Here is a 105,028-nt window from a genome sequence, read left to right on the forward strand (position 1 = left end):
GTCAACAGAATTCGTCAAGACGTTTTAATTTTGCCATGTGGTGCCTTATCTTACTGTAAGTCAAACTCTACATAAAGTGAAACTAAAACGTAATTTTACGCATTCATTCTGAATGGTTAGGGATAGGGTTATGGGATAGTTTAGGGTTAAGGTTTGTGAAAGGCTTAAAACAAAAAACAGTATATAACACTAATCTATTTATATGAGAGAAATCTAGTTTTTTTAATCACCTTTTTATTTCATTTTATTTACCTTGTTAAATTGAACTAAGATAAAAGGAAAGAGTTGTATGCTAAACATCCAGCAGTGGTTCTCAAATGTTTTTTTTTGTTATGGAAAATTCACCGGGTCGCCTCAGTCGCGACCCGATATTCATATTGCGGGTGGGAAAAATCCAGTAAAATGCAACATGGGAAATTATTTACTGAAAAATATATAAATGCAACATATAAAGTGTTGGTCCCATGTTTCATGAGCTGAAATAAAAGTTACCAGAAATGTTCCATACGCACAAAAAGCTTATCTCTCAAATTTTGTGCACAAATTTGTTTATATCCCTGTTAGTGAGCATTTCTCCTTTGCCAAGATAATCCATCTACCCGACAGGTGTGGCATATCAAGAGGCTGATTAAACAGCATGATCATTACACAGCTGCACCCTGTGCAGGGGGAGATAAAAAGGCACTCTAAAATGTGCAGTTTTGTCACACAACACAATGACACAGATGTCTCAAGTTTTGAGGGAGTGTGCAATTGGCATGCTGACTGCAGGAATGCCCACTAGAGCTGTTGCCAGATAATTAAATGTTACTTTTTCTACCATAATGTCACGATCGTCTATAGGAGAGAGAGATGACCAAGGCGCAGCGTGTGCAAAATACATCTTCTTTAATTATAAGAAAACTGAAACAAAACAACAAACGTGAAGCTATGAAAAAACTAGTGCACACATGCAACATAGAACATAGACAATTACCCACAAACACATGATGCCCATGGCTGCCTTAAATATGGCTCCCAATTAGAGACAATAAACCACAGCTGTCTCTAATTGAGAACCAATCTAGGCAGCCATCGACATACAAACACCTAGACAAGACTTTCCCCATTAAACCTACAAACCCCTAGACAACCCAAAACACATACTTCCCCATGTCACACCCTGACCTAACTAAAATAATAATGAAAACAAAGATAACTAAGGCCAGGGTGTGACACATAAGCCACATCCAACATCATTTTAGAGAATTTGGAAGCACATCCAACCGGCCTCACAACCGCAGAACACGTGAAACCACTCAAGCCCAGGACCTCCACATAGGGCTTCTTCACCTGCGGGATCATCTGAAACCAGCCACCCGGAGAGCTGATGAAACTGAGGAGTATTTCTGTCTGTAATAATGCCCTTTTGTGGGGAAAAACTAATTCTGATTGGCTGGGCCTGGCTCCCCAGTGGGTGGGCCTATGCCCTCCCAAGCCCACTAATGGCTGCGCCCCTGCTCCTGCCCCTGCCCTTTATATTTTTGTTCAGTACATAATGCTGTATTGATATGTAGCAGTTACAGTACCTTCGGAAAGTATTCAGACCCCTTGACTTTGTCCACATGTTGTTACCTTACAGCCTTATTCTAAAATGGATTAAATAAAAACAAATCCTCAGCAATCTCCACACAATATCCCATATTAACAAAGCAAAATGTGTTATATAAAAACATAAATATCACATTTACATAAGTATTCAGGCCCTTTGCTATGAGACTCGAAATTGAGCTCAGGTGCATCCTGTTTCCGTTGATCATCCTTGAGATGTTTCTGCAAATTGATTGGATTCCACCTGTGGTAAATTCAATTGATTGGACATTATTTGGAAAGGCACACACCTGTCTTTATAATGTCCCACAGTTGACAGTGCATGTCAGAGCAAAAACCAAGCCATTAGGTCGAAAGAATTGTCTGTAGAGCGCCGAGACAGGATTGTGTCGGGGTACAGATCTGGGGAATGGTACCCAAACATTTCTGCAGCATTTATGGTCCCCAAGAATACAGTGGCCTCCATCATTCTTAAATTGAAGAAGCTTGGAACCACCAAGACTTCCTAGAGCTGGCCGCCCGGTCAAAGTGAGCAATCGGGGGAGAAGGGCCTTGGTCAGGGAGGTGACCCAATGGTCACTCTGACAGTGCTCTAGAGTTCTTCTGTGGAGATGGGTGAACCTTCCAGAAGGACAACCATCTCTGCAGCACTCCACCAATCAGGCCTTTATGGTAGTGGCCAGATGGAAGCCACGCCTCAGTAAAAGGCACATGACAGCCCACTTGGAGTTTACCAAAAGGCACCTCAAGACTCTCAGACCATGAGTAACAAGATTCTCTGGTCTGATGAGACCAAGATTCAAGTCTTTGGCCTGAATGCCAACCGTCATGTCGGAAGGAAACCTGTCACCATCCCCAAGGTGAAGCATGGTGGTGGCAGCATCATGCTGTGGGGGTAATCAAATGGTTACCCAGACTACCTGCATTGACCATTTTTTACACTGACTTTATGCCCACACACTGGACTCTACCCACACACTCACACATGCATACACTGACACCCCAACACGCGCACACATGCATACTGACGCCATACACACATTGACACACACTTTCACACTCACCACATACGCTGCTGCTACTGTCGTATCTATCCTGTTGCCTAGTCACTTTACCCCTACCTATATGTACATAACTACTTCAATTACCTTGTACCCCTGCACATCGACTCGGTACTGCTACTTCCTGTATATAGCCATGCTATATTTACTTGTTATTGTTATTCACTGTGTAATTGTTCCTTGTGTCACTATTTTATTTTGTATCTTTAACTCTGCATTGTTGGAAAATGACCTGTAAATTAGCATTTCACTGTTAGTCTACAACTGTTGCATACAAAGCATGACACATTTTACTGACTCTGCACACTGTGCTACTGTAACAGATGTATAGTGTACTCTCCATGCGTTGTGTTTTAAAATAATAAATCACTTCGGCCAGTGGTCCCAGTTGAGCATCATTTATTTCTGTGGTTAAATGGGAAACAGCACGTTAGTTGTGCAGGACTTAACAGTGATGATGGCTGTCGATGGCAAAATCCCTCGCATCACATTTTCATACTGGGTGAACAAAATACAAAAATACAATACAAAATATAACATGTGTAAATACCTGTGGTTAAATGGGAAACAGCACGTTAGTTGTGCAGGACTTAACAGTGATGATGGCTGTCGATGGCAAAATCTGTAGCATGAAGACAACTGTGTTAGCCGTGGCTTATGTGACCATGAACATCGGTGTATGCTAGCTAACACAATTATTTACAGCAATCATATGCCAAAGCACATCCCAGAAAGCCCCTCAATCCCTAACAGGTACCATATAACCACACATGTATAAAATCAGTAACGTACAGCAAATTTGTACACATTGTAAAATAGAAAATAGAAAACAGTATTCAGAACGTGACCTACCACTCGCATCACATTTTCATACTGGGAAGACCTGACGTTCGCGATCTCCCCCTATCTGCAAGCGGGGCCAATCACAACACCCCTTATTGTCATCAGAGTTGAACTAACCAATAAGAATGCTTGAACATCAAATACACATTTCTTTAGAGGCAAGTGGAAACATAACCAACCCTGTTACACTACAATGTGAATGGGTAGGCTACTTGTGGAGTGAACTGTACTGGCCTCACAGGTCAGGTCTATGCTTAATTTTTGCCTTCCAGTTTATAGAATGAAAAGCGGCATGACTTTGATAAGTGTAGCACTTTTTGAAAGGACTAAGTGTGTATTGACATCTAGTTCCGCTTGCTAGGATACATTTATTGGACTCTGCCGACACCTAGTGTGTGACTGGTGTCTTGCTCAGAAGCACGAGAGGCTTCCACGTCATCTTTACTGGCGTGGTGTTTATAACACATAGACCAGGAAATTGCATTTTTTGTCAACTCACGAAGCATGAAAAGTAGCTAGTTGGAGCTGTGGTGACATTGAAACGCATAATTAGAGGACTATAGAGTCACCAATACGTTTAGAAATGGATGACGATGTTACCATTGAGGACGAAGGTGGACCAGAAATACAGAAGACACCCCTTGGAAACCAGGATTTAAGTTTCCTGCAACAAACTGGTAAATTGGCTAGCTAATATCAGCTGCACATCTGTCAGTTTTCTGGCTTGTTTACCAAGCCTAGTTAGCCTGGCTAGATATCCTTCAAAGACTAAAGCTAATAATGCAGCTAGCTAACGTTGTAGCAGTGGTTGTAGCTATTTTAGCTAGTGTAGGCTAAGATGGCTAGCTACAGTAGCTCGCTAGCAAAATAACTAGATACAGAGACGCCTCATTCATTGACCCTCAAAAGGGCTGCCAACTTTTGAAGAAAGCTTAAAGTTATATTTGCTATGTGAATTTCATTTCCCCTGGCAGACTCCTAGATGGGAGAACACTTTACTGTTTTAAAGCTCTTTCCTGCAATTCTACGTATTTTGACATGGCTTAGGCCTATGACCAGGGTAACAAATAACACCGGTCAGGTGTATTCAGGAATCTGGATGCTTAGAAAATTGAATGAACACTCAACATTTTACGACTTTGTTACTTTGAGATTTTGAGTGGCTGAAATGTAAAGTTTTTTTTAATTTTTATTGTTTGACACTATTCAGACAGTAATGAGATGGGGAGACAGGCAAATGTGAGACAGTGGGGAGATTGGAAGCAGGGATTGATCCACATTTTTCAGGTGGAAAGTACGGGAGTGTTACCACTACACCAAAGCTTTGCACAGGAAATTCTAATGTTGATGGCAGTGGGTAACCAAATCCTAGATGGTAGTCTCCTTGCCTTCAAGGTAAGGACACAAACGTTTTCAGTATTTTGTAATTTGGGTGAATTCTCTTTAAAATGGGTATGGAAGAAATTCCTGCTTGCTCAACAGGAGGGTTGGCGGTCCATGTGCTTATGGATAATTCATATTTCCTTTCATCTCGGCAAGGTCAAACGAGGAAATGTAATAATTTTATAATTTTTCAAGTTGCTTTGTTTCCCAAGTGCTGGGTCTTTTGAATATGTTCTTATTATAACAATTCATTTCTCAATCACCCAACCTTCAAGGAAACGTCTAATAAATATCAATATGGGTTCTGGCCATCATCTTACTCTATGTAGACAAAATATGATGCGTTTATGAGTTGAGTCCCCCTACCATCTCTGCCTAGCATGTGCACAATACTAGAATGTGAAATGTATTTGATTCCTGGAGCATTTCATAGCAATGCTTTTTTTGTATGATCTATTCAAAACTGTCCATGAATGGCTGCAAAAATACATAGCCTCGTACAATTCATTTTCGAAGACCCAAGTAGTCATATCAGATTTTGAATCTGTGATTACACTGGCAACATTGGGAAGAAGTGGAATAACAGATGTGTTATTGCTGACATCACATTCATTACCCTGTATTTTAGCCCATTGTTAAGAATGAGAATTTTTACACTGATCAGACTAAATAAAGTAAATAGATAATAAAATCACCTGAAAACAAGATTACATTAATCTGCCCCTACACCCTAACCAAATAGGTGTTTGTTTATTGTCCCCCCTCTAGAATCAAATTTACACTATTGGGTTCACAATCTGTTAGACACCATTTTTTTTTTTTTTGTATCGTTCCAAATCAGCTCACCCTACCAAACCTCCCTGCTAAAACATACTGTAGGTCTGTCTGCTGCCTTTTCGTTGTCACAGCCTAAATGTCAATACTCAGGGCTGGCTCTAGCCTTTTGAGAACCCTAAGCAAGATTTGATTGGGGGGGCCCCCCACATCGCGTGAAAACATTTAAAACATTTTAGTGGTCCCCCTTTTGATGTTGGAGAAAAAAATGTAGTGTTGTAAGTTCATTTCCTGCAATTCTACACATTTTGCCAAGGGCCGCAGAGCGAATGTTGCCGCTTTAAAGCAAGTTTTCTGCAATTCTACGCTTTGGTATGGAGAGAACTTTGCAGTGTTACAACACATTTCATGCAATTCTAATCATTTTGCCATGGGACAGAGAAAAAATGTGCAGTTTCACAGCTTATTTCCTGCAATTTCTACCCATTTTGCCGAGGAGTGGATCAACATTTTTCCCCTGCAATTATACACATTTTGTAATGAATTATGCCATGTTAATATAATTTGAGTGTGCATGACTAACAAAATCAATAGGGGCCCCCTGGAGGTCAGGGCCCCTGGGCACGTTCTCTTCATGCCCGGTCCGTATTCGGCCAGGATTACTACTTGTTTAGATAGATTGGTTGGTAGTTAGCTTAAACTAAAAAATGTTAGCTGACATGGCTAAAAGAGAAAAGCTACTGATGCACAATTTTTTTTTAAATTGCACCTGATGTATTCTACTGTTCTTACACTCAATAATAAGTTGAGACCTCAACATAATTTCCCTTCCTGTCCACAGTCGGACCATTGGTGGCAGAATATGGATGGTATCTGTTGTTCATGTGTGTGGGGGTCTACCTGGTGGTCCAGCACCTGAGCAAGAGGAGAGCCAGCCAGGGACAGAGCAGCTCGGCTTCTGGAGCAGTGCAAGGTGAGTGGCCGTAACCAATAGTGTTTTATTTAACCAAGGAAGTCACTGAGTTTGACAAGTACATTTAGTCTCTTATGCAGACACACACCGTCAGACACGCACGCACACACACGCACCTAGGACATGAGCGTTCTTGCTGCAGCTCCAACAATGCCATATTCTCAAGACACTGACAAGCTTGCTAAAGCAGAAACCAACTGGCACTCACAGGCTAGAGCCAGCTCTCATCCAGGCGACTGACACATCAGGAACGGAATCTCGGAATGCCATGGAATTAATGGAGTCAGTAATATCATCCAATCTTTTTTTTTTAATCTGGCAGATCCCAATGCAGTGGTGAGGAGACAAGAGGCACTGGAGGCGTCCAGGAGAAGAATGCAGGAGGAGCTGGATGCCAAGGCGGCCCTCTTCAGGCTGAAACAACAACAGGTATAAAGTGACACCTTTCATATAGACGGACCATACATAGACCATGGACGGACCATACATAGACCATGGACGGACCGAACATAGACCACGGACGGACCGAACATAGACCATGGACGGACCGAACATAGACCATGGACGGACCGTACATAGACCATGGACGGACCGTACATAGACCATGGACGGACCGAACATAGACCATGGACGGACCGTACATAGACCATGGACGGACCGTACATAGACCATGGACGGACCGTACATAGACCATGGACGGACCGAACATAGACCATAGACGGACCATACATAGACCATGGACGGACCGAACATAGACCATAGACGGACCATACATAGACCATGGACGGACCGAACATAGACCATAGACGGACCATACATAGACCATGGACGGACCGAACATAGACCATAGACGGACCGAACATAGACCATGGCTTCTTAGCAAAGAGCAATTTCTCAAGCAAGAATTTTGCTTGGACTGTCTGGGAGTGGTCTGAGTTGGGAGGGGAAAACTATCTGTCATTGGCAGAGGTTTGGAACTCTTTCTTATTGGCCTATTAACTAATTTAACGCCTAGTGATGTCACCAGACAGGCCAAAACTCCGTCCCACCAAATCAGGCGGTCTTTTCAAACAGCTCTCACACTAAAAGGGCATTATCATCGTTTTCACAATTTCACAGTATTATTCTAACCTCATAGTGTGGAAATAAATATGTAAAGCACAGGTATGTCACGTTTTTGACTGCACTGGGCCTTTAACACAGATCTGAAACCCCAGGCACCACAAACAAGTTTGCCCGTTGTCCCTGCCAAATCTGATCTTGAAGACTTTTTGGTACTTGTCTTTTGTTTGCCGCGTGATAGCTGGAGGAGGAGAAGAGACAACAGAAAATTGAGATGTATGACAGCATGAAAGAGGGGAGGAGTTACAGAGGAAAAGCAAAGACCGCCCAGGTAAGCTGCCTTCTCTATCATAGGCCTAAGTAACATATATGCCGTTTAGCAGACGCTTTTATCCAAAGCGACTTGCATGCATACATTTCACATGTGTGTGGGCCTGGGAATCGAACACACAACCCTGGCATTGCAAGCGCCATGCTCTACCAACTGATTCATACAGGACCACCATACATAAAATGTCAGGAGTCAGGAGTTTTTTACGAGCAGGTCACGGGGTCAGAAAAATCTCTTAGCTGTGATAAGTCGTGATTAGCACCCAGAGTTTTTCCTGACCATGAAGAAACTCCTGTCTCTGACATATTACATAAGTCGTAGATTTGTTCATGGGTTTCATGTAAGCACTTAGAGGTTTCTTGTCTGTAAATGAAAATAGCTCATTCTAATTATTATTATGATGTAACATTTCAGAACACTGAAGAGGCCAGCACATCGACTACAGTGTTGAAACCAAAGACTGACAAGAAGCCCCTACGGAGCAGTGGTATGTTGACATATTTGATGATGAGAGCAGTATTGTAATTGGAGGCTTCCAGAGGTATGTTTGTAATAGCTGGGAGGGGGGGTAAGCGACACAAAAAGGGGGGGGGTAAGTGTAATTAAATTTTTATGATTGTATAAAAAAAACTATTGTTCACAAAACATAAAATGTAAGACATCATGCTCACTCTTAAAGTAATTAAACGGGTTCTGAATCCTACTAGATCCCTTTCTGTATCCATGCAATGATGAGCAACTTTCATATTCATGCAAGGCACTAATCTTACTGTAAATAAAAAGCACTGCTATTCTTACTGAAACCTATTCAAAGTTTATACATTTAACATTTACACCTGCAAATGGTGCCAAATATAAAGTACATACCAGTAGTAACGAAGGAATGAAATCCACAAAAGAAAAACAATTGAACACTGCGCAACGCTGCAGAGTAGCTTTGTACTGCAACTAGTTGGTCCTGCGAGTTGTGTACATCTGTCTGTATTACGATACAGGAAAACGCATAATATTGCTAATGTTTTGTATTTCAAAAACATTAGCGATACAGAATGTCCATCCTTGCAACTGATGTTTTTTGGATTATGATCCGGTAAGAAGCAGTACTAAGCTTTTTTTTGGGGGGGGGGGTATCCAAACAGTGTCTTTAAAAAGAAAATGGCTAAAATGTGACGTTGCTCCTTTAAGGAATAAGTAGTAGGTAGGTGGCGCTGGCGTCCTCCATCTCCTCTCTGTGCCAGTAACCTACATTCTGCCCTGCTGTGTGTATTTCAGGCTTTAATCCCCTGAGCGGAGAGGGAGGTGGATCCTGTGTGTGGAGACCAGGAAGGAGAGGGCCGTCAGCTGGCGGCGGATGAGGTTAAAGGAGGTCAGAGCCACAGGCTCAGGGTAGACATCTCCCCCTTAACCCGGATCTAGGATCAGAATACCCTACCGTCGTTCCTAACCTGAACTACTAGGAGGATGGAAGAAATATCTGACCCTGTAGCTGTGGCTAGGTGTGACTTGTGCCTACTCTGAGGTGACCTGTGAACTCTGATCTTTGACCCGTCCGAGACACACACTGACCTACTGAAGGAAGCTGCCAGCAATCTCAAAGCCCTCTTAGTTATTGATCTAAATCAATCTGTTATTTGTAACTCTCTGTGTTTGGGTTTAGGGATTGGTTTCACAACTGCGTTTTAGATCATGTTGCCTCAGTAATATTAGCATTGTCAAAAAATACAATGTGTTGCCACATGATAACGATGAATCCTTTCTGTTTTAATGCCTTTGGACAACTTCAAACTAACCAGTGTTGAAAACGATTGTCTTGTTTCCACATTCAAATTTTGGCTTATTGAATCATCTTATTTCAGGACACCTGAGAAGGCCTTCTGAGTACGACAGTTTCTAATGATGCTATTCCTGTAAATGGCATCTGTGCCAGTGGGTTTGGCTGATGACTTTCAGTGTAACTGTGTATGTGTGTTTTCTTGTCTTCTTTTGGGGTTGGCGTTTGTGTAAAGTTTCAAATGTGCGCTGCCTACCAAGGCTTCATGTTGCGAGAGTAGATGCTAGCCAGATGGCTTTAGTACTGCTGTGCACCGTACTGCTTTTTATACAATTACATAAATCAGATGTAACCGTTAGTCATCGTGTTATTTATTGGAATATCAATGATCATCAAGCAATTTTAGTTACTGAGAAATAAACTGACCTGCACCTTTTTATCACAATAAAGGTATTATAGATAAGTTGTCTACGTATCTGTGATGTTTGATGGGGAGGCTGACTGTGACGACACACAATAGCGTAATCATACACCTGCCAGCTCCACATTGTCCACTAGATGGCGGCAGTGTAATGTAAATGAAGCCACAATCATAACGGTATGGGTACAGATTTTCTAAACTGTATTGGGTAAGATCGCACTGATTTCTATGGCTGTCATATACATTATTGTTGTAGTCTTGCTCTTAAATTGATAATAATTTTATACAATCATTGTAAACCTTATGTTCATTTTCTGCACACCATTTACATTAATTGAGTTATAGAGCATTTTGTGGTTGGCCGAGTCGATTATGATTTCTCAGAAATTGCTTTTTCATTTCACTATCAGTGCCGCATATTAACTCGGCTGACGTTTAATTTCAAGGTTCAACAATGCTTGTTCTGTACTTTTTTGCCTGTCTGCATGCATGGTCTTTCACTTTCACCGGCTCATCACCAGGGCATTCTCAGTTTGTGATCAGACTTGCGCGTCAAATACTGGGAGGAAAAAAAGCTGAGACCACTACGTAATCACACACCCCAGCCAGTCAGAGCGCTCCTACGGAGTATCCACTAGGTCAAATCACACAGTTAAGCCGCGTTGCTACTAAGCGTTTTCGACATTCTCACAATGGCGAGGTAGTGGAAAGAATGGGTTGGCTACGCGTCTCTGGGCGAAGAAGAAACCTTACATTTTGTTGAAGGTCGCAGTTTTTTGTCATCTATTGATAGCGACGGAATGCTTGCTGTTTAGAAGGGCCACATGAAGAGAGGAGTGTACGATCAGGTGGTGGGTTTATGGAGACTGCTACGTATGCAGCAGCCAGCTTACATCGGGACCAAAAGCGGGTTGGATAAGAAAGAGGCTTTCCTACCATGAGAGCGAGCTAACCCCGTTTTTTATGACGAGGGAGAAACAATTGAACCAATATTGCTTTACAAAGACGCTGTGTTGGCAACAGCGAGAATAGGCTACGAGGCTAATCGGAGTTGGGTCAAGTTTTGGGGAATGGCAGGTCGAAGCCGAAGAGCATGGTTTAGTGTTCTGTTGGGGCTGGTTGTCGGGTTCACCCTGGCTTCCAGACTCATATTACCGAAGGCTACGGAGCTGAAGAAATCCGGTCAGAAACGCAAGGCGAACCCAGCCGGTTGCGGGTTGAACGGGGGTCTGAGGAGAGAATACGGTGGGGTGTTATGGCCCCCGCAAGATAACGGATTTTCGGCGACCGAGAAGCCAGTTCCGAGGTCCAACAATTTCCTTTACGTCGGCGTCATGACTGCCCAGAAGTACCTGAATAACCGCGCCATCGCGGCACATAGGTAAGTTATGTGTAGAAATGGAAGGAATGTTGCTTTTTCTTTTTAACAAGATACCATTTTCCGCTATTAGTTTTCTGTCCCAGGGTTTCTGTACGCGTCAGTTCTTTTCATTCCTCTCCCCATTCTGAAATTGTCAGCCTACATTTTACATAGGCACTTAAAGATACATATTGTTGCTAGTTTTCTGCCAAATATGGATACCGAATTTTAACAATGTTGCCTCTTAAGACTTATGCAAAATTGTTGTAAATGTAATCGATACAAATGTTGCTAGTCGCCATTTAACAGTGTATCAATGCCATGTGTGGCTGTGGCCTGTATTATGATAGTCCTTTTTCTTGTGAGCTATTAAACACCTCATGTTCTGTAAGCTGTCAAGACAAAACCTTGTTGGATATAATACTATAGATGATATACAGTCACTACAACTTGTCCTAAGTGGCATTTAGAAGTATTTGTTACAGGGTCTATGTTATAACATGCTCTCAACATTCACACCCACATTTACCCTACAAAAATCATACTTCAATAGGCAAACTCTTCTGTTCAGTTTTTCAGGCCTTTGAAAACTCTGAACACATTCACTTCACAATTGAGCTGTATCATTCTGTGGTGATGGTTTTGCCATCAGATGAGCTGTATGGGCTCTTTGGTAGGCTAGTTTAATTCGATTGAGTAGGCAATGGCTCCATCCAAGATATCTCCAATTGTGAGGTGTTTCTGTAAGTGTTTCGTTGTAGACTAGCACTGGTGCTATTAGGATAGCTCTAAATGTAGAGATGTCTGTTTGGAAAGAGTGAATGTTAATGTCATTAGCCCTGAAATGTCTTTCATCTAGGCCCCACTGAAATGCAGTGAATGTGAAGGTTTTATGAAATGATGGGTTGGACCGAGAAGACAGCCTGCAGACTCAACAGTGCTATCTTTTCATGTGTCCAGTTATGTGGAAGATTCAATATAATTCAGGGGAAATGTGTTTGCACATCTGCAAAGACATCTGTATTCAATCAGATTAATTAGTAGAGTAGTTTATTTATTCTCCCTCGAATGTCCTTTAAATGGACCGATCATGGTGAACGTCTAGAGACCCGAGAAGGAGATATCTATCACAGTATTTTACATCCACTCCCATGTCTTTATTTTTGGACCCAAAGTAAAGTCCCATTTTGTTTATTTTCAGTGCAGATGGTGGGAAAGCAGGCCTTCTTTTTACTGTCTCAGTTGTTAGTTAATTACTAGATTCCCCATTCAAATACAGTTATTTATCCTAATGAAACATTACTGGTTACTGGTGCTCAGTTGGGTATTTAGTAGGCTCAAGTCTGTGCGTGAACCTCTTGTAAATACAGGTTATAACACATGTTATGCTGTGCTATTACATGACGCTTATCTGTCTATTTGACATTTTAGTCATTTATTAGACTCTTTCAGTAGTGAGTGTATATATACATTTTCATACTGGTCCCCCGTGGGAATCGAACCCACAACCCTGGCGTTGAAAGCGCCATGTTCTACCAACTGAACCACACGGGACCGTCTTTCTATGTCCTTCGTGGGCCCAGACTTGTGTGTGTGTGTTAGAACTCTAACCCACTCTCCATCCTATAGAGTACCTGACCTCTGCCTGTGTCTCTCTCTGTAGAACGTGGGCTCAGACCATCCCGGGCCATGTGGAGTTCTTCTCCAGCGAGGGTTCGGACACCACCATTCCCATCCCCATCGTGGCGCTGCACAACGTGGACGACTCCTACCCACCGCAGAAGAAGTCCTTCATGATGCTCAAGTACATGCACGACCACTACCTGGACCAATATGAGTGGTTCATGCGGGCCGACGATGATGTGTACATCAAGAGCGAGCGCCTGGAGGGCTTCCTGCGCTCGCTCAACAGCAGCGAGGCCCTCTTCCTGGGCCAGACGGGCATGGGCGCCCGCGACGAGCTGGGCAAGCTGGCGCTGGAGCCCGGCGAGAACTTCTGCATGGGCGGCCCCGGCGTGATCATGAGCCGCGAGGTGCTGCGCCGGGTGGCGCCCCACATCGGCCAGTGCCTGCAGGAGATGTACACCACGCACGAAGACGTTGAGGTGGGCCGCTGCGTGCGGAGGTTTGCCGGCGTGCAGTGCGTCTGGTCCTATGAGGTAAGAGCAAAGATGGCAGCTGGTCGTATTGTATACTGCAGTTAGTAGATCTATCACGGCTTTTGAAGGTTTATTTTTAATTGGTGTTATACAAGAGAAGGCTGGGTAGAAAACCATCTGAGATTGAGGATGTAGTCGGTAGAAGTGACCTTCAATGTCGTCCGTCTGAAGTGTACCTAAATGTGAGGAGGGGAATCGCCAACAAGACGCCTACCTTGGCTTGAAGTACTCTGTGAAGCGAAAGACATCATGAAGTGGATTTCCCACACACCACAGTAGTGTCAAGGGCATAAGTTGATAATCAGTAGATCTGGCACCTTCAGTAGACACTCCTTAGAGTATCTCCTGGCAGATTTAGTATTCAGATCTTATTCATGTGACCATATGATTGCTTGACAGATCAAAGAAAGGGGCAATTCCATGAAATGATTCTGAGACCAGGGCTCTAAAGTGCGACCATTTTGGATGCATATGCTCCTGTAAATATGTTTCTGTGTGACCTGACATCTTATTTTGGGAGCACCAGTGCGTCTAGGAGGAAAATGAGTCAGAGAATAATTGCTGTAATGATTAGGGTTTGCTGTACTGTCGTTCCCCAGTGACCTACTGTAGAGTAAAAACTGAGCACATATTCGTTACTGTCACGGCTGCTCCATTACAACAGAGAAAATGGACTGTTTCAAGCACAAACAGGTCAAAAGATATGACCCATACTACTGGCACAATATTTGTTTCTTCCTGTCGTGAGATTGGTGGGCTGCGTTTTGCATTGATAAACCATGAACGTTTACACCTTGTTCAGTCATGTCACCTCATTATCTAGCTAACAACCTGGTTCCTTCACCGTTCTATCCACTACACAGTAGAGGCACAGGGAACACCTGGTTCCTTCACCGTTCTATCCACTACACAGTAGAGGCACAGGAAACACCTGGTTCCTTCACCGTTCTATCCACTACACAGTAGAGGCACAGGAAACACCTGGTTCCTTCACCGTTCTATCCACTACACAGTAGAGGCACAGGAAACACCTGGTTCCTTCACCGTTCTATCCACTACACAGTAGAGGCACAGGAAACACCTGGTTCCTTCACCGTTCTATCCACTACACAGTAGAGGCACAGGAAACACCTGGTTCCTTCACCGTTCTATCCACTACACAGTAGAGGCACAGGAAACACCTGGTTCCTTCACCGTTCTATCCACTACACAGTAGAGGCACAGGGAACACCTGGTTCCTTCACCGTTCTATCCACTACACAGTAGAGGCACAGGGAACACCTGGTTCCTTCACCGTTCTATCCACTACACAGTAGAGGCACAGGAAACACCTGGTTCCTTCACCGTTCTATCCACTACACAGTAGAGGCACAGGGAACACCTGGTTCCTTCACCGTTCTATCCACTACACAGTAGAGGCACAGGAAACACCTGGTTCCTTCACCGTTCTATCCACTACACAGTAGAGGCACAGGAAACACCTGGTTACTTCACCGTTCTATCCACTACACAGTAGAGGCACAGGGAACACCTGGTTCCTTCACCGTTCTATCCACTACACAGTAGAGGCACAGGAAACACCTGGTTCCTTCACCGTTCTATCCACTACACAGTAGAGGCACAGGAAACAGGAAAGGGCTTCTTCAGCAGGGCAGGGATCACACCAATGAGTGAATGACTGATCTCTTGCATGTCGTCCCTCACAAACTTGACGCTCTTAAAGAGACCCTGTACAATTCTAATGTTTTGCATCTCAATAGGTACACAATGTAGAAACCTAATTTTTCAATGGCAGGTTTTTGTTTCAACATTTTAGCTTTTTATAATAAACAAATGTCTTTACACTGTTAAATATTCATTTATATAGCACAACGTGTGCTTCATATATACTCTCAATCAATTGAAACTTTATTTTCTGGCCAAGCAATATTTTTCCCCCACTTATACTGCAATCAAAATTCCTTGTTTCAGACCTTTGCTTTCTAATGTGCGTTGTTTTAAACTCAACCCCATTTAACAAGGTTCTGCAGGCGCAATTTAGGCTATCAGAGATTATGGGTTGCAGCTTGGCAAAAGGTGTCCGTTTTCTGACTGACAGCCTTTGTTAGTGTGTTCATCTCACAGTAGCTGTGGAGCTTTCGTGCTGCTGTTCTCCTCACAAACATTAGACAGAGATTAGAGAGGGAACTGTGTCAGACTCTTAATTCAAATGTCGATCAATTAATGTCTTTATTCATTAGGCCCACTTGATCTGACGTGTGTTTGTGCTTACGCCCCGGCGCCCCGCTGGTCCTTTGATATCAAGGTTATTATGACCGAGTCACGTTGGCCTGTGCGTGTGTGTGTGTGTGTGTGTGTGTGTGTCTGTTTATTGACCAGTTTGTAAACCATAACAAGACATTTTCTGTTTACAGTTGTCCACTGGGTTCCTTTGCAAACTACCAGAAATAGTATGTTGTGTATTTTGGCAGCAGGCACAAGGCCGGGCACCCACCCACCATACGGTTGACTTGGCATTCTTCACTTCAGTTAGTCATTTAGCCATAAATCAAGTCACGGGTTCCACAGTCACTGTTGAGACACGCAGATAAATGCACATTTCCCCCATCCAAATAAATCTGCATATAATATCAGGCCTGTGAACAAATTTGTAAAACACAGCATCTGTTCAGTTTTTAAAGCTGCTAATTAATCTGGTTTGGCAGGTGGAATGAGACAGAGCTGACATGTCTGCTGTCTCATATACAGAGTTCAGTCCCAGCCACCTTTACGACAGGCCTGGGGCGACTTTTAAACAGCCATTTGATGTGAGTTTTAATTACAGTTTATCGTTATCTAGTTACAGAGAGCGGAGCCAAGCAACTGTATCATTAATATCAGTGAGTGTGTGTGTGTGTCTCTGTCTCTCTGTCCTCTTCCTTCTAAGTGTTTGTGTGTGTGTCTGGCTGTCCGTCCGTCCCTCTCTCCTCATCACATCTCCGTGGTGAATCTAAGTGACTGTTTAACATTACAATTGTCTGAAATCTCAGACAATTTCCATATTTTGATGATTCAGTACGTTGGTAGGAGAACTTGCTGGCATCACAGTGGAGGTCTTTACTACTAAAATCCCAAGTAAAAGTTGCTTATGAAGATGTATCCCTTCAATAAGAGTCAGTTGTTTGGTCAGCCAAGCCATCGACAGTGTGTTTTGTGGGAGCGTCTGAATGAATGTCTGTACATTAGTCTATTTAATGTGGTGAAGGAAGAGAAAGCGGTGTGACCCAAACCAAGGCTTATTATTCATCTAGGAGTCCAGTCTTAGATGTGACACACACACACAAAGCCTCTCTTTGTGGCACTGCTAATAAAACAAATCCCACTAATTTGTCATCGGTGGTCTAACCTCTTGTTTCTTCTGGTCGCTGTTTGGGGGGGAGGGGAGGGGATGGATGCAAATAATCACATATGCTCATCATAGTGAACTATGGTCCTGAGTCATGTGATTGTGTCTGTATAGGCCCAGGTCTCATTCCCTGACCAAAGAAACATCTCTAGTTTCCTCAGTAATGCCTGCTTGTGGAGTTAGTTGCTATGGTAGCTGTGCGTCCATGTCTCCCTTCACTACAAGCGAGTCAGTGTTGTTGAGAGTCATTATCCAAATGGTGTTTTAGAAGAGCCCTCCAGTGATTCAGAAAGAGCAGCAGAACAGCCGTCACTGGGCTTTGAGTCTATTGATCCTCTATCACAGCCACAGAACCCAGCGCTTTCTGTCAGACTAGCTGTTATCATCCACTACAAGTATGTGACACCTGCTCCTCGAACATCTCATTCCAGAATCATGGGCATTAATATGGAGGTAGTCCCCCCCCCCTTTGCTGCTATAACAGACCCCACTCTTCTGGGAAGGCTTTCCACTAGATGTTGGAACATTGCTGCGGGGACTTGCTTCCATTCAGCCAAGAGCATTAGTGAGGTCAGGCACTGATGTTGGGCGATTAGGCCTGGCTCGCAGTCGGCGTTTCAATTCATCCCAAAGGGGTTTGATGGGGTTGAGGTCAGGGCTCTGTGCAGGCCAGTCAAGTTCTTCCACACCGATCTCGACACACCATTTCTGTATGAACCTTGCTTTGTGCACGGGGGCATTGTCATGCTTAAACTGGAAAGGGCCTTCCCCAAACTGTTGCCACAAAGTTGTAAACACAGAATCGTCTAGAATGTCATTGCTGTAGCATTAAGAGTTCCCTTCACTGGAACTAAGGGGCCTAGGGTTGTTGGTGACCATATTACTGCCACAACCGGCGGTCACGAGTCATGAAGGCAGTCAAATTCCACGTGACCATTTAGTCACAGTAGTTAGGCTTCTCCAAGCTCTGATGCTGCTGATGGTCATTAGTAGCCCACCAAACTTGCTTAACTGCCTGGTACTCAGCACTCTACTGTCCCTCTAATCACTCTGACATCAATGCAAATGTGATCGAAAATCTAATTATACTCTTCATTAGAGCCCATGAGCTCATGTTCACAACATTTCTATATGCTATGCAACTGTGTGAGAAAACATTAAAAAGAGGAGGATCCCATCAGCTTTCTATAGACTAGACCTACTATATTCTCAACTTTCCTAATATGAAGCACATTGCTTCTCTTTACAACAGGAGTATAGCCTACCTGGCTGGCATGAAAAGGAACCACAGGAAAAGCGTCCTCCATTCGCTATTTAAGAGCAATGATGACATGTATTTTCCCCTGCCTCTGTTTCCAGACAGGTGATAATAATGGTAATACTAATGGTCCATTTGAATCAAAACAGATTTCACATATTATTTAGTATATGTAAAGACAAGATTACATCAGGAATAGTCTGATGGGTGACAATATTAGCCTATCACTTGTGAATGATATATTATCACTTGTGAATGATACATTATCACTTGTGAATGATATATTATCACTTGTGAATGATGCCCAGCATAAGGAATAATGCCTTTTTTTGCGACTTTTTCTTATCATAGTCGCACACCTCATGTAGCCTAGCCCATATCCCTATATGTTTTTGATAAGGTTTGTAACTAAAGTGGCCAAATAACTCATTAAAATGAAGCACATGAATCCACTTTACAAGGGGTGTAGATCCTAACTGGCATACAGAAGCAGCGCGTGAGTTTGGGGAAGATTATTTTCACCATAAAAATGCACCTTTATGTCTCTCAACCTTCGCCTCTCCCGAGTCCGTACGGGATTTGCAGTGATCAGACAAGACTTTAACTACCAATTGGAAACCAGGAAATTGGGGAGAAAAAGAGGTTAAAAAAACAACAACAAAAAAAGGAAAATGCACCTTTTATAATAAAAGCATTACATGCATAATTGCATTTGGGTCACTTTTGATAATGGTGTTTTCAGCTAATGAAACATTAGCGCTTATAGCCTACCACCATTGCTGCACTTATAATGTGAAGAAATAGCCTTATAGTTTATCAACATTTGAAGCTAAATGTTCTGATCTGCTGCGTCAGCCTCATTGCTTAAAAACGTTTTTTTGATGCCAGTGGTTGTATTAATTTGGGATCTATTGCATCCCACAACTGTCCCGGACTATGTTTGGAATATTTATTTCACGGAATTCTAAGGAAACCTTGTCTGCTAAATGAACTAGTGTAGCCCACAGCCATTTGGGATGGCCAGATCAGGACCTAACATAAGGACAACTCAGAGTATGCTATTCTGTTCTTCTGAAATAGACTCCAGTTCAGCTGACGCTTGGCATTGCGCATGGTGATCTTAGGCTTGTGTGGGGCTGCTCAGCCTTGGAAACCCATTTCATGAAGCTCCTGAGTGTTGCAACCGAGGATAGACGATTTTACGTGCTACAAGCTTCAGCACTCGGCAGTCCTGTTTTGTGAGCTTGTTGTGTGGCCTACCACTTTGCGGTTGAGCCGCTGCTAATAAACTAATAAACTTCACAATAGCAGAAAAAAATGACTTGTTTGAAAGGTGGCATCCGATGACAGTGACACTTTGAAAGTCACTGAGCTCTTCAGTTCGGGCTATTCGACTACCAATGTTTGTCTATGGAGATTGCATGGCTGTGTGCTCGAATAGGTTAATCTAAATTTTGCAATGCCCATCTCAGTCTCTGGACTTGAACCCCATTAAAAACCTGTGGTTTAAATTGAAGAGGACAGTCCATAAGCGCAGATGAAGGATATCAAGGATCTGGAAGGATTCTGTATGGAGGAATAGTCTAAGATCCCTCCCAATGTGTTCTCCAACTCAAACATTTTAGAAATAGACTCAGTGCCGTAGTACTCGCAAGGTGAGGTGTAAATAATGGACCCCTACCTTTAAAAAAAAACAATTGTTACTTGTTAAAGAATTGTATTAGTATTACATGTCATTTCCCCCCAAAATGTCTGCATACGGTCATTTTTGCACATCTTATAATAATAATTTTGGACCACACTATTTGGTTCGTGGCACATGCAAGGAGTTAACCCTGGTGTTACAAGCATTATGCTCCAATCAAATGCGCCATTGAAATGATGTTAGAAAGGTCAAAGGGGTGTCCTGCCGGGGGGGAGGGAGGGAGGGAGATTCTAACTTGAAGATCCACACCTTCCAAGTCTTCCATTGATGATATGACAGCATGATTTACACAATCTCACGTTAGGGCTCATTCCAGAGAAGCAGCAAGTGGGAGGGAAGGAAGGGCTCTTGGATTTCACAACATGTTTGTTGGTTCTTTAGTCTGTTTTTCTTTTGGAGGAGAACCAGTCATGTTTTCAAGTGCTGGTCAGAGTATTTCAAGGTAAGGCAGGATTTCTCCTCCTGCCAGATGAATCCACAGGAAGTCAAACGCCCACATCTGTACTTTACTGTACAATGCCTCGACATGCTCTCTCTCTCATACTGTCCCATGCTCTCTCTCTCTCTCTCTCATACTGTCCCATGCTCTCTCTCTCTCTCTCTCTCATACTGTCCCATGCTCTCTCATACTGTCCCATGCTCTCTCTCTCTCTCTCTCTCTCTCTCTCTCTCTCTCTCTCTCTCTCTCTCTCTCTCTCTCTCTCTCTCTCTCTCTCTCTCTCTCTCTCTCTCATACTGTCCCATGCTCTCTCTCATACTGTCCCATGCTCTCTCTCATACTGTCCCATGCTCTCTCTCATACTGTCCCATGCTCTCTCTCTCTCTCATACTGTCCCATGCTCTCTCTCTCTCTCATACTGTCCCATGCTCTCTCTCTCTCTCTCATACTGTCCCATGCTCTCTCTCTCTCTCTCATACTGTCCCATCTCTCTCTCTCTCTCATACTGTCCCATGCTCTCTCTCTCTCTCTCATACTGTCCCATGCGCTCTCTCTCTCTCTCTCTCTCTCTCTCTCTCTCTCTCTCTCTCTCTCTCTCTCTCTCATACTGTCCCATGCTCTCTCTCTCTCTCATACTGTCCCATGCTCTCTCTCGCTCTCTCTCTCTCGCTCTCTCTCTCTCATACTGTCCCATGCTCTCTCTCTCATACTGTCCCATGCTCTCTCTCTCTCATACTGTCCCATGCTCGCTCGCTCTCTCTCATACTGTCCCATGCTCTCTTTAGCTCACTCTGTATCATATAGTACCAACTGAAATACCCAGCAAGTCTTCAACAATCTCCCTTTTTCTCACTCTCCTTCTGGCCTCTTTCTCCTTCTATGTTGCTTGTCTCTCTCTGCCTCTTCCTAACTCTCCATCTTTCTCAATTTAAGGGCTTTATTGGCATGGGAAACGTGTTAACATTGCCAAATCAAGTGAAGTAGATAATAAACAATAAAAAATTAACAGTAAACATTACACTCACGATAGTTCCAAAATAATAAAGACATTTCAAATGTGTTGTACAGTGTTGTAACGATGTGCATATAGTAAGTACAAAAGGGGAAAATAAATAAACACATGGTTTGTATTTACAATGGTATCTTTTCTTGTGGCAACAGATCTGTGATATCTCTCTCACACTGGTCTTTGAGACCTAGCCTATAGCATCTCTATTTAGTTGTCTTCACAGGCTCCAGTTATTGCAAGGGGTTTTTCACACAACAAATGACACGAGCAGCCTGCCTAAAGTGTAATCATATCACTGCTAAAAGAGGAATGGCAGTTCCAGCTGTAACCAACATGATCTTCCATCCTATCACTTGACTTAATCACTTTCTGGTGAGTGTCATGAGTTCAGAAGGTCGACCGGGCCAAATGCCATAAGACAATGCCGCGCCCAGTGAATAGAGTCAATCACATGTTGTACATCTGCTTTAGGTTGATTTGATTTGGCCACTTTAGCCAGTTAGCCTACGCTAAGGTCCCTATTCATGTCTTCAGTGGCATGCCGTCTATAAGACAGAGCGTTATTAGGGTCCCGTGTGGCTCAGTTGGTAGAGCATGGCGCTTGCAACGCCAGGGTTGTGGGTTCATTCCCCACGGGGGGACCAGGATGAATATGTATGAACTTTCCAATTTGTAAGTCGTTCTGGATAAGAGCGTCTGCTAAATGACTTAAATGTAATGTAAATGTTGCTAGTCTAATGGATATCTGTAGGTAGGGTCTTCACAGCTTGGCACAATCTGAAGAGGTCCTGGTAGTATGTATCACTGGTCACCTCTTGGGCCATGTTCAGTTGGGCAAACTGTAGCAAAAATGAAACTATTTTTAATTGAGAAGCCATTCCACTTCAAACCGTTTTCTCCCTAGTTCTCCTTCTCCCTAGGATTTCTCTAGAAGCACGTGTGAGCTGTGAAGTGGATCAAGCGTCCTAGTATGGTAAGAGTCCTCTCAGACAGAGGGGTTTCATCGTACTGTGTAGGAGGCTTAGCCTGGTGTCCCAGATCACTTTCTGTTGTATAGGCTAGCCAACTCCTTGTCAGTGACAGTTGTAAAGCCTCTCTCTCTCCTCCTCTATCTCCGTCTCTCTATCCCTCTGGGTTTTTTCTCTCTCAGACGGCAGGGAATGTGGCGAACCTTGTGTATTTCTAGACATCCTGTGGCTGCTGGTGTATGTGTTCTCTCTTTTCAGCGCTGCCTCGCACCACGCTAAACTTAGACCCCAAACAAGCAAATAAATGTTTACAGAAATAAACACTAACAGTGGCCAAAAGAGATGAATTTTGCATGAATTACAGTGGGTTTTCTCGACATAAAATGCACCCTCTGTCTAGCTTCAGGAGATGCTAATGATAAGCATGGCAGTGACATGACTACTTTTGGGAGAAAATTACTTAGAATTAGATTTTATCTGCTTTAGTGAATCAAGTCTCTGTCTGTCTGAGGGCTCTTGGTCTGTCTGTGTCTGTCTGTCTGAGGGTTGTTGGTCTGGCTGTCTGTCCGTCTGAGGGCTGTTGGTCTGGCTGTCTGTCCGTCTGAGGGCTGTTGGTCTGTCCGTCTGAGGGCTGTTGGTAGGGCTGTCTGTCCATCTGAGGGCTGTTGGTCTGGCTGTCTGTCCGTCTGAGGGCTGTTGGTCTGGCTGTCTGTCCGTCTGAGGGCTCTTGGTCTGGCTGTCTGTCCGTCTGAGGGCTCTTGGTCTGGCTGTCTGTCCGTCTGAGGGCTGTTGGTCTGGCTGTCTGTCCGTCTGAGGGCTGTTGGTCTGGCTGTCTGTCCGTCTGAGGGCTCTTGGTCTGGCTGTCTGTCCGTCTGAGGGCTGTTGGTCTGTCTGTCTGAGGGCTGTTGGTCTGTCTGTCCGTCTGAGGGCTGTTGGTCTGTCTGTCTGAGGGCTGTTGGTAGGGCTGCAGCTGAAGGATCTAGGCTGTGCCGTGTGGAGAGAGAGAGAGAGAGAGAATTACACTGTCATTTGTTTGGAGACGTGTGCTGGGTGTTTCTTGTTTGACACTCTCCTGTGTACATGAGCTCTCAGCAGTCCCCTTACTCTCGCTCTCTCGCATCTAAACTAAGACTTGGTTTACATTAGGATGCATTTGAGCACTGTGTTGTTGAAGAAAACCGTCAGTGATTGTAAACCGTCACCCATTATTATGAAGCCTTGAGAGTCCTTCTTTATAATAGTCTGTTGTAACCATATGGTTGTTGACCTCTGGACTTCCTCTCTGCCTCTTGTTGTACAATTGTCATTCACATTTTTGCGCAGGCCTAAATCATGCATCGGGAGATGCAAGATTTATGGGAAAATGGGAGTGGGCCTTGTCCAACCACAGTCAGTCAATCACTCAAAATGGGATCTGATCTCCTGTGTGTAAGAGAACAGCTCTGTATGTATCCAGTAAGTGACTTCCCATCCCTTGTGTCAGCAGTAGCAGCTAGAACAGGGCTAATTGGAATCACAAGCATCCCCTGCTGCGTGGTATGAACCCACCGTTTTAATCCTAATTTCTCCTGAGTGGCCTGCCATCCTCGGGGTCCTGCCTGCCATCCTCGGGGTCCTGCCTGCAATCCTCGGGGTCCTGCCTGCCTTTCTCGGGGTCCTGCCTGCCTTCCTCGGGGTCCTGCCTGCCTTCCTCGGGGTCCTGCCTGCTTCCTCAGGGTCCTGCCTGCCATCCTTGGGGTCCTGCCTGCTTCCTCAGGGTCCTGCCTGCCTTCCTCGGGGTCCTGCCTGCTTCCTCAGGGTCCTGCCTGCCATCCTCGGGGTCCTGCCTGCCATCCCCGGGGTCCTGCCTGCCTTTCTCGGGGTCCTGCCTGCCTTTCTCGGGGTCCTGCCTGCCTTCCTCGGGGTCCTGCCTGCATTCCTCAGGGTCCTGCCTGCCATCCTCGGGGTCCTGCCTGCCATCCTCGGGGTCCTGCCTGCCTTCCTCGGGGTCCTGCCTGCCATCCTCGGGGTCCTGCCTGCCTTCCTCGGGGTCCTGCCTGCCTTCCTCGGGGTCCTGCCTGCCTTTCTCGGGGTCCTGCCTGCCTTCCTCGGGGTCCTGCCTGCTCCCGTACACTAGTGTATGTGTCTGAACCCCTAGGAACAAGAGAGCCCCTGTACTGGGCTCTAGTAGGTCTTTTCTTCAGGCCCCACTACTGCCGTTCCCCCTACCTTACCTCAATTCAATTTGTCCTAATTAATATGTCACTTTGTTCACGCCGTGTTGCACATGGTTCAGGTTTAATCTGGTACATGTGGTGGTTAGGAACGCTTTTCCTCTTCCTGTCAGAGGTAGATGTGGAGGGATGGAAAGTAAAAGCTGATTGGCCGTGCGCACGCACGCACGCACGCACGCACGCACGCACGCACACACACACACACACACACACACAGAGCTGTCACTCTCTCTGGGTTTGTTTCTCACGTCTCTGAGCCCATGTAATGAATAGGCCTTCAAACAACAAAGAAGGTAATGGTTGGACTTCTTAATGTAGTCAGCCACTTTAAAGCTGCTACCGTGTTTACTGATTCAACTGAAATGGTGTGGCTGTCACAGGAAACCAAAGTCCTCAATTACGTGTGTTTATCAGGACCAGGAGTTGGGGCTTTAAGCCAGACGTGACTAAGGACAGGTCATGTGACTCAGGAAGAGTGTTTGGGTAGCAGCCTGTCTGAACTGCTTGTATTTCAGGCCTGTGGATCCGGTCCCCTTGTCCCCAGCATCAGCCTCTGGGAGAGGATCACCTTGAACAGCACAGTGATGCATCACAATTAAACATGCAGCACAACAGCAGACAAGGCGCGTGTAGCTTCACAAGGCCCAAACCATCTGCATAAATGAACACGGACATGGCCTTCCCTGCTATGTCAGTACTAGAGGAAACCCAGACTCCTCAGACCAGCCGACGCTGTGGAGACGAAAGCGTGTCATTAGCCCCTCTGTCTTACTGCCTTACCCTGTGCTCGGCTGATCCAGTACGAGGAATTATTGTGTCGACAAGGTGTCACATTCTCCCCCTGCCTCCAGGGCCCAGAGAACAGGGCCGGGGTTAACTCAGGAGCTCAGAGAACAGGGCCGGGGTTAACTCAGGAGCTCAGAGAACAGGGCCGGGGTTAACTCGGGAGCTCAGAGAACAGGGCCGGGGTTAACTCGGGAGCTCAGAGAACAGGGCCGGGGTTAACTCGGGAGCTCAGAGAACAGGGCCGGGGTTAACTCAGGCGCTCAGAGAACAGAGCCGGGGTTAACTCAGGAGCTCAGAGAACAGAGCCGGGGTTAACTCAGGCGCTCAGAGAACAGGGCCGGGGTTAACTCAGGCGCTCAGAGAACAGAGCCGGGGTTAACTCAGGCGCTCAGAGAACAGGGCCGGGGTTAACTCAGGAGCTCCGAGAACAGAGCCGGGGTTAACTCAGGAGCTCCGAGAACAGAGCCGGGGTTAACTCAGGAGCTCAGAGAACAGGGCCGGGGTTAACTCAGGAGCTCAGAGAACAGGGCCGGGGTTAACTCAGGAGCTCAGAGAACAGGGCCGGGGTTAACTCAGGAGCTCCGAAAACAGGGCCGGGGTTAACTCAGGAGCTCCGAGAACAGGGCCGGGGTTAACTCAGGCGCTCAGAGAACAGAGCCGGGGTTAACTCAGGCGCTCAGAGTACAGGGCCCCCCCACAGGGGCCCTCTGTACCATGCAGACAACGAGAGATGGTATGGCCCAGCCACACGGCCTGGAGTCTGGTTGAAGTGAATAAGGCTTGCCAGCCAGGATTCTAGGCTGATGCGTTGATGGTAACTACAGGTGGACAGCCATGCTAACTGGTGCTGTGATGCGCTAACTGGTGCTGTGCTAACTAGCCCTGTGCTAACTAGCTCTGTGCTAAATTGGCTCTGTGTTAAACAGGCACTTTTGGCAAACCAGCTCTGTGCTAGCTATGTATTAACTAAGCTAACTAGCTCCAACTTAACTAGATTTGTGCTAACTAGCTCTGTGGCACAGATCATGCACATCAAAAGCAGTGCTTAGGTAGCACAGAGCTAGTTAGCGCAGAGGTAGTTAGCTAGCCGCGCTGCTCTACTGCAGCCGTACGATCTGTTCTGGCTGTCACAGGGCCAAGAGGAGATATTATCTCTGCAATCAGTGATTTCTCTCACCCCCTCTGGGTTTTGTTCAGGGATGGCGTTAGCCGGTGCAGAGCTAACTGGCTGCGGCGATGCTGTTCAGGCGTATGATCTGAGGAGATGTTATCAGAAAGCAGCATTAGTTAGTCTATCAAACACCCCACTGGTTTATCTGAGGTGAGCAGAAGTTGTCTCACTGCTGGATCTTCTGATGTCCTCTTTCCATAGTCTCAGTGGTAGTTCAGCTATTAGGCTACTTGATTTCCTGTCTGTCTGAATCGACTTGACTGAATGATCGCTGTCTCTGTGGTTAGGCTACTTGTTATCGTTAAGGTCATCATTAGGTTTCTTTGTCACTTAACTTCTGACTTGCCTAGTTAAATAAAGGTTAAATAAAACATTTATAAAAATGTATTTACCAAAATAAGTTTGGTAACGCTGGAAGGCAATTGAAACTCAATTCATGAATTGAGAATCCCTCATGGAAAGCATAGTCAACAGCACTTTTCAATTCATTTCCTGAATGGACTTAATTGAAATGGAATTGGTCCTGGTTAAGATATACCTTGGTGCTACACAATTGCCCAATTGTACCCACTAATCGCCCAAGCGATTAGTCTTTTGTCGTGTCAACAATGGTTCTGCTTTAGCCTGTTTTGTCATGTAACTCTTGCTAAGTCATGTATTGACTTGAAAAATGAACAGTAAACATTACACTTATAAAAGTTCTCTCTTTCTCTCTCTGGCCACTTCTGCCTCTCTCCTTTCTCTCTCTAGCCACTTCTGCCTCTCTCCTTTCTCTCTCTGTCCACTTCTGCCTCTCTCCTTTCTCTCTCTGTCCACTTCTGCCTCTCTCCTTTCTCTCTCTGTCCACTTCTGCCTCTCTCCTTTCTCTCTCTGTCCACTTCTGCCTCTCTCCTTTCTCTCTCTTCTGCACCCCCTATCTCTGTCCCCTCTCTCTTGATCTCTCTCTTTCTTTCTCTGTCTCTTCTGCACCCCTTCTCTCTGCCCTCTTTCTTTGTCTATCTGTCAGTTTGACACAGTCTGACAGGAAGTTGATTAGCTTGTCTGTTTGACGTGTCACTTCCACCACAGCCTTATCAAGTGAAACCATTAGAGTAAGAGGCCTTTCCTGTTTAGGTTCTTGTCATATATATTTTTTTCTTCCTTCCAGTGAAGGGTGATTAGCCCTTCAGCTCGTCTTTGGCTATGAGTCAGTGGGTGTTTACACAAGTCATTCTGTTTACCATGGCTACTCAATACTGTCACTCTGTCTGATATCACCATCAACAGATGAATGATGTTAGTGTTTTTTTGTGATTTCACAACTTTTCCTTTCTACAAACTAATTCATGAATCACCCACTTCTAACAGAGACAGATGAAGTACATTGTTGGTGTGTGTGTGTGTGTGTGTGTGTGTGTGTGTGTGTGTGTGTGTGTGTGTGTGTGTGTGTGTGTGTGTGTGTGTGTGTGTGTGTGTGTGTGTGTTGGGCACAGTCTTGACTGAATGAATGCACACGACCTTGACTCCCACGTCTCATTAGGAATGGGAAAGTTGTCATCGCAAAGACTCTTCACCTCTCTCTCCCCCGCTATCTCTACCTCTCCAGTCTGCTGCCCCCTCTCCTCTTCCTGCCTCACCCCATCTTTTTTACCAGTGTCTGTCTCTGTCTATCTCTCTACCTCTCCAGTCTGCTGCCCCCTCTCCTCTTCCTGCCTCACCCCATCTGTTTTACCAGTGTCTGTCTGTCTATCTCTCTGTTTCTCAGATGACAGGTCTCTCTCTGATCCTCCTGGGGGCACCTGTAATGTAAAGTGAAGTGAAGGGGCTGGCCATGCTTAAAGGAAAATTCCACTCAAACTCAAAATCTTTTGGAATTTATTTTGTTAGTCTACTGTTTATACCGTCATGTTTTTCATGTCAGCAATCAAGTTTTCAAGATCAAGAACTTTCCAAATACAGAAAGTGTCACAGTATGATGCGTGTGTGAGTGTTCTGACATCTCTGTCTCCCCCCTCCCCCACCACGCCCTGTCTGTCTGTCTGTCTGTGTCTATCCGTGTCTGTGTCTATCCCTGTCTGTGTCTATCCCTGTCTGTGTCTATCCCTGTCTGTGTCTATCCCTGTCTGTGTCTATCCCTGTCTGTGTCTGTCTGTGTCTGTCCCTGGCTGTGTCCCTGTCACTGGCTGTTTCCCTGGCTGTGTCCCTGTCACTGGCTGTTTCCCTGGCTGTGTCCCTGTCCGTGTCCCTATCTGTGTCCCTGTCCCAAATGTTTCATGTTTGACACAATTAGGGTTACGTCCCAAATGGCACCCTAGTCCCTATATAATGTATCATATTTGACCAGGGCACATAGGGATAGTGTTTCTAATAGGGGGCCATTAAGTACACACTAGAATATAACCTGTGTAGATAGTGGTCATTTTAACCACGTACCACTAGTCCTAACTTGTCTGAAACTTCCGGCACTTCCTGCTTCTCACAGAGGAAACATAGTCCGTGTGGGTCTGTGTAAAGTACTGCAGGAATAATACAACAGCACATACCCCCCCGCTCTGCTAGAGTTTGGGAGAGATATCCATCCTGATTGGGTAGCTATAAATAGATTGGTGACATTGATTTGTTGTGGACAGTGGAAAGTGAGGCGGTGGTGGTGATTGATTGAATGCAGACTGGCCTCTTTAATGCGCTATATGAAGTGGTTTATTAGATCAGAGGCTCTGTTCTGACGTGTCCTGTTTTATTACGTGGGCTGGCTGCTTCCTGTGACTAAGAACTCTATTCAGTCCGTATTGCAGAAGGTCAGCGTTACAGCGTGATCCACATTTGAAGGCAATGTTCCCGCGGAGACTACATTCACGGTAAACTCTGCATACTGTATGTCGGCTCAATCGGAAATGATCTTAAAATGTATATTGCACAATCTGTAACGCTTAAGCAATACAGTTTGACTAGTGGGGGGTCAGCCATCCAGCCAGTCACAGCTCCCCCCTACAACCTGGTTAATCTATCCCTGTCCCTGTTCAGGTGACCATGGCTGTTGAGGTACCTGTGTCTGTCCTGCCTGTTTTCATTCTTTCTGCTTGAGAAACTGACCACAAACAGCCTGACAGTCTGAGCTGCTGCTCCGTTTCACATCACTGACGACAGTCCGACACTCTGCTGCTGGGGCAGTCAATATATTTTCACTACATAAAGCGCTTTTACCACGTTGTCGTGGTCAAGCGGCATGTGAAAGTAGTGCCTCTAGAACAGGGGTGGACAACTCCAGTCCTCCAGGGTCTGATTGGTGTCACACTTTTCTCCATCCCTAGTAAACACAGCTGATTAATCACATGTCATTCTAAACTGAACATCATGATTAGGGGATTATTGGAGTCAGGTGTGTTAGGTGGGGCTGGGGCAAAACTGTGACACCAATCAGGCCCTGAGGACTGGAGTTGCCCACCCCTGTTCTAGAACAACCAAATGGATCAGGTCCAGAGCCTAACAGGAGCTGGAGACGCAGTATTTGAATTGGCAATAGTTGTGGCATCAGCCATAGCAACCAAGTCTATCAATATCCCCTGCATCTGTGGAGCCACAGGAGCTCTGTTGATTTCCTCTGTCAGCCCAGTCGCAGCCCCAGCTTCAGTTCACCAGCCCCCTGTCTTCCAAACCTGCAAACCCAGCCTCAGCCTCCTTGGGCACATTGTCCAACCAGCATGCCCTGCAGCCAGTTCCAGCCTCATCCTCAGCCCAAAGCCAGTTCCACCCACCCTGCAAGCCCTGGCCTCCCTCCTTGTGCACGTCCAACCAACATGGCCTCCATTCAGTCCCAGCTTCAGCCCTAGCCCCTATCCAGTCAAAGCCTCCTCTCTCCTGCACCGCCACGGTGCCCTGCAGGGCCCTCCACCGGCCTGCCAACTTATTCGTCTTGGTTTCCTTATTCTCCGTTGGCTTTATTCCCCTCTTTAATTGTCTCCTCCCTCGCCCGCCCTGCCAGGAATCGTTTAGCAGGCGGCGGCCAGGAGCTTTCTTCTTCCTCCTCCTCTTCCTCCCCCTCCCCGCCCTTTCCTTTCCTTCCACCCTTGCTCAGTCTCAGTCCTCTCCTCTCTCTGTCTGACAGCCTGGACAGTGCTGGCAGACGTCTTGTCCTCTCCCTTCCCTGTACATTCTTCCCTCATGTCTCTCTCTGTCCTATTCTAACCATAATGCCCTTCTCAGCCTTTTCTCTCTTCTGTCTTTACTTCTGTCCATCTTCCTTGTCAACACTGGGACACTCCTCCTCTTCTGTCCGTCTGCCTGGTTAGCACTGGGACACTCCTCTCCTCTTCTGTCTGTCTGCCTGGTTAGCACTGGGACACTCCTCTCCTCTTCTGTCTGTCTGCCTGGTTAGCACTGGGACACTCCTCTTCTGTCCGTCTGCCTGGTTAGCACTGGGACACTCCTCTTCTGTCCGTCTGCCTGGTTAGCACTGGGACACTCCTCTCCTCTTCTGTCCGTCTGCCTGGTTAGCACTGGGACACTCCTCTTCTGTCCGTCTGCCTGGTTAGCACTGGGACACTCCTCTCCTCTTCTGTCTGTCTGCCTGGTTAGCACTGGGACACTCCTCTTCTGTCTGTCTGCCTGGTCAGCGCTGGGACACTCCTCTCCTCTTCTGTCCGTCTGCCTGGTCAGCGCTGGGACACTCCTCACCTCTTCTGTCCGTCTGCCTGGTCAGCGCTGGGACACTTCTGTCCGGTCAGCGCTGGGACACTCCTCTCCTCTTCTGTCTGTCTGCCTGGTCAGCGCTGGGACACTCCTCTTCTTCTGTCCATCTGCCTGGTCAGCACTGGGACACTCCTCTTCTTCTGTCTGTCTGCCTGGTCAGCGCTGGGACACTCCTCTTCTTCTGTCCATCTGCCTGGTCAGCGCTGGGACACTCCTCTCCTCTTCTGTCTGTCTGCCTGGTCAGCGCTGGGACACTCCTCTCCTCTTCTGTCTGTCTGCCTGGTCAGCGCTGGGACACTCCTCTCCTCTTCTGTCTGTCTGCCTGGTCAGCGCTGGGACACTCCTCTTCTTCTGTCCATCTGCCTGGTCAGCGCTGGGACACTCCTCTTCTTCTGTCCATCTGCCTGGTCAGCGCTGGGACACTCCTCTCCTCTTCTGTCTGTCTGCCTGGTCAGCGCTGGGACACTCCTCTCCTCTTCTATCTGTCTGCCTGGTCAGCGCTGGGACACTCCTCTCCTCTTCTGTCTGTCTGCCTGGTCAGCGCTGGGACACTCCTCTCCTCTTCTGTCTGTCTGCCTGGTCAGCGTTGGGACACTCCTCTTCTTCTGTCTGTCTGCCTGGTCAGCGCTGGGACACTCCTCTCCTCTTCTGTCTGTCTGCCTGGTCAGCGCTGGGACACTCCTCTTCTTCTGTCTGTCTGCCTGGTTAGCGCTGGGACACTCCTCTTCTTCTGTCTGTCTGCCTGGTCAGCGCTGGGACACTCCTCTTCTTCTGTCCATCTGCCTGGTCAGCGCTGGGACACTCCTCTTCTTCTGTCCATCTGCCTGGTCAGCGCTGGGACACTCCTCTCCTCTTCTGTCTGTCTGCCTGGTCAGCGCTGGGACACTCCTCTTCTATCTGTCTGCCTGGTCAGCGCTGGGACACTCCTCTCCTCTTCTGTCTGTCTGCCTGGTCAGCGCTGGGACACTCCTCTCCTCTTCTGTCTGTCTGCCTGGTCAGCGCTGGGACACTCCTCTTCTTCTGTCTGTCTGCCTGGTCAGCGCTGGGACACTCCTCTCCTCTTCTGTCTGTCTGCCTGGTCAGCGCTGGGACACTCCTCTTCTTCTGTCTGTCTGCCTGGTCAGCGCTGGGACACTCCTCTTCTTCTGTCTGTCTGCCTGGTCAGCGCTGGGACACTCCTCTTCTTCTGTCTGTCTGCCTGGTCAGCGCTGGGACACTCCTCTCCTCTTCCTTCTTCCCTCTCTTCTCTCCTTCTCTGCTCAGTAGCCCACCACCGCTTCTGTCCACGCAGTCTGTCTGTCTGGCGGGGCAGTGTTGGCATCCGCTGGCTATCCTTCCTCTCTGTGCCAGTGTAGTCCTCGTCATGCTCCTGGTGTCTGTCTCCATCCAGCCTTCCCTCTTTTCTTCTTTATCCTTTTAGGTTCATTCAGTTCATGCATTTCTCAGTCTACGTTTTAGGGACAGATTGAAGCCTAGATCCTTCCTGTCCCTGCAGTGTTGTGTGTGTTGTCAGGCCATGTGTCACTCACTTTGTCTGTACTGTATTGACGTTCCTGCTGCTAGTACATTGCTCTTGTATTGTAGGCTAGTCTCTCATGTAATATTATCTCCTTTCTCTTTCATGAACAATAATCTGCCCATTCCATGCAGGGCATGGTTCCCTGTCAACGATGAATAGATAAGTAAATGGCCGACAGCTAGGTTTTTAAACATATGTATATGGCAGCTTCTGTCCAGGGCTATGTCCATTAGGCACCAAACTGATAAAAACAGATTGAAACTGGGAGGGACTACCTGGACCTGACCAAATCAGAAATGCTCATTTACATTTTTTTCTGTAGCAAAACAAAAAGTTGTGCCATAATGAACACAACCCAGGTGGCCTCAGGCAGGCCCAGTGTTGTCTGTCTGTAGGGGGTGTGCTCCTCTCTGCTGTACCTTTTTACCGTGACCCAAACACACGTTTTATGAACAGGCTGGGATAAGTGGAGCCGTTAATACCCTGGGTAGCTGCCCTCTGTCTGGCTGTAGGGGACAGGCCTTCTGTAAGCCATCTGGTGCCTGGAGTGGATAGGAGAGGCTGCACTAGTTATGACATGCTTCCCAAATGGCCCCCTATTCCCTATATAGTGCACTACTTTTGACCAGGGTGTATAGGGCTATGGTCAAAGTAGTGCACTATATAGGGAATAGGGTGACATTTGGTACATGTCCATGGTCATCACTACACTGTGCTAGGAAGGACGTACCTAGAAGCGCAAATAAAATGTGTAACCTTAACTCTGAATGAGCAACGAATAGGTTAACCCTTGTAGAAATAAATATGCTGCTCTTCTGTTGTGATTGTTCTAGCATGGCTACCTGGTACTGACCGGGTCCAGGCTAGTGGCCTACAGTCAATTTACCTCCTGAGATTTGCACTGTGGATAAACAGTTTCGATCATAAATGCTCTTGATATCTGCACTCTGGTTTGGCTCGAGCATATTGCACGATGGTCATTGCATTTCTCAGTAGTCCAATGTATTTGACTGTAGGCTCGAGCTATATGTCTGTGTTGCTATAGTTACCCATTGATGCCTGCTCCAAGCCTCCAGTCTGGCAACTATCCTACCTCACTCCCTCACTCACTCACACAGGCCCAATGGCCACAGCCCATTATTTAGACAGAGATGTCTACGTTGATTCACTCCCTGCTGTGTCTCTGGTGTCCCAGTCCATAGCCAGCCCCTCTCCATGTCTGCCATCAAGGCTGCTTTCCTCAAATCCAGGAAGGAATTAGGAAAAGAGAACTGCTCACATAATAATCCCTCACCACTGCTTTTTTTCTTTCAATAATGTTTCAGAGACGGGCTAAGTATGCCTGCCAGCAAGACTATTATGTGTTCATATTTAGGCTGCATCCCAAATCACACCCTATTCCCTATTAAAGTGCACAGCTTTTGACCAGGGCACTATGTTAAAAGGAATGCAGTATGTAGGGATAGGGTAGCATTTTGGACTCAGACTTAGTGTGAAAAGGCAGGCTTAGAGTATACTGTTACTGCAGCTAATAGTTTGGGGCAGCAGATTGTTATTGGTGGACCTGGTCTTCATTATGGCCTCTATGTGTTTGTTGATGTCTCCAGGACCATGTATATCATAGTATCACAGTATTGTGCCAGGTGTATTGGCTATAATAGGCCAAGCTAGTAGGCTACATACACCAGATGTAGCTAGGCTATATGTTAGCCCCATACACCAGATGTAGCTAAGCTATGTGCTAGCCCCATACACCAGATGTAGCTAAGCTATGTGCTAGCGCCATACACCAGATGTAGCTAAGCTATGTGCTAGCCCCATACACCAGATGTAGCTAAGCTATGTGCTAGCCCCATACACCAGATGTAGCTAGGCTATATGTTAGCCCCATACACCAGATGTAGCTAGGCTATATGTTAGCCCCATACACCAGATGTAACTAGGCTATATGCTAGCCCCATACACCAGATGTAGCTAAGCTATGTGCTAGCCCCATACACCAGATGTAGCTAAGCTATGTGCTAGCCCCATACACCAGATGTAGCTAAGCTATGTGCTAGCCCCATACACCAGATGTAGCTAGGCTATGTGCTAGCCCCATACACCAGATGTAGCTAAGCTATGTGCTAGCCCCATACACCAGATGTAGCTAAGCTATGTGCTAGCCCCATACACCAGATGTAGCTAGGCTATGTGCTAGCCCCATACACCAGATGTAGCTAGGCTATGTGCTAGCCCCATACACCAGATGTAGCTAGGCTATGTGCTAGCCCCATACACCAGATGTAGCTAAGCTATGTGCTAGCCCCATACACCAGATGTAGCTAAGCTATGTGCTAGCCCCATACACCAGATGTAGCTAGGCTATGTGCTAGCCCCATACACCAGATGTGTATTAGCTTTCTATTATCAAAATCATTTTTTTTATTTGTCATATACACATGGTTAGCAGATGTTAATGCGAGTGTAGCGAAATGCTTGTGCTTCTAGTTCCGACAATGCAGTAATAACCAACAAGTAATCTAACCTAACAATTCCACAACTACTACCTTATACACACAAGTGTAAAGGGATAAAGAATATGTACATAAAGATATATGAATGAGTGATGGTACAGAACGGCATAGGCAAGATGCAGTAGATGGTATAGAGTACAGTATATACATATGAGATGAGTAATGTAGGGTATATAAACATAAAGTGGCATAGTTTAAAGTGGCTAGTGATACATGTATTACATAAAGATGGCAAGATTAGCTACAGCTAATGTCCATCTGTAATCTCTATCTATTGCATACACCTAAAACCCTGGGCATTAAACATCATGGAGTGGTGTCTAGTATCAATGGCATGAATCAATAAACCCTGGGCATTAAACATCATGGAGTGGTCTCTAGTATCAATGGTATAAACCTAAAACCCTGGGCATTAAACATCATGGAGTGGTCTCTAGTATCAATGGTATAAACCAATAAACCCTGGGCATTAAACATCATGGAGTGGTGTCTAGTATCAATGGTATAAACCAATAAACCCTGGGCATTAAACATCATGGAGTGGTCTCTAGTATCAATGGCATAAACCTAAAACCCTGGGCATTAAACATCATGGAGTGGTCTCTAGTATCAATGACATAAACCTAAAACCCTGGGCATTAAACATCATGGAGTGGTGTCTAGTATCAATGGTATAAACCAATAAACCCTGGGCATTAAACATCATGACAGAACAGAGAATACAGGACATACTCCAATCTGGGCACCAGGTGCATAGGTCTAGCCTGATCACAGATCTTTTTGTGCTCCTGCCAACTCCATTGCTGTTTGGCATGACAATGAATGACAAGGATTTGGCATGACGGCACAAACCGACTGGCACTCAGGCTAGCATGGGTCAGATTGCGACAGATGCTTTCAAAGGGCTTCCATCCCTTTCCATTCCTCCCATCCCCCTCATTCCCTCTCTCCTTCCCTCCATTCCCAGTGGACCTGATGCCCAGATGGCTCCACCTGGTTAATGATGTCATGGCTCTTTATTGGGTTGGATTAAATGATTCACTGGCAGATCGTATTTATTGGCATCCTGCTGTGGGACTGATGGAGAGGGCTAACAGCTACTACAGCGCTTTGCTGGGACAGATGGGCACAGCTGGTGTGTGTGTGTGTGTGTGTAATGACACATCTGCTGGCTGGCCTGGTTGCTGCTGTAGGCCATGCTAGTGAGAGGACGTGTCAGCGACGTGGCCCGGTGGTGATGGATTCACATCCCTCTGTTTACTCTGGGGAGACGTCTGTCAGGGAGAGACCTGCTCTGTCACTGCAGGGTGGAGTGGGACTGTGTATGTGATGTAGATGGAGTGTGTGTGTGTGTGTGTGTGTGTGTGTGTGTGTGTGTGTGTGTGTGTGTGTGTGTGTGTGTGTGTGTGTGTGTGTGTGTGTGTGTGTGTGTGTGTGTGTGTGTGTGTGTGTGTGTGTGTGTGTGTGTGTGCTGGGGATGGAGGTTACTGGACTAGTGAGGATGTCTGACAGGTGACCACAGGAAGGGGGTATGCCATGGATGTGTTCATCCCCCTGTAGCTCAGTCAGTAGAGCATGGTGCTTACAACACCAGGGTTGTGGGTTCGATTCCCACAGGGGACCAGGATGATAAAGGATGTATCACTACTTACTGTACGTTGCTCTGGATAAGAGCGTCTGCTAATGACTAGAACATCAAATGTGTGTGGTTGTGCTAGTACTGCTCAGTGCCACTCAATCTCAGTAGCCGGAACAAACACACACTGTCAGAACCTGACTTTATCTGCATGACTCATGCTCTGTTTTGGAACCGCTTCCATAGAACAGCTTTGTTTGGGAAGTGTCTCATTCTTTTTGAGAGAGACCCATGTTTGGGAAAAGTAGTCTGGTTTATTCACACAAGTTCACAATTTCCGTTTCCACAAACATACTTTGGCAGTTGACTTTGAAATGCTTCTATTGGATGCCTGTTCTGTTGGGGGCAAGGGTGAAAGTAAGCCGGTATGGTCCGGTACAGCTTCCCGGCAAAATAAATTGTGGAGGGTAATACGTCGTACCGGTAAAACATGAGCCTACCACAATAATTAAAACAAAGAAGCCAAGAAAACTATAGGCAATTACACCATTATTTAACTTTACCGCATGTCAGCTGCATGGAAATGAGCAAAGTTCATTTGAAAACGGGCGGTATGCCCTCCAAGTTGCGTTGTGGTTCGACAAGAACACAAACATTTAGGACAAGGTGGAGATAAGTGGCCGAGATGCACTCGTAGCCTACAGCAGTGGATCCATCAATTCAGACTACAAGTATCGTGGTCCTAACGACCATATCTGAATCTCATTACACTTTTAGGTTTTTTGAAACTGTCTCTTTCCATTCATCAAATTGCGGGTGAACCAGAGGTGGCCCCGTGGGTCCCAGAGTGGTGTGCACCAGAGGTGGCCCCGTGGGTCCCAGAGTGGTGTGCACCAGAGGTGGCCCCGTGGGTCCCAGAGTGGTGTGCACCAGAGGTGGCCCCGTGGGTCCCAGAGTGGTGTGCACCAGAGGTGGCCCCGTGGGTCCCAGAGTGGTGTGCACCAGAGGTGGCACCGTGGGTCCCAGAGTGGTGTGCACCAGAGGTGGCACCGTGGGTCCCAGAGTGGTGTGCACCAGAGGTGGCACCGTGGGTCCCAGAGTGGTGTGCACCAGAGGTGGCACCGTGGGTCCCAGAGTGGTGTGCACCAGAGGTGGCACCGTGGGCCCCAGAGTGGTGTGCACCAGAGGTGGCACCGTGGGTCCCAGAGTGCTGTGCACCAGAGGTGGCACCGTGGGTCCCAGAGTGCTGTGCACCAGAGGTGGCACCGTGGGCCCCAGAGTGGTGTGCACCAGAGGTGGCACCGTGGGTCCCAGAGTGCTGTGCACCAGAGGTGGCACCGTGGGTCCCAGAGTGCTGTGCACCAGAGGTGGCACCGTGGGTCCCAGAGTTGTGTGCACCAGAGGTGGCACCGTGGGCCCCAGAGTGGTGTGCCCATTTTCTTTCTCTAGATGGTAACCAGGTAAGCTCCTGAACCTGGTTGTAGCAGAGATCTTAAGGTTGCTCTATTGGCTGTGTCAAGTGAACTGAGCAGTCGTGCTAGTTGAGCCTGCTATAAAGTTGAGCCTGCTATAAAGTTGAGCCTGCTATAAAGTTGCCCCAGGTGAGTTAGATTTACTGATGAAGGCAACAGCCCTGAACTGTCAACGGTCCAATAGCTCAAGGTCATCTCCCTGCTACTCCTCTTGTGTGCAGGCACAAACTGCAGGGGTAGTGTGTGTGTGTGTGTGTGTGTGTGTGTGTGTGTGTGTGTGTGTGTGTGTGTGTGTGTGTGTGTGTGTGTGCACGCACTATTGGAATGGCTTCTCCTCGCTCACGGGTCAGGTGTCTGGTTGTGTTGCAGTAAGCTGTCTGTCTGGCTGCTCCACTACACACCACAGCTTCTCTTCCCCTCTCCATCCCCCTCTCCTCTCCTCTTCTGACACCACAGCTTCCCCTCCCCCTCTTCTGACACCACAGCTTCTCCTCCCCTCTCCATCCCCCTCTCCTCTCCTCATCTGACACCACACCACAGCTTCTCCTCTCCCTCTCCTCTTCTGACACCACAGCTTCTCCTCCCCTCTCCATCCCCCTCTCCTCTTCTGACACCACAGCTTCTCCTCCCCCTCCATCCCCCTCTCCTCTCCTTTTTTGACACCACAGCTTCTCCTCCCCCTACATCCCCCTCTCCTCTCCTCTTCTGACACCACAGCTTCTCCTCCCCCTCCATCCCCCTCTCCTCTCCTCTTCTGACAACACACCACAGCTTCTCCTCCCCCTCCATCCCCCTCTCCTCTTCTGACAACACACCACAGCTTCTCCTCCCCTCTCCATCCCCCTCTCCTCTTCTGACACCACACCACAGCTTCTCCTCCTGCTCCATCCCCCTCTCCTCTTCTGACAACACACCACAGCTTCTCCTCCCCCTCCATCCCCCTCTCCTCTTCTGACACCACACCACAGCTTCTCCTCCCCCTCATCCCCCTCTCCTCTTCTGACACCACAGCTTCTCCTCCCCCTCCATCCCCCTCTCCTCTTCTGACACCACACCACAGCTTCTCCTCCTGCTCCATCCCCCTCTCCTCTTCTGACAACACACCACAGCTTCTCCTCCCCCTCCATCCCCCTCTCCTCTTCTGACACCACGCCACAGCTTCTCCTCCCCCTCATCCCCCTCTCCTCTTCTGACACCACAGCTTCTCCTCCCCCTCCATCCCCCTCTCCTCTCCTCATCTAACACCACAGCTTCTCCTCCCCTCTTCATCCTCCTCTCCTCTTGAAGCTAGTGATGCACCGATATGACATTTTTGGCTAATATCCGATATTTTCCTTGCCAAAAAAATAACGATACAGATTTTAAGCATTTTAGCATTTAAACATTTAATTCGCCAGTGTGGGCCAGTAAAAACATCCACCTCATCGGGGAAAGGGGCCATCTTCACTAGAAACTAGTCAGCACTAACATCGCACGCTAGCTGCTAGCTAACTGGTTAGCTTAGCATTGACGAAGTCAGAATGGGCATGCGCACTCCACTGTTATGTGATAGAATCAGTGACATTAGAATTAGGAATTAGAATACGAATACTACACTGATCAAAAATATAAATCAACATGTAAAGTGTTTGTCCCATGTTTCATGAGCTGAAAAAAAGATCCCAGATATTTTCCATACGCACAGAAAGCTTATCTCAAATGTTGTGCACATTTGTTTACACCCCTGTCAGTTTTGTTGAGCAGTCGTTTCAATGCCATGACAGAGGGTATCACGTCTGCTGCAGGCACAGTTGATGAGCTTATTTCTCCACTCAGTTGTTTGAATGGAGCTAGCTAGTGTGTTCATGTTTCAAACATGTTCTCACATGCCATTGAAATGGCAGCAGCGGTATGACAACCAGCATGTTCATGAGCATGCAATACGACTTTCCTCAGTAGCAAATCCTCAACGACCCACTGTGCTGTCAGACTCGGCATGCTCATGGGGCTGATATCGCTGGTCCAAATGTCAGTCGTGAAGCTAATAGCAGTGACGCTATTACTGTTTAACTCCGGTAGGGCAACATCTGGAAAAATAGTCTTTTTTTTTTTAAATAGTAAAAAAGTGTAACCGGTGCTCGACCAGTCAGCGAAAGCCAACATCACCCACGACGGAGAACGGTAGATTGTCAAGGGCAATGAATTCCATGATCTTGGCGTTAATGGATTTTGCCTTTGAGTTGTCTCGCTGAAGTTTCCTTACTCTTTCAAATGACTGCTCGGCAACAACGTCGCCTATGGGCACAAACCCACCGTCGCTGGACCAGACAGGACTGGCAAAAAGTGCTCTTCACTGACGAGTCGCGGTTTTGTCTTACCGGGGTGATGGTCGGATTCGCGTTTATCGTCGAAGGAATGAGCGTTACACCGAGGCCTGTACTCTGGAGCGGGATGGATTTGGAGGCGGAGGGTCCGTCATGGTCTGGGGCGGTGTGACACAGCATCATCGGACTGAGCTTGTTGTCATTGCAGGCAATCTCAATGCTTCTACTGCATCCTCCCTCATGTGGTACCCTTCCTGCAGGCTCATCCTGACATTACCTTCCAGCATGACATTTACATTTAAGTCATTTAGCAGACGCTCTTATCCAGAGCGACTTACAAATTGGTGCATTCACCTTATGACATCCAACAATGCCACCAGTCATACTGCTCGTTCTGTGCGTGATTTCCTGCAAGACAGGAATGTCAGTGTTCTGCCATGGCCAGCGAAGAGCCCGGATCTCAATCCCATTGAGCACGTCTGGGACCTGTTAGATGTGAGGGCCAGGGCCTTTCCCCCCAGAAATGTCCAGGAACTTGCAGGTGCCTTGGTGGAAGAGTAGGGTAACATCTCACAGAAAGAACTGGCAAATCTGGTGCAGTCCATGAGGAGGAGATGCACTGCAGTACTTAGTATCTGGTGTGGCCACCAGCTGCATTGACCCCCCCCCCCCCCCCCCTTTGTTCAGGGACACCCTTTTTTTCATTTCTGTTAGTCACATGTCAGTGGAACTTGTTCCGTTTATGTCTCAGTTGTTGAATCTCATGTTCATACACATATTTACACATGTTAAGTTGACAGTGAGAGGACGTTTCTTTTTTTGCTGAGATATATATATATATATTATTTATTTACAAAAACATCTAAGGAGGTTTGGAAATGAAGCAGACAACTACATTGATGGAAGCTACAATCTATCTGCAATATTAAATCTGATCTACCCCCTAAAGAAAAGAGCACCTCTCCTCACCTGTCTCCCAACTACTTCTCACAGGAAAGGCACAAGTTCACTTCTTTCCTCTAGTCATCCTCACACCAATTGATGTGTAATAAAATGCGACAAAATGTATGTTTTGTTTCTACTACTCTACAATAACTAATCGATGTACTCTAAAACACTACAACGGTTCTGTGAGTTTTCCCTCCAAATATGGGATTTCCCCCCTGAATTTAGGAGTATGTTCAAGGAAATAGTTGACTTTCCCTTTAAATAAGTTTGTCTTCTCTGTAAAGAGATTTGTCATTTCTTTCAAGGTACGTAGAAACAGTAGCCTGTGACCCAGATCCCAGCTCTAGTAATCCTCAGTAAGAGTCCCACGCTAAGACCTCAGCCTGACGGCACAGTCTCCTGCCACACACACACACACACACACACACACACACACACACACACACACACACACACACACACACACACACACACACACACCCCTCCCCCATCCCCACCTCTGATTGACCTAAGTCCCTGTGGTTTACTCTAGGAGGAAGGATGTAGGTAGGTAGCCTAGCTGTACCCCATGGACCTCCAGACCACCCTGTTCTCCTCTGGCCTCCTGGCCTGCCCCTGGCTGGGGGGTTAATTATTTCACCATGTCCTTTAATCCACGAGTTGGTCCCCTCTCTTTCTCCATGGTTGACCACCCACTGGACTGAGATCGTGTTCTAAATGGCAGCATATAGCCTTTCTAGGTCACTACTTTTGACCAAGGCCCATAAGAAGTAGTGCATTCTATAGGGTGCCATTTTAGAATGCATTCTCAGTCCCTCTTTCTTTCTCTCAAGGCTCTTGTGATAAAGATACTACTATTACTGCTACTATTACTAGTACTGCTATTACTGCTACTACTATTACTGCTACTATTACTGCCAGTGCTATTACTGCTACTATTACTGCTACTATTACTGCCAGTGCTATTACTGCTACTATTACTGCCAGTGCTATTACTGCTACTACTGCTACTACTATTACTACTACTATTACTGCCAGTGCTATTACTACTACTATTACTGCTACTACTATTACTACTACTATTACTGCTACTACTATTACTACTATTACTGCCAGTGCTATTACTACTACTATTACTGCTACTACTATTACTACTACTATTACTGCCAGTGCTATTACTGCCAGTGCTATTACTGCTACTACTATTACTGCTACTATTACTGCCAGTGCTATTACTACTACTATTACTGCTACTATTACTGCCAGTGCTATTACTGCTACTACTTTTACTGCTACCTCTACTTCTATAACATTTAAATTCTGTAAAATGTTTAAGCTTTTGCGGATTTTATCAAGGATTTAGGCTAATGTATGTGTTCACCCTGTGTTGCGTGCGATGTATGTGGAGGATATGTGGCTGTGCCCTCGTGCCCCGGTTAATACCTTAATTGCCCCCGAGGGGATTGATTAAGTCCCATTGAATTAAATGTAATTGTCTTCAGTAATTAGGGGCAAGACACAAAAGCACAAATGGCAAACAACATGCAGAGCAGTTAACCGCGTCTCGATTCACTCGATTCAGCGGCTGAGCCCCGTCCAGGCCATTACTCAGGATTAGTCTGCAGGAGTCTGAGGAGGAGCGGAGGACGTGGTTCACCATGTCTATCCAACCTATTGAGAATACTTCCTGTCTATATATGATGTTGTGATATGTACATATGCATGTTGTATGGGGTCTGACACCACCGTGGTTATAAAGGATACTGTATGCGGGCTGTACAAGTTCGAGCGTTGACCGTTGACTGTTAAGGGAAAATAAATAAATACAATTAAATCCCAAAAAGGGTCATCCATTGTTTCCAAACACACTGAAAGGTGAGGAAGCAAACGCAGCTTTCAGATCTGCATTGGTGAAGTCAGCCTATCGGCTCCAGGCGGGGGACTCGAAAGCAGAATATCAGTATGTGTGTATAGGTCTTGAGGTTCGAGGTGTCGTTGTAGCCCAACAGTGAAGTCACAGAAAATGTATTAATTGAAGATGAGCCTATAGCAACATAACTCATAGTAACTAACTAGGAACTAACATGTAACACACTTCATGAAGGTGACCTTTGAACGTCTTGTCATGGGATGTACTGGTCAATTAATAGATTGCACATATGATCAATCAGTTGTGAAGTGTTGAGCGTTCCCATGACGACCTGTCAGTCTGTCTGGACGTGTGAAGGTTAGTGGCAAGATGATTCTGAGAATGTCTAAGTTGCCCCTAGAAACTGATCAGTTTCCCCCCTAATGGTTAAAGTTGGGTTTGGTCGAAGAGAAGCTGATCCTAGATCTGTATGTATGGGAAACTTCACCCTGGGGCGCCCACATTGATGAATGAGGTCACCGTTGTGGTCCTATAGACAACCTAAAGTCCTCGTCGCCATAAACATGTTTTGTGAAATGGAAAAACGTTGAACATATCCTAAATCTCTCAATTATGTGAGGACAACGTCCACAAAACATGTTGGGAATGATGAGAATTCGTCCTCCTCCTCAGACAAACCAGAGCAGAGTCGTTTCAAGTTCTTAGTCTCCAATGGAACCACATTTTCCTTTATAGTGCACTACTGTAGACGAGGGCCCACTAGGGTTCTGGTCAAAAGTAGTGCACTATATAGGAACTAGGGTTGCATTTGGGAAGCATCCAAGGTCTTCGGGTGTGTTGTCTCGCCATGAGAGGCAGCTAGTCGACCTGCAACAAGCGCTTCTAAAAACCAAACAGACCCTAAAAACAGCACAGTCGATCTCTGGCCTTCCAAAACCAACCACATGATTGTTCTCCATTGTACACTTTATATTTAGCAGAAACAACAGCTTTTACCACTGTGGTATGTATGCTAGTCTGTCAACTAGTCTGTAGTAGACAGGGTTTGCGGTCATCTTGTCAGGCCGTGTCGCTCCTGAGCTCTGCTGAGAATTAGTTTGTCTACCTCTGATCAGGGATCAATTTTCCAGAGTCCTGTAGGGGCTGTAGCTTCTCCCCCTCCCAGTTCCTCTGTAGATTAGCTACGGTCTTAGCCGGCCTGATAGAGGATAACCTTGTCTGGTCCGAGAGTAGGTGGGGGGGTGTACGTGTGTGACAGCTGAGCTGTTGACAGCAGAGAGAGCCCCCCCCCCCCCTCCTATGTTGAGGGGTGAGGAGTGGGGGGGCATTTTTCAGATGGCCTGCTAATGGAGTTGGTCATATTTAGAACAGAGTACCCCTTCACTGTTTCAAGACTGGATAGAGGTGTGTGCATGACTGTTGAGGGGGTCTTCCGAGTACCTCTTAGACCCCATTCCAGGTGTGTGTGTGTGTGTGTGAGAGAAGCTCTGGTTAGAATGATATCTTTGTTCGTGAGCTGAGGCAGGTTAAGACTCCACCATGGCTCAGGTTGCTGCTGTCTGTAGACTGGAGTAGAGCGTTGCCCTTAGACTCTGATCTCAGGTCAGTTTGGAATTGCCTCCTCTAATGACTCAGGGTGGATGGAGGGTAAACTGATCATAGATTAAAACATTTTTTAAAGTGTTGTGGAGCTTGGCAGACGGTGCTGAGCGGGGTGTGAGCCATGGCTGTCCTGTATGCCCACTCTACCGCTACCTTCTGCTGCCATATCTCATGGTTCCCCCACTGTTACCTCTGACAGGGATGGAGAACGCTGTCCAGGGCTGTGCACGGTATAGAATAACTATCTTCAAAGTAATGACTCGGGATGTCGGGTTTGAAATGAAAGCTTCTTTTAGTAATAATACTTGTTCACGTTACATTTAACTTTAGATTCTACAAAACAATAAAAGAACGTTTCTAGCGAAAGTCAGGATAATCACTTGTACATAACTGGTGTGTTCTCCCCTCTTCCTACTACCTGTCGCAAGGCATTCTGGAACTTGCAGTCAATAGCGTAATCCAATACTAACCAATACAACAGAAATATGTATGTAGTTCTCTCAATCTCCATCACAAGAATTCTAATACAATTACATATGTAAATAACTGTGAAGGAAATATCTTTAGATACAGGTCAATGAATTAACTGTAAACATGAACTCTGTAACCCATTAAAAGTTATAACACACGGAGAACCAAAAGGGCTGTAGCGGTAGGTATGGCCTTCTCTAATAGTAGGACAAGTTCAATTCAGTGAACTTGATTTGTTCTCTAAGGACTATTCTACCCAGACTGACCGTAACGGTACAAACAGCAGCAGACCACGTGAGAAATAGATAACCAATGTCAAATTAGACTACAGTAGATGAATGATGATGGACCCTATAGGCCTCCATTAACAGGCTCTGGGTTGTCTTCTCCTGGTATCTTAACCCTGTGTTCGAAACGCTCCGAGGGAAAGTTTGCCCTAGGTACAGATTCAGGATCAGCAAAAAAATATATACCTGTTGGAATACAGGAGAATTTTGTTGGAACCAACCCTTTTCACTTTTTTCTCTGTCTTCCAAATGCCTCGGAGTCCAGCCACATCAAACATATTCAATTATTAACCTAGCTCTCAATGACCCACCATTTAATAATTCACCGCCTTGATCATAGTCAGTCATCTAGCCAGCCAGTTCGGCTGTACCTGGTTCTGTACTGAGACTGTAGAGACAGGCTGGCTACTCCTGGACTCCTAGACTAATAACTGAGACTGTAGAGACAGCCTGGCTACTCCAGGACTCCTAGACTAATAACTGAGACTGTAGAGACAGGCTGGCTACTCCTGGACTCCTAGACTAATAACTGAGACTGTAGAGAGACAGCCTGGCTACACCTAGACTAATAACTGAGACTGTATAGAGACAGCCTGGCTACACCTAGATTAATAACTGAGACTGTGGAGACAGCCTGGCTACTCCTGGACTCCTAGACTAATAACTGAGACTGTAGACAGCCTGGCTACTCCAGGACTCCTAGACTAATAGCTGAGACTGTAGAGACAGCCTGGCTACACCTAGATTAATAACTGAGACTGTAGAGAGACAGCCTGGCTACACCTAGACTAATAACTGAGACTGTAGAGACAGCCTGGCTACTCCTGGACTCCTAGACTAATAACTGAGACTGTAGACAGCCTGGCTACTCCAGGACTCCTAGACTAATAACTGAGACTGTGGAGACAGCCTGGCTACTCCTAGATTAATAACTGAGACTGTATAGAGACAGCCTGGCTACACCTAGATTAATAACTGAGACTGTATAGAGACAGCCTGGCTACTCCTAGACTAATAACTGAGACTGTAGAGACAGCCTGGCTACACCTAGATTAATAACTGAGACTGTATAGAGACAGCCTGGCTACTCCTAGATTAATATCTTGGTTGGAGTTTTGTTGATTTGTTCAATATGAGTTATGGGACTACGGGAATTAATCCTTGTCTTATAGCAACCGTCTAACAGTTGTTAATTAAAGACAGTAAAGTAAAGCACCTGTCCACCCTTGTCTAATAGTAGGACTCAGCCAGAGGAGCAACCTCAGAATCAAACAGATAACTAACTCAACACAACACAGGCTGGACTATGCCTAAATGTCACTCAAATGCGGAGTGATTTATTTGTTTCTTCTTCCCAGTCAGTGTGATGATGACATACAGTAGGATGTTTTTAGCTCTTCCCTTCTCGGTCGTCTACCTTCTAAACCAGTTCGCCTAAATAAAGACATCCAATAGGACATCCACCCAAACCAGTAGAGAGACTGCTGTCTGGAAGCTCTTCACTATTTCCATCTCCTCACTCCTCCCTGCTGGAGTCAGCGAAAAGAGCCGTCTCACCAAATCCCCTGGTTAAGATGAGGCAAAACCTCGTAGCTTCCCATACTTTCCCTCCACACTTCTCCCTCTCCCTTTTTCCATGAACATCCATGAAATGTCCTCCAGGCACACCGCAGGATCCAGGAAAGACTTCCCTTCCCCGGCCTGCAACAATAACTGCTTGAGCAAAGTAAAGGTAGGCCTAGCCCCAGCGCAGATCTAGAATCAGATTACCCTTGTTCAAGTTGCTATCCTTTACCATTAAGAGGGTCAACTGTCCTTAGCTCAGTGTATAGAGACTCTATTCCGGAAAGAGCTTGAGTCTACAGGCACTGTTAGGAAAGAAAGCAGCAATGGCAAAGCATCTCAAATGACCAAGGAAATGTTTTGATTTATTATTCTTCATTTTCACGTGCTTCTTTAGGAAATTAGCGTGAAGTAAATTTTGATTGGGGGTCCTTTCGTTTTTTTCTGTTCACCAGGCGAGCTACTTCCATTTGTGCCTTATTGAAAATGTAACTTGGAATTGAGTGGAAAGACTAAGTCATTTGTGCTGAACTGTTCTTTTTAAAGCTGCTCTTGCCGTTACCATATTTGTTCCCCTCTATGCAGCCTTGATGTGACACAAACCAATGACTCACAGCTGGCCAAAATCTAGGCTGCTTCCCAAAAAGCACCCTATTCACTATATAGTGCACTACTTTTGGGCCCTGGGTGCCATTTGGGACGCACACCTACTCACCACAGCATGGTGGAAAGTTCCCTATGCTGTGTGTTTAAACAGCATTTATCTGAAGTATTTTTATATAGATGATGGAAAAAGCATTTAAATGCGCCTTTTTCCATCTTTATGTGCATCTGCCTCGGCATGAAACGTCAAGTTTCCCTCTGTAATCTTTCTTTTCACCCACAAACTCTGTTACTGTGGGATTGGGTCTAGAATCTAGAATCTACGGCAGCGTATCATGTCCTTACATCTCACAGCAGGAGCCTATTAATCAACGGAGTTTGATGTGATGAAATGCGCTGTCTATTTCAATTACTGTACAATGTCATTAAGATCATGTATCATTTTTTTAAAAGTTGTATTTATGGAGTTTCCATAAATAAGTGTTTTAATTTTATTTATTTATGTTAGTTTTTTTTTATTTTATAAATTGCACAGGATCTTTTTATCTGGGGGATGGTAGGTCTATAATGTTGTATCCTATAATGTAGGTCTATAATGTTGTATCCTATAATGTAGGTCTATAATGTAGGTCTATAATGTAGGTCTATAATGTTGTATCCTAAAATGTAGGTCTATAATGTAGGTCTATAATAATGTAGGTCTATAATGTAGGTCTATAATGTTGTATCCTATAATGTAAGTCTATAATGTAGGTCTATAATGTTGTATCCTATAATATAGGTCTATAATGTTTTTGGACAGATTTCACCTCAACAGGTGTTATTCCCCTGCAGAAGATATTCAGTGCCATACATGCTGGCAATTATATGGTAGTTTAATGTTCCCACGGTGCAAGTATAAACACAATGGGACCACGCAGCCGTCATACCGCTCAGGAAGGAGACGCGTTCTGTCTCTTAGAGATGAACGTACTTTGGTGCGAAAAGTGCAAATCAATCCCAGAACAACAGCAAAGGACCTTGTGAAGATGCTGGGGGAAACAGGTACAAAAGTATCTATATCCACAGTAAAACGAGTCCTATATAGACATAACCTGAAAGGCCACTCAGCAAGGAAGAAGCCACTGCTCCAAAACTGCCATAAAAAAGCCAGACTACGGTTTGCAACTGCACATGGGGACAAAGATCGTACTTTTTGGAGAAATGTCCTCTGGTCTGATAAAACAAAAATAGAACTGTTTGGACATAATGACCATCATTATGTTTGGAGGAAAAAGGGGGAGGTTTGCAAGCCGAAGAGCACCATCCCAACTGTGAAGCACAGGGGTGGCAGCATCATGTTGTAGGGGTGCTTTGCTGCAGGAGGGACTGGTGCACTTCACAAAATAGATGGCATCATGAGGGAGGAAAATGATGTGGATATATTGGAGCAACATCTCAAGACATCAGTCAGGAAGTTAAAGCTTGGTTGCAAATGGGTCTTCCAAATGGACAATGACCCTAAGCAAACTTCCAAAGTTGTGCCAAAATGGCTTAAGGACAACAGAGTCAATGTATTGGAGTGGCCATCACAAAGCCCTGACCTCAATCCTATTGAACAGGCAGAACTGACAAGGTGTGTGCGAGCAAGGAGGCCTACAAACCTGACTCAGTTACACCAGCTCTGTCAAGAGGAATGGGCCAAAATTCACCCAACTTATTGTGGGAAGCTTGTGGAAGGCTAACATTTGACCCGAGTTTAACAATTTAAAGGCAATGGTACCAAACACTCAATTAGTATATGTAACCTTCTGACCCACTGGGAATGTGATGAAAGAAATAAAAGCTGAAATAAATCATTTTCTCTACTATTATTCTGACATTTTACGTTCTTAAAATAAAGTGGTGATCCTAACTGACCTAAGACAGGGATTTTTTACTATGTTTAAATGTCAGGAATTGTGAAAAACTGAGTTTAAATGTATTTGGCTAAGGTGTATGTAAACTTCCGACTTCAACTGTATGTGGTAATGAAATCTTTATCAGTTGTCAGTAGTCTGCCTTTCTGTCTGTCCCTCAGTAGCCAGGAAACATTGGTTTTCTTGTCCCAATCTGCCTGGTGAGTCATTGTTTTAATTGGAGAGGGACGTGAATATTGTCATGGGAAAGTATCGCACTACCACTTCTCTTCTTTCCCACTGCTAGCTAGGCCTACTTAAAGACTTTTTTATAAAGCATTTGATTTAAATGGCTCACTGCAGTCAAACGTTACCCTGACAATGAACAACTCCTACTTCTTTAGAAGCGTCAAGGGATGCTTTCCCGTTCACACATTAAGCCTAGGCCTGGACAAAAAAAACATCATCAATGGAGATTCTCCCTTGAAAAAGCTTTTTAGTCCAGGATTAGGATTTATCTGTGTCCGGGAAACCAGGCCAAAGAGTTCAGGGAGTTTAATAAAATGGTTCACACTTCCAAATGTCTCTCTGTCTCTCGGTCTCTCTCTCTGTCTCTGTGTGTGTGAATGGGAGGTTACTCAGCAGTTTTTGGGGCCTGGGTGTGTGAATAAAGCCCATAGAGTTTAAATATTCCTCCACTGTGTAGGCTGTATAAGGCTGTATAGACCCAGATATCCTGCCTGGAACTCCCAATAAAACTCTGTTTGACCGTTCTATTAAAGCACCAGATCTGGAACCTCCGTTCTGTTCTCTGTCAGTGCCTCCCCCGGCGCTGGTTTCTATTGCCTTTATCTTCTCCATGACTCTCCCTTGTTGATGGAAATAAGTGTCATCGTTTTGCTCTGGAGGCACACGAGTGCATAGCATAGCAAGCAGATGGGCACACTGATTAGTGTTCATTGTGACAGTTTCCCGTGTGTGTGGAACGACCGACAGGTCTTAGAATGGCTCCTCTGGCTCTGCCAGCTCTGACCATCAAACTCTGCTACGGTCAGCCTATGGGAAGTGACCTCGCTGTGGAGAGAGAGGGGAGGGAGGGAAAGCCCTTCAGTCTGTGTCCCGAATGGCACCATATCCCCTATACAGTGCACTACTTTTGCCCAGAGCCCTATTGACCTGCACATAATATGTTGCTATTAGAGACGCTGCTCTAGTTTCCATCTGAGGACAGGGAGAGGAGGGTGCCATCTGAGGACAGGGAGAGGAGGGTGCCATCTGAGGACAGGGAGAGGAGGGTGCCATCTGAGGACAGGGAGAGGAGGGTGCCATCTGAGGACAGGGAGAGGAGGGTGCCATCTGAGGACAGGGAGAGGAGGGTGCCATCTGAGGACAGGGAGAGGAGGTTGCCATCTGAGGACAGGGAGAGGAGGGTGCCATCTGAGGACAGGGAGAGGAGGGTGCCATCTGAGGACAGGGAGAGGAGGGTGCCATCTGAGGACAGGGAGAGGAGGTTGCCATCTGAGGACAGGGAGAGGAGGGTGCCATCTGAGGACAGGGAGAGGAGGGTGCCATCTGAGGACAGGGAGAGGAGGGTGCCAACTGAGGACAGGGAGAGGAGGGTGCCATCTGAGGACAGGGAGAGGAGGGTGCCATCTGAGGACAGGGAGAGGAGGGTGCCATCTGAGGACAGGGAGAGGAGGGTGCCATCTGAGGACAGGGAGAGGAGGGTGCCATCTGAGGACAGGGAGAGGAGGGTGCCATCTGAGGACAGGGAGAGGAGGGTGCCATCTGAGGACAGGGAGAGGGTGGTCCCGGACCACCGTATCCAGGTGATGTGGTGTATAAATGGTGTCAGCTTCCAAAGTGGAAGCATTAAGCATGTTTTAAAGGGACAGCTCAACCACATTCCACTGTAACTGCTGGCTCACGTGGCATCAGCCCCAAGACAATGGGCCTCTGTTTTTGATATGCAGTTAGAATAATTTGCCTTTCAGGACACTCAAGGACACCATACATTAAAAGTATATTAGTTCATTGGTTGGTTGACAAAGGCTTGTTAAAGATGTAAAATGGCTGAGTGGGTAGTCTGATAGCATCTATGCTTTGTTCACAGTTGCTGGCAGTCCATGTCTGTGGAGCCATTCCATCCCTTTTTCCCACATCTCTTTTCCCCTTCACATTCCATTCCATCCAGACAACTTGGTTTCAGCTGTGTGTCTGTGGGACAGGGCAGAGGTGTGTGGGTGGGTGTGTGAGGGGAAAGGGTGTGTTCCGTCACGTCTGCTTCCTGACAGAAAGATGGATGAAAGGGGTGCTCTGCCACATCTCTGGGTCCTCCAGATGAGGAAAGGAGAGGGTGGAGGAGAGAAAGGAGAGGGAGGAGGAGAGAAAGGAGGGAGGAGGAGGGAGAGAGAGAGGAGGAGGAGGGAGAGAGAGAGGAGGAGGAGGGAGAGAGAGAGGGAGGAGGAGAGAAAGGAGAGGGAGGAGGAGAGAAAGGAGAGGGAGGAGGAGGAGGAGGGAGAGAGAGAGAGAGGAGGAGGAGGGAGAGAGAGGGAGGAGGAGAGAAAGGAGAGGGAGGAGGAGGGAGAGGGAGGAGGGAGAGAGAGAGAGGAGGAGGGAGAGAGAGAGGGAGGAGGAGAGAAAGGAGAGGGAGGAGGAGGGAGAGGGAGGAGGAGGAGAGAAAGGAGAGGGAGAGAGAGAGGGTGGAGGAGGGAGAGAGAGAGGGAGGGAGTAACAAACCATTTACATGACGGGAACTAGCCTTACAGTTTACTGTTTATGTGTGACACACACACACACACACTTACAGTTTATGTCTGAGACAATGAGAGGGCTTCTTCCTCAGCGTGTGTTAATGGACTCTCTGGCACCAGACTCCCTCTCACAAGTACTTCCTCTATATCCTCTCTTCCTCCGCAAAGAGAACAATGTTTCATTAGGATACACACGGACGCATGCACACACACAGGCAGACACACACGTTCTCTCTCTCACACACACACTCACACGTACACATACACGTGTGCACACTCTTACACACCCACACACACCCACAATCAGCGTCTTATTTACCTTAAAGGCCTCTGCCTACTACAACTCAGTCTGACGTTCCCTAATCAGAATAATGCTGTGGAACCCCTGGGGTGTAAATACTTACTCTCCCTGTGCGTTGTGTGGAAATGGGTTTATCCCCGTCTGTCTGCTCCTGTCTCTCTGTGTTGTCATAACGAGCCCTGGGTTTCCACCTCGTCTGTCTGCTCCTGTCTCTCTGTGTTGTCATAACGAGCCCTGGGTTTACCCCTCGTCTGCTCCTGTCTCTCTGTGTTGTCATAACGAGCCCTGGGTTTAACCCCCGTCTGTCTGCTCCTGTCTCTCTGTGTTGTCATAACGAGCCCTGGGTTTAACCCCCGTCTGTCTGCTCCTGTCTCTCTGTGTTCTCATAACAGGCCCTGGGTTTACCCCTCGTCTGCTCCTGTCTCTCTGTGTTGTCATAACGAGCCCTGGGTTTACCCCTCGTCTGTCTGCTCCTGTCTCTCTGTGTTCTCATAACGAGCCCAACCCCTGTGTCTAATCCTGTGTGCGTGTACCTGTGTGCATGCTCTTTACCCCTGTCTGTAATCTAATGGCGAGTGTGAGTGCGTTCCGGCTTATTCTGCCAGCCAGCGCGGCTGATTTTCACTGATGCTGATAGTATCTTCCATTCCAGAGGGAGTAGGCTGCCAGAGGAGACCCAAATTAACTGTTGGAAAATGTTTCACTGTTGTGAAGGCAGGGCTCTGCTAGGTTACGCACACATCCTACTCACTGGCTGATAACAACACACACACACACACACACCCAAAACACCTTGCCAAGTTGATACAGCCCCCCCCCATCGTTTCCATTCCCCCAGACATACCAGCCTCTGTTAGATTGAATTAAATTTGCAATTAAACTACTTCCTAAGGTGGAAACCAGGCCAGCAGCGCGCCAAGGAGCTTATCTTGTGGCACGTCAATGCCCATTGTTGCCCACTGACTGGGCACAGCATGGGGCGTACCGTGCTGGCTCTGTGTCTTTTGACCAGCTACCGATCAACACATTTAATTAGGCTTGGTCGTGCTGCAACTGAAGCCCCCATAGGGATCTCCCAGGTGACCCTAGCAAGGCCTTGGTCCCTGTTGTGTATGGTCCTTAGGGAGTCCAGTTGATGAATGACTCATCTGGTGAAATGCTGGTTGTTTCCAGTCAGAAATGGTCTTATCTTTAGTTCACAATTCTGGGAGCGGTTGTATTGCTGAATCGGAGCAGTTAGGCTAGATTCTCAGGAACCAGAATGGAGCTCCAGTTTCTGGAATCAAAATGGGTTTTTAGTGCCATTGTTGCATCCACTCTACAGCTGTGTGTGTTTACAGATAGCACAGAGCCCTGTGTGAGAGTCTGTGAAGCATTACAGATATCACAGAGCCCTGTGTGAGAGTCTGTGAAGCATTACAGATATCACAGAGCCCTGTGTGAGAGTCTGTGAAGCATATGTGTGAAGGAGGCGTAGGTGTTTGTGATGCATAGTGTGAAGCACCCATCTGACGCTTTCAGCTGGAGCTTTCTGGTGCCCTATACTCTTAACACATACAGCCTCCTACTCCTGTTCTGCCCTGGAGCTTTCTGGTGCCCTCTACTCTTAACACATACAGCCTCCTACTCCTCCTGTTCTGCCCTGGAGCTTTCTGGTGCCCTCTACTCTTAACACATACAGCCTCCTCCTCCTCCTCCTGTTCTGCCCTGGAGCTTTCTGGTGCCCTCTACTCTTAACACATACAGCCTCCTCCTCCTCCTCCTGTTCTGCCCTGGAGCTTTCTGGTGCCCTCTACTCTTAACACATACAGCCTCCTCCTCCTCCTCCTGTTCTGCCCTTGAACAAGGCAGTTACCCCAAACAACAACTGCTCCCCGGGTGCCGATGACGTGGATGTTGATTAAGGCAGCCCCCAGCACCTCTCTGATTCAGAGGGGTTGGGTTAAATGTGCTCCTTGAGTACCAAGTGTTGTTGTACAGAGTCCCTGGTGTGAGCCCAGGTCAGAGACGGGCTCGGGACCTCCTCTCTTCCTGCATCAGCCCGGCTGGACGTCTGGAGGGGTAACACTCATTCAGACAGTTGTGAGTTTGGAGGAAAGGCCACGCTGATGGAGGAGGATTCTGGAGGGGTAACACTCATTCAGACAGTTGTGACTATGGAGGAAAGGCCACGCTGATGGAGGAGGATTCTGGAGGGGTAACACTCATTCAGACAGTTGTGAGTATGGAGGAAAGGCCACGCTGATGGAGGAGGATTCTGGAGGGGTAATACTCATTCAGACAGTTGTGACTATGGAGGAAAGGCCACGCTGATGGAGGAGGATTCTGGAGGGGTAATACTCATTCAGACAGTTGTGAGTATGGAGGAAAGGCCACGCTGATGGAGGAGGATTCTGGAGGGGTAACACTCATTCAGACAGTTGTGAGTATGGAGGAAAGGCCACGCTGATGGAGGAGGATTCTGGAGGGGTAACACTCATTCAGACAGTTGTGAGTATGGAGGAAAGGCCACGCTGATGGAGGAGGATTCTGGAGGGGTAAAACTCATTCAGACAGTTGTGACTATGGAGGAAAGGCCACGCTGATGGAGGAGGATTCTGGAGGGGTAACACTCATTCAGACAGTTGTGAGTATGGAGGAAAGGCCACGCTGATGGAGGAGGATTCTGGAGGGGTAACACTCATTCAGACAGTTGTGAGTATGGAGGAAAGGCCACGCTGATGGAGGAGGATTCTGGAGGGGTAACACTCATTCAGACAGTTGTGAGTATGGAGGAAAGGCCACGCTGATGGAGGAGGATTCTGGAGGGGTAAAACTCATTCAGACAGTTGTGACTATGGAGGAAAGGCCAAGCTGATGGAGGAGGATTCTGGAGGGGTAACACTCATTCAGACAGTTGTGAGTATGGAGGAAAGGCCACGCTGATGGAGGAGGATTCTGGAGGGGTAACACTCATTCAGACAGTTGTGAGTTTGGAGGAAAGGCCACGCTGATGGAGGAGGATTCTGGAGGGGTAAAACTCATTCAGACAGTTGTGAGTATGGAGGAAAGGCCACGCTGATGGAGGAGGATTCTGGAGGGGTAACACTCATTCAGACAGTTGTGACTATGGAGGAAAGGCCACGCTGATGGAGGAGGATTCTGGAGGGGTAACACTCATTCAGACAGTTGTGAGTATGGAGGAAAGGCCACGCTGATGGAGGAGGATTCTGGAGGGGTAACACTCATTCAGACAGTTGTGAGTATGGAGGAAAGGCCACGCTGATGGAGGAGGATTCTGGAGGGGTAAAACTCATTCAGACAGTTGTGAGTATGGAGGAAAGGCCACGCTGATGGAGGAGGATTCTGGAGGGGTAACACTCATTCAGACAGTTGTGAGTATGGAGGAAAGGCCACGCTGATGGAGGAGGATTCTGGAGGGGTAACACTCATTCAGACAGTTGTGACTATGGAGGAAAGGCCACGCTGATGGAGGAGGATTCTGGAGGGGTAACACTCATTCAGACAGTTGTGAGTATGGAGGAAAGGCCACGCTGATGGAGGAGGATTCTGGAGGGGTAACACTCATTCAGACAGTTGTGAGTATGGAGGAAAGGCCACGCTGATGGAGGAGGATTCTGGAGGGGTAACACTCATTCAGACAGTTGTGAGTTTGGAGGAAAGGCCACGCTGATGGAGGAGGATTCTGGAGGGGTAACACTCATTCAGACAGTTGTGAGTATGGAGGAAAGGCCACGCTGATGGAGGAGGATTCTGGAGGGGTAACACTCATTCAGACAGTTGTGAGTATGGAGGAAAGGCCACGCTGATGGAGGAGGATTCTGGAGGGGTAACACTCATTCAGACAGTTGTGAGTATGGAGGAAAGGCCACGCTGATGGAGGAGGATTCTGGAGGGGTAAAACTCATTCAGACAGTTGTGAGTATGGAGGAAAGGCCACGCTGATGGAGGAGGATTCTGGAGGGGTAACACTCATTCAGACAGTTGTGAGTATGGAGGAAAGGCCACGCTGATGGAGGAGGATTCTGGAGGGGTAACACTCATTCAGACAGTTGTGAGTATGGAGGAAAGGCCACGCTGATGGAGGAGGATTCTGGAGGGGTAACACTCATTCAGACAGTTGTGAGTTTGGAGGAAAGGCCACGCTGATGGAGGAGGATTCTGGAGGGGTAACACTCATTCAGACAGTTGTGAGTATGGAGGAAAGGCCACGCTGATGGAGGAGGATTCTGGAGGGGTAACACTCATTCAGACAGTTGTGAGTATGGAGGAAAGGCCACGCTGATGGAGGAGGATTCTGGAGGGGTAAAACTCATTCAGACAGTTGTGAGTATGGAGGAAAGGCCACGCTGATGGAGGAGGTTTCTGGAGGGGTAACACTCATTCAGACAGTTGTGAGTTTGGAGGAAAGGCCACGCTGATGGAGGAGGTTTCTGGAGGGGTAACACTCATTCAGACAGTTGTGAGTATGGAGGAAAGGCCACGCTGATGGAGGAGGTTTCTGGAGGGGTAACACTCATTCAGACAGTTGTGAGTTTGGAGGAAAGGCCACGCTGATGGAGGAGGATTCTGGAGGGGTAAAACTCATTCAGACAGTTGTGAGTATGGAGGAAAGGCCACGCTGATGGAGGAGGATTCTGGAGGGGTAACACTCATTCAGACAGTTGTGACTATGGAGGAAAGGCCACGCTGATGGAGGAGGTTTCTGGAGGGGTAACACTCATTCAGACAGTTGTGAGTATGGAGGAAAGGCCACGCTGATGGAGGAGGATTCTGGAGGGGTAACACTCATTCAGACAGTTGTGACTATGGAGGAAAGGCCACGCTGATGGAGGAGGATTCTGGAGGGGTAACACTCATTCAGACAGTTGTGACTATGGAGGAAAGGCCACGCTGATGGAGGAGGATTCTGGAGGGGTAACACTCATTCAGACAGTTGTGAGTATGGAGGAAAGGCCACGCTGATGGAGGAGGATTCTGGAGGGGTAACACTCATTCAGACAGTTGTGACTATGGAGGAAAGGCCACGCTGATGGAGGAGGATTCTGGAGGGGTAACACTCATTCAGACAGTTGTGAGTATGGAGGAAAGGCCACGCTGATGGAGGAGGATTCTGGAGGGGTAAAACTCATTCAGACAGTTGTGAGTATGGAGGAAAGGCCACGCTGATGGAGGAGGATTCTGGAGGGGTAACACTCATTCAGACAGTTGTGAGTATGGAGGAAAGGCCACGCTGATGGAGGAGGATTCTGGAGGGGTAACACTCATTCAGACAGTTGTGAGTATGGAGGAAAGGCCACGCTGATGGAGGAGGATTCTGGAGGGGTAAAACTCATTCAGACAGTTGTGAGTATGGAGGAAAGGCCACGCTGATGGAGGAGGATTCTGGAGGGGTAACACTCATTCAGACAGTTGTGAGTATGGAGGAAAGGCCACGCTGATGGAGGAGGATTCTGGAGGGGTAACACTCATTCAGACAGTTGTGAGTATGGAGGAAAGGCCACGCTGATGGAGGAGGATTCTGGAGGGGTAACACTCATTCAGACAGTTGTGACTATGGAGGAAAGGCCACGCTGATGGAGGAGGATTCTGGAGGGGTAACACTCATTCAGACAGTTGTGAGTATGGAGGAAAGGCCACGCTGATGGAGGAGGATTCTGGAGGGGTAACACTCATTCAGACAGTTGTGAGTATGGAGGAAAGGCCACGCTGATGGAGGAGGATTCTGGAGGGGTAAAACTCATTCAGACAGTTGTGAGTATGGAGGAAAGGCCACGCTGATGGAGGAGGATTCTGGAGGGGTAACACTCATTCAGACAGTTGTGAGTATGGAGGAAAGGCCACGCTGATGGAGGAGGATTCTGGAGGGGTAAAACTCATTCAGACAGTTGTGACTATGGAGGAAAGGCCACGCTGATGGAGGAGGATTCTGGAGGGGTAACACTCATTCAGACAGTTGTGAGTATGGAGGAAAGGCCACGCTGATGGAGGAGGATTCTGGAGGGGTAACACTCATTCAGACAGTTGTGAGTATGGAGGAAAGGCCACGCTGATGGAGGAGGATTCTGGAGGGGTAACACTCATTCAGACAGTTGTGACTATGGAGGAAAGGCCACGCTGATGGAGGAGGATTCTGGAGGGGTAACACTCATTCAGACAGTTGTGACTATGGAGGAAAGGCCACGCTGATGGAGGAGGATTCTGGAGGGGTAACACTCATTCAGACAGTTGTGAGTATGGAGGAAAGGCCACGCTGATGGAGGAGGATTCTGGAGGGGTAACACTCATTCAGACAGTTGTGAGTTTGGAGGAAAGGCCACGCTGATGGAGGAGGATTCTGGAGGGGTAACACTCATTCAGACAGTTGTGACTATGGAGGAAAGGCCACGCTGATGGAGGAGGATTCTGGAGGGGTAAAACTCATTCAGACAGTTGTGAGTTTGGAGGAAAGGCCACGCTGATGGAGGAGGATTCCAACAAAGTGCTCCTGTTCTCATTCACCCTCATCACCAGCCTGACCAGGGGAACCCTTCACACACAGCATCCTCTCCGTGGGCCATTTCACTGGTTGGGTGATGAGAGGAGAGTAGGAGAGAGAAGAGCTCAGCATAGCAGAGTGGCAGTAGCCCAGGTAGTTTCCCCAGGCTCTACTCTCTCTGAGTGGTGACATCTGGACTCTGGAGCAGAAACCCAGGGAGACGTGGAGCAGAAACCCAGGGGCCCACAGCTGCTGCTCCCTCTCCCTGAGGGGTCGCCTGGCCGTGTCGACGGCAGGATCAAATGGGGGGCCGGGGTTGTAATTACTTCCACGTCAACTCACAGCATACTAGTTAACTCACAAGTCAACTCACAGCATACTAGTTAACTCACAAGTCAACTCACAGCACACTAGTTAACTCACAAGTCAACTCACAGCATAACTAGCCGTACCTTCACCTGTGTGGCTACGGAGATGGATGACCTAGCTCCCCGCTAATCTCTGAGGACTTGATCAAGGTTTTCACCTCCATGGCACTGGTCACCTCTCACATTGGGTTTATTCATCATTTAGCCCAAGTCTTACAGAAAGCAGACCTTTTGTTCTTCCATAGTTATCTCTAACACACATGTTCATTACCGAGGAGAATGTCTTACATGATTGAAGGAGTTCTTTCCCCTGTCTCTCTCCTGTTCTTTCCCCTGTCTCTCTCCTGTTCTTTCTCCTGTCTCTCTCCTGTTCTTTCCCCTGTCTCTCTCCTGTTCTTTCTCCTGCCTCTCTCCTGTTCTTTCCCCTGTCTCTCTCCTGTTCTTTCCCCTGTCTCTCTCCTGTTCTTTCCCCTGTCTCTCCTGTTCTTTCCCCTGTCTCTCTCCTCTTCTTTCCCCTGTCTCTCTCCTGTTCTTTCCCCTGCCTCTCTCCTGTTCTTTCCCCTGTCTCTCTCCTGTTCTTTCCCCTGTCTCTCTCCTGTTCTTTCCCCTGTCTCTCTCCTCTTCTTTCCCCTGTCTCTCTCCTCTTCTTTCCCCTGTCTCTCTCCTGTTCTTTCCCCTGTCTCTCTCCTGTTCTTTCCCCTGCCTCTCTCCTGTTCTTTCCCCTGTCTCTCTCCTGTTCTTTCCCCTGCCTCTCTCCTGTTCTTTCCCCTGCCTCTCTCCTGTTCTTTCCCCTGTCTCTCTCCTGTTCTTTCCCCTGTCTCTCTCCTGTTCTTTCCCCTGTCTCTCTCCTGTTCTTTCCCCTGTCTCTCCTCTTCTTTCCCCTGTCTCTCTCCTCTTCTTTCCCCTGTCTCTCTCCTGTTCTTTCCCCTGTCTCTCTCCTGTTCTTTCCCCTGTCTCTCTCCTGTTCTTTCCCCTGTCTCTCTCCTGTTCTTTCCCCTGTCTCTCTCCTGTTCTTTCCCCTGTCTCTCTCCTGTTCTTTCCCCTGTCTCTCTCCTCTTCTTTCCCCTGTCTCTCTCCTGTTCTTTCTCCTGTCTCTCTCCTCTTCTTTCCCCTGTCTCTCTCCTGTTCTTTCCCCTGTCTCTCTCCTGTTCTTTCTCCTGTCTCTCTCCTGTTCTTTCCCCTGCCTCTCTCCTGTTCTTTCCCCTGTCTCTCTCCTGTTCTTTCCCCTGTCTCTCTCCTGTTCTTTCTCCTGTCTCTCTCCTGTTCTTTCCCCTGCCTCTCTCCTGTTCTTTCCCCTGCCTCTCTCCTGTTCTTTCCCCCCTGTCCTCCTCCTCTTCCAGGCCCTGTGATTCCTCGGTGGCTTCTGGCTCAGGGCCAGTTGTTGCGGCACATTGGAAACACACAGTGGCGCGTGGTCACTTGGTCAGGAGCCTAGCTCTCGCTCTCTGTCTCTGTGTGTGTGTTCTTAAACAGGGTTGAAGAGAAATGTTGTAGGCTAAAGAAAGATCTCCTGGAGAGATCCCCACGGGCTGTGCAGGTTGTTCTAGCCCAGCGCTACCGCACCTGGTTTCAGTCAATCATTCCAAGTCATCATGAAGACGTTGATTAGCTGAAACAGATGTGCAGTCCTGGCTTGTCATTTACTATTGAGAAGTGTGTTTTAGTGTGGGATGTTTTAGTGTGGGATGTTTTAGTGTGGGATGTTTTAGTGTGGGATGTTTTAGTGTGGGATGTTTTAGTGTGGGATGTTTTAGTGTGGGATGTTTTAGTGTGGGATGTTTTAGTGTGGGATGTTTTAGTGTGGGATGTTTTAGTGTGGGATGTTTTAGTGATCAGTGATGGAAGTGTCTGGCGTGTTTAGGACGCGTCCTGAATGGCGCTCCTCAGAGTGTCTGGTGAAGAGTAGTGAACTCTGCCACGGCCTGTGGCTGGAGAGGATGGAACAGTGACCTTAGGGCTCCTCCCATAATGCTGTGTGTTCTCAACCACCACACCCTTAGCCTGGGTCGTGTTCATTAGGGCACAACGTTTGCAACAGAAAATGAAAACAGGTGTTTCTTATTGGACACAACATGTAGTCCCTGTTTCAGTCCGTTTTCGGTGCCTAATGAACATGACTAGTGTTCCAGTTTATTTGTGTTTTAGACAAGTCCTCTGTGCTGGTTCATTGTCACACCAAACATCTGGCATATTGTACATGTATCAGGCATTGTGTGGCAAAACAACGGTAGAAGATTTGACCACAGCACATAGAAAAGACTGAACCAGGCTAACAATTCCTAGGATGTTGCTGTAAGTTAGGCTACCCAACCCTTCAGATGACTAGCGGACACTGATTTAGGCCTTTTTCAACTAAAAGGTCCTCCCAAGGAGGAACACCATAGATTGCCAGACTCCAGCACAAGAAAAGGTTCAGAAAGCAAGCGTGCCATAAGGCCCTTCAACAGGAAGCTCTTAGTCAGAAAACCTCACCGCTGACTGAAATAGAGGTGTTGATGTCTGGAAGCAGTCATTCACAGTATGACTTTGATCACTTCTACCCCACCTGTATTTAAACCAGGAAGGCAGTTCCATTGAGATGCATATCCGCCATTTTGCACCCCTCACTTAGTTTACGTTCGTCAATAAACCCGTAAACACAGTGAGGTCACACAGCTCCGCTTCAAAGGACTCGAGGCCTGAGATTTCCAGGATTGTTTAGGGCAGAGACGCAGCAAAAAGATTATACTTAAACCTCGTTTCGCTCTCAATCATAGAGAGTTTGTGTGTAAACGTTGGTCTCAGAGAAACCAACGCCCACAGTTCAGTTCCCGTCCCTTCCTTCCCTCCACCTCCCTGCAGCTTCCCTAGGGCGGGACTCTCTAATGCCCCATGGACCAGTCCACCAGTACGCTGCAACCCGGCCGCAACGCGGTAATTACTTTCAGCTGTAAATAAAAACACAACCGACATCGGCTACATTTTGTAACTCCACATCTTTTACTGAGGGTTTTAATTTTGGCCTTGGTAATAGTTAAAGGGGAAATGGGAACAGTTAAAGGGGAAATGGGAACAGTTAAAGGGGAAATGGGAACAGTTAAAGGGGAAATGGGAACAGTTAAAGGGGAAATGGGAACAGTTAAAGGGGAAATGGGAACAGTTAAAGGGGAAATGGGAACAGTTAAAGGGGAAATGGGAACAGTTAAAGGGGAAATGGGAACAGTTAAAGGGGAAATGGGAACAGTTAAAGGGGAAATGGGAACAGTTAAAGGGGAAATGGGAACAGTCAAAGGGGAAATGGGAACAGTCAAAGGGGAAATGGGAACAGTTAAAGGGGAAATGGGAACAGTTAAAGGGGAAATGGGAACAGTTAAAGGGGAAATGGGAACAGTTAAAGGGGAAATGGGAACAGTTAAAGGGGAAATGGGAACAGTTAAAGGGGAAATGGGAACAGTTAAAGGGGAAATGGGAACAGTCAAAGGGGAAATGGGAACAGTCAAAGGGGAAATGGGAACAGTCAAAGGGGAAATGGGAACAGTTAAAGGGGAAATGCTTTTTTTCTGCAGTGTATCCACCCTCCTCTGATGGCAGGTGGGGCGGTAATGAAGGAGTTGTCAGCTCAACTCCTCTATCTTCTAGTTTGGGACGATGAATGATTCAGGGGCCCAGGGTGAGACCTTGACAGACAGGCCCTCTTCTATAAATCACACCCAATCAAACAGCGACACTAATTTGATATTACACTCGATCGCAGCGGTATGTTTTTCACGCCGAGCTAAAGATGGATGTCTGTCGTTAAGAGCTCTCCTATCAGGTTATGTTGACGTTTCTCGCTATTTTCTGATCAAACTCCACGTGTGGGATTGACCCTGTATACACAGAGCACTATTCTAGTGTATTCATGCCTGTAGTGTTTGTAAGCCTGATGAAAGGATGCGTGTGTGTTTGTATAAAGGTGATGATTGCAGTGGAAGCATGAGAAGATATCAGTGTGTGTTCATTTCTGTTCCTGAGTTGGTGCATTGGTATATGTTCAGCAGAGGTACATCAGCCGTGACATAGATGGAGACAGCAGTACAGAACAGTACTCTGCTGTAACGCCTCGACCGGCCTGTCTTTGAATGCCCCGCCTCCGCCCGTCTTCCTCTCTGCCCTGCATTTGCAGTGCCGTTCCCCTTGCACGGGTCCGGGTCATGCCCCTCTCTCCAACTGTGTGAAGGAGGGAGGAGACAGGAAAGAGAGGGAGCATCTCTGTGTTCTCCTGCCAGGTCCCAGGCCTCCTCTCCTCCGCCCAGATCCCAGCCAAATCAAACTCTCAGCGGACACTTCAGACACACACATCCCTGGCTTGTCCCAGTCTATGGTAGAGTCTCTTCTCTTCAGCAGCACAATAACATGGTTGTTTAGGATAGACTACTGTAACCTCCCTCCCCCAGTCCAAGGCTACACTACAGTACTTGAGAACTAAAGACCCCCCCCCCCTAAAGTCTCTTCAAATACTTGGCACACCTTCCTTTCAACTTCCACTCCTCACCAGGCCACTTTGTCTGCTTTTTTCCCTTTTCTGTGTGTAAAGACAGAAGGGAGTCTGGACTCAGGACAGACACATGTTTCTGCTAGTGGTGACGGTGAAGGGAGAAATCGGGGAACATGCTGATATTAATAGCTGGACTGGAATGAATGGAAAGCATGTGTTTGATACGGCTTCATTCCAACCATTACAATGGGCCCGTCCAGGGTCACCAGGGTCGTATTCACTAGGGACCAAATGGAAGCCAACGGGTTGAAACGGGGAGGGACCTCACTAAATCTGTCTAAATCTGCATATCATTTTTCTGTGGTGTGCACTAATGAATATGACCCTGCCTCCACTGGTGGTGACTGGTTCTAAAGACCTTCTGTGACCGTCTGACTGGTGATGAGCGCTGCCCAGTCCTCTGTGACCGTCTGACTGGTGATGAGCGCTGCCCAGTCCTCTGTGACCGTCTGACTGGTGATGAGCGCTGCCCAGTCCTCTGTGACCGTCTGACTGGTGATGAGCGCTGCCCAGTCCTCTGTGACCGTCTGACTGGTGATGAGCGCTGCCCAATCCTCTGTGACCGTCTGACTGGTGATGAGCGCTGCCCAGTCCTCTGTGACCGTCTGACTGGTGATGAGCGCTGCCCAGTCCTCTGTGACCGTCTGACTGGTGATGAGCGCTGCCCAGTCCTCTGTGACCGTCTGACTGGTGATGAGCGCTGCCCAGTCCTCTGTGACCGTCTGACTGGTGATGAGCGCTGCCCAGTCCTCTGTGACCGTCTGACTGGTGATGAGCGCTGCCCAGTCCTCTGTGACCGTCTGACTGGTGATGAGCGCTGCCCAGTCCTCTGTGACCGTCTGACTGGTGATGATCGCTGCCCAGTCCTCTGTGACCGTCTGACTGGTGATGAGCGCTGCCCAGTCCTCTGTGACCGTCTGACTGGTGATGAGCGCTGCCCAGTCCTCTGTGACCGTCTGACTGGTGATGAGCGCTGCCCAGTCCTCTGTGACCGTCTGACTGGTGATGAGCGCTGCCCAGTCCTCTGTGACCGTCTGACTGGTGATGAGCGCTGCCCAATCCTCTGTGACCGTCTGACTGGTGATGAGCGCTGCCCAGTCCTCTGTGACCGTCTGACTGGTGATGAGCGCTGCCCAGTCCTCTGTGACCGTCTGACTGGTGATGAGCGCTGCCCAGTCCTCTGTGACCGTCTGACTGGTGATGAGCGCTGCCCAGTCCTCTGTGACCGTCTGACTGGTGATGAGCGCTGCCCAGTCCTCTGTGACCGTCTGACTGGTGATGAGCGCTGCCCAGTCCTCTGTGACCGTCTGACTGGTGATGAGCGCTGCCCAGTCCTCTGTGACCGTCTGACTGGTGATGAGCGCTGCCCAGTCTCTCAAGAGAAGAACCTGTACTCCGGCCTACCAGTGAGCGTCATCTGCTCAGGGCTTTTCTTACAACGGTTCTTTTTAAATGTTATTTCTTAACGGTAAATGAATGCCCTTGATACTTGTTTGATAGTTTTCTCTCTCCCCAAGTCAGCCCATTTTGAAAGAATGCATTGATCAGCAGGTGAATGGAGCCGCTTGTGTGCTATGATGGATTGTTTGTGCACATCGTATCCCGTAGAAATAAAACAGCATCTATCTTTGTCATTCTATCTCCACTGTGAATTGACTATCACTTAGTCGACCCTAATGGATAATATCAGTCCCACTGTTAAAACCTATCAGTCTGAACATGTCATGAAAATTAAATGGGTTTATTCCTACAACTGTCACTGTAATGTGTGCTGTAACCTTCTATGTGCCATTTGTACACATTTCAAAGGGGGTTTGCATTGGCATTTGAGGTAGCTTTTGGTCTTACAAAGATATCGTACTGACCTTTTACACCATCATCACACACACACACACACATATATATATACAATAATAATCAGTGACCTCAATTACCCCAGCTTCAGCTTGAAGCATTTTGTGTTTACATTTACATTTACATTTAAGTCATTTAGCAGACGCTCTTATCCAGAGCGACTTATTCATCTGGGACTGTCATTCAGCTACTGTGGTTGTGTATCAAGTGTTGTTTCCATTCCCCATGTTGATCTGAGCTGCTGTTAGGAAGCACTGACACCTGCTGGGTCATCTCCCCTATATTGCTTTGAACCAGATGCAACACATTCACGTATGATACACTGAATTCTTTCTTTCTGAAACACTGAATTTCATGCGTGTCAGTCAGACTGTTAATATCCAGCCTCCTGTACAGTGTGATGAGTGTCAGACTTAATATCCAGCCTCCTGTACAGTGTGATGAGTGTCAGACTGTTAATATCCAGCCTCCTGTACAGTGTGATGAGTGTCAGACTTAATATCCAGCCCCCTGTACAGTGTGATGAGTGTCAGACTGTTAATATCCAGCCTCCTGTACAGTGTGATGAGTGTCAGACTTAATATTCAGCCTCCTGTACAGTGTGATGAGTGTCAGACTGTTAATATCCAGCCCCCTGTACAGTGTGATGCGTGTCAGACTGTTAATATCCAGCCCCCTGTACAGTCTGTGATAATAGAATAGTAGCATCCAGCCCCCTGTACAGTGTGATGAGTGTCAGACTGTTAATATCCAGCCCCCTGTACAGTGTGATGAGTGTCAGACTGTTAATTTCCAGCCTCCTGTACAGTGTGATGAGTGTCAGACTGTTAATATCCAGCCCCCTGTACAGTGTGATGAGTGTCAGTCAGACTGTTAATATCCAGCCTCCTGTACAGTCTGTGATAATAGAATAGTAGCATCCAGCCCCCTGTACAGTGTGATGAGTGTCAGACTGTTAATATCCAGCCTCCTGTACAGTGTGATGAGTGTCAGACTTAATATCCAGCCTCCTGTACAGTGTGATGAGTGTCAGACTTAATATCCAGCCCCCTGTACAGTGTGATGAGTGTCAGACTGTTAATATCCAGCCTCCTGTACAGTGTGATGAGTGCCAGACTGTTAATATCCAGCCTCCTGTACAGTGTGATGAGTGTCAGTCAGACTGTTAATATCCAGCCTCCTGTACAGTGTGATGAGTGTCAGACTGTTAATATCCAGCCTCCTGTACAGTGTGATGAGTGTCAGACTGTTAATATCCAGCCCCCTGTACAGGGTGATGAGTGTCAGTCAGACTGTTAATATCCAGCCTCCTGTACAGTGTGATGAGTGTCAGACTGTTAATATCCAGCCTCCTGTACAGTGTGATGAGTGTCAGACTGTTAATATCCAGCCCCCTGTACAGGGTGATGAGTGTCAGTCAGACTGTTAATATCCAGCCTCCTGTACAGTGTGATGCGTGTCAGACTGTTAATATCCAGCCCCCTGTACGGTCTGTGATAATAGAATAGTAGCATCCAGCCTCCTGTACAGTCTGTGATAATATAATAGTAGCATCCAGCCTCCTGTACGGTCTGTGATAATAGAATAGTAGCATCCAGCACACACTGACCTCTGAGAACTCAGCAGGGGTTTGTACTTCTGCTATCCTCAGCTGTGAGCTGTGTAGGTGTTGATGTCATATCCTCTCTGTAGACGAGTCTGAGGTGTCTGAAATAAACATGTTTCTATGGTTCTGAGGTGTCTGGCAGGCTGACTGACTAGCACTGTGGTCTGTATGGCTGACTGACTAGCACTGTGGTCTGTATGGCTGACTGACTAGCACTGTGGTCTGTATGGCTGACTGACTAGCACTGTGGTCTGTATGGCTGACTGACTAGCACTGTGGTCTGTTTGGCTGACTGACTAGCACTGTGGTCTGTATGGCTGACTGACCAGCCCTATGCTCTGTATGGCTGACTGACTAGCCCTATGGTCTGTATGGCTGACTGACTAGCACTGTGGTCTGTATAGCTGACTGACTAGCACTGTGGTCTGTATGGCTGACTGACTAGCACTGTGGTCTGTATGGCTGACTGACTAGCCCTATGCTCTGTATGGCTGACTGACCAGCCCTATGCTCTGTATGGCTGACTGACTAGCCCTATGGTCTGTATGGCTGACTGACTAGCCCTATGGTCTGTATGGCTGACTGACTAGCCCTATGGTCTGTATGGCTGACTGACTAGCCCTATGGTCTGTATGGCTGACTGACCAGCCCTATGGTCTGTATGGCTGACTGACCAGCCCTATGGTCTGTATGGCTGACTGACCAGCCCTATGGTCTGTATGGCTGACTGACCAACCCTATGCTCTGTATGGCTGACTGACTAGCCCTATGGTCTGTATGGCTGCTACTGCATCAGTGTTCTTCACTACTGGTCGTGTAGAGCCACAGTGTATGCAGGCTTTTGTTCCAACATGAACACATAATCCCTGATTTAACTAAACCAATGAATCGTCAAGACCTCAATAAGCTGATTTGGATGTGTTCATGCCGGGCTGGAACAAAAGGCCCAATGGCTCCCCAGGACCAGGAGTGACAAAACCCAATCGGAGCGTCAGCCATACCAAAGAGCAGTCACTGTGGTCGATACAGTCCGTCTGTCGGTACCCTCCTCTGCCCCTCTGTTCACATGAGAGAATGGAACGTTGTTGTTTCAGCCACATGGGAGATACTCATCACGTGCTGTGTGATTGGGCCAGCTCAGGGGTTAGTGTGCACTTTATTTTGGCAAGATGTATAAGCCCCCCTGCTGATTTATGGGTTCCGGTCTGGCATGGAGGAGTGGTCGGAGTGGTGAGAGGCATTCTGGGCATCAGTGACCCGTAGTGGCCCTGTACATTAGCGAGGTAGTTACCGTGGCTACTGTTCTCAACCTCCCAGGCAGCTTGGACATAAGCCTCTCAGTCTATAGGAGAACGTACTTATGGAATTTACCATGTGTTTTGTTTTCTTCTTTCCAGACTTTCCAATGGAATTTGAGGGTTTTCCCTCTTCCTCATTCTGCCCATTCGATTTTTCTGTCCGTTCTTTGGCAGTTAACAGCACTTTGTCTGTGGCTGGTCCAGTGCCAAGAGTAGAAATTCAACACTAGGCTTTTATGGAGCTGCTTTCAGCACTCCTCCTAGGAGCGATTCTGACTTTATTAAAGAATAAGCGAGAGGTCTTGAGACGTAATTACAGCCAGACAATGGGTTCTCTTTATGCCGAGGTTATCGTTTTCCGACTGTATGTATAAGTCTGTAAGACTACACTGTTTGGTATCCTAATTACAGCGAGACAATTTGGTCTCTTTATGCCGAGGTTATCACCTTGACCCCCCCCTTACACTGCTGCTACTCGCTGTTTATTACTTATGCATAGTCACTTTACAAATGACCTCGCCTAACCTGTACCTCCGTTCATTGACTCGGTACTGGTGCCCCTTATATATAGCCTCTGTATTTTCATGTCATTTTCTTGTTACTTTTTTTTCTTGTAATGTTTTTTCACTTTTTAATTTATTTAGTAAATATTTTCTTAACTCTATTTCTTGAACTGCATTGTTGGTTAAGGGCTTGTAAGTAAGTATTTCACGGTAATGTCTACCTGTTGTATTCGGCGCATGTGACAAATAAAATGTGATTTGATTTAGATTTTCTACATCTGCAGATGGGTTGGTTTAGTGTACCGTGAACTGTACGCTGAAGATGGAGCGCAGCAATGCAATGGACTCCTCTTCTCCACATGGCCACGAGGTGCTTGTTTTAGGTCCATTGTACATGTTGTGCTTTTTCAAACCTCTCCCGGCATGTTTGAATATGCTATCAGGAGTCTCCCAGCCACCCAGGGCTATCCGGCCGCTCTGTCCCAAGGAGGGGGTTATGTGTGGGCGTGTGATATCAGGAGAGTCCCAGGCTTGTCAAGGCCTAGCTCGGGGGTGGAGCCACAGCTTGAGCTAAGCCAGATAACCGCTCCATTGTATTGACTTTAATGTACCTGATAGCCACCATGGAACAAGATTAGAGATTGATTCGTTTTTCTTGCCTTGCCACCTGTATCCTAAATCGACCCACTCTTACTGGCATACGATTTAGCCCCCGCAACTCTCATATCTCTAACGACGTCCTTGGATACCACAATGGCTTTGTAAACTACATATCTATGGGGAAAATGGCCCAGACAGGCAAATCTTATTCTCAATATGAAATGAGCCACCTTGTTCACATTGACAGTTTGACGTGACTCCAATTCTATTCATTTGCTTATCTGATCCGAATGTTCTTTTTCCTGCAGTCTGAACTGCCAAAAAGCACATGAAATCGGATATTTCAAGCCACATTTCAAACCACCTTCGTAGGTGTCCGATACAAATCTGATTCCTGGCCATGTTACTTGTCTGAATTGATTTGCCCTCAAGTGGTTTTTAGACTTATTTGGCATATTGTGTTGCTTGCTAACTATTCAGTTGACAGTGTGACAAAATCATGTGATAGCTAACTAGCTTGTTAATTGTTTACAAATAGTAAATGTGCTAGAGAGCTGAACAGCTACTTAGCTAGGACTCATTTAGAAAGCTGAACAGCTACCTAGCTAGGACTCATTTAGAGAGCTGAACAGCTACCTAGCTAGGACTCATTTAGAGAGCTGAACAGCTACCTAGCTAGGACTCATTTAGAAAGCTGAACAGCTACCTAGCTAGGACTCATTTAGAGAGCTGAACAGCTACCTAGCTAGGACTCATTTAGAAAGCTGAACAGCTACCAAGCTAGGACTCATTTAGAGAGCTGAACAGCTACCTAGCTAGGACTCATTTAGAGAGCTGAACAGCTACCAAGCTAGGACTCATTTAGAAAGCTGAACAGCTACCTAGCTAGGACTCATTTAGAAAGCTGAACAGCTACCTAGCTAGGACTCATTTAGAAAGCTGAACAGCTACCAAGCTAGGACTCATTTAGAAAGCTGAACAGCTACCTAGCTAGGACTCATTTAGAGAGCTGAACAGCTACATAGCTAGGACTCATTTAGAAAGCTGAACAGCTACCTAGCTAGGACTCATTTAGAAAGCTGAACAGCTACCTAGCTAGGACTCATTTAGAAAGCTGAACAGCTACCTAGCTAGGACTCATTTAGAAAGCTGAACAGCTACCTAGCTAGGACTCATTTAGAAAGCTGAACAGCTACCTAGCTAGGACTCATTTAGAAAGCTGAACAGCTACCTAGCTAGGACTCATTTAGAGAGCTGAACAGCTACCTAGCTAGGACTCATTTAGAAAGCTGAACAGCTACCTAGCTAGGACTCATTTAGAGAGCTGAACAGCTACCAAGCTAGGACTCATTTAGAAAGCTGAACAGCTACCTAGCTAGGACTCATTTAGAAAGCTGAACAGCTACCTAGCTAGGACTCATTTAGAAAGCTGAACAGCTACCTAGCTAGGACTCATTTAGAAAGCTGAACAGCTACCAAGCTAGGACTCATTTAGAAAGCTGAACAGCTACCTAGCTAGGACTCATTTAGAGAGCTGAACAGCTACCTAGCTAGGACTCATTTAGAAAGCTGAACAGCTACCTAGCTAGGACTCATTTAGAAAGCTGAACAGCTACCTAGCTAGGACTCATTTAGAAAGCTGAACAGCTACCTAGCTAGGACTCATTTAGAAAGCTGAACAGCTACCTAGCTAGGACTCATTTAGAAAGCTGAACAGCTACCTAGCTAGGACTCATTTAGAAAGCTGAACAGCTACCTAGCTAGGACTCATTTAGAAAGCTGAACAGCTACCTAGCTAGGACTCATTTAGAGAGCTGAACAGCTACCTAGCTAGGACTCATTTAGAAAGCTGAACAGCTACCTAGCTAGGACTCATTTAGAAAGTTGGATCATCTTATCCATTGAGGCTTTAAAAGTGTTCTTACACTATGATTTTGAACATTCAAAGCAACTGGGGAAACTTCCATGGCAGGCATTGTTGTCACCTTGGCAGAATTGGGTCATGGTGGGTTTGGCCAGCCAGGTTTGGTAGGATGTTGTGATTATGTTCTGCTTTGGGTCTAGGGCACATATCTAGGACTGTATTATCCTCCCCTAATCCTAACCTTAACCAATTAAAGGGGAAAACTCAATTGACGTTAGGATCAGGTTGCCCCAATACCCTGATATATCTATGCATTTGGGCTTGGCCTGGCAAAACTGTTGGCACCATGTTGGCACCGAACGTTTTATGACAATAGCATTCAAATTCAGAACTCTGACTAGAAGCAGTTGTCTTTAAACTTTTGGTGCCAACATGGAGGCTTTTAAAATCCTACCTCTCAAAACAAGTTTGCCATGTATTGGCCTGGGTAGGGTGTTGTCTGTTTTAGGTTTAGAATTAGAGCTGTGGTGAAGGAAACACTGGAGACACTGGAGAGAAGACTAAATGCTGACTGACTGACTGACTGACTGACTGACTGACTGACTGACTGACTGACTGACTGACTAAATGGCACTGTGAGCCTGTGGTCACCAACATGTTAATTTCCCCACTTGCTCAACTACAGGTTGGGAGAAAAGCTGTCAGAATGGCAATGACAATAAAACCAGAAGGAGCTGACGACTCATTTCCTCACATCATGCCTTTCATTGGGGTTTGCCCCTGCAGAATCCCCTTCCCTTTTCTAACCGCCATGTTTTGGAATTACAGCACTCTACCCTGTGGTTAAGATGAACTAAATTGAATATCTGGGGAAAGGGAGTACAGGACTTCCATTGTAACCTCACTTTGTTGTTACTTGTCAACCTTCCCTATCTCTGCTAGGCTGGTCCCAGATCTGTTATGTGATTTCTGGCCAACTCCTCTGACTAGAAGGCACGACGACGGGTAGTTGGAGAAGTTTGCTAAAGCACACCCAGATCTGGGACCAGGCTATAGACTCCCACCTCTCCCTCTAGGCCCTGGACATTAGGGAAAGACGACATCTGGATAGAGGGATGTCGATGGTAGTGGGAACAAAATACCCTTTCTGCTGTCTCTTGCAGTCTCTTGTCCTCAGCACCAAACTAATGGCCGTTTTTCAGATTCCACCCCTCGTTAGTGCTCCCAAGAATAACCGGAACCTAACTCATATGGCAGAACACTGACTGACGAGGTCCTTATCAAGATGGAAGTCTGGTGTGTGCTGCGTTCTGAACACTGACTGACGAGGCCCTTATCAAGATGGCAGTCTGGTGTGTGCTGCGTTCTGAACACTGACTGACGAGGCCCTTATCAAGATGGCAGTCTGGTGTGTGCTGCGTTCTGAACACTGACTGACGAGGCCCTTATCAAGATGGCAGTCTGGTGTGTGTTGCGTTCTGAACACTGACTGACGAGGTCCTTATCAAGATGGCAGTCTGGTGTGTGCTGCGTTCTGAACACTGACTGACGAGGCCCTTATCAAGATGGAAGTCTGGTGTGTGCTGCGTTCTGAACACTGACTGACGATGCCCTTATCAAGATGGCAGTCTGGTGTGTGCTGCGTTCTGAACACTGACTGACGAGGCCGTTATCAAGATGGCAGTCTGGTGTGTACTGCGTTCTGAACACTGACTGACGAGGCCCTTATCAAGATGGCAGTCTGGTGTGTGCTGCGTTCTGAACACTGACTGACGAGGCCCTTATCAAGATGGCAGTCTGGTGTGTGCTGCGTTCTGAACACTGACTGACGAGGCCCTTATCAAGATGGCAGTCTGGTGTGTGCTGCGTTCTGAACACTGACTGACGAGGCCCTTATCAAGATGGAAGTCTGGTGTGTGCTGCGTTCTGAACACTGACTGACGATGCCCTTATCAAGATGGCAGTCTGGTGTGTGCTGCGTTCTGAACACTGACTGACGAAGCCCTTATCAAGATGGCAGTCTGGTGTGTGCTGCGTTCTGAACACTGACTGACGAAGCCCTTATCAAGATGGCAGTCTGGTGTGTGCTGCGTTCTGAACAGTCAAATATCCTTCCTTTCCTCCTTTCCTTCACATTTACCACTGATCTGAAAGGAGGTCACAGACTGACAGGTGAAAACAGTATGCAGCAAATCTAGCCTATCCCTCCTGTCAGTTTGTGTCAGACCCCAGAATGAATAGCTGTTGCTAATGGAGATCTTAATAAATCTAATCAAAATCAAATGAGTCACAAGTTAAAACAGTCAATCTGACCAAACGTAACTGTTCTCTGCTCCATCGTATTAGTTCTGCACCACTCAGTCCCTTTAGGATGGTATTACCTTGTTCTCTGCTCCATCGTATTAGTTCTGCACCACTCAGTCCCTTTAGGATGGTATTACCTTGTTCTCTGCTCCATCGTATTAGTTCTGCACCACTCAGTCCCTTTAGGATGGTATTACCTTGTTCTCTGCTCCATCGTATTAGTTCTGCACCACTCAGTCCCTTTAGGATGGTATTACCTTGTTCTCTGCTCCATCGTATTAGTTCTGCACCACTCAGTCCCTTTAGGATGGTATTACCTTGTTCTCTGCTCCATCGTATTAGTTCTGCACCACTCAGTCCCTTTAGGATGGTATTACCTTGTTCTCTGCTCCATCGTATTAGTTGTGCACCACTCAGTCCCTTTAGGATGGTATTACCTTGTTCTCTGCTCCATCGTATTAGTTCTGCACCACTCAGTCCCTTTAGGATGGTATTACCTTGTTCTGTGCTCCATCGTATTAGTTCTGCACCACTCAGTCCCTTTAGGATGGTATTACCTTGTTCTGTGCTCCATCGTATTAGTTCTGCACCACTCAGTCCCTTTAGGATGGTATTACCTTGTTCTGTGCTCCATCGTATTAGTTCTGCACCACTCAGTCCCTTTAGGATGGTATTACCTTGTTCTGTGCTCCATCGTATTAGTTCTGCACCACTCAGTCCCTTTAGGATGGTATTACCTTGTTCTCTGCTCCATCGTATTAGTTCTGCACCACTCAGTCCCTTTAGGATGGTATTACCTTGTTCTCTGCTCCATCGTATTAGTTCTGCACCACTCAGTCCCTTTAGGATGGTATTACCTTGTTCTGTGCTCCATCGTATTAGTTCTGCACCACTCAGTCCCTTTAGGATGGTATTACCTTGTTCTGTGCTCCATCGTATTAGTTCTGCACCACTCAGTCCCTTTAGGATGGTATTACCTTGTTCTGTGCTCCATCGTATTAGTTCTGCACCACTCAGTCCCTTTAGGATGGTATTACCTTGTTCTGTGCTCCATCGTATTAGTTCTGCACCACTCAGTCCCTTTAGGATGGTATTACCTTGTTCTCTGCTCCATCGTATTAGTTCTGCACCACTCAGTCCCTTTAGGATGGTATTACCTTGTTTTCTGCTCCATCGTATTAGTTCTGCACCACTCAGTCCCTTTAGGATGGTATTACCTTGTTCTCTGCTCCATCGTATTAGTTGTGCACCACTCAGTCCCTTTAGGATGGTATTACCTTGTTCTGTGCTCCATCGTATTAGTTCTGCACCACTCAGTCCCTTTAGGATGGTATTACCTTGTTCTCTGCTCCATCGTATTAGTTCTGCACCACTCAGTCCCTTTAGGATGGTATTACCTTGTTCTGTGCTCCATCGTATTAGTTCTGCACCACTCAGTCCCTTTAGGATGGTATTACCTTGTTCTGTGCTCCATCGTATTAGTTCTGCACCACTCAGTCCCTTTAGGATGGTATTACCTTGTTCTCTGCTCCATCGTATTAGTTCTGCACCACTCAGTCCCTTTAGGATGGTATTACCTTGTTCTCTGCTCCATCGTATGTTATGCAGGTGAATGAGGACCCAAAAGCGACGTAATAGAAACAGAGTCTTTATTCCAGTATCAAACAAACAATGATTCTCCTGGATATATCAAAGGTAAATCCAAAACAGGAAACTGAAATCCTCTCGTCAGTAGAGAGGAACGACAGGAGACGCGACCACAGACTGCAGGTCGCTTCAGGAAGGCACAGGCCGTAGCTGACATAGACACCTGCTCACACGCAGCATCTGAAGAAGGCAAAAACACGACAGGGCGGAACAAGGACACAGGAACAGCAAACATCAAACAAGAATCCGACAAGGACAGAAGCGGAAAACAGAGGGAGAAATAGGGACTCTAATCAGAGGGCAAAATAGGGGACAGGTGTGGAAGAGTAAATGAGGTCGTTAGGAGAATGAGAAACAGCTGGGAGCAGGAACGGAACGAAAGAGAGAGAGAGCGGGAGAGGGAGAGAGGGAGGAGGAGAGAGAGAGAGAGAAAGAGGAAAAGAACCTAATAAGACCAGCAGAGGGAAGCACAGGGACAAGACATGATGATCAAAGACAAAACATGACAGTACCCCCCCACTCACCGAGCGCCTCCTGGCGCACTCGAGGAGGAACCCTGGCGGCAACGAAGGAAATCATCAATCAACGAACGGTCCAGCACGTCCCGAGATGGAACCCAACTCCTCTCCTCAGGACCGTAACCCTCCCAATCCACTAAGTACTGGTGACCACGTCCCCGAGAACGCATGTCCATGATCTTCCGTACCTTGTAAATAGGAGCGCCCTCGACAAGGACGGGGGGGGGGGGAGGGAAGACGAACGGGGGCGCGAAGAAAAGGCTTGACACAAGAGACATGGAAGACAGGGTGGACGCGACGAAGATGTCGCGGAAGAAGCAGTCGCACAGCGACAGGATTGACGACCTGAGAGACACGGAACGGACCAATGAACCGCGGAGTCAACTTGCGAGAAGCTGTCGTAAGGGGAAGGTTACGAGTGGAAAGCCACACTCTCTGACCGCGACAATACCTAGGACTCTTAATCCTACGTTTATTGGCGGCTCTCACAGTCTGCGCCCTGTAACGGCAAAGTGCAGACCTGACCCTCCTCCAGGTGCGCTCACAACGTTGGACAAAAGCCTGAGCGGAGGGAACGCTGGACTCGGCGAGCTGGGACGAGAACAGAGGAGGCTGGTACCCAAGACTACTCTGAAACGGAGATAGCCCGGTAGCAGACGAAGGAAGCGAGTTGTGAGCGTACTCAGCCCAGGGGAGCTGTTCTGCCCAAGACGCAGGGTTTCGAAACGAAAGGCTGCGTAATATGCGACCAATCGACTGATTGGCCCTTTCTGCTTGACCGTTAGACTGGGGATGAAACCCGGAAGAGAGACTGACGGAAGCACCAATCAAACGACAGAACTCCCTCCAAAACTGTGACGTGAATTGCGGACCTCTGTCTGAAACGGCGTCTAACGGGAGGCCATGAATTCTGAACACATTCTCAATGATGATTTGTGCCGTCTCCTTAGCGGAAGGAAGCTTAGCGAGGGGAATGAAATGTGCCGCCTTAGAGAACCTATCGATAACCGTAAGAATCACAGTCTTCCCCGCAGACGAAGGCAGACCGGTAATAAAGTCTAAGGCGATGTGAGACCATGGTCGAGAAGGAATGGGAAGCGGTCTGAGACGACCGGCAGGAGGAGAGTTACCTGACTTAGTCTGCGCGCAGTCCGAACAAGCAGCCACGAAACGGCGCGTGTCCCGCTCCTGAGTAGGCCACCAAAACCGCTGGCGAATAGAAGCAAGCGTACCCCGAACGCCGGGGTGGCCAGCTAACTTGGCAGAGTGAGCCCACTGAAGAACAGCCAGACGAGTAGAGACAGGAACGAACAGAAGGTTACTAGGACAAGCGCGCGGCGACGCAGTGTGAGTGAGTGCTTGCTTTACCTGTCTCTCAATTCCCCAGACAGTCAACCCGACAACACGCCCTTCAGGGAGAATCCCCTCGGGGTCGGTAGAAGCCACAGAAGAACTAAAGAGACGGGATAAGGCATCAGGCTTGGTGTTCTTATTTCCCGGACGATAGGAAATCACGAACTCGAAACGAGCGAAAAACAACGCCCAACGAGCTTGACGTGCATTAAGTCGTTTGGCAGAACGGATGTACTCAAGGTTCTTATGGTCAGTCCAAACGACAAAAGGGACGGTCGCCCCCTCCAACCACTGTCGCCATTCGCCTATGGCTAAGCGGATGGCGAGCAGTTCGCGGTTACCCACATCATAGTTGCGTTCCGATGGCGACAGGCGATGAGAAAAGTAAGCGCAAGGATGGACCTTATCGTCAGACTGGAAGCGCTGAGACAGAATGGCTCCCACGCCCACCTCTGAAGCGTCAACCTCGACAATGAATTGTTTAGTGACGTCAGGAGTAACAAGGATAGGGGCGGATGTAAAACGCTTCTTGAGGAGATCAAAAGCTCCCTGGGCGGAACCGGACCACTTAAAGCAAGTCTTGACAGAAGTCAGAGCTGTGAGAGGGGCAGCCACTTGACCGAAATTACGAATGAAACGCCGATAGAAATTAGCGAAACCGAGAAAGCGCTGCAACTCGACACGTGACTTAGGAACGGGCCAATCGCTGACAGCCTGGACCTTAGCGGGATCCATCTGAATGCCTTCAGCGGAAATAACAAAACCGAGAAATGTGACAGAGGAGACATGAAAGGCGCACTTCTCAGCCTTCACGTAGAGACAATTCTCTAAAAGGCGCTGGAGTACACGTCGAACGTGCTGAACATGAATCTCGAGTGACGGTGAAAAAATCAGGATATCGTCAAGGTAAACGAAAACAAAAATGTTCAGCATGTCTCTCAGTACATCATTAACTAATGCCTGAAAGACAGCTGGAGCATTAGCGAGACCGAACGGCAGAACCCGGTATTCAAAATGCCCTAACGGAGTGTTAAACGCCGTTTTCCACTCGTCCCCCTCTCTGATGCGTACGAGATGGTAAGCGTTACGAAGGTCCAACTTAGTAAAGAACCTGGCTCCCTGCAAAATCTCGAAGGCTGACGACATAAGGGGAAGCGGATAACGATTCTTAACCGTTATGTCATTCAGCCCTCGATAATCCACGCAGGGGCGTAGAGTACCGTCCTTCTTCTTAACAAAGAAAAACCCCGCTCCGGCGGGAGAGGAAGAAGGCACCACGGTACCGGCGTCGAGAGAAACAGACAGATAATCCTCGAGAGCCTTACGTTCGGGAGCCGACAGAGAGTATAGTCTACCCCGAGGGGGAGTGGTCCCCGGAAGGAGATCAATACAACAATCATACGACCGGTGAGGAGGAAGGGAGCTGGCTCTGGACCGACTGAAGACCGTGCGCAGATCATGATATTCCTCCGGCACTCCTGTCAAATCACCAGGTTCCTCCTGAGTAGAGGGGACAGAAGACACAGGAGGGATAGCAGACATTAAACACTTCACATGACAAGAAACGTTCCAGGATAGGATAGAATTACTAGACCAATTAATAGAAGGATTATGACATACTAGCCAGGGATGACCCAAAACAACAGGTGTAAAAGATGAACGAAAAATCAAAAAGGAAATAGTCTCACTGTGGTTACCAGATACTGTGAGGGTTAAAGGTAGTGTCTCACATCTGATACTGGGGAGAAGACTACCATCTAAGGCGAACATGGGCGTGGGCTTCCCTAACTGTCTGAGAGGAATGTCATGTTTCCGAGCCCATGCTTCGTCCATAAAACAACCCTCAGCCCCAGAGTCTATCAAGGCACTGCAGGAAGCAGCCGAACCGGTCCAGCGTAGATGGACCGACAAGGTAGTACAGGATCTTGATGGAGAGACCTGAGTAGTAGCGCTCACCAGTAGCCCTCCGCTTACTGATGAGCTCTGGCTTTTACTGGACATGACATGACAAAATGTCCAGCAGAACCGCAATAGAGGCAAAGGCGGTTGGTGATTCTCCGTTCCCTCTCCTTAGTCGAGATGCGAATACCTCCCAGCTGCATGGACTCAGTCTCTGAGCCGGTGAGAGGAGATGGTTGAGATGCGGAGAGGGGAAACACCGTTAACGCGAGCTCTCTTCCACGAGCTCGGTGACGAAGATCTACCCGTCGTTCTATGCGGATGGCGAGTGCAATCAAAGAGTCCACGCTTGAAGGAACCTCCCGGGAGAGAATCTCATCCTTAACCTCAGCGTGGAGTCCCTCCAGAAAACGAGCGAGCAACGCCGGCTCGTTCCAGTCACTGGATGCAGCAAGAGTGCGAAACTCTATAGAGTAATCCGTTATGGATCGATCACCTTGACATAGGGAAGCCAGGGCCCTGGAAGCCTCCTTCCCAAAAACTGAACGATCAAAAACCCGTATCATCTCCTCTTTAAAGTTCTGATAAACGTTAGAACACTCAGCCCTTGCCTCCCAGATAGCTGTGCCCCACTCCCGAGCCCGACCAGTAAGGAGTGATATGACGTAAGCGATCCGAGCTCTCTCTCTTGAGTATGTGTTGGGCTGGAGAGAGAACACAATATCACACTGGGTGAGAAAGGAGCGACACTCAGTGGGCTGCCCAGAGTAACATGGTGGGTTATTAACCCTAGGTTCCGGAGACTCGGAAGACCAGGAAGTAGCTGGTGGCACGAGACGAAGACTCTGAAACTGTCCTGAGAGATCGGAGACCTGAGCGGACAGGGTCTCAACGGCATGACGAGCAGCAGACAATTCCTGCTCGTGTCTGCCGAGCATTGCTCCCTGGATCTCGACGGCAGTGTTGCGAGAATCCGTAGTCGCTGGGTCCATTCTTGGTCGGATTCTTCTGTTATGCAGGTGAATGAGGACCCAAAAGCGACGTAATAGAAACAGAGTCTTTATTCCAGTATCAAACAAACAATGATTCTCCTGGATATATCAAAGGTAAATCCAAAACAGGAAACTGAAATCCTCTCGTCAGTAGAGAGGAACGACAGGAGACGCGACCACAGACTGCAGGTCGCTTCAGGAAGGCACAGGCCGTAGCTGACATAGACACCTGCTCACACGCAGCATCTGAAGAAGGCAAAAACACGACAGGGCGGAACAAGGACACAGGAACAGCAAACATCAAACAAGAATCCGACAAGGACAGAAGCGGAAAACAGAGGGAGAAATAGGGACTCTAATCAGAGGGCAAAATAGGGGACAGGTGTGGAAGAGTAAATGAGGTCGTTAGGAGAATGAGAAACAGCTGGGAGCAGGAACGGAACGAAAGAGAGAGAGAGCGGGAGAGGGAGAGAGGGAGGAGGAGAGAGAGAGAGAGAAAGAGGAAAAGAACCTAATAAGACCAGCAGAGGGAAGCACAGGGACAAGACATGATGATCAAAGACAAAACATGACATCGTATTAGTTCTGCACCACTCAGTCCCTTTAGGATGGTATTACCTTGTTCTCTGCTCCATCGTATTAGTTCTGCACCACTCAGTCCCTTTAGGATGGTATTACCTTGTTCTCTGCTCCATCGTATTAGTTGTGCACCACTCAGTCCCTTTAGGATGGTATTACCTTGTTCTGTGCTCCATCGTATTAGTTCTGCACCACTCAGTCCCTTTAGGATGGTATTACCTTGTTCTCTGCTCCATCGTATTAGTTCTGCACCACTCAGTCCCTTTAGGATGGTATTACCTTGTTCTCTGCTCCATCGTATTAGTTCTGCACCACTCAGTCCCTTTAGGATGGTATTACCTTGTTCTGGGCACGCTCTCCTTGACCTTAATGAAGGATGCATTCTGTCCACAGGATAGGATTGCTGTTGACTTTGAGCCATCACAGAGATGTAGTTAGGGTCAATATTGACCTTTGCCTAACCTTAACCTTTGCCTAGCTTTATGCCATCCATTGCATTTAACAGCTTGGTGTTATTGTTTTCTATTGAGCTGTGCACTTTAAATGAAAGAGCATAAGGGATGAAGCAGTCCATTCTCAAACCCCTGTAACTGACTTCGATTGCGGTAAAATTACAAAAATGTAGTCTGGAGAAGAGCTATGTAGTCCCATTCAGGTTCTATATGGCTGGACTCATCAAGTCTAATGGAAATATTACAAGCAGCATGTGTGAAAAGCCTCTGCTCAGTGACTGATGTCCATTCAGGCCTGCAGCACAGTTCCAACACTCTACCCTGCCTGCATCTGAAAACTCTCACAAAGGAGACGAAGAGAAGAGGCTGTTTTTAGATTGTTGGGACAGGGTCCGTGTAAGGATCACTGCAAGAGATTTACAGTGGTACTGTAGGAAAGAAGACTAGGACTCTGTGTTAGTATTGGGAGAGGGCCCAGCATTAGCTGAACAGTAGTTATACACTGACTGTACAAAACATTATGAACACCTTCCTAATATTGAGTATTGCACCCCCTTTTGTCCTCAGAAGAGCCTCAATTTGTCGAGGCATGGACTCCACAAGGTGTTGAAAGCGTTCCACAGGGATGCTGGCCCATGTTGACTCCAATGCTTCCCACAGTTGTGTCACGTTGGCTGGATGTCCTTTGGGTGGTGGACCATACTTGATACACACAGAAAACTGTTGAGCGTGAAAAACCCCGCAGCATTGCAGTTCTTGACACACTCAAACCGGTGCGCCTGGCACCTACTACCATACATTGTTCAAAGGCACTTCAATATTTTGTCTCCTCCCCTTCATCTACACCGATTGTAGTGGATTTAACAAGTGACATCAATAAGGGATCATAGCTTTCACCTGGATTCACCTGGTCAGTCTATGTCATGGAAAGAGCAGGTGTTCCTAATGTTTTGTATACTCTGTGTGTATGCTTAGTAGGGAAGGAGGCTGTGTTGGGACAGCCCAGGGATTACTCTAGAGGTGACTAGCAGCCGTACTGAAGTCTTTTTCAATAGCAACACTCTGCCAGGCTAATCACTTTGGCGTGCCTCGCTAATTTCCCACAACAGCCGCTTGTTAACTCGATTAAACCGGCTAGCACGCAGGTCGCGGAATGGAGGCTATGAATTGTGTTTGTGTGTGTTTGTTTGGGACATGAGCTTGGGGAGATTCTATGCAAGGCCTCGATCATGTGTTTCTGTTTGTTGCTACCGTGCTATTGAGTAGTGTTACTTTGCAGTTGAAGTAACCAAGCTATCAAAGTACTGTTTACCAAGTAAGAATGGGACCTGCACACTCTGCTCAATTTCTCAAACACACCTTTGTTGAAGGATAAGTTGTAGGACAGTTGATCTGTGAGGGATCTTCCTGTGTGTCAGATTTCTCTCTGAGATAGAGACCTGTAGTATAGTGTGTTGGTTGGCAGAGCGCTAAAGGTAACATGTTAGCACAAGCCCAGGCATCCTCTCTGGGCTTTGTTATTTACTTCCTCTGGCAATCACCTGGAAGCTGTAAGGATAACGCACAGTGATTTGAATCACCGGTAAAACCCACCCGTGTGTGTGACAGGGTGGTGAGGGAGAACACGAGTGATGACTGGGCATCTTCTACTGAAAGGCTGAATGCTGGAAGACATTAGACTACTCATCTTTTGGACATGCTTTACAACAACTCTAGAACTCCTGATTTCCTGACAGCCTATCCTAGAATGTCTCCTGCTGTGTCATGTTCTGCCTTGTGTTTTGCTTGGTTGAATGGAGAAACAGGCTGGCTCTCGGCTAGGGACACTTCTACCATCACAATCTATGCCATTAAAGACCTCGACATGCACCTTTTTGCAGACCTAGATTAAATATGACATTATGCCTTCTTATTCTCATCTTAACAGAACCAAAGGCCTCTCTCTAATGATTGTTTGATATTTTGGTGTGTCCAGTCCTGTGGCAGAGATCAGAGTATTCTCCTGTAGGCTCTGTCCTGGAGTCTGTCCGGCTTTGGTCTGGGCCTTAACCTCATATCCTGACTGCAGCCTCTGTAATATCCTGACCTGGAACCTCTACTCTCCTCTGTACTAGGGATGCACAATATATCGGTGAACATATCGGAATCGGCCGATATTAGCTAAAAATGCCAACAGCGGTATCGTCCCGATGTCTAGTTTAACGGCGATGCCAAAGCTGACGTGCATACCTATATAACGTAATGACGTAATGACGCCACGTAAAATGTTGCGCTACACGTGCAACACAGCATTCCTAACCTAGCCCACAATGTCTGCTGTGTGGATCGAGCAGTCAACAAGTCGAGCAGTCATTTGAAAGAGGCGAAATCCATTAACGCCAAGATAATGGAATTCATTGCCCTTGACAATCAACTGTTCTCCGTCGTGGGTGATGTTGGATTTCGCGACTGGTCGAGCACCGGAACACATTAACATTACCAAGTGCGCTATTGTTCAGATGTTACCCTACCGGAGTTACACAGTAATAGCGTCACTGCTATTAGCTCAGAACATACTATGGAACGCCGTTTGGGTCTTTGCGTGTCAAAAAAGATACACGTCAAATAACACTTTGACAATAACACTATTTTACGCATTAAATCATATTTTAATTTGACATGTCAAATAACACTGTTCTATTATAGAATGTTGTGTGTTCTGAATTTGCACGTCCAAGCCAAGCGCCACCACTACTGTCAGTAGTACTGTCAAAGCTGTACAAAAAAGTCTGCAAACAAACACCGGCCACAAACAATGTGTTTACAATACTGCGTTGATAATAAAGTATTTGTTCGACCGCAACTTCTGGGGTAGCTAGCTGGCTTTAGCTTGGTACCTAGCTTCCCCAATACAACCAGCCTGAAAACAATAACCAGTAGAATCTGCAGTCATTTTCACTATTCTTAGCAATGATTTAGAAGTCCTTGTGAGTAAGTATTAGCTAGGTAGCCACTTTTTGTTCGCCTATTGAAATTGAACTTCAGTTCATGAAAATAAATAGCTTGCCAGATACTTAACCCTGTTGCCCAAAGCTAACGTTATAAGCAGCCAGCTAGCTTCATCTGGCTAGTGAGGCTCAATAGTGGAATTTGTGGTTGGCCTTAAAAATAACAGTACCTCTTTGAAAGTGATGCAGAAGGTTACAATTGGTGGAATCATGCCATATTTAAACTAGATAATGTTAAACAAGGTTGAAATGTGAACCAATGAAATGGGGTATCGGTCTACTCGGTGACACCCACAGAACACAACTGTGAAGATTTTACACAAATTTTAGCATTGTAGCTCTTATCGCGGGACTGTGACTGAAATCACCTCCCCAGTCAGCCTATTGTGTGTGTTGACATTCATATTGCACTGTACAGCTTTACCTAAGGATTGGGGATCAATGAAATGGGGTAACATTCTACTCAATACCCAATATATTTTTTTCCCAACGTCCACCTCAGAGTTATCAGACTCAAACATCCACGCAGTATTGTTTTTCCTTGGGAATAGTGTTCAAAACACATAGGTTGACAATAAATGTGGCTCAATTCACAGTTGTTTCAGAGTCCCGCAATAAGAGCTACGTTCTCTGGGTGTCACTGAGTAGACTGATACCCCATGTCATTGATCCACAGGTAAGGCTGTACAGTGAAATAAGTATGCCCCCAGTGCAATTCTAAAGTATAATACCTCCTGTGTGATTTCAACACATTTTTTGTCAAATTAACAAATTATTGTCTTTTGTTGATTTTATATAACATTCCAACCTCGTTTAGCATGATCTATTCAATTATGGCATAATTCTACTATTTGTATTAATTTGCATCACTGTCAATTACTTTTATTTTGAAGGCAAACCGCATAGTACACTATTGTGGCTAATCCTTATTGTGGCTAGCTTAACATAGATGGGTCCGACCACCATTAATCAAATAATAACTGTCTTATAAATGAGGGTTATTTTAGATAGTGACACCTAGCTAACGATAGCTACTGAAACAGATTATGTCGTTTTGCTATGTTTTTGGGGAAGAACATTGTTTTCATCCATGAGCTAGCTAGCTTTTTTTTATTACCAGAACTGTAGGTGCGCGAGACAACTTTACCGGCATCATAGCATATGTATCGATGAATCGTTGTGACTTATGAAATACGAGTGATTAGTGTAATCAATATGTAATAACTACGTAAAAATGTATGAACTCGTAAAATGTTTGTGACGTGCAGTCGTATTCAGGTCCTGATTGGTCAACAAGCTTATTTGACACGTCAAATAGTGTTACTTAACGTGTATCTTTTTTGACACGCAAAAACCCAAACAGGTTTTACATAGAAATCCTGGTTGAGAATGAAACGACTGAACAACGAAACAGCACAGCAAGTAAGTGAAAGAAATAGGTTTTGATTATGTTTTACTGGTAATGGGGACATACGTAAATGCCAACAAAATAACTTTTTGGTGTGTGTGTGACCTTTATTTAACTAGCCATGTCAGTTAAGAACAAATTCTTGTTTACAATGACGTCCTACCCCGACCAAACCCGGACGACGCTGGGCCAATTATGTGCCGCCCTATGGGACTCCCATTCACGGCCGGATGTGATACAGCCTGGATTCGAACCAGAAACTGTAGTGACGCCTCTTGCACTGAGATGCAGTGCCTTAGACCGCTGCGTCCATGTGTGTGTGTTAACTATTTAACTGTACTAGAATGTTTAAAAGACGGCTAAAATTGTAAATAGCGGGTATCGGGTTTTTGGCAAGGAAAATATTGGATATTGGTATCGGCCACAAATGCCATATCACTACTCTGTACTGTCTTTTCGACCCAAATGGCACCCTATTCCTTATGTAGTGCACTACTTTTGACCTGGGCCATAGGGTGCCATTTGGAACACAGTCACTGCATGTTGGCTTGTGGTATGTTTTATTCAAATGAGCCTTTCTCTTTCCTCTCTCCTCCTGGTCCAACTCAGGACCTCTCTCCTCTCCTCCCGGTTCAACCCAGGACCACTCTCCTCTCCTCCTGGTCCAACTCAGGACCTCTCTCCTCTCCTCCTGGTCCAACTCAGGACCTCTCTCCTCTCCTCCTGGTCCAACTCAGGACTCTCCTCTCTTCCTGGTTCAACCCAGAACCTCTCTCCTCTCTTCCTGGTTCAACCCAGAACCACTCCCTTCTCCTCTCTTTTCTTCCTCTGCTGACTGCAGATTGTTAGTTATTGAAGGGAGAAAACTACTGAGGAGAGATAATAACCAGATGGTTAGTGGAGTGTTACTGAGTACCTCTGAAGCTACAGAAAGGAAATGAATCCAGCTAGTTGTTCATCTTATCGTCTGTGCGTCTCAGATGTGTTGTAGTTGAAGGAAACATGGTTGAATTAATTGTTGGCAAACCAGAAAGCGCTAATGGCTGAAAAGCAGATGTTTAAATCTCAGTCGATGACTGGAACAGTAGTCGACCACAACATGTGTGCAATACACACCAGAAACACTCTCTCTTTAGGCTCGTAAAAATATTTAGACTCTAGACTAAACCAGGAGTAGAATCAGATGAGATTCTTTGATGTCTCTGATTAGATGAGCAGTTGAGGAAATCTGTTGTCTGGGACATCTGTGGGATCGCAGCTCTTTGGAATTTGGGGATTTTGTCTCTCCCAGCTGAGTATGCAGATGCACTAAACCAATAGTGTTGGAGTCAATTCAATTCCAACTCACAGAAATGCACTCTGGGCAGTGTTCCGTGTATGAATCAAATTTCAAATCATTTCCTACAGAGACACGAAATGGCGTTGATCCAACTCTGCTGTCCAGCATTCTTTTCTATAGCTACAGCCATAGAGTTGGATAGGGGGCTCACTTGGCCCAAATCCTGTCATGGAAGCAGCCATTGCAGAGAGGCTCTGTCATCTTTATGGCTACAGCCCACTGCATTCACCACCCAGTATGCTGTCTCCAGTATGCTGTCTCCGGTATGCTGTCTCCGGTATGCTGTCTCCAGTATGTTGTCTCCAGTATGTTGTCTCCAGTATGTTGTCTCCAGTATGTTGTCTCCAGTATGCTGTCTCTAGTATGCTGTCTCCAATATGCTGTCTCCAATATGCTGTCTCTATACATCAAAGATCTATTGATCTTTAGACTTTCAGCTTGTCCAGTAATGGCCAATGGCTGCTGCTGCATGACAATACGTCTGGTGTCACAATGAAGTCATCTGGGCTGTGTCCCAAATGGCACCCTATTCCCTATATGACCGTGGCTCTGTTAAAAAGTAGTGCACTATATAGGGAATAGGGTGCCATTTGTGACGCACACACTAAAAGTAATCTAGTGTCACAATGCTGCTGAAGGGTACACATCCGTATCCCTTCAGAGAATCAATTTCATGGCTATTGTGAGGCTGCCGTAGGTGTGAGGAGAGGATAGGCTATTGTGAGGCTGCCGTAGGTGTGAGGAGAGGATAGGCTATTGTGAGGCTGCCGTAGGTGTGAGGAGAGGATAGGCTATTGTGAGGCTGCCGTAGGTGTGAGGAGAGGATAGGCGGGCAGGGAACGGCCCTGTGGGATTCAACTGGTGTCAGCAATAGACTAGGTTACGGCCCTGTGGGATTCAACTGGTGTCAGCAATAGACTAGGTTACGGCCCTGTGGGATTCAACTGGTGGCAGCAATAGACAAGGTTACTGCCCTGTGGGATTCTCTGACTGCTTCCGTAATGGCACCCTATTCCCTACATTCCCTGTCCCCCCAACTAATGCTAATGACCTAATAATACCTGCATGTTGCCTAGGGCCTGAGTTTTCCCAGTCACATTCCTGCCCCTGATGGTCGCTGATCAGAGGAGCATATATTTCCCTCTGAGTTGCCCTCAAGCCGAGTGGCATTCCAACAGCCCTTCACATTCCAACACCTGAGAAGTTTTCTGTACGCCAACCTGGCTCTCTTCTCACCCCTTAATGGTGATTTCAGACAACTTGTCCCTTGTAATATTCGTTAAACAGCAGTTGGTGTTTCCCTTGGCCATGCTGTATGTTCATCACAGATTTGACTCTCAGTTTAGGCACGACTCCAGAGGAAGCCTACGCTAGCCAGCGCTAGCCCCGACATGAGCCAGACTGGAACCGTCACTTACCCAGCCAGTGTCCCAAATGGCACACTATTCCCTATGCAGCTCAGTACTTTTGACCGGGGTCCCATATGGTTCTGGTCAAAAGTAGTGCACTACATGGGGAATAGGGTGCCATTTTGGACACAACCCCAGAGTGCGTATCTACTCACATTTCTTTGCAGGGTTCTGCCGTCCAGCCGTAATGTGTTGATTTAGGCCCAAGTAGCGCGGTCCAAGGAAGACAATTGTATCACCTGTCTCCGAATGCAATCGCTCCACAATGACTACTTGTTTGTTCAGGGGGGATATTTAGTCCCGCTGCGATAGCGTTGCCCTCTTGTAATGGACCTGATAGCACTGTTTGTTTTCCCTCTGCTTTGTTTGGAGTGGCGTCCATATTGACTTTATGGAGGCTAGGAGATCAGGAGTTAGCAGGAAGGGAAGATGAGACCGTGGCATGACTAATTCTACATTTACAACACTGAGCCGTCATCTTAACGTGTCCTGATATGATACAACACTGAGCCGTCATCTTAATGTGTCCTGATATGATACAACACTGAGCCGTCATCTTAATGTGTCCTGATATGATACAACACTGAGCCGTCATCTTAATGTGTCCTGATATGATACAACACTGAGCTGTCATCTTAATGTGTCCTGATATGATACAACACTGAGCCGTCATCTTAATGTGTCCTGATATGATACAACACTGAGCCGTCATCTTAATGTGTCCTGATATGATACAACACTGAGCTGTCATCTTAATGTGTCCTGATATGATACAACACTGAGCCGTCATCTTAATGTGTCCTGATATGATACAACACTGAGCCGTCATCTTAATGTGTCCTGATATGATACAACACTGAGCCGTCATCTTAATGTGTCCTGATATGATACAACACTGAGCCGTCATCTTAATGTGTCCTGATATGATACAACACTGAGCTGTCATCTTAATGTGTCCTGATATGATACAACACTGAGCCGTCATCTTAATGTGTCCTGATATGATACAACACTGAGCCGTCATCTTAATGTGTCCTGATATGATACAACACTGAGCCGTCATCTTAATGTGTCCTGATATGATACAACACTGAGCCGTCATCTTAATGTGTCCTGATATGATACAACACTGAGCTGTCATCTTAATGTGTCCTGATATGATACAACACTGAGCCGTCATCTTAATGTGTCCTGATATGATACAACACTGAGCTGTCATCTTAATGTGTCCTGATATGATACAACACTGAGCTGTCATCTTAATGTGTCCTGATATGATACAACACTGAGCTGTCATCTTAATGTGTCCTGATATGATACAACACTGAGCTGTCATCTTAATGTGTCCAGATATGATACAACACTGAGCCGTCATCTTAATGTGTCCAGATATGATACAACACTGAGCTGTCATCTTAATGTGTCCAGATATGATACAACACTGAGCTGTCATCTTAATGTGTCCAGATATGATACAACACTGAGCCGTCATCTTAATGTGTCCAGATATGATACAACACTGAGCTGTCATCTTAATGTGTCCAGATATGATACAACACTGAGCTGTCATCTTAATGTGTCCTGATATGATACAACACTGAGCCGTCATCTTAATGTGTCCTGATATGATACAACACTGAGCTGTCATCTTAATGTGTCCTGATATGATACAACACTGAGCTGTCATCTTAATGTGTCCTGATATGATACAACACTGAGCCGTCATCTTAATGTGTCCAGATATGATACAACACTGAGCTGTCATCTTAATGTGTCCTGATATGATACAACACTGAGCTGTCATCTTAATGTGTCCTGATATGATACAACACTGAGCCGTCATCTTAATGTGTCCTGATATGATACAACACTGAGCCGTCATCTTAATGTGTCCTGATATGATACAACACTGAGCCGTCATCTTAATGTGTCCTGATATGATACAACACTGAGCCGTCATCTTAATGTGTCCTGATATGATACAACACTGAGCCGTCATCTTAATGTGTCCTGATATGATACAACACTGAGCCGTCATCTTAATGTGTCCTGATATGATACAACACTGAGCTGTCATCTTAATGTGTCCTGATATGATACAACACTGAGCCGTCATCTTAATGTGTCCTGATATGATACAACACTGAGCTGTCATCTTAATGTGTCCAGATATGATACAACACTGAGCCGTCATCTTAATGTGTCCTGATATGATACAACACTGAGCCGTCATCTTAATGTGTCCTGATATGATACAACACTGAGCCGTCATCTTAATGTGTCCTGATATGATACAACACTGAGCTGTCATCTTAATGTGTCCTGATATGATACAACACTGAGCCGTCATCTTAATGTGTCCTGATATGATACAACACTGAGCCGTCATCTTAATGTGTCCAGATATGATACAACACTGAGCCGTCATCTTAATGTGTCCAGATATGATACAACACTGAGCTGTCATCTTAATGTGTCCTGATATGATACAACACTGAGCTGTCATCTTAATGTGTCCTGATATGATACAACACTGAGCTGTCATCTTAATGTGTCCTGATATGATACAACACTGAGCTGTCATCTTAATGTGTCCAGATATGATACAACACTGAGCCGTCATCTTAATGTGTCCTGATATGATACAACACTGAGCTGTCATCTTAATGTGACCAGATATGATACAACACTGAGCTGTCATCTTAATGTGTCCTGATATGATACAACACTGAGCTGTCATCTTAATGTGACCAGATATGATACAACACTGAGCCGTCATCTTAATGTGACCAGATATGATACAACACTGAGCTGTCATCTTAATGTGTCCTGATATGATACAACACTGAGCTGTCATCTTAATGTGTCCTGATATGATACAACACTGAGCTGTCATCTTAATGTGTCCAGATATGATCTCCTGATTAAGTGCCTGAAGAGACGGTTGTATATTGGTAAACCTTTTGTCTTCTGTCCCCGAGCCGTCTATTCCGATGCCTCTGCTCTTCCACCAGTTGTTGTGATTACAACAGATTACTACAATCAGACCTGGGTTCAACTAGTATTTGATGTATTTCAAATGCTTTAAGTGTTTGATCTAGCTTGCCTGGAGTGCCAGATGGGCTGGGTTTGCACCATTCCATTGGTTACATGTGAACTCAATCAAGCACAGATTTTTTGAAGCGTTTGAACACAGAAGGTCTGAATACAATAGGTTGTTAAAACCTGGCATAAAACACATGGTATGCTTTTCAGAGCTTAGCTTATCTGTCCATCACTGAGCTTGGGCTTCTCCACCTTCTTCACAAAAGCTCTGCTTGATGTGGTTGTGTGTGACACAAGGCTTAAAACTCACAGCGCTAACTTACCATTTATATTTGTCTTCCTTTTATTTCTTAATGAGCCATTCAGGGTGATTAGATGAAAGTGTGCTGATGTGAGGCTTGTGAGCGGTGTGTTATGGAGGCTTAATGACTGAAAAATCATTCTAATGAGTCTTAACTGCTGATGGAGACATGGAAGACAGAAGTCAGGTCATTAGAGGTGGTAATGATGGGGAAGCCATGGGAGAGAGGGAGGTAAACATCCTGTCTGGCTGGCTGGCAGCAGTGCTGATGTCTACTGCCTCACAGCTGGGCACTCAGAACAATCTGACTTGGCCTACCTGCTGGGGTACGTCTCAGTACTCTGAAGTGGCTCCTTCTAATCTTCCTCCTTTCATTTGGCCACCTCTCAGAGCAAAGGAGAGGAGGTCTTAATTTGGCCACCTCTCAGAGCAAAGGAGAGGAGATCTTCATTTGACCACCTCTCAGAGCAAAGGAGAGGAGATCTTCATTTGACCACCTCTCAGAGCAAAGGAGAGGAGGTCTTAATTTGGCCACCTCTCAGAGCAAAGGAGAGGAGATCTTCATTTGACCACCTCTCAGAGCAAAGGAGAGGAGATCTTCATTTGACCACCTCTCAGAGCAAAGGAGAGGAGATCTTCATTTGGCCACCTCTCAGAGCAAAGGAGAGGAGATCTTCATTTGACCACCTCTCAGAGCAAAGGGGAGGAGATCTTCATTTGGCCACCTCTCAGAGCAAAGGAGAGGAGATCTTCATTTGACCACCTCTCAGAGCAAAGGGGAGGAGATCTTCATTTGACCACCTCTCAGAGCAAAGGGGAGGAGATCTTCATTTGACCACCTCTCAGAGCAAAGGGGAGGAGATCTTCATTTGACCACCTCTCAGAGCAAAGGGGAGGAGATCTTCATTTGACCACCTCTCAGAGCAAAGGGGAGGAGATCTTCATTTGACCACCTCTCAGAGCAAAGGGGAGGAGATCTTCATTTGACCACCTCTCAGAGCAAAGGGGAGGAGATCTTCATTTGACCACCTCTCAGAGCAAAGGGGAGGAGATCTTCATTTGACCACCTCTCAGAGCAAAGGGGAGGAGATCTTCATTTGACCACCTCTCAGAGCAAAGGGGAGGAGATTTTAATTTGACCACCTCTCAGAGCAAAGGGGAGGAGATCTTCATTTGGCCATCTCTCAGAGCAAAGGGGAGGAGATCTTCATTTGACCACCTCTCAGAGCAAAGGGGAGGAGATCTTCATTTGACCACCTCTCAGAGCAAAGGGGAGGAGATCTTCATTTGGCCATCTCTCAGAGCAAAGGGGAGGAGATCTTCATTTGACCACCTCTCAGAGCAAAGGGGAGGAGATCTTCATTTGACCACCTCTCAGAGCAAAGGGGAGGAGATCTTCATTTGACCACCTCTCAGAGCAAAGGGGAGGAGATCTTCATTTGACCACCTCTCAGAGCAAAGGGGAGGAGATCTTCATTTGACCACCTCTCAGAGCAAAGGGGAGGAGATCTTCATTTGACCACCTCTCAGAGCAAAGGGGAGGAGATCTTCATTTGACCACCTCTCAGAGCAAAGGGGAGGAGATCTTCATTTGACCACCTCTGCAGAAGCAAAGGAGCAGGAGAGATCTTCATTTGACCACCTCTCAGAGCAAAGGAGAGGAGATCTTCATTTGACCACCTCTCAGAGCAAAGGGGAGGAGATCTTCATTTGACCACCTCTCAGAGCAAAGGGGAGGAGATCTTCATTTGACCACCTCTCAGAGCAAAGGGGAGGAGATCTTCATTTGACCACCTCTCAGAGCAAAGGAGAGGAGATCTTCATTTGACCACCTCTCAGAGCAAAGGGGAAGAGATCTTCATTTGACCACCTCTCAGAGCAAAGGGGAGGAGATCTTCATTTGGCCATCTCTCAGAGCAAAGGGGAAGGCGAGGAAATGTAAAAACATCTGAAAGTAGATGAACGCTCTCCATGTCACTGACTTCTCCAATGTATGGAAGGAGATGATGGGAAGGAGAGGTGGAGAGGAAGCCACTATAATATAAAGATGCACCCGCTGGTTTGGTGTCCAAAGAGGGCTATTTGCCAGTCACTTCTCAGAACCAGTGAAACATGGACACATGTAGGGGTTGACTACTGCAACAGTCTTTTTCCTAGATCGTATTTTATATGCTCATTAAATAAATGTGTGGAAGGCTGCCATGCGATAGCCCCCTGGGTTCTGATGTAATAGCCTACCTGACCCCTCTCTCTAAAGCTTGGGGTTTGCTCAAGATTTCCATTGATAACAGACTGCTTGATTTTATGGTTGGCCACGTGCCAACTCCTCCTAGGTGCAGGAAGGCAGGGGCAGCGCCCATGGAAAAGCAAAGAGACTTATTCAGTGAGTTCTTGTGACCAGCCGTACTTACACTAGTTGGGTATCGCTTTTAAAAAACTATCAGGCCTGGCCTCTGTACCGGTCCTGTCCGATTCTGTGTATTGCCTTTCCCCCAGGGGAGTGGGTTTGTGGCTGCATTCCAGAGCCGTCCTTCTCAAAATTGGAGGCCTTTTTCTGAGCGGTGTCTGTCTTTGGCAAATAGACCTCTGAGGGCTCCCTTCATTGGATTGGTCAACAACACAGACCCTTCCTTCTTGGCCACGCTTGAGTCGCTGCCAATAGGGGCCTCAGCAGCTGTCCCGCAGTTTACTCACACGGCCCCCTGTGATTGGGGGAACATTAGGTTTGTAAAGCCTCAACAGGTTTGCAGTAAACACTCATCGAACCGCCGAGGCTTACCCGCTCCCTGGTCAATATTTGAGGGCTCTGTAAGCTCGGAGCTCACCTCCAGAAGGCATTCCTTCAGCCTGTTCTAATTTGCACTTTGCATTAGCAGCAGGACGTCTGATAAAAATAACATCTCTGTTGGGCTGCAGGAGTTTACATTCATATAGACATCCATCTTAATAAATCCTCAGTGGAGCGGTATACAAGTACAGGCAGCGGAGAGGGGTCAACAGGGGTCAACTGGGATCAAGCTATGTTGTGCAACTTGTTTTTTGCTATTTTCACATTTTAGAGGGCAGAATGTTTTCTGTCCTAGAGCACGCTCTGTATGCGTTGTGCTTTTGTACACTCCCACACAGGGCCTGGTCTATATAATGCATGAGAGTTATATTGTGCCATATGTAGTTTATTGATGTAACCTCAGCCGTTGTCTCCCTCTCTTCTCTCCCCAGATGCAGCAGCTGTTCTACGAGAACTATGAGCCCAACAAGAAGGGATACATCCGCGACCTCCACAATAGCAAGATCCACCGGGCCATCACCCTGCACCCCAACAAGAACCCGCCTTACCAGTACCGCCTGCACAGCTACATGCTCAGCCGCAAGATCGCCCAGCTCCGCCACCGCACCGTCCAGCTCCACCGTGAGATCGTCCAGATGGGCCGCTACGGGGCGGCCGAGCCCAGCCGAGAGGACCTGCAGCTGGGCATGCCTCCATCCTTCATGAGGTTCCACCCTCGGCTCCGCGAGGAGGTCCTGGAGTGGGAGTTCCTGACGGGCAAGTACCTGTTCTCCTCGTCTGACGGTCAACCCCCCCGCCGGGGAATGGACTCCTCCCAGCGTCTGGCCCTGGATGACATCATCATGCAGGTGATGGAGATGATTAACGCCAACGCCAAGACGCGGGGACGAGTAATCGACTTCAAGGAAATCCAGTACGGCTACCGGCGGGTCAACCCCATGTACGGGGCGGAGTACGTGCTGGACCTGTTGCTCCTCTACAAGAAGCACAAAGGGAAGACAATGACGGTGCCGGTGAGGAGACATGCCTACCTCCAGCAGACCTTCAGCCAGATCCAGTTCAGAGAGGAAGAGGAGATGGACGCCAAGGCGCTCGCCAGCAGCATCAACCAGGACTCTGACTCCCTGTCCTTCCTCTCCAACTCCCTCAAGATGTTCGTGCCCTTCAAGCTGTCCAGCTCTAGCCAGGACCAGAAGGAGCCGAAGGAGCCTAAGGTCAACATACTGGTGCCGCTATCCGGACGCTACGACATCTTTGTCCGCTTCATGACCAATTTAGAACGGGTGTGCCTGATCCCCAACCAGAACGTCAAGCTGCTCATCCTCCTCTTCAGCACCGACAACAACACAGAGCGGGTCAAGCAGGTGGAGCTGATGAGGGAGTACCACATCAAGTACCCCCGTGCCGAGATGGAGATCCAGCCCGTGTCGGGCTCCTTCTCCCGGGCCTTGGCTCTGGAGGTGGGCTCGGCCCACTTCTCCAACGACTCGCTGCTCTTCTACTGCGACGTGGACCTGCTCTTCACAACCGACTTCCTCAAGAGGTGCCGGGGTAACACGGTTCTGGGGGAGCAGACCTACTTCCCCATCATCTTCAGTCAGTACGACCCCAAGGTGGTTTACGCCGGCAAGGTGCCCAGTGAGAACCACTATGTGTTCACCGCCAAGACGGGTCTGTGGCGTCACTACGGCTTCGGCATTGTCTGTGTTTACAAGGGCGACCTGGTCGGGGCCGGGGGCTTCGACACCTCCATCCAAGGGTGGGGATTGGAGGACGTGGACCTCTTTAACAAATTTGTCCAATCAGGGATCCGGTTGTTCCGGAGCACGGACCCGGGGATCGTACACGTTCACCATCCAGTAGTGTGCGACCCCAACCTGGAGCCCAACCAGTACAAGATGTGCCTGGGCTCCAAAGCCTCGTCGCACGGCTCGACACAGCAGCTGGCTGAACTGTGGCTCGAGAAGAACGACCACGGCTTCCGGAAGGTCGGGAGCTCAAATAACGAATCCCTCAGGACAGCGTGAGAAAGCACTCCGGCCAGGACTGACAAAACCAGTATGTGGAGTCCACAGGCCTGGGTGTCTTTCCCTCTTCCCATTTGTCTTAGCAGCATTTTTAACTACCTAATTTATTTTTTACAGAAACAAAAAAGACTTACATGGATATATTTTGGAAATATGCTTTTTTTAAGAAAACACCTGAACATTGAACTGACTGAGACAAACGTGACTGTAGAAGATGTTTTAATTAATGCTGAAAAATAAAGAATATTGATGATGAATATTCCTTTGGATGAGCCTACCATACCTCTGGTAGCAAGAACAAAGTGCTCTGATGTCTTATTCTACCAGTCTAGTAATAAAGACCATTCTGTGTTATTTGTACAGTAACCTTGTCCCCAGGTTGTTGCACATATAAGCCTGGGATTTCAACAATTCAAAGTTTGCCTTAGTGGGAGTGACCATAGAATTCTATGGCAGTGACCTACTGAGTAAAGTACCTGTTGTCATTTAATTTGAGCAAATCACACGACTGTGAGGCGTGTTATGGGAGATGATTGGTTGGTAGATTAAGCCAATGCGCCAGGAGTTTCTCACAGTCATTCTGTATTGACTAACGAAGGCCAAGTTTGAAGCGTTGGTCCACCAGACTCTTCCCATTTGGGCAAAGGTGTCTGGGAACTACATGATCTATAAAGAGAGTATGGATATGGTGATATTGGAGGTTATATTATGTGTACCTCAGTGATGTGCATGTACAAGCTCTTTAAAAGGTGTAGCGTTTGTCTTGTGCGTGGAGAAGATGGACGTTGTCTTCTCCACAGACCAGCAGGGCTCTAAATGTAACTGTACTCTTGATTGTGAATGTTTACAGGAGCTTGATATGAACAAACATTTCATCATTGAAAAAGGTTGACTTAGATGAAAAGCAATTTGAATTAAGACTAAAGGGCCATTTTGATTCCTTTTGATTTGTTTATAATACAGAATAACACTGTTGTTTTTTTCCATTGATTTTAGATTTTCTTTTTATTTACTTCTGTGAACACAACTGCTGGATTTAATATCTGCAATTCATCTTCCGCTGTCTAATTTATTGAATTTGCAGTCTCCATTCTCTGTTACCTGACTGTTGAAATATGTATATTAGAAAAATTGTATACCCATCTGTTGTTGGATAGTGTTGTTTTTCCATTTTCTTTTTGTTTCTCTCTCAACCTCATCTGATTACCAAAGAGTTTTTGCACAGTGTGTTTTAGGTGTTGTGTGTCATGTTGTTTTCTAGGAGGTGCAGACATGACATGTACCGTAGATGAAGAGGTAGTGGGTGAGGGAGCACCGTCCCGGGTCCAGCTCTTTACTAGCTCTCATGAGGAATCTAAGGCCTATATCAACCTAGTCATCCAGATGTAGGAACACAGGAAGGGGAAGGTTTGGGAATGCTGTGCTCCTTCATAGAACTGGAAGGAATTCTAAATCATTTTAGAACTCTTGGAGTGAATTCCAGAACCTTCTCAGCACCCATTGGTACAATTAATTAGAATAGAACTCTTAGAATGAAATCTGATTTTTATACTGAACAAAAATATAAATGCAACATGCAACAATTTCAGTCAATTTAAATTAATTAATGAATCTACGGATTTCACATGACTGGGAATACAGATCTGTTGGTCATAGATACCTTAAAAGAAATGGGCCTCACAATGGTCCTCAGGATCTCGCCACAGTATTTCTGTGCATTCAAATTGCCATCGATAAAATGCAATTCTGTTTGTTGTACGTAGCTTATGCCTGTCCATACCATAATCCCACCGCCACCATGGGGCACTCTGTTCATAATGTTGACATCAGCAAACCGCTCGCCCACATGATGCCATACAAGTGGTCTGTGGTTGTTAGACCGGTTTGACGTACTGCCAAATTCTCTAAAACGATGTTGGAGGCGGCTTATGGCAACAGCTCTGGTGGACATTCCTACAGTCAGCATGCCAATAGCATGTTCCTCAAAACTTGAGATATCTGTGGCATTGTGTTGTGTGACAAAACTGCACATTTTAGAGTAGCCTTTTATTGTCCCCAGCACAAGATGCACCTGTGTAATGACCATGCTGTTTAATCAGCTTCTTGATATGCCACACCTGTCAGGTGGATGGATTATCTGGCAAAGGAGAAATGCTCACTAACAGGGAGCTTTTTGTGCGTATGGAACATTTCTGGGATATTTTATTTCAGTTCATGAAACATGGAACCAACACTTTACATGTTGTGCTTCTATTTTTGTTCAGTGTAGAACTCTGAGAATGAATTCTAATTCTATGAATTATCTGGTCCCTGTCCATATAGCTGTCTATTTAGGAGAATGTCTTCTGTGCAGTAGCACTCCCCTGGTTTTGGGTTCAAGTTTAAAGGTCTCCTCTACTCCACACAGTCTTTAAGCCCAAGAGATGACAGGGTCAGCTACACTTGGAGCAGGAGGGACAACTGTGCTCTACCATAATAGTCTTGGTTTTCTGGGGATTTTTAATATTTCTGTTGTTCATTCAGCCCTGTCCAACTGGGAAAGGTTTTATATTTAAGAAATAAAATGAAAAATGTTTATCAAAAATGCTTTTGTTGTGGTGGTGTACTTGTTTTAGATAGGAATTAATTGACAATGTGGCCATTTTAAATTATGTTCGTTGCTTTTTTACAGCAAGGCACGTCAAGCCATAGCAATAGTAGTACTAACTGTCAGAGCTTGAATGTGACAAATTACAGTAGGATCCATAAATGTACCCTGGTCCCAGATCTGTATATTATATCATGTCAACCCCTTGAGTTGACATGATGGCATAAACTGATGTGGGACCAGGCTACCATAAATGGGCCTGGACAAGAGATTTGCTCAGCATAAGTGTTTGCTTATTATTTTCAAAATCATATGTATAACATATGAATACTCCTATGATAACCCCGGTGTATTAAATTCCCAACCTGGCTTCATAACATCATGGCCACCTAATCATCTCTGGACTCCTAATAACCCTCCTCTTCATTATGAAAGCTGATGACTGGCATGCTTTCTGGGGCCGGATGGCTCCCGTGCATCGCCCAGGTGGGGGCAGCACGTTAATAGTGGATGGGGAGACTTTTGCTCCTGCTTTGAGCGCATCTAGAAAAGCAACATAATCAAATCTATTATTTATTATTATTATTTAGTAGTAAATGTATTATCAAAGTGTACTGTATGTTCTCATGGACAGAAGTGGAGTCAGGCTGCCTGGAGGAGACTAGAGTTTGTTTTCTGAATCTCTTCTGAGAGACAACTGAAACCAGGACAATATTAAGCCTATGTTCCAAATGGCACCCTATTCCCTACATAGTGCACTACTTTTGACAAGAGCTCTATGTACCATGGTCAGAAGTAGTGCACTACATATGGAATAGGGCACCATTTGGGATGCGACACAACTGATGAATCATGGCTGTAGCTGATCTCCTAGGCCTAGCTCTATGAAGCATGTGGTGAGCTTTAATAGAAAGCAGACGTATGGCATCCTGTGGCTTCTAGAACTCAGAGGAGAGACCCAGTCTCGGGCCGTTCCGATACACGCTGTGCTCTGTCCTCTTCACAAAGAATCTCCCTCTCAGAAATATAGCTTTTCTAAGGTGGCAAGTGTTGTTTTTTTACTCTTTCCAGACGTTTGCTAGACCAGTAGCTATATGGTGCCAGGTAGCCTAATGGTTAAGAGCGTTTGACCAGTAACTGAAAGGTCGCTGGTTCAAATCCCAGAGCTGGCAAGGTGGAAAAAAATATCTGATGTTCTGCACTTGAGCAAGGCAGTTAACCCCAAGCAACAATTGCTCCCCGGGTGCCGATTAAGGCAGAGGGGTTGGGCTAAATGTGGAAGACACATTTCAATTGAATGCATTAGATTTTATTTTGCCTTTACTTAACTAGGCAAGTCAGTTAAGAACAAATTCTTATTTACAATGACGGCCTAAGAACAGTGGGTTAACTGCCTTGTTCAGGGGCAGAACGACAGATTTTTACCTTGTCAGCTCAGGGATTCAATCTAGCAACCTTTCGGTGACTGGCCCAATGTTCTAACCACTAGGCTACCTGCCGCCCCAAGAATTTGAGTTGTTCAGTTGTGCAGCTGACTAGGTTAGGTATCCTTTATTTCTTTGAAGGAGTCATGGCGTTATGTTACTTCTGGTACAGGTATCCATACCTGGGTTCAAATGGTACCTTGAGCATTTGCTTCAGCCTGTCTGGAGTGCCTGATGGGGGGGATTTGCTCTTTTGGGACTATTCCATTGGTTCCATTTCAGGTAAGCAACGATCTCAAATACTGTTTGGGGTGGATGACAAATGCTGTGACTGTGTGTCTGTCTGTGAAGGTCTATGAGATTGCCTGTTTGTAGACATGTCTGGGTTTGTGTGTATGTGTGTGACGTCTGTTCATGTGTGACTGCATAAGCCTAAAACATGTCTGAAACTCACTTGTCCCCGTCCCCCATTCTCGGTCTGTGTGTCTTTATGGTCCCAGAGCAGACACAATACGGGGATATTGACTTAGCCTGCTGTTTGCATGAGGCCCGGTTTCACTGAGCCCGGTAGGAGCTTCCTGTGGCCCTATAGCAGCCTGTTCCAAATGCACCTATTGCCTTTGTAGTGCATTACTTTTTACCAGGGCCCATAAATAGGGGATAGGGGGCTTTTGGGGATACAGCAAGAGTCTCTGGTAACACTAGCCGACTAGCTAGGCTGAAATTCAATCAAACCCGCCATAACAATATCTACCTAGTGTTTTTGTTTACAAACTTCACCCTGTATCCACACACTTGTTATTCTGAAAGGTGAAAACATATCTCTAAGGGGAGTCTACTGTACCTACCTGGTAGTTGTTTAAAACAGTACTCAAGACCAATAGCTAATGACCTCTCGTATGTCACCATCATGACAGCCTTTGTAAGCTGTTTCTCTATTCAGAAAGGTCTTCTGACCTCAATGCCATTTGGTTCAATTAAGTTTAAAAAAAAAATCCTCATCAAATCAATTGCCCAGATCAAATGCCACCCTAACTGTCCAAGAGTACTGCTGGAGAATGTCTCCCTGCTCCTGTTCTCCATAATGCACCACTGCAGGGCCAGCAGCAACGATCTGCATCAGCAAAACATTCTGCCAGCACACCTCCCCCTCTCTGCAATGTCTCTGACTGTGATCAACTGTTTCTGCCAGCACACCTCCCCCTCTCTACCATGTCTCTGACTGTGATCAACTGTTTCTGCCAGCACACCTCCCCCTCTCTACCATGTCTCTGACTGTGATCAACTGTTTCTGCCAGCACACCTCCCCCTCTCTACCATGTCTCTGACTGTTATCAACTGTTTTTGCCAGCACACCTCCCCCTCTCTACCATGTCTCTGACTGTTATCAACTGTTTCTACCAGCACACCTCCCCCTCTCTGCAATGTCTCTGACTGTTATCAACTGTTTCTACCAGCACACCTCCCCCTCTCTACAATGTCTCTGACTGTGATCAACTGTTTCTACCAGCACACCTCCCCCTCTCTACCATGTCTCTGACTGTTATCAACTGTTTCTGCCAGCACACCTCCCCCTCTCTACCATGTCTCTGACTGTGATCAACTGTTTCTACCAGCACACCTCCCCCTCTCTACCATGTCTCTGACTGTTATCAACTATTTCTACCAGCACACCTCCCCCTCTCTACAATGTCTCTGACTGTGATCAACTATTTCTACCAGCACACCTCCCCCTCTCTACCATGTCTCTGACTGTGATCAACTGTTTCTACCAGCACACCTCCCCCTCTCTACCATGTCTCTGACTGTGATCAACTGTTTCTACCAGCACACCTCCCCCTCTCTACCATGTCTCTGACTGTGATCAACTGTTTCTACCAGCACACCTCCCCCTCTCTACCATGTCTCTGACTGTTATCAACTGTTTCTACCAGCACACCTCCCCCTCTCTACCATGTCTCTGACTGTTATCAACTGTTTCTACCAGCACACCTCCCCCTCTCTACCATGTCTCTGACTGTGATCAACTGTTTCTACCAGCACACCTCCCCTCTCTACCATGTCTCTGACTGTGATCAACTGTTTCTGCCAGCACACCTCCCCCCTCTACAATGTCTCTGACTGTGATCAACTGTTTCTGCCAGCACACCTCCCCCTCTCTACCATGTCTCTGACTGTTATCAACTGTTTCTACCAGCACACCTCCCCCTCTCTACCATGTCTCTGACTGTTATCAACTGTTTCTACCAGCACACCTCCCCCTCTCTACCATGTCTCTGACTGTGATCAACTGTTTCTACCAGCACACCTCCCCCTCTCTACCATGTCTCTGACTGTGATCAACTGTTTCTACCAGCACACCTCCCCCTCTCTACCATGTCTCTGACTGTGATCAACTGTTTCTACCAGCACACCTCCCCCTCTCTACCATGTCTCTGACTGTGATCAACTGTTTCTACCAGCACACCTCCCCCTCTCTACCATGTCTCTGACTGTGATCAACTGTTTCTACCAGCACACCTCCCCCTCTCTACCATGTCTCTGACTGTGATCAACTGTTTCTGCCAGCACACCTCCCCCTCTCTACCATGTCTCTGACTGTGATCAACTGTTTCTGCCAGCACACCTCCCCCTCTCTACCATGTCTCTGACTGTGATCAACTGTTTCTACCAGCACACCTCCCCCTCTCTACCATGTCTCTGACTGTGATCAACTATTTCTACCAGCACACCTCCCCCTCTCTACCATGTCTCTGACTGTGATCAACTATTTCTACCAGCACACCTCCCCCTCTCTACCATGTCTCTGACTGTGATCAACTATTTCTACCAGCACACCTCCCCCTCTTTACAATGTCTCTGACTGTTATCAACTGTTTCTACCAGCACACCTCCCCCTCTCTACCATGTCTCTGTTATCAACTGTTTCTGCACCAAAGAAGAAAACAAAAAACAACCCGTCAACAAGGGGGATGGATTGTTATGCAGTATTTATCCTCTGGGCAGATGAAACGTTTCGTTGGAATCGCTCCATCTCAGAAGGGTTCGAATTCAATCTTCCTCCCCACCCGTTTGTTGGTTCGGTTCTTTCTGGCCTGGCTACATCTGGTTTTGATTAGGGCAGTAATGGAAGTCTCTGCCGTTCCCTCAGGGCGAGATGAAAGGATCTGGATGTGTTTGGGGGCTATTGTTGAAATGGCAAAGGTGCCTTAAGATGTATTCCAAATGACACACTATGCCCTTAGTGCACCACTCCAATAGGGCTGTGGTTTAAATGTGCCCTATATAGGGAATAAGGTGCCCGTGGCAGTGCATGGGGTTTAACACTGTCTGGGTATCGGGCATAGGCAATGACTCGAAGGTAAAGGCACAGGAGACAGGAGCGCAATGCAAACAAAGAGGCTTTTATTGAGAAAAGTTCATTAAACCCTGGCTCTTTCAGAGCTGTACAAGGTTCAGACTAAACTCATATCCCTTTCATACACATACCAACATCCCTCAAATGTACCATGCCTGATAGTTTTACACCAGCTCTGTGGTATATCTGAAAGGAGTTGGGTGTAAAAAAAAACACACAAAAACATAGTAAATTAAAAGCCACCTAAAGACCTAGTCATGATTTCTGCATTTTCACAGACCCTGTAACCAAAATACAGGTATCGGGTCTGGGTGAATGGTTCTCTGCTTTTTTTCAGGTAAATTCATTAACACTTGAATTGTTTAACGCCTCCCTAATTTGAAATGCAAAACCCCCCGACCTCCCCAATTTGGCAGTTACCTACTGATAAGCATAAAAGGGGTATACAGTGCCTTCAGAAAGAATTCACACCCCTTGTACCCTACACATACAATTATTTATAAGGTCCCTCAGTCAAACACAGATTCAGCCAC

The 105,028-nt window shown here is 46.8% G+C and overlaps 2 protein-coding genes and 1 non-coding gene across 3 annotated transcripts; 2 read left to right on the top strand and 1 right to left on the bottom strand.

Annotated features, from left to right (window-relative positions):
* The first annotated feature begins 3,801 nt into the window (after positions 1–3,801).
* On the top strand, positions 3,802–10,251 carry selenos (selenoprotein S). Its single transcript, XM_071400827.1, has 6 exons — positions 3,802–4,171; positions 6,493–6,624; positions 6,947–7,053; positions 7,928–8,017; positions 8,432–8,504; positions 9,290–10,251. Exons 1-6 carry the CDS (start codon positions 4,078–4,080, stop codon positions 9,370–9,372), a joined length of 579 nt encoding a protein of 192 aa, XP_071256928.1. The 5' UTR covers positions 3,802–4,077; the 3' UTR covers positions 9,373–10,251.
* Positions 10,252–10,872: 621 nt separating this feature from the next.
* chsy1 (chondroitin sulfate synthase 1) lies at positions 10,873–99,712 on the top strand. Its single transcript, XM_071400834.1, has 3 exons — positions 10,873–11,590; positions 13,233–13,728; positions 95,531–99,712. Exons 1-3 carry the CDS (start codon positions 11,280–11,282, stop codon positions 97,124–97,126), a joined length of 2,403 nt encoding a protein of 800 aa, XP_071256935.1. The 5' UTR covers positions 10,873–11,279; the 3' UTR covers positions 97,127–99,712.
* On the bottom strand, positions 13,050–13,125 carry trnae-uuc (transfer RNA glutamic acid (anticodon UUC)). Its single transcript has one exon. It is a non-coding gene; the product is annotated as a tRNA-Glu (tRNA).
* Positions 99,713–105,028: the final 5,316 nt, after the last annotated feature.

Source organism: Salvelinus alpinus, chromosome 5 (genome assembly GCF_045679555.1).
Source record: "Salvelinus alpinus chromosome 5, SLU_Salpinus.1, whole genome shotgun sequence".
Lineage (NCBI taxonomy): Eukaryota > Metazoa > Chordata > Actinopteri > Salmoniformes > Salmonidae > Salvelinus > Salvelinus alpinus.

What these genes read in the sequence shown, in the direction of transcription:
- selenos (XM_071400827.1), top strand. Translation starts at nt 4,078, where the DNA reads ATGGATGACGATGTTACCATTGAGGACGAAGGTGGACCAGAAATACAG. An exon ending in TCAGGCTGAAACAACAACAG is followed by an intron (nt 7,054 to 7,927) that starts GTATAAAGTGAC and finishes GCCGCGTGATAG; the next exon opens with CTGGAGGAGGAGAAGAGACA. An exon ending in GAAGCCCCTACGGAGCAGTG is followed by an intron (nt 8,505 to 9,289) that starts GTATGTTGACAT and finishes TGTGTATTTCAG; the next exon opens with GCTTTAATCCCCTGAGCGGA.
- chsy1 (XM_071400834.1), top strand. Translation starts at nt 11,280, where the DNA reads ATGGCAGGTCGAAGCCGAAGAGCATGGTTTAGTGTTCTGTTGGGGCTG. An exon ending in CGCGCCATCGCGGCACATAG is followed by an intron (nt 11,591 to 13,232) that starts GTAAGTTATGTG and finishes CTCTCTCTGTAG; the next exon opens with AACGTGGGCTCAGACCATCC. An exon ending in AGTGCGTCTGGTCCTATGAG is followed by an intron (nt 13,729 to 95,530) that starts GTAAGAGCAAAG and finishes TTCTCTCCCCAG; the next exon opens with ATGCAGCAGCTGTTCTACGA.